The sequence below is a fragment of the Hypomesus transpacificus genome, chromosome 19, assembly GCF_021917145.1.
Source record: "Hypomesus transpacificus isolate Combined female chromosome 19, fHypTra1, whole genome shotgun sequence".
NCBI lineage: Eukaryota > Metazoa > Chordata > Actinopteri > Osmeriformes > Osmeridae > Hypomesus > Hypomesus transpacificus.
Genome location: NC_061078.1, coordinates 7,074,540 through 7,177,437, shown reverse-complemented (window position 1 = coordinate 7,177,437; position 102,898 = coordinate 7,074,540). Strand labels below are relative to the sequence as shown.

The window sequence follows — 102,898 nt, the reverse complement described above, 5'->3', positions numbered from 1 at the left end:
GGTGTGTGAGTTCCATGAGACTAACCTGCAGTGATATGATGACTGGATTAGTGTTGATGATTACACAGCAATTCCTACACCATTGGTCATTTGACCAATCAACACCAGATATTTTTTTCTCGTAGCTTGTTCATTGTTCACCACTGAATTATTTTCTGCTATAAGCTTAACAAAGAGAGTGAACCAAGGTTGTGGCCAGTAACAGATGCTCTAGGTGAGTGGACGGACATGATCAAACTCTTCCCCCCTAGCCCTCTACCCCTCCAGCCCTCTAGCCCTCTACCCCTCCAGCCCTCTACCCCTCCAGCCCTCTACCCCTCCAGCCCTCTAGCCCTCTACCCCTCCAGCCCTCTAGCCCTCTACCCCTCCAGCCCTCTACCCCTCCAGCCCTCTACCCCTCCAGCCCTCTAGCCCTCTACCCCTCCAGCCCTCTAGCCCTCTACCCCTCCAACCCTCCAGCCCTCCAGCCCTCTACCCCTCCAGCCCTCTAGCCCTCCAGCCCTCTACCCCTCCAGCCCTCCAGCCCTCTACCCCTCCAGCCCTCTAGCCCTCTACCCCTCCAGCCCTCTAGCCCTCTACCCCTCCAGCCCTCCAGCCCTCTACCCCTCCAGCCCTCTAGCCCTCCAGCCCTCTAGCCCTCTACCCCTCCAGCCCTCTAGCCCTCTAGCCCTCCAGCCCTCCAGCCCTCTAGCCCTCTACCCCTCCAGCCCTCTACCCCTCCAGCCCTCTACCCCTCCAGCCCTCCAGCCCTCCAGCAGATCATCCCCTAGTTCAGCAGATCCTTCCTAGATCATCACTAATGGAGGACAAAGCCTCTGTCACACAGCCATGACTTCACTGACCAGACACTAGGTATGGATAAATATAATACAATTACATATTTCAGACACACATGCATACACTGCACATTTTTGCCTGGCAGCAGACGGTGGGTCTATGAACAGAATTCCATCTCTAACTTCTTTGCTAATTAACGGATTAGTAACTGCATGAAATAAGACTGACAGCCTCTGTCCAGCCATCATCGCTGTCTTCACATGACACCAGGCATCTGGCGTTCTTGTCGGACACAATGAACCTGTTTACACATAAACATGGCATCAGGCTGAAAGAACAACATTCAGTGTTGTCTTTGCTACGGTTTCCTTCTGCTTTTTTCTCTCGCTACTCGCTCATATTGCACTTTTTACTCTGTTCTATTCTCTTTCACTCTCATTTCCCCCCTTTCAGTTTAACACTCATCCTCTCTTCTTCACTGTTTTTGATTAGGTGATTAAGCCCCTGGTGTGTGTGTGTGTTGCGGGGGGGAGACTTTCCCCTCCAATTGTTCCTCTGTGTGCTTGATTAAGTCCCATAACCCTGTCTCTGACACACACACACAGTCATACGCTCAAACACATGCACACACAGTCACACACACACTCTCCCAGCACCCTAGGCAGGACCATATGCCTGCCACACAGGGCCTGGCAGACACTCAGACTCCCAGCCACTAACCCTAACCCTCAGAATAGAACCCCTCACTTTGGTGTACTGTTGTATTGTAGGGAGCTGTGCAATCATTGAGTAAGTCTTGTATTGGTGTTGTGTGTTTAGCTGTGGTATGCTGTTCCGTGTGGGGTAGTTTTGTTACGTTGCTTCGCGTCTTTTGCGTTGTGGTTTCCTCCAATGTCAGTTTTATGGCCTTATGGAGATCAATGGCATGTTGCCATGTTGCCATGGTGATAAGAATAAATTATCATGTCGACAACCATCTTGTCATTCTGTAGAGGTTAACATCATATCTCTTTTCTCTCTCTCTTTTTTTTCTCTTACTTTCATTATCTCTCTCTCCCCCCATCTCACTATCCCCCAAGGGGGTGCCTTGGGGGATAGTGAGATGGGGGGCTGGAGGTAGGGGGTGGGGGGAAGGCTGGAGGTAGGGGGTGCCTTGGGGGATAGTGAGATGCGGGGCTGGAGATAGGGGGTGGGGGGAAGGCTGGAGGTAGTGGGTGCCTTGGGGGATAGTGAGATGGGGGGCTGGAGGTAGGGGGTGGGGGGAAGGCTGGAGATAGGGGGTGCCTTGGGGGATAGTGAGATGGGGGGCTGGAGATAGGGGGTGGGGGGAAGGCTGGAGGTAGGGGGTGCCTTGGGGGATAGTGAGATGGGGGGCTGGAGGTGGGGGGGGGAAAGGGGGCACTGGACGGTCAAAAGCCTAATAAAGTGTTTTCACAAATATAACAGGACTGATCCCCTCCAAGCTCTGCAGACAGACAAGACCCCTGGACTGCCTGACTTGAGAGCAGAGCAGAGGAAAAGAAAGGAGATGAGAGGAGGGATGAGAGGAGAGGAGGAAAGACATGAAGAGAGCAGAGCAGAGGAGAGGACAGATGAGAGGAGATTCGGTAAAATGGCTTGTGTTCCTGTTCTAAACTCGACTCAACCACATTCTTCAGTTCTATTCGGCGAACGCAGCCTGAGACATGGAATGCAACACACACAGCAGTGATGAGACATGCTGTGTTGTTCTTCAAAGGGCCCCCGAATGAGGGAGGTTGAGGGGGAAGATGGAGGGATGGAGGGAGAGGGGGGGAGGGGATGGAGAGAGGAGAGAGCGCTGCTGCATAAACAGGGTTACTGTTGCATCAGCAAGTCACAGTGTCTGCTCTGTGTGTGTGTATGTGTATGTGCCTTCATACATTTGTGTGTGTATGCTCATGATGGAGCAGAATGTTTTCCTGTCTGGGAATCTCTCTCAGGTGTGTGAAATAGTGTGTATAGCGTGTGCGTGTGTGTGTGTGTAGATGTGTGTGTGTGTGTGTGTGTGTGTGTGTGTGTGTGTGTATTAGTATGGTCCAGAACAGTTCTCTCAATGCACCACACTCCCCCTGCTGGGCAGTTTAGATCAAGTCCTCAAACATTTTTTCTCTCTCCTCTCCCCGTCTCTATTATTACAACCTTTCTGAGGTTATATTTGATTCTGATAGAGGTTATTTAGTGTTTTGTTGAGGGTTATCCGGTTCTGAAGGAGGTTATCTGGTTCTAATGGATGTTATTTCTGGTTCTGTTGGAGGTCATCTCTAATTCTGTTGGGGGGTTTCTTATTCTGTTGGGGGGGTTATCTGATTCTGATGAATGACTATTTGGTTCTGATGGAGGTCATCAGGTCCTGATGGGGGTTATCTACAGTTCTGATGCACACTACTTTCCTCTTTGTCAGAGAAGTGCTGTGTTGATTTCGGCATGGCGGCATATTTCCAGTCAGGTATGAGAGGAATGCTGTGATCTGAGACCTACCTGATATCGCCTGTGCGTGTGTGTTTGTGTGTGTGCTTTCCAACCTCACTAGCCACATATCTGTGGAATTCATCAAGGCCCCTAGCACCCTCCTGTACCCCCCTGACCAAACCTCTTTGTGGAGCAGGAAGGGCAGGGTTAGAAGGCGTTAATAAGAAGGGAGAGGTTGGATGAGGGGGCTGGAGGGGTGAGGGTGGCCAGGTGTTTGTTAGGGGGGGTGAGGTGGGCAGGGCCACCCTGATACCCACGTTTTGAGTGTCTTCCCTCCCAGACACATCCTAGTCCCCAATAAAGTTGTCATAAAGAATCTTGTTTCTTGTCCCTGTGTCAGCCAAAGCAAAGCTCCTCAGCTATGTCTGCCCTCCCATCCCCATCCCCATCCCCCCCCCCCCCCCCCCTCTGCCTTCAAACCCCTCCAGACATTCCACACATGGCTGCCATTGGAGAGATATCTGTTGGTGTCCCTCTGCCCAGCTCCATGGCTTCTGTGTCTGAACATACAGGTGACACATGACATGATGAAAGACCTGTTTGTGCTGTTTAAGGGAGAGGAAGAGATGCAATGCACGAGGCAATGTTCATATTTGTGTGTGGGTGTGTATGTGTGACAGCAGACTGTAACACTTATAAGACTCTCTGTTAAGAAACACAGGGGGGAAGGTAGGGAAAGAGGAGGAAAAGGATATGAGGGGGGGCACAGAAGAGGTGGCGGATAAAGAAGGTGTGGGAGGAGGAGCAAGGGACACCACACACACACACACACACAAACACAAGCAAGCACCTATGACAATGAGACACATTTTTCATCCAACTGATTTGTCATGGGAGGAGGAGCCAGCGGAGGAAGAAGGAGGAGAGGAGGAGAGGAGGAGGAGGGAGAGGAGGAGGAGGAAGGAGAAGGGAGAGGAGGAGGAGGAGGGGAGGAAGGACAGAATGTGAGGGGGTTGGCAGCAGATCAGTGGTGTTAGAGGAAGACAATGTCAGAGATAAGACTGGACTCTGGAGAATGTGTAAGGAGCATGTCCCTACATTTTAACTGAGTTAATGATATACTAGGTATGGACAGCACACATGCAAATACATGTGCTGTATAGACAAACATACTTGTACACACATACACTTACCTGAGGACCTGCATTCATACGTAGAGTGATGCATTTGTTTTTCAGCACCACGATTACGCAATCAGGCATACAAAACATACACATACCATATGTCCACACTTAACAGGTGAGGCCAGAACTGTATGTGCTATACTGTATTTGCTGTGCTTTGGGTTCCATAATGTGGCATGTATACATTACACACTGAGGATCTGGGCCTGTTCCTGCATGTATACATGTACACACACACACACACACAGAGCAAACCACAACAGGTCGGTTGACGAGACTGTTAGAAGCCTATTCACAGGCAACATGGCCAGGGCGAGAAAGAAAAAGATAGAATGAGTTACCCTAAACCCTGTGGGCCACTGACAGGCTAGAGAATTGGAACAGTCTGGCTGTGTCTGAGAGCGTCTCTCTTCCTCCCAACATTGGTGCGTTGTTCACTGCAGCTCCATAAGCAAATTACATCTAACCAAAGTCATGTGGATTATCATCCTGTACCAGGACCTCAGTGTGAGTGAGCGTGTGTGTGTGTGTGTGTGTAGGTGTGTGTGTGTGTGGGAGAGAGAAAAAGAAAGACAGGAACAGTGTGAATATTGGTGCGTGTGTGTGTGTACAGTAACATGACACCCTCCTCATGCCCTGTGGAGGTGACCCAGAGGTCTAAGGCCCGGAGCCTGTCTGGAAGCCCTCGGAGGGGGATGGATGAAGCAGAGACCTCCAGCTGGACACACACTCTCACAAGTGATTTGTATATTTACCAGGGAAATACACGAGAAGTGAATATCAAGTCTTCTCCCCATGCAGTACCTAAGTATTCACCTCAGTAAACAGCCTTATATCCAGTGAAAGGAACACACAGACCTGCTTCATCATGGCTGGATGAAGAATGCTGCATAGAGCCCCTCCCTTGACCCCCCCTCACCAGTTCCCTCCCCCTCTCTCGGCTCACTCATTTCCCTCCCTCCCTCAGCCAACCCCCCTTCCTGCCTCACCCCACTCTCACCCCTCCCTCACTCCCTCAATCTGTCAATAGTTGCAAATGATTCATCATGTTATGACCACGCAGTCATTTTGCAGCCTCGGGGGTTCTTATGCATTTTTGCAGTAATGCTCTTAACGATAATTATACTATATAATTATACACACACACACACACACAAACATGAGCACACACTCAGTAAACATGAAAGTGGCCCAACATGTTCTACAACATATCACATGTGACATAGTTTCACAAGAAAAGTGTGTGTTGTGTGTTGTCACCCTTATCAGCAGTGTGTGTTGTAGTGACAGAGAGACTGGCAGGCCCTGATAGAAGCGGACAAAGGCAGCATCCATGAGTAGAAGCCATGTTTGAGGGTTTAAAACGTCTCAACATGCAGGCGTGTTGACACAGCTGAACACAGAACACACACACTACAGATGGGGATGGTGAAATCAGGTAATGTGTAGCTGTCTGTCTTTCTATCCCAACATTTCTATAGTTCTGTGCAGGATCTTTATTAAGTTGACACACACGCCAGGTCAGGTTTAAGACCAGAGACAAGCAGATCAGAACCCAGCAAATCAGAACCCAGCTCAGTAAATCTGTCAGTTGAGACAAGATGGTGCTTTTGAGTAGAAATGTTAACAAGGCCATCCTTCTGCTCTGGTCTCAGCATGCTAGTCTCTGTGTGTGTATACATGTGTGAGATGGATGTGGGGGTCTGAAAAGGGGAAAACTGAGCTCAGGGCGTGTTTCAACCCCTAACACACCAACAGAGCTGAAAGCTTTCCACGACACTCAACACTCACTGCACACATTCACAACCTAACCATAATTACGCAACAACAGCCTTCAGTTCACGTTCAAGAAACAGGCCTGTCACACAATACACATTAGATTTGTGTAACAAGCCTGGGTGCTTAGGTGTGCATTTTGTGGGTTCGTAAGTGGTGCTGGTTTGGGTGCGTGTTCCTGGGATAAAGGCTGTTGGGACACAGTCCTGTGGTAACTCATCACAATGCCTGGTTTAGACAGGCTGCACATTAACAGCCTAACACAACAAAGGATACCCACTTTTCTCAGAACCTGTCAAAGACAACAGTCAGGGGTTGCCAGGCCCTGAACATGGGCTGTGATGCCCTCTACTGGTGATCAGAAGAGCACACTTAAAGAAGAAGAAACATTTATTCGATCATGCGATGTGACAAACAAGCAAGCAGGAAGCAGCGACACCATCACACATCCTCGAGTGTCCACCCATGAAATTGCCCTTCCTCTGAGGACAGCCAGGAGCGGTGCTCAGCCATGTGAAGGTGACCGGGGGCTAAGTCCAAGAGCTTGTGCGGAGAACCATCTATTCTACGTGTTTTGATGATTTCTTTGCAGAGGAAACCGACGTGACTATGAGAACATGCAAACTACACACAAAAAGAAATGGAAGACAGACCACTTGAACACTAAATAGTGCCCAAAGAGGAAATTGAAACCCTAACCCTTGAAACCAGGGCTTTCTTGCTGTGAGCTGACAGTGCAAGTACACTCAGTCAGACAAAGAGTTCAGGACGTATTTAAAGAATTTATTGAGTTAAGCATCACACATATATTTTGGATTACTAATGGTTGTGAGAAGTGACCAGGATTGGTGCTGGTTCTGACCTTTATTTGAAAACGCTGTGTTTGAGGGTATTGGCAGTACGGTTGGAGTGTGTGTGTGTGTGTGTGTGTGTGTATTCAGAGCTGGAAGGTGGCAGAAGTCTGTGACATGGCATTGTAAATGAAAGTGTTGTTGAATGGAACAAACTGGCGGGTGATGATCTTGATGGCCTCTTGGGCAGCCGAACCTGCACACACGCAGAGTAAACATTAAACACATGCCAGTCAGATATCACTACCACTCCACAGCGCACTCTCGCTCTCTCGCTCTCTCGCTCTCTCGCTCTCTCGCTCTCTCGCTCTCTCTCAAACACGGTGTGGGAAAGGAGACTCACCTCCCAAGAACGAGGCCACTGTGTGAGGCTCTGCAGCTCCGTAGCGACAACTAAAGGACAAAAAAAGCACAGGGCAAGATATAAGGCTATGGAGGAACAGAGAAAGAGAGAGGGAGGGGGGGGGGGGGAGAGCGAGAGAGAGAGACAGAGGTAGAGACAGACACGTACAACTCGTGGACGTATTCGTCCTTGATATTGACATTGAGGCAGTACTCCTGGAGCAGAGAGTTGACACACAACTTCAACCTGCTGATGTCATCCTCTACCTGGTAGTTGGACACACCTGGGGACACAGACTGTAGTTAGACACAGACACACAGGCAGTAGAGACACTTTTCAGCAGTACGCAGAAGGCTCGGGCGTGTGTGTTTTTGTGTATGTTACCAGGGTAACGGGAGTGTTGCTGGTAGAATCGGTCGACAGAACGCAGCATGAGGTAGAGGACCATCTCACTGTCTGAGCTGTCCATACACGAGGCTGGAGAGGACAACAGCATTTGTTGTGTTGTAGAGTTTAGGTTGGGTTTAGGACCATGTGATACACTACTTACTGATCTCATCTTTGTTGACAGACTCCACACTGTACTCCTCAGCCAAGGACCTGCAGCGCACCACCCTGAGAAAGGCTGCATTCTTAGCTGGAGACCAAAACAAATGCACCCAGGGTCAACCCAACTCCACATGCACAATCGATGGTCTAGCTAAGTAAAAGACTGCAAGTACTTACAGAACAGTTTAATGTCTTGTTCAGAGATGCTCTCTGGAGGCTGTGAAAGAGAGAAAGAGAAATTGTGAGATGTAGAGAGAGCGTGAGGGAGAGACAGAGAGAGAAAGAAAAAAAGGTCCTACCTTCCCCACGTTTTGCAGCAAAGTCTCTACATGCTTGGCCACTACAGATGCATCTTGCAGAGCCTTCTCCCTGTAACTACACACACACACAAACCCTTAATGCAAGCCACTACACCATTTATATACACCAACAACATTAATAACAGCAGACCAAAAGCCCAGATCAGTGCTTCAGTAACAAGTTGGTCATATGCTCTGGCGAAATGCTACTCCATCATGTCTGGAATTATCCTGTTACTCCTTATGGAATAATTGAATTCCTATCCTTCTCCTTGTTTCCAATGTGCTCATTCTCCTAACTTCTGAGACCTGTCTCCTTGTGTGTGTGTGTGTGTGTGTGTGTGTGTTTACACATTCTGCAGGTTGATGAACTTCTGAGAGTCGGCGATCATGTCTGGGATGGATCCTCTGACAGGAAGATGGCCACCGCCCTCCTGCTGCACAAACTCCTTCAGACCCCGCACCAGCACCCAGAATGCAGGGCTCTGGACACACACACAAACAAATGCAAATAGAAGGAAAAATTGAATTCATTTCGCTAAGCATCAGGTGACCTCTAACTGACCTTGGATGGTCCAAGGTCAGAGGTTAAAGACTGTGGACCTCACCTGTGTCGTGATATTGTTGCACTGCTCTCCATTGAAGAAGTCCTCAATTGCACGGGGCACCTTCATGTAGGAACAGAGTGGGAAGCGGGACGGATGGGGAGGAGGGAAGAGATGGAGGAGAGGGAGGGGGTCAGAGCAGAGCCACAGTGGAGCACACAGCATTGTATACATACCCATACAGGTGTGTCTGATTTGTCACCTTGGTCGGGTTGAGAGCCGTGTTGACGTTCTTGATGGCTTCCTCAAAGTTCTCCTCGTCCTCTGGAACGCCGTTCTCCTTCTTCAGGATCCCTGGAGAGCACAAAGCGATGAGAGAATGAGCCTGGGTAGAAATACATGTAGAACTGCTGGGCTCGGCCTCAGAAAGACCAGACTGGGCCACCTTGCCGTACGAGCTGCCTGAAGGCCTCCTTCTCCTGGTAGTTCTTCGGTAGCTGCTGGTTGTGCTGTGAAATAAAAGAATACAAATACAGTTACCGATAGACCCTCACCTAGTGATCTCTACCGAACCTCATTTAGCCAAGTCATGTCTATAGTCCTACCTCGTTCAGCCATGTCTCCAGGTACTTAGCCACGATGATGACCCAGGGTGTGTGACTGTGATCCTGCATTGAGGGAACAGAGAACCACAAGGTGCAATGTGAGAAAACTGAAGCTGTGCCATGCCTCAATGTCTGAGATGCACACTCACACACACCTTTTTGTCCATGGTGTGGAGGTTGTAGGACTGGATGTGGTGGCTGAGCTCAGGAAAGGGCTGGTCCAACCTCAGGTCCTCCAGAGCGTTGTCTGGGTGGGACTCCACCACTGGAAAGGAAGGGTCAGGAGTCACCTGCTTAACGACATGACTGGATCTGTGTCTGTCAATGTAGGCAGGCGAGTGTGCGTGGTAGAGCTGCTTTACCTGTGTGCTCCTTTACTACCAGTCTCATGTAACCAATGAGCCCGTAAGTCCGACACAAGATGAAGGGGACGTTGGCGCTCCATAGTACTGCTCCCAGCCTCAAACTGGTGCTGGGGAAACAACATCAAGAAAAGACATGTAAATCCATCCAATTTAAATCGATGTGCACACTGAGCCTCCTTTATGGCTGTACTATGAATAGTCAACGGCTATGTAGTTGCTGTATTGTGAGACATTTGCACATGTGAGGCTAGTATGGTTAGCTAGCTAGCTGTGGCAGCCCACCTCTCTGGAAGCTGCACGGCCACAACTAGGTTAAAACGGTGAAAGAACTCAGGGTCATTGTCCAGCAGTTTGTCAGGACTCTACAGAGACAGAAAACACACACACACACACAATATAAACCAGGTGTCCAGGGAGAAGCAGATATATGAATGTTTGAGCTTCCCTTCTAAACAAACCTCTTCTACAAAGTTCCCAGATACATCGCTGTTCAGCTCCTGCAGCAGCTCTGTAGCAGCCTGGGCCCTGTTCTGAAACACACACACACATGCCGTCATCAGCATGACCCTACATCCATGTCAGACAGACATAGGCTGACTTAGCAGAGATGTGGCTGAGGAGAGAGGGCAGTGTGTGTGTGTGTGTGTGTGTGTGTGCGTGTGCGTGTAGCAAGGAATGCAACAATGGAGCTGGATAAGGAGAGAAGGTATATAGTACCTTTCCGATGTTGTTGTTGCTGAGAAAAAAGCTGTGAAGAAAGATAATCCTAATGAGTTGTAAAGCACACGCAAACAATAGCACAGTCATCTTATAAACCTCTGTCTTACTTGTTTCCAACATCTTCTCCAGACACTTTGTTCCCATCTACAATTGTGAAAGCCCCAGTACCTGTGACAGAAAACAGCATTTCAGGCTGTTAGAGAGTGGTTGACCTCTACTTTATAGTAAACTAGCTGTGGGGTTATGTAAACTGTCAGGGGGCTATGTGTAAGAGCAGAGAACTATGGTTTAGGTTACGAGTCTCTCAAAGCGCTAAAAGTTCACCATAGCCTGGATTAAAATAACTGTCTTTACCTGGCAGCACTAGGTTCTTCAGTATTTCTGTCCCAGAGGCTGTGGCGTTTATGAGGCAAACGTGGGCATTCTCCAGGGCCTCCTGACCATGATCACCCCACAGTCTGAGAGAACACCGCACCATCAGTTAAGTTAACGACACATGCTAGTAATGAAAAGCAACACTCAAACCAAACCCAAAACACTTAGCTACTTTTTGCTAGACATAGCTGATTAAGTAGCAAGTCATTTTTGATATTATCAGTTGATGGATATTTCAAAATGCTTAACAGATTAGCTAGTCTATCTGGCTAGGCGAGCCTGCCATCAATGCGCCATACACACTTAGGAAAAAATATAGTAATAGTACCTGCTAGCTAGTTAGCTATGGCGATGCTAATGTTTCTAATTTCTAGAGCTAGTAATGTTAAGCTAAATAACCTAGCCATAGCCATATCATTCTAAAAATAAATGTGTCAATTACGATAAATGCCCCCTTTCTGTCCGTTTCATACCTCAATTGTCTATCATATTTCTGTTCTTTTGAAGTATTGGTAGCTGTCATGGTGCGCTTACTGCAGGAGCCCACTGTTACGACACTTAGCGCTAGCCACCTTGTGCTAGCTAAATTGCTATCTATCTTATTCGGGTTGCCAGAGAGATGGTTGCCAGGTTGTCTTCTCCTATCCCACCGTTCTTCTGGCCTGTTTAATTTAATTTTTATTTTCACTTTATTTTTCCAAGAAAACAACCTTTCCCTTTGACAAAAAATAAATAAATAATGCTTTTTTGTTTTTTTAGATCTGATCTGTGTCTCTGCCTCCGAAAACCATTTTACATAAAATTTTAAAAGTTGATATGGGCCTATATATAATAACACATAGAATAAGATTCGTATAATGAAAGTAACAGGGGTATATAATATTAAATATATATATAACAAGTATTTTACAGGACACTTTCAATTAAACAAATACATTTTCCAATAAGAGAGACGTTTTTATGGATTTCTGGTTGCAACATGTTTTCTTCTTAGAATTATACAGTGTTATTGAATCCAAACAAAATAATCGAAGCAAGTGTTTAGTGTAGCCTATGTTACCTTTGCTTTGTGTAGCCTAAATGAAAATGTCACAAATAAGATTAAGAGCTCTGATGTGTCATGCAAAGCGAAAGAGCCAGAATGTGCATATATCAGAAATAAGATGAAGTAGTGCGATGAATTAAATGTTATTACAAAGGTCTCTAGAATGAACAGACTGCATCAGAGTTTCTGGTTCAATGTTAGAAAATGAACATGATGGGGAATTATCTTTACATTTATAAAAAATCAGTTGCATTGGAACATCTGTGTAAACTTTAACATGGATTTATTTCATTTTGTTGTGAAAAAGATAGAAGTTGGCTTCTGACCAAGTCTTATGCATATAAAAGTGAGAGCTTTCAGAGAAGGGGAAATCATTTTACGAGATTTATCCGGATATGGAAATTGTTACACTTTTTGTTACGTAAGAAAACTTGCATTCATATCCAGACAAAAGAAAGAAAAATAGAAAGAGACGCAAATTTACTGAAAAACTGCCCCTCAAAATAAATGTTGTCAGTATTTGTTTGAAATGCTCCAAGTTCATAGCTTAACACATTAGGTCACAAGAAGTGAAAAGTGCTCAAACAAGTAGGAAGTCTCACGCTCGCACAAGTAGCTACAGAATTGTAGAGATTACGGATGTTTTTTCCCCACTGAAATAAGGATAACCCAATATTTTAAGGCATCAAAAAGCCTACTACTAATTTTTAAATTAGTGGTGCAATATTTATTATTACTTCATAACAAAATTAAAGACGTTTTACGGTTCTCAAATCTGGTGTTGCAAACGATGTTCCTGTTGTTACTTTTCAAATGTAGCGCTGTGGCGAGCACATTTCAGCACCGCGCGCTGTCCACTTCTCTTTGGGCGTTTGAGAGCTGTTTTTCTCTGGAGCACTAAGAGGCCAACTATTGTGGCTGCATGGGAACTTCCTCTACTTTGCATAAGCTTCTCCTACCAAAGTCATCTCCATGACACTCCAAAACAGTTGCTGATATTGTAGTGGACTACTATGGAGGTAAATCAGGGCCAAATGTTTTGTTAATTCGAAAAAAAAATCTTTAGTCGAAAAACTAAAGCTTGAAATGTAGTACGTTTTGGTAGAAAACTTGAAAAATAAAACCGCGTATTCAAAGAAAATATAAGTGTACCAATTTTATTTTCAGGTTGAATAAAATTTCGATTAAATTCTGGAAATATTTTGAATAAGTTATTAATTTTCATTATTCACATTTTTCATATTTTCACATATTTTCACATTTCATGCTTTCAGATTCAAAACTTTTTTTTACGGCTTCAATTTTTTTAAAGTTTAGTTTAGTTTTTTTGGTCAGTTTCAGGCTTCAGCCCAAAACAGGGATACGCCCATACTCTGGCCCACACAGTCCTGTCCATAGATATATATAAAGGCCTTTATATATATATCTATGTCCTTTCCCTCTCTCCCTTCCTCATGCTCTTTATATACACGCTCCTCATATCATCCCCAGGTGCGCCAATCAGCGCTTAATTGTTTTAGCTGGGCCGATAGACCCCATTTATCACAGTACAGAGACATTCTCCCCGAGGCACGTATAGGGTGAAGTGCCTTGCCCAAGGACACAACGTCATTTGGTACGGCCGGGAATCGAACCAACAACCTCACGTGTGCCAATCAGTCCTCAATCATCTCTGTGCCAACTGGGAAGATAGACTCCGTTCATCGCAATATCCTACACCAACTACAATAAAAGCGCTGCAGGGAATTGACAAGTGGGCGTGTCACCGGGGGATCATTATTGTCACCCCGCTGCGCGCCACCTGATCACTCCAAGAACTTAACACACGTTGAAGAGTACTCAGCAGTGCTTGTTTTTTTGCTCACCGTTCTGCCCAGGCTGCTTAGGCAAGGCTGCTGCATTCAAGTTTTTGTACGGGACAAAGTTTGCGCGTTGGTTAGATATTTGAGGAAAGTCATACGCAATGACCGGGCATCATTGGGGATACGGAGAGGAAGATGGTAAGATCATGGCCTTCTTGTGGGAGCATTTATTTGGTTGAATCGTCACGCCGACCTTTAGGGTTGTTGTGTAAAAGCCGTAGGCCTATTATCCCTTAACTTTTGATTTGTAAAATGACTGATAGTTGGTAATATTTTTTTTTATTATCATTATTCAATTGTTTTCCAGTTGGCTTGTGGCATGGATTGAGTGGACTTTATCCCTACAGAGACATGCCTGAAAGTGACTGCGTTAACAACACAGACAGGGATCCTGTGCGTGACATTCTTAGCCGAGCCCAAGTTAATGCCAGATTAGCCTTATTATCCCAGTGGGATGACTGAAAGTATGTATTCATGTTCACTCCGGCAGGCTCAGGCAGGCGACCGGAGAAATGTTGGTTTAAAGATCTGTAAGGTGATTCAGGCAACTAGCGTTTTTTTCTTTGTTACTACCATTTGATGTGAACGTAGCCTTTTAGACTAGTGAACCCCAGGTAGGCTATAGGCTTCAGTAGCTTTTCCGACACGCTACAAATGTCGTTCATACAGACTTCGTAAAGACAATTTCACAGAAAGTCCAGCAAATTATACAACTACTATACATCCAAACCAACAATTGGTGGAACAGGCGCTGTATGCCTAGATTTTGCCTTTCAACTTTCAATATTTCATTATAAAAATAGGTTACAGCTATTTTTTTCTTTCAAATAAGATTTTTTATATAAAATAAGTATTTGCCCAATGAACATATCTAATTGCCCACCATGTCATGGAAGTTTAAAACCTGATTTGGTTTCACCTTTATGATAGTGTTTTCAAATGTAATAATGCCAGGTCCATGTTAACTCCACAAAATGATTTCCCTGCAGGTCCCTCTGCCTGGCACAAAGCCTACCCCCTCGCAGAGGGCGACCGCCAGTCTCCCATCAACATTGTGCCGGCAGATGCAGAGTTTGACCCCAGCTTGCCACCGCTCTTCCTGTCTTACGACCTTGGCTCCTCTGTCATCATCTCTAACAACGGACACTCTGTTGTGGTGGAGTTTGATGATTCGGACGACAGGACTGGTGAGTACAGTATAGTGTAGAGGTCGAGTCAAGGCCGTAATCATACGGCGGGGGGGGGGGACATCCCCAATATTCAAATCTGGTCAAAATGTCCCCCCTATTGATATAAAATGTAAAAAAATATATATGTCCTACGCTACGACAGGCAACCACGCACGCTATCCGAAATTAGTATTAAAAATGTAATTCGTCCCCCCCAATGTTGATTCCATGGCTACGGCCTTGAGTCGAGTAGTTATAAAATAAAGTAAAGCAAAGTAGAATACAGAGATTGAAAGTCCTGAAACTACCAGCTGTCATTGTTTATTTGTATGACTTGAGTTTAAGGTTAATAAAGATTTGTGTTTCTATATGATAGTTTACATATGACAACATAATGGGTCCAGGAGGCCTGTGATCACTTTTTACATAAACCTCAGATTTCACTAAGGTACGCTGGGCACATACATCTGAAGTTGCCAGCAGTTTTGTATAATGAGTGTGATCTTACCTGCTGTTAAAGTCCCCATCACAGTACAGGAAAAAGCTGCCTCTGGTCACTATAATGATCATAATCATCATCTGATTTTACAGCAAGGGATGAAGGGAGTATTTAGCAAAGGGAGTGCCTGTCTGTCTGTATTTCTGTGATTTTAAATGGATCGTGGCACCTATACCCATGGTCATCATGTAAACACCGGGTGGGTCTGTGTTTGTGGTGGCATGATAGACTGTTTACTACAGCCGGTTGTACACAAAGCAATATGATTGTGCAACTATTTTAAAAACATGACAGTATGTTATCTTGTGGAAAACAACCTGTTAAGTAGTATGTACACAACAGACAAACTAACTTGTTTGTGCAAGGTAAAGTGGACGTCAACATGTAAACACAAAACATAAGAGAAGCTCCAGCAGGCCTGTCTAGCCTGTGTGTGTGTGTGTGTGTGTGCGCGCCCGCGTGTGTTGCTGCATGTGCCACGTTCCCACTTTTGATCATATGACCAACAAAAGGCTTTTATTTTTCATACTTGTTTCGTTGACATTTAGTTTCTAGGAATTAAGGACTGAACACAATACGTTTCAATGAACTATTTCACAGTCTGTGTTACCTCAGATGCGTGGGAATTGACACACCTTTGTGTATTAGGGAGTGTGTGTATTTTTTGATGTGTGTCTGAAAGAAAGAGCTGCCTGGCCTCCAGGTAGTACATTGATTTGTTACTTACTGACCTGGATTTTCTAGGAACCATCTGAAATGATTGATGATCAAGCCTCCGCTTGCTTTCCCTGCTTCTCCTTCCTACTTTTTCTCTCTGTCACCTACATTGCCACTGACTCAGTCTCCCACTCTGTGTGTTTAAAGATGTCTCTTCCAGGGATGTCACACTGATCTCCTGGACAATCAGATTAAACTGACTGACAGACAAATCCACAGGATCAACCTGAGCCTCTGCTGCTGAGGCAGAGCCATATCAGACTGACGTTGAGGCAGACTGACTTTAAGGGCAGAGCTATATTACACTGACATTGAGACAGACTGACTCTTAGGACAGAACTAAAATTCTACAATGCATTGAATCTGAGGCAGCAATACTGCAGCCCTTGTGGCAGAGCTACATCAGACTGTCTCTGGAGCAACAGTAGATTCCCAGAGATATATGGATATAAAGTGTCCATTAAAAATTGAAGGCCGCTGTTTAAGAATGTAACGGTGAATAGTAAGTATGTGTACTGTGAGTGGCTCTGAATAAAGTGTCTGGTACATAGTACATCGACAAGCCAGATGGCAGCTGAGATGTAAACTATCTGTGTGTTGAAGACAGCAGCTCTACAGCTCTGGTGTACTGAACAATTGCACAGTACATGAAGAGTGAGTCTCTTAGTGGTATGTCATTAAACCAATGTCGCAGGTTTGCTGATAGCCTAACAAGTTTGTCAGGATGTTAACTGTTTCACCTTAGATTGATGTGTATAATGAATTGTGTGTGTGTGTTTAGCCCTGGTTGATTGGCATCTGTGCTCTCTTCTCTCTAGTGATGAGGGGGGGTCCACTTGACAATGCCTACCGCCTTAAACAGTTCCATTTCCACTGGGGGGGCAAGGGTTGTCATGGCAGCGAACACACTGTAGAGGGCAAGACCTACGCGTCTGAGGTGAGACAGATAAGGCTGGATTGGCTGTAGAGGGGCAGGGTAAATGATCTAATCTCCTCTTCTCTTCTCCTCAGCTACACCTGGTCCACTGGAATGCAGCAAAGTACCAGACTTTTGGGGAAGCTGCCCAAAAACCAGATGGCTTGGCTGTCCTCGGCATCTTCCTGGAGGTCGAAGTTTCTGCACTACACTCTTTGTCCCTACCTCCACTTCCTGTCCTCTTCTGCCTCCATTTCCTCTTGCTCTACCTCCTTCGTCTGTCTTCACCTCTACTTTCTGCCTCTTCCATGTCCTCCATCTCTACCTCCACCTCTTGACCCAGTGTTTTTGTTGTCATTATCTTGTAGTCAGGAGACGACCACAGAGGGCTTCATCAGATTACAGACGCACTCTACATGGTCAAGTTCAAAGTGAGGCTGTGTACAATTTTGAATTTGAAGCTGGAAAATGTGGTGATCTTTTAACAAGTGAATACATCATATAGTTAAACTAATATCATGTCTGTGTGTGTCTCTCAGGGCAGTGTGGCTGATTTTAAAGGCTTCAGTCCCAGGTTTTTATTACCCAGCAGCCTTCACTTTTGGACCTACCTCGGCTCCCTGACCACGCCCCCTCTGCACGAGAGTGTCATCTGGATTGTGCTGAAAGAGCCAATTAAAGTGTCAGAGAAACAGGTATACATGGGGATTTTCTGGGGCTGTGTTCACCTGTGTTCAACAGAGTTTAGATGTATACTACGGAGCTGTGGTCAACAAGGCTGAGCTGTGTACTGTAGGCTAACCGTGCGTATCCATGGAGCGGAGCGGAGCGGCGCGGAGCGTCGGCTTCCAATTCATTTTCAAACAAACCGGGCGTTGACGCTCGTGTAGGGCATTGTGGGAGCGTAAGCGAGCGTCAACGACCGGTTTCATTGAAAATGAATTGGAAGCCGACGCTGTAGTGGACACGCACGGTAAGAGCACTGTTTGTTGTTGATGGTGAACAGGAAGTGGTGGCCTAGGCTGTCTTGGTGGTTGAGTGTGAACCTGAGGACTATGGTTAGAAACCTGGTGGTCTTCCACCTGTTCTTCCTCTGGGTCTCACCTCATGGAAATCTGTTTTCTTATGGAAATATGGATGATAAATTGGGATACCACAGAGAGCAAACCACACATTAGTGAGGGAAATGCCTTGTGACTGGCTTCCTGCCAACGTGTGTGTGAAGAGTTGACTTGTATAGATGATAAGCAGAGGTAGTAAACATCGACAGATTTACTAAGTAAAGTGGTGCCTACAGTCCGGATTAAAACAGCCTTACTAGGATTACAGTTGAATGAATGAATATTTTATTTTTGTGTTATGCAACTTTGTGGCCTATCCCATATGAAATTCTGTGACACATCAATAATCAAAAAAAAAAAAAAACTTAGGTAGGACTCAAACCGATTCAAGGTTACAGTTCAGCTGCAACGAGTTGGAGTTCAGCTCCATTCAACCAGTGAGTGTGTCTCAACCCACTGAGCTTGGGCACTCCACTGAAATGGGGGAGTGTCTTGATATAGCGCAGGATTTGGAGGGTCTGCATACCTAGGGGACCATATGTGAGGTTAGTCTCTGTGCTGCACTCCAGCCAAAAGCCTTTGATCCTTCCAACTGATTATCTCGGGGCAGAGAGAGAGGGAGGGGTTGGAAGGAGAGCGGAATGGAGAGACATAGCAAGACTCGTGTTTAATTGAGAAAAATGTATTGGCTACTCAGCTTGGAAAAGCCCTGTTATGTAATAGATTGTGGATTTGTTTTGCGTGTGCTCACATCACATGGTAGCAACAACTGACTCTCTGGCTCTTTCTTAGATGGGGAAGTTCCGAATGCTCCTCACCTGTGGCGAAGAAGAGGAGAACAGGAAACGCATGGAGAACAACTTCCGCCCTCCGCAGCCACTGAAAGGCAGGAAAGTTCGATCCTCCTTCCAGTGACCTGAGTTCTGAGGGAATGACTGAAGGAGGAGTTGGTGAAGGTGGAGTGGGAGGAAGTGGGAAACAGGGAAGAACAGGATGTGGAGATGATGAACGCAGGTTCTTGTCTCCTATTTATGGGTTGGTCTCATCTCAACATAATTCTGAAGGGAATGTAGCGGTACAAACTAGGAGTGTGGATAGTAGGAAAAGTGACATAAAATATTTATTCAGGTTTTATTTATTTGGCCAACATACAAATAGTCCATGTAGCAAGTACAGCAGATGTGTACATATCGGAAATGCACATTTCTAACAGTATAACTGTGTGCTGATGCTGTCACTGTGTGCATGCCAGGTGCTGTTATTGTACTTGTCTACTCTCCGTCTGGCTGTCTATCCCTCTGTCTGTGTGCCTCCTTGCCCAGGAGGTTCTGTCTGCTGGGGAAAGATGACGCCATGATCTGTAAGTCATGTGACTCACTGTGGTCCAATTTGTGAGTGGTTCCATAGCTCCTCTGCACTGAGCCTGGTTGATCCAGAGTTACACAGGCAATTTCACACTTGCATTCACACCCAGACGACAGACACAGTAGTGGGGGACTAGTACACAGACACAGTGGTAAGAGACCAGAGACGGTGAGGGCCTGGACCATAAATACCGGTGCCGGAAAGTCTATATGTCCTCATGACAGGGAAAATATGCTAATAGGTTAAAGATTTGGGTTTTACTAAGTTTATCTATGGGGGATACTATATCTATTTGAATGCCCTTGAATACTCTTTGAATTGTTTATGCATGAATCACTGACTGTACTGTTTTCTAACTGTTGGATATAAAAAAGAATGTTAACATAATTTATTTTGAAATTAAAGTTTGAGTGAAAGAACAAATTGTAGTGTTTTTATTACCAGGCATATGTTTATTTATTTTTTACAGTGCATGCGTGTGAACAGACTTTAAAAAAAGAACAAAACGCATCTTCTAATAGTGAATAGTGGTTGAAAGGTAGTTGTGATTTTGCTCTTGTTTCTCTACGATTGATAAACTAGTTAACTGACTTCCGGATAGGTATACTGAAATGCCTTCCGAATATACTGAACTGACTTCCGATATACTGAAATGCCTTCCGGATATAGTGAACATTTTCTCACACATTCTCAAAGCTTCTTACTCAGCCTTATAAGACTTGAGCGTTTCATAAAGGAGTGTGTGAATGTGTTTTACATGCATCTGTGCGAGCATTTCATATGTATGTGTCTGTAAATGTTCAGTAGTATGAATGTGTGTAAACATTTCAAATGCAAATGAATTTCATGTGGCGATGCAAACATTTCACATGTGTGGATGTGAGTTTTTAGTAGTATGAATGTGTGTGAACGTTTCACATGTGAATGTATGTGTTTCATATGTGTTTCTGTGAGGACAGTCCAATTATTTCCTAAACGGCCCCTCATATACTATAAAGACTCCCTGACTCTCTCTCACATCTAAAACCACACACTCCCTCTGTATCACCTGCCTTACTTCAGGCCATTTGTGTTGTTATGGTCAGGATTATTTGAAGGGACTGTTCACCAACATCACTCCTAAATAAAAAATACATTGTTTCCCTCTCATCTTAGCCCACCAGCAAGCATGTGTTACTTACCTCCACTAGAGGGCTGCAGTGACTGCAAAAAATTAGAAACCTGTGTCCCAATCAGAGTAATCCTGCCACATTAAGGACATTTTTAGGTCAATTCCATGCCTATACTTCACATAAGGGCGCTGTAATGTCCAGTGTACTTTATTTTGAAACAGCTGTGATGTTGTTAGGATATAAAACCATATCTCATTGTTGAGCCTGAATACAGGATACAGGCGTACACAATACTGCATAGGCACAGTGACACTAGAAACCTAAAAATGTGGTTATTGCAATAACCATTCCTTTAAAGAATTTACTCTCCATGAAGGATAGCACTGGCCGCAAACCGGACAGTGTTGACATTTGTAGGTGACATTTGAACAACAAATACCACAAAGATGTACCCTTTAGTGTGTGTATTGTATGTGTAATTAATGTTCAAGGAAATCTCAGCAACTTTAACAAAACGTTAACCTGGGGTGTGTCTTCAAATTGACCTTTCCTAACCCAAGGTCACCTATCTCAGAAGAGGTCAGATTTCCCCAGACTGCGTTCGCTGAGAAAAACAGAATATCAGATTAGTGCTGCGTTATAAAAAGTAATACAGACATTCTGATGCTGCTTCGCGTCCCGGGGGGCGTGTGCCTTTCCCGCCGTTGTCATCCAAACTGTCGAGTATGCCGTTTAGAGCTTCATGAATGATGCATAAAGGGGACTGAGGTGTAGGGTATATTTAACCTGCAGTGAAATCACAGTGCCTAAGATAGCTGGCTGACAATTGCATCCAGACGCAGGACACCTGAGCTAGCACATCAGTCAGGAAGGAGTGGGCCTCAAATCAATGCACTGTGTAACCAGACACAGCTCCAAAGCTCAGAAATAGAAACAGCCAGAAATACAGTCATCCAGAAATAGAAACAGTCAGATACATACAACCGGACAGAAATAGATTCATATCTCAAGTTTATTGAGTTTTTGGATGAAAATATATTTTTTAATAATCAGTTTCTGCTAGTGTTTCTACTGTTTCTACTGCCCAAATGCAATTTTTCAGTCCATGTGTGTGTATCTGTGTGTATCAACTATCTGACCTTAAGGTCATGACAGTTCACACACACTCACACACACAAGCAGACTGAGGTCTGATCATGTGCACACCTAACCCTTAGATGGACACAGTGTTTACACACCAAGTCTAATGTTTTTTCAGAAGCACACGCCCCTAGTGGAAAATCAGTCTTTGCTTTTAAATCATGTTAGTCACAATGCACTCACCCTGCAGTGAGACCATCTCTGAAGACCAGCGTCTCTTGCTCACTATCTGCACTGCATCAGCTGACATGCCACTGTTGCCATGGATACAAACAACACAACACCGCTCACGGCATTCTATCTCCCCTCTTGTCTCCTGGACAGGCCATCGCCCGTCACTCGGCCAAAAAATAAACCCGGCCATCCCCAAAATATCCCTCTCTCTTTTCCAGAAATGTACCCTGACACAGTTTATTTCGGATGTTGGGTTTTATATTTGAGCTTATTCCATAGCAGGCCATACAAAATGTGTGTTTGTATCGGTGAGTCTGTACAGTTTGCGTGAGCGCGTTTGATGGCTGTACTGTCTAATCTCTAAAAAGGAGGTGGGAATGTCTCCTGCTAAGGGCTTTCCCCTCTCATCCTCCTCCTCTTTTCACTTGCTTTCCAGTTTACTCTTCCTCTCCTGTTATTGCTTCATCTGCCTCTCCTGCTTCTCTCTCTCTCTCTCTCTCTCTCTCTCTCTCTCTCGCTCTCTCTTGCTCTTCTCTTCTGCTCTTTCCCTGTCCTCTCCTTCTTTCCATCCTAGTCAGACTCCAGCCTCTCTTTATCTTTCCTCTCTGAGTATGTCGTAGAGCTGTGTGTTCTACGATCATGTTCTGTTCCAGATTCACACAAGCTCAGGATCCCTCCAGAACGTGCCGACGCTTTGACCCCTGACCCCCAACATCAACACTCCCACTGCCTTCTCTGACAGGGTTGCATAACACCACCGCTGGCCTAATGTATAGCTCTCCCTCCCCTTTGATGTCTGGCTACTTTCTCACCAAGGGAGGTGTTTCTCTCTCTCTCACACACACACACTCTTCTCCTCCCTACACCCCTCACAGACACACCTACCCTTTACTCCAACACTATCTTCTCTGGCCCGCCACCCTCAGGTCAGTCATGCCTCATAAAGACCAGTCCCTAGTTTCCAAGACCTGGGTGTCTAAAATAGTCCCCCCCTCCCACCCCACACAACCCTCCTTGCCCCTTATAACAGGGAGTATGTATTTGTAGCCTGGCTGACCAGAGGACTCCTATCTTTAGCTGTATTTATGTCCTGCTGATGACAGATCCACTCCGGGGCCTCCTAAACACCACTCACTAGGTCACGTGTCTGAAGGTGCCCTGGCTTTGCCGTTACTGGAAAGCAACATCAAAGTAAAACAGAGATAGAGATAATCAGCCAGTCAGCCAATAAACCAGCAAGCTAGTAAATTAAGTAAGTTAGTCAATCAGTCAGTCGTCAGTTGGCCAGACTGGCTAGCCAGACTTTGAACTGTCCAGTTTGCCCTTCAGTTAGTCAGTCAACTATGCAGCTAGCCATCCAGCCGCCAGCCCCCCACTCACCCTGCCACCCTCTATTAAACTCCATTAAAGTCCACTAAGAGCTGTGCTCTGGGGGCGGTAGTGATCTGCTCCCAAATTCTTTCCATGGTCTCAGCATTTACGTCTCTCCGTCGTGGGTCAGGAGCAGATGGACTATCCCAGCAGCACCAGGGAAGGCAGAGGACCTGCCCTCACCATAGACCAAAATATTACAACAGACATATGATCAAATTAAATATTACTATATAATTACAACTACTGTTATCATAAATACAACACAATAATAACTCATAAAAACAGACTCAAGTAAAGATGGGTCAAGGCCCAGCCTTAGGTCAAGGCTGCAGTTGTTAGCGAACAAACTAACAAGCAGTAACAACCTCCAGGCATGCATCTAAGGCAGCCATACTGGGCGTGGATGTGAGTGATAACGACCAGATCCTTCTGTTACACGTATAGCCTTGAAGCCAGCGAAGCAGTAAGAGTATCCAGCAAGCTTAGCTCTAAACACCATGGGTATTATAGGATATGTTGTGTTGATGCTTCATATCCATGGTAACAGTGACAGGTCAACTGACCAGTGTGTGTGTGTGTGTGTGTGTGTGTGTGTTTTTGCATTCACTTTAAGTGTGAGTGTGTGTGAGCTGGTCAGAAGATAAACTAGATGTTGGACACTGTGAGAACAACTTTGCAAAGGGGTTTGTGATTGGCTAACATCTCAGGACTCCCAGACAACCTCTGTATGGCTAATGTCATCCACATTGTGACTGCAAATGCGTGTATATGCACACTACCTGTGCATGTGTGTGTGCGTGTGTGTGTGTGTATACAAATATAAGGAGATTCTGGCATGGTCAATGGAGAAGAAAGAAAGATTTGCTGGAGTTTGGAAGGCAGCTGCTGACATTCATCAAACACTCAGATAAACCTCTTTGCTAATCACGCTAGGCCGAAGCTAACATGCTAGACTTAGGCTAGCATGCTAGTCCAACTGGCTGGTAAAATAATATGGCACTTGTTGCGGTATTGCAGTATTGAGTCATGAAAATTAAATAACTGATATTGCATAGTCCTTTCATCTCTCTTTCAGTAAACAGTACTTCACAGCTTGTGTTACTCACAGTAAAGAGAGTTTCCTGTTGCCTACCAGTTGAACAGGGGTCAGGGGTGAGGGGGAGACACCATTTAAGTAAAGGCAGAGTAGAAATGGAAAAAGTGAGTCAAGGCCATTTGTTGTGTGTCACATAAAACGACGGTCTCTCCTCTCTCTCTCTCTCTCTCTCTCTCTCTTTCTCTCTCTTTCTTTCTCTCTCTCTCTACTGTATCTATCTCTTTCTGTTGCTATGTGCCTCTACCAGTGCATGTATGAGCTTTTGACTGTAGTGTTGCCTAGGTAGCATGAGGTGTTACTCTACTTTCACAGTTAATCAGTCAGTGTTTGTGTGTGTGTGTGGGTGGCCATGTTGAGGAGAATGAATAACTGTTGCTCTTCTCAATTCAGAGTATGGCATGAAGGAGTGAGAGAGGAATGGAAGAAGGAGGTGAGCCAGTTTGGCAATAGTACTCACAGCTATTTTAAAAGGCACATCCTGTTTTCAGCTAAACCCACTGTAGTTGTGGATCGTTTAGTGAAAATCATATCCTTCTACCACTGACAACTGACAACGGTGCTCTCTCTTTCTCAATCTCTCTCTCTCTCTCAGTTCAGTTCAGAATGCTTTATTGGCATGACAGTCGGGTTGAGCAGCATTGCCTAAGCAGTCCACATTGAAGGGACATTTTAACAAATAAATATCAACATATAACAAGGAGTCTAACAATAATAATGTAACAAAATACCATTAGCATAGAGTTGAAGACTGTAGAAAAGTAACTCTCTCTTTCTTTCTCTTTCTATCTCTGTTACCATAGGAACTAAAAGAGGATAGAAGCCAGAAGACTATCAGAAGAATTACTGTATTGACTCTTAGAAAATCATTTTGACACACTATATCTCCCACTTGGAGTGTATGTATCATCATTTTGAAACAAGCAGCGAGTGTTATGTATGTTTGAGTTTGTCTTTCTGTTCTTCTATTGATTGTGACAGTGTAAAGTCACATCTAGTTTTGGATTGGCCCGGATTCTTTTGTTCTCTTGGAGAAAGCTGCCTAGCAGCCTGATGGAGCTGCTTGATTGGATGGATCCATTGTCTATGACCCTGCCTCGTCTGAGTGGTGCTGATTCACTCTTCTGAAAAGACCTGCTGGCCCGTCATGCCTCCCCCACCCACAGGGTGTAACACATGAACAGAATAATGTTACTCATGTTCTTTCTATGGTCCACAAGTGGATCATTGTTTTAATGTTGGTTTACGTCATCGGCAGCTGGAAATATATACAGTATGAGACCCGTAAATAATAAATGTCAATTTCTACTAGTCCCAATTGCTTTAAATATTCAAAGACAATCATTCAAACAGCTTTTGTGACTAAGAATAAGCCCAGTTAAAAATGATGGGCTAGGTTAAGGTGGAGAAGCTAGGCTTTAGGTTTAGCCGATTTCTCAGCAGGATTTACTCATGCAAGACAAATGATTTGCCTTTCACAAATGACAAATTAATTACATGCAAGAAAAGCCAGGGACTTTGCGTTTTGTGCTTGCTTGCTGGCATTTGTGTATGTATGTGTATGCTTGACCGAGTGTGCATGTGTGTGAGTTCTATTAACTGGCACATTTACCTACCTTTCAGTAAATCTGTTATGATGTCGGATGTGTCTGTAGCCATGGTGATTTAAATCAAATAGCATTCTCCTCAACACTACAAATAGCATGTGAGTGACGCAAAGGTACAACGTACAATGCCAAAAGCACACAAAAAAGCCTTGCTCTGTACAGTAGGTGTTCTGTTCTGGTTCTAATGTGGACAAAGAGAAGAAAAGGAAAGCAATTAAGCCAGAGAATACAGACAATCTTAAGATAGACCCCAACTTTTTAAAGTGCCATACTGAATGTATAAACATTCTGTTATGTATGAAGCCTGGGTTCTCTGCACAATACTTTAAAGTCATCCAGCTGTGTCTCTCTGTGCTACAGAAGTCCTCCAGCTGATTCCCTGTGGAGTGGAAGACATTGCAGCTGTGGAACGAGGTTAGGACACCAACACATGAAAAGAAAATTGAAAAATAAAAGGGCACGGTATAAGACAGTAAAATACGTTTCTATAGATTTAGAAATCAAACATTAAAGAAACAATAAACAAATACAAATGAACATAAAGACATTATGGAGAGATATTTCGTACTGTTAAATACTGTGATCTTTCTTTGTCACACCAGGAGCTGAGGTGAAGATCTTACAAATCCTTTTGGCTTAAAACAGGTGATATCATTCCATTGCAGCACAAACAAATTTAATCATTGTGCCACAGTATTTTCTCTGGCATGGTAAATTGTTCCATACAATACCTATTGTCTCAGGAGGTTGGGATAGGGGTAAGATAGCTACTCCGTTACTCCACGGAAACAGGAAAGCTATTAAATATGCATCAGATTGGACCCTGATAGGATTCCTGGTAGAGAGAATCCACTTCCTGCAATGTCACTTGACCTTCACTCTCAATCCTGTAGTCTTGGAGGGGACTCAGGGGACAACAGAGGAGGTGTAGAGGGGGTAAGTGGACATGGCTGTATCCAACTAATCAAGCCACTGGAGGAAAACGTTTCACTCGTTAGGTGTTTAGAACTGGCGTTCAGCGGGTGGAGGAGGAGGTGGCAGGCTGAATTCCTTCCCAGTGTGAGTATTACTGTTCTCTGTGGTGGGTGTTGTTCGATCTGCCGATGCAGGGGGTGGGTACTACTCATGCAACCAAACACAAGTGAAGCCCTGCTGGGAGGTCAAGATGTGCTCTAATCAGGACTGAACCTTGTAGATATGAAGGGTCTCCTGCTAATGATGATCTCCTCCCTCTCTTTGGGAAAGCCCCTTAGAGACAAACTGACCTAGGAATATTTAGGGGACCTTGACTGGACTGAAACAGAATTATTCTACATAGTACACTATAATGACCAACTTTTTTTTACCAGAACCTCTAGGGTTAACTCCACATGTAGGGGTTTGAATAGAGTGAGGCCATGGTATTTGTAGGGTCAGTGTGTTTGTTTTTGGAGTAATTCGACAGTTCAGAAATATGAGGGAGCATTTTCCAACGTCTATATTTGGACTGCAGTCTAAATCCGGATCTGTCTAGATAACCCTAATGCTTCTTGTTCCCTTGTTGTTCTGATACAGTACATGCCTTCTAAAGCATTAGCAGGCCTGAGCCCATGCGATGATGATGTGATGATTTATGCTCAGCTACACAACCAGCTCAGCTTGGAAGATTAGCGTCCCATCTGGTCACATGCCCAAAGCTACGCTAGGATACGCCAGGCTAGGATACACCAGGCAAGGATGTGCTATGCTAGGATATGTTAGCCAGGATATGCCAGAATATAATACTCTACAATACAATTGGAAACAATAGGCTAGAATATATGAATATTTTATTTGTTTTTTAAAATACAAATAAAAAGAAGCCCATCAACTGGCATGTCCAAGCCCAGTGTATTCCTGGCTTGGGAGTGGATGGTAGGCCGGAGGGAGGGACTTGAGCTTGATAATGCATCAACTTGACATCTCATTAGAAATTATAAAAGGGGTTTGGTTGTTGCTGAGTGCCATTAAAATAGCAGGCATTCGAGAGTTGGTTTATTTATAGCCTGAAACCATGTCTATTTATAAATTGCATATCTTGCTCCAGCGAGGTGGTTTGGGTAAAGAGGTTGTCACAGCAGCCAGGTCACCTATACTGCTGCTGATGGAGTTCCTCCTTTTCTTATTAACTTTGATTCTCAGCGCTCCCAATAACCCTGAATATGTATCTCTACGGCTATCATTACTATATGGTATATAATATGTTTTCTCCTTCACACACTCCTCCCCCGGTCTGGTTAAAATACAGACCTTCTTTTGGCACTAACCCCAGAAACACTGTGCCCTTTTTGTCCTTGGTTATCTGCTTTATTAACTACAGTACATGCACTATTTGTATGTTGCTTTGAGGAAAAGCCCCTCTAAAATGTGTCTGGATATGCCTATAGGATTGTCCTACCAGATAAAGTGTAAAAGCACACCTGCGGAAGGTCACACCATCTTCTGAGACTCCATGGAAGGTCACACCATCTTCTGAGACTCCATGGAAGGTCACACCATCTTCTGAGACTCCATGGAAGGTCACACCATCTTCTGAGACTCCATGGAAGGTCACACCATCTTCTGAGACTCCATGGAAGGTCACACCATCTTCTGAGACTCCATGGAAGCCTCGGCTTGATAACCAAATCACCTGCTGGCTAATCTACGAACAACTGATTTACTACAGTGTGATCCTATAACGGCATTAGATCATTAACGGAGGAACAACATTACAGGCTTTTAACATCCATATTTATTTACAGAAGATACATTTTATTGTTTTAATTAGATTTAATGAGTGAATTAACAATTATATTGTTTAATGAATGCTACAAGAAATAAATAACATGGAACGCAAAATCCTTAGGAGCGTACAATGAAGCTAAAAGTCTACAGCAGGTGAAAGCTCTGGCTACCAATAAAATAAATTCTGCAGCTTAGTTATGTAATAAAATATGTATATATTACTACAAAGAACTGGAGGAGGCTAAATTGTCTTTTGTTCATCTACTGTAGTTAATCTAGTACATCTGCAGATGTAAAACGTTTATTATTACCTCTCTATCCAATTGGCTACTCTTCTTAGCAACATGGTCTTAGACAACTTCACCTCAACACAGGAGGACAGCAGAGCTGTTCTCTCCCCTGGCCCCTCCACACGCGCTGCTACAGGGAGATCCTGAGGGGAACCCTTTCCTGATTAGTCGTGCTGGGAGGTTTGGGGTTCTGGTATGACAGCCGCACAAAAACGACAGTCAAGATAGTTCCTGGAATTCAACAAAAGGAATTGACGGTTAGATCACGTTGATTGTCTCCAGGTAGAGCCTGTGATGCTTAGATCTTTACCTATGACCCCCAGGGTGCCCAGCAGGATCCCCACGGTGGACTGGATAGTGGGCATACCCTGCAGCTGCTTGGTGGCCATCTTGCAGTTCCCTCTGACATTGCAAGGACACACTGTCACTATAGAGACAGAGACACACTGTTACTATGGAGACCGCAGCACAAGGTCACTTATCACCGAGTCAGTTCTCAACTCACTCGGGCCGGTGTGTGTGAGTGTGTCTTGTGTATATCTTTGTGAATGAAACTGTGTGTGTGTGTGTGTGTGAGTGTGTATGTGTGAGGGATAAGCCACACCTGTGGCCCACCCTGTCTGGCATTGTGTCAGTCTGTTGAGATCAGACTGCATAAGGTACGAGTAATAATGTGTGTGTGTGTTACCTGGCAGGTTGATGAAGGTGCTCCTGGGGGGGGAGCTACTGTCTGAGATGGTGAAGGGGACAGTGTAGATCTCCGGAGACAAGTATGGAGTGTTTAAGGAAAGGTTGGTGTGTGTGTCTAAACAGGGGACATGAACACACGTCACATTCCACAAGCAGAACACATAGCGTTGGTGGCCTCTTCACCTCTATGTTGCAGAGAGAAGGAGAGGTAACTCAGATACACAGGTCAGTGTGTGATGGTGTTCTCAAAGACTCTCGTTAAAATAACTGTAACTGATTGATTCACCAGTCTGGCGTGTCTTGGCGCAAGCAAATAAGAAGGGAGAGACACAGAACAAACAGAGTGTGCACGCAAACACGTGCTCTCTGACACACATACAGACTCATCCATCCAGAGGGTAGAGGAGGTTGGCGGAGAGGAGGTGCACCTTGGGAGGTCTATAACTGCCGCTATTACTGCCAGCACCCTTACAGCTGCAATACAATGCATGCTGGGAGCTATCCTTTTTTAGATTCTCTACCGGTGAGGACCCAGCTGGTGACATCACACCAATTAGAGAGGAAATATAATTACAGTAGACGCCACGGTTGCCAATAATAACAGCCACGCTGGGAGAGGAGATGAGGAGGAAGAGAAGGTAAAAGGGTTTGTCTTAGATAAACAGCATTGATGCAGTTTCAGTCACTCAAAGGAGTCTCAATCTGACCCATTACTGTCACTTAGAGAGGCGGGAAGATAACTATTACCACAATTACAGCCTAAATACATGCACAAGAAGGAGAGGAGAGGAGAGGAGAGGAGAGGAGAGGAGAGGAGAGGAGAGGAGGGGAGAGGAGAGGAGAGGAGAGGAGAGGAGAGGAGAGGAGAGGAGGGGAGAGGAGAGGAGAGGAGAGGAGAGGAGAGGAGAGGAGGGGAGAGGAGGGGAGAGGAGGAGACGAGTGGAGAGGAGGGGAGGGGAGGGGAGGGGAGAGGAGGGGAGAGGAGGAGACGAGAGGAGAGGAGAGGAGAGGAGGGGAGGGGAGGGGAGGGGTGTGGAGGGGGGGAGAGGAGAGGAGAGGAGAGGAGAGGAGAGGAGAGGAGAGGAGAGGAGAGGAGAGGAGAGGAGAGGAGAGGAGAGGAGGAAAGGAGGGGTGAGTTCTTTATGTCAGTCTGTCTGGGCTCTTTTGCCTGATATTATACTATTTTAGTCACAAGTGGGCTTTTAGAGGAACAGAACAGCCCATTCAAAAGAGATCTTCTGACATGAAAAACGTATTGGATTCGTTTCTTCTGTTAGCTCATGATTTCCTTGTTCTTTGTCAGTATTTGTTTATCTTGTCTGGTGACATCACTACACTTTGAAGTCTGACAGCATCACTGCCTCTCCTCCAATCGTACGAATGGTATAACTGGATGCTGACGTTGTGAGTGACCAGGTTGGTGTTGACAGGTGCATCTACTTACACTAATGGACGTGACTCAGCCAATTGCCTGTCTTGATCAAAAATAGACTTCCTGTGAGGTCGAAATGAGCGTCACCTGTTTCTATGGCTATACTGTGTGCTAGTGTTTGGTCACCGTGTCTTTCTGTGGCTTCAATACATTTCCTAAATTCCTTCACTGACAGATCTGGCCCAGTTCTCCCTTTGCTCACCGTTGATGGGCGTGAGCTTCCAGTTGCGCCTGACGGTGGCATCGCTTCGGAGTGAGAAGTTGAGTCGGCCGCCGTGCTGTGGCGTGTCACTGTCCCTTGATGCCAGAACCAGGGCCTGCTCCTCCCAGCGTGGCGTGCACAGGTACTTCCAGGAGTAATCGCCCACCAGGACCGGGCTGTTGTCATTTACATCCAGGATCTGGACCGTGACCAAGGTGGAGGCGGAGAGGGACGAGTTACCTGGAGGGAGTGGGGAGGTTTTTGGTTCAGTCGGCACTTCCATACAAAATCCATCAAAATTATATTTTCACTGTATCACAACCAATCACAAAGCCAGTTAATAATTAAACTCACTTTGTAAATATTGATGCACCAACTAGGTTTTGTTTGTTTGTGCATCACTTTCTTTTGAGGCCACCACATATCATATTGTTTTCAATCTATATATGACCATGTTTGGAAGGGAGGGATCTGTTTGGTCTATGCTGTATGAGACTGTAACATCTGTAACATTGTCTTACGTCCATCCTCAGCAATGATCTCCATAGTGTAGGTGCTGTTCTCCTCTCGGTCCAGAGCCTGGACGGTCTTCAGCTCCCCAGAGTACTTTCCAATGGAGAAATAACGCTTAGTATCCCCTCTCAGGGAGTACCTGGACACACACACAATGCATACATTCACTGATCAGCTCATATTCAAATACAGAACATTTCTTCAATGAATGGGAGGCTAATAAAGGAGGAAAACTCGGTACCAGCCTCACCTGATTGGATGAGAATCAGGGTCATACCCTCTGATGGTAGCGATGACCCGTCCTGGCTCCTCCCCCTCCCGGACATTGACCTCATAGTGGCTCTGCGACAGGATTGGTCCCTCATTCACGTCATCCACATAAATGGAGACTGTTGCCGTGGAGGCGGGCCCATAGCGACCACGAACCAGAGCAACAGGGTTCTGAGCACTGATGACCAGAATATACTCACTTTCCCGCTCAAAGTCCAGCACCTACACACACATACACACACATCACTATAGAAACAGTGTTATTATAAAGGCCCTGAAGGCTCAAGCCTAGTGTTGGGCAGAGCTGTGTAGTGACCACTGTACTGGTGTCAGCTCAGAGCCTTTTTTGCAATGTGGAAATCATGTTGAGGTCAGTGAGTGGAGCTTATTCTGGATCGGAGCCTAGAGAAGCTCTGGAGACCCAGTGTGACTCTGGGGGTGCAGCTTGAGCACTGCTGAGATGCACAGGAATCATCGCTATGGAAATATCTCATCAAGGAGCATGATCATCACTTCCCAGAAACCTTCAAACCTATTTCTGTTCTCACACACATGCACACACACGCACATTCAACTCTTTCGGTCCCTACTGGAGGAGGGATGTGGAGAGGCACATGCCTTGGAAGCCCCCAGAGAAAAGAACAGCAGCTCTACCGGAAAACGTTTTCTCATAACTGCCATTCTAACTTATGACACAGCCAGGAAGAAACAACAAGTCCCCTGATGTGTTACCAGACGGTAGGGTTGCTGACAGTAGACTGTTACTATGTCTACACAGCCACCTGTGGCACCAGCTGGGTTTTAGGACTGTTCAGCCAGGATGTGGTCCTGTGTGCTGGGAATCGGAGAGCCAGTCTTGAGGTCTCGCCAAGAGTCCTGGGGAGGGGGTGGGAGGTATAGGGGTGGCTGTGTTGTTAGGGGGCGGGGGTGGTTTGCTGTCGGTGCATCTGTGTTGAGGGGGTTGTGGAGTGGACTGTGAGGGTGTTTGTGTTCCTCGGGGTGAGGGTGAGGGTGGGGGGGACAGACAGGGGACCTGCTGCTGCTGCTGGGAAGTAAAAGCAGAGCTGGCATGTAGAGTGATTAATGGATATGGCCGACTGGAAGTTACAAAACCAACAGAACAGAACTATGGGAAGCTAAATTTAATTTGATAACTGTAAGTAAAGACCTTGGGGTAAGGGTGGTGGTAGGAAACCAGGTGGTGATTTAGAAAACTGACTGTAAATGAGAAGCAGGTTTATTTCCAGAACCTAGAAGAGGATACATCTCTTGATGCATTTGCTGGATTAATGATCGACCACTGGACAACTATGTTCAACGAAACCAAACACCTTGTTTACGTGGTCTCACTTTCCTCCAGCCTTGATTGTTTCCATACCACTACGATGTGACCTGCTGTCATAGCCTAGGGGACTAGAGGCTGGTGGCTCAGAGACAGAACGCGATGTCCAGCAGGATCATAAACCCAAACACTGTGTGTTTGTGTGTGCAAATGCCTGTGAGCGTGTATGTATTTATTCCCGCTGTTCAGCAGGCTTATCTTGGGGGGAGAGTCAGAGGGGACACCTGGCTCCGAGCACGAGGCCGGCCGTTCTGTAAAGCTGTGCACAAGGCCCTGGCATGTGCCAGCACAGCATGGGCTCAAACCTCACTCAAACCCAAACATCATCTTCCATCAACCATTCTCAAAGCTAGGTTTATTGTACAATCAGCTCTGTTAAGATACCTGTAAAAAAAATACATGAATGAATCAATACATGGATGGATGGATGTCTTTACCTCTCTGTCCCAGCCTCTCTGCTACACCCCCAGCCTCCCTGCCCCAGAATTTAGCCACTCTGACTTGCCTTCTGCCCCAGCCCCTGTCTCTCTGCCTCAGGTCATAGCCTCTTAGCCTCTGGACCTCACTTAGCCCCAACTTTTCTGCCTCAACCCCAACCTTTCTGCCCTGAACTCTCTGCCCCAGCCCCAGCCTCTCCTCCCTAGCTTCTCTATAACAGCCTCTCTGCCCCAGCCCCAGCCTCTCCTCCCTAGCTTCTCTATAACAGCCTCTCTGCCCCAGCCTCTTCTCCCTAGCTCCTCTACAACAGCCTCTCTGCCCCAGCTCCAGCTGTCCCACTTTCAGAGACACGCCCACCATCCCTCCATTCCATTCCAGCATGAGTCAGATGAGGTGTCTGTGTGTTTGTGAGGGAGGGGGCTGGATTAGGGGAAGCAAAGGGAAAAGCGCCCTGGAGATAGACTAGATTATTTCAGACAAAAATGTTCTATTGTCATAGCTTATTTTTTACACACATGCAGATGAAATATCTATGTGTTTGAGAGTCAGAGAGGGAGATGGTGATCTGGGATCTACCAGGGAATAAACCATCTGGTGGTTCATCTTTTTAAATTGCCATTCATTCCATATGGGTCCTGACTAAAACTGTATAATATAATCCTGAGAGGAGAGGGGAGGAGGAGAGGGGATTGCAGGGTAGGGGAAGGGAGCAGAGAGGAGATACCTTGGAGAGGATGAGAGAGACCTCGTTGGTCTGTGTGTCTGTGAGGAGAGAGAAGGCGTCCTCCTCGTTACCAGACTCCAGTCGGTAGTCCACCTGCCAGCTGTCCCCACCCCGTTCGTCTGCATCCCACGCCGACACCGCTGTTACCGTGGCACCCACAGGAGCATCCTCCGACATGTGGAAGGGGCCGTACTGAGAGATGGGGGGGGGGGGGGGGTTAACATGCAGTCATGTGTAAGTGTTTTTATAAATAATCTGTGTCTGTCAGTGTGTGCCAATATGTGTGTGTTTTAGTGATCTGTGTGCATCTTTGTGTGTGCGTATTTCTCAATGTCCCTTACATCCCAAGCTGTGTTTGGTCAAACACTCTCCTATCAGTGTGTTGGACAGGCTTGTAGTCATAGCCGAGCAACCTGGCCTCTGGTCACTCTCTCCCAGCTGTCGAAGGGACATGAGCTCTCTGTTCCCAGCCCTGTCACCAGTCAGCTGCACACATCAGCTACAGCCTCCTCTCCTCCCCACCCCCCTCCATCACCACCCCCCTCCCAGCGGCTCCATCCCACCACCTCTTCATCCATCAACGGAAAAAACTGACGCACTCTAACATGACCTACTCAAGAGGTTTTTCCACTTCAGTGTGTGTGTGTGATTGTGTGTATGTGTGTGTGTGTGAGAGAGACAGAGAGAGAGAGAGAGAGAGAGAGAGAGAGAGAGAGAGAGAGAGAGAGAGAGTGAGGGGGATCTGGTTGAAAGATGGTGTTTGAGAGGCGTGCAAAGGGTCCAAAGGGTTGTTGGGTAGGAGTGGTACTGATAACACTGTTCTAGGTTACTGGATTCTAAAACCTCTCATTCTACAATGTTGCCCTGCACATGATTCTAGAAAGTTGTGTGTTCCTTGCAATTCAGCCAGAGGACAGCAGGACAGGTCCAGCTGTGCGCCTAGCCTGGCTTGAACTGGCCAGCCTGGCTTGCCCTCCTCATGGCTGATCCTTCCATGGGATATAAATTGAATTCTAAAATGAGTGCTCCAGGCCTGATCAGATTAACAAACAGCACTGTCCATTTTATTTGGAGACAAAGGCAGAGTACAACCTGAGATTAAGCTGTGATTAAAGAGAACCCACCCCCCCTCCAAGCAGCTCAGAGAGATTTGTTACTACTCCTCCATCCTCTGGCTCCATCTCACTCCTTTCCTCCCGCCCACTCTCTCCTTCCGACTCCTCTCAAAGAATGTTGGTAATTATGTATGTGAGGTAAACGTGAGGTGTGTGTATGTGTGTGTTTGTGTATACCTCATGCTGAGAGAAAACAGGTGGGTTGTTGTTCTCATCCTGCACCATCACGACAACCGTACAGGAACTGTTCAAACCTGAATATGACATCACCACAGGACGTGTGAGATGTAGCTGGGAAATCCTTCATGGAAGTATTTGGGAATTTCAGCAGTGCAGCTGTAAATCCCCATAGGATGTGAACCTGTGACATCTGTGATGCTGTCCTGGACCAATCACTGCCCTCCAGAAATCCTCATCCGGTCAATATGACACATTGCTGACCTCATCTGATTACCTGTCTCACTCTCTGACTATGACTCTTTTTTTCCAGCTCTCTCATTCAAAATATCTATCTCTTTCCTCAAGGGATGAGTGGGTGAGATGACAAATAAACCAAAAGAGTGCGTAGTGGTCCTGACATTTTGTAGTTTTAACAAAAAGTTGCATATAGTTAGACTGGGTAAAGTTAGCAGTTTGGTCGTAAAGCTAGCAGTGGTTATGTAATATAGTTAGCACTTTAATGGAATGGGTATAGTAAGTAGTCACCCTTGGCATCCTCAGCAGTGATGGTGAGTGTGTACTGGGGAGCGGTGCCCTCCATGCTGTCAGCCTGGACAGAGATGACCCCGGAGTCCCGGTCCACCCTGAAGAGAGCGCGGGGGCTCTCTGGGACCTGGCCCACCAGGCGGTAGAAGATCCTGACATTGTCCGTCTTTGGGTCGTCGTTGTCAGCCGCCTGAACCGTCAGGATCTCCGTCCCTGGGAGCGAAGAAGGCAGGAGGGAGAGAGGGAAGGATGGGGAGAGAGAGGATAGATGGAGAAATGAATTGGGGAGATTGAGAGGAAGGAATTGACGAGGAAGGGGGAGAGTGAAATGGCAGTCCTGACAGATTAGAGTGAGTCCTGACAGATTAGAGTGGCTGAGTGGAAACATACAAACAAACATGTTTTTCTTCAGATCCTCATCTGGGAACCATGAAGTCCTATTTCCTCCTTCTTCTTCTGGGAAAAAGCTATCCTCTGGGATCTAGACTGACATCCGGTAGTTGTAGTAACCCCATAAATTACATAATGTTGGAAAGTAGGAGCAGTATGAGGAGAGGACAGGCCAGGAGAGGACAGGAGAAAGGAAGAGAAGAGCAGGAGAAGAGGAGGGGAAGATGAGAGGATGAGGTAGAAAAGGAGAAAGAATGGAGTAGATCAAAATGCAGGTGCGAGAGAGGGTGAAAGGAAGAGAGGGTGAAGGTTACCACGTGGGGCCAGCTCCTTGACCACAGTATGGTACTGGGTCTGGGGAAAGGTGGGTCTGTTGTCGTTGGCGTCCCCCACCATGACCCGCAACTCCACTGGTTTGGCTATCTCCCGGCCGTCTGGTCGTTCCACCACAATACTGATCTGGAACTGAACACGCACGCACACACATGTATCGCACAAGACAAACAAACATGCCCACACACACACATGACAGCATACATTTGAGCTAAAAACGCAATCAATGAAACTCATTACCAGCACTAATTGATCCAGTTTTAGAACTGTCAATTTGGTCGGGAGAGGTAGCTTGCATTTAGGAGATGAAACTACAAACACTAGTCAGTAACATTACAGCTCGCTAACAACCATCTAAAAACCATCTAAAAACCATCTTCCTCCCTCATTTTCTTCCTCCCTCCATCTCTCCCTCCCGTCATCCTTATTTCTCCTGTTGCAATCACGTCATCTCAGTTTGCTACATGATTTTGAAACATGAACCTGTTGCAAGTCAACATGGACCCATCCTGTGTGTGTGCATGTAAGTGTGTGTGATGGGGGGGTGGGTCGACTCTTGGGAATCCATGCTAAGTGACAGGCATATTACTGCAATTGACAGGCTTGACTACATGAGGTACGGGTGTGTGTGTATGCGTGTATGTGTGTGTCACAAGTGGGATTTTGTACTTTCATCTCAAACTGGTTACTTTCAGCTTAACAACACACTAGGGTGTCACCTAACACTCATCAATGAATGGGATGCTATGCCAGCCACCTCCAGTAAACAGGAACCAGGCCATCTCAACCAGACAGACGTCCTCATTAGTGTTGAACTCATCCAGACCTACTCATAGTCTAACCCTTTGGCAGGGGTATAGAGGGAAGGTAAGACATCATGAGCTTAATCAGTCATCATCATCATCATCATTTCCTCTGTGCCCATGTCTGAAGTCAGATGCGACACTGAGGTCAACTAATACCTATTCACTGGATGTATCACAGTACAATCCTACTGTTAAGACTTCAAACATTTTGTTTGGAATCATGCAGTACTATAGAGCATCAAGGAGCTGCAAAAAGCAGAAACATGTGAGCTCATGTCTGGCACACAAGTGGGGTTGGAGGCCCTACCTGGTCCTGGGTCTCTCTGTCCAGGGGAGCATTGAGGAAGATCACCCCCTCTCTGCTGATGGTGAACAGCATCTCTGGAAATTCTCCCTCCAGGCTGTACTCTACAAGACTGCCACTCCACTTCACCTGCACACACATGCACACACACAAAAAAGTGTACAAAGATGTGACCGAGTTCAAAAAGACAAGTATTGGAAAGAAGTAGCTTCTGTTGAGCCAGACACACGTATGCACACACACACAGACACACACACGTGCATACACACATACACACACACATGCATACAACACACCCACACTATGAGGCCATGGGAGAGCAGGCAGCTGTTTGAGAAGCTGGGAAGTCCCGGAGCAGTGCACATGATGGATGAAGGAGCTAATGGACCGGCTCTGATGTGGGCCAGACACCAGCCCTAACACACGCACACACATACACACACGCATACACACCCCCGGCAGTCTGAGGGGAGGGAGGGATTTTCCACTGGGAGAGAAAGGTCCTTAGGGACCAGCACCCAACAAGGAGAGATCCCTGTCTCTCATCTCCCCCTTCCTCATTCTCTCCACTATTGAAAAGATATGAATATATATATACTATTATATATATATGAATATATATATGAATATATATATATATGTACTATAATTATTCTGAATATATTCATTCCTGTCCCTCTCCTCTCCCCTGCTTTCCCCTCTCAGACACCAGGCCGTGTATCTCCTCAACATGTCCATGTGTGTAAACACAGCTCCTCTAGAAAGAAACAACAATGATGTCATCCACAAAGTTCTCTGTCAGCAAAGGATCTATCTCACTGTCAGGTGGCATGTGTGTGATTGTGTGGGTTTTTTTTTTTTGTTCACATGTTGCCCTGCCTGACCTGGGGGCGTCTGCCCTATCTTCCAGGGTGTGCTGGAGCCAGACCACAGCCCTGCTACAGAGGTTGTGTGGAGGGGAAGGCTGCTCTGATCTCCATCCAGGGGTTAGAGGACAGGATGTCTATTATGACAGGAGACAGGCAGGACATGGAAATAGAACAACAGAGAGGGCTGAGGGTGACCTGCTCACTACTTAAAATGAATAACGCTTTTCTGTTATCACAACACCGAGAGAGTGAATTACAGCAGGGTGAAGTGATGGTTATATTATGGTTGTGATTAGGACTGTATTAAAAACTACGACACAACCAATACAATACCACAACTACACTTCAACAACAATACAATCACAAAACAAATTAAAAATGACAACTACACCACTACAGTACTGCCCCAGTACTCCAATTCTACCACTATACTTCACTTCTTGAACTACCACACTACTACTACAATATTAAAACATTACACTGTAACATTTTCCTTGCTGCTAATTTCTTTAAAGGAACATTTTGACTTAAAATAATCCCTCCTAATCACACTCAGACTAAAGGCCGAAAGTCAAGAAGAGACAGATGGGGAGAAAAAGAGAGAACTGTTGAAGACAGAAAAAGAAAATTAATGAATAGAATAGTCAGCTCCAAAACAAGCTGATGAGTCTTAGATGAAGTGAGTGTCATGGCGGACAGAAGAAACAGCTTCAGCCAGGACCAGACAGAGAGTTAATAGAGATCTGAGAAAAAATGGGAAGAAGAAGATTTGATCCGCCCACATTCTGTGTCCACACATTTTTAGTGGGCGGATGGAGCAGGCGAGAGAAGGGAGGAGTGGAATGAGAGGAGGAGGATGAGAGGAGGAGGGGGAGGAGGTAAAACGAGAGAGAATCCGACGAGTCATATTCAGAAGTGGTCAGTGAGAATCACTCCTTCACTCCAAGTTTGTAGTCTCTATTGTCCCTATATGACTCTGGTGTCACACACCGACATGCACACTACTGATGAATAACCTTCCTTCAGCCCACTCTCTTTCTCACTCTTTCTTCACATACTCATTCTGTCCTCTTTATCTTTTTCATCTCTCACTCTTTCTTTCCCAATCGCTGCGTCTGTCCCTTTGTCCCCATCTTTTTCTCACTCTTTCTTTTCCCTCTCTCTTTTTCCCTCTGCTGATGGAAAAGTGGTCCCGTGTCTGTGGTTATGAATGTTGAATATCAAGGTAAATGTCAGAAACACACACAGACGGCCGACCTTAGTCAGCTTGCGTTGGTATTTACCATCCATATATAATGCATAGCGAGGCAACACCAGGACACATAGCAACAAGATACCGGGAGGATGGTTACCTTGGAGATGGGGATGGGGTAGGGTCCGGGGAGGTTCTCCTGCAGACGTACGGGGTCTGGCGATGCCCAGCTGTTTCCTGTCACCTCGACAGTGACCAGGCCAGAGGAGGAGAAGGAATTGGCCCGGCCCGCCATGTCCTTCACCGTGACGGACAGCTTGTAGCGGCCACACATCTCTGGGTCCAGCGTAGATGCTCCTACTCACAAACCAATAGATTCCTCAGGAACGTGCGTGTGCGGTTGATGTTTTTGTGTGTGTGTGTGCATGTGTGTGTGTGTGTGTCCGTATGTGTGTGTGTGTATGCGTGTGTGTGTATGTGGGTATGTGTGCGTGTGTGTGTATGTGTGCGTGCTGACCATCCTCGGTGAGGGAGACCTCTCCAGAGACAGAGTCGATGAAGAACATGTGAGGGGAGGGGATCCTGGGGGTCTGGTCTGTCAGACTGAACCTCAGCTCTGCGTGGGCCGTGTTCCTGTCGTCACGGTCTGACGCCCCAACCTGCATGAAGGGGATCCCTACACACACACACAACATATCCTAACAGCCTCTAACAAATGTATCCTGAGCACTGAGTCTTCTATGCGAAAGCATTTTACACAGATATACAGTACAAGGTCACGCATCATCCTTGTAACGCAGAACATCCCCCACAGTAAACCACACGCGCACACACACACACACGCACCCACACACAGAACGTCACCTTTCAGAAGGCCGAGCTGCACGCTGCCTCTCATGCTCCCCTCGATGAATGAGGGGACGTTGTCGTTTTTATCGATGACACACACCTCCACGTTAAAGCTCTCAGGATGCACCGACGATGTGAAAGACACCTATAAGACACGTACAGGCACACACACACACACACACACTATGAGCTATGTTATCTTCCAATAAATGACACATGGTAGTATTGAAACCACAGTTTTTCCTTGTTATGTTTCAATGTTGGTGTTTCCACCTGTAGAGAGTAGGATGGCTGCTTTTCTCTGTCCAGGGGTTTGAGAGCGTACAGGAAACCAGCCTCCACACCAAATATGCTCTCGTCATCCCCCGACACCTGCAGATCGCTGTAGACTGCTGGCAGGTTGGGAAGCTGGGTACCAGTAGAGGAGGAGAGGTGGGTAACAGGAGAGGGAAGGACCAGAGGAGGAGAGGAAAGGAAGAGTCAAGAGGGGGAGACAAGTTAGGAAGAGGAGTGGAGTAGGTGGTTGAGGGACAATGAAAGGAAGGAGAAGAGAGGGACAGAGAAGAGGAAAAGAGTGAAGGAGAGGAGATCTAGCCTCATTCAGGTTATTGTAACCATTAACCCTATAACACCAAACCATGAAGAATTCTTTATTGAATCAAAAATAAATAATGTCATTTTTAATCTTACTTCATTTATGAAGTGAGGAAACATCGCTATCTTTTGACAGTTTCCAAAATGTGAATACTGACATTTTTCCCTGCCCAGATCTGGACCCCTGGGTATTTTGAAACTATGTGCTTTTAGTGACAGTTTGACTATGACATGAGTGTGTTCACTCTACAGAGTGCAGCCGGTTAGTTAAAGAGAAACCTGCAGTTACTCTGTGAGAGAAGATCAATCTGAAGGTACTGGTTGGTAAAGCTGCACAGTATTTTCTACCAGGTAGGCCTGTCCACGTGAACCTGTTTAGGTGTTAGGTCTGAGCTTGACTGAGGCTTGCCCATGAGGAGTGACCAGATGGAATGCATGACAAACGAGTCTCGTGTTGCGACTCAGCAGACAGCGTGATTTGTAGCACATCGTCAGTCTACATAGCATGCCTTCCTCGGCAGACATGGCAGCACCTGTCTCTTCAACCTCCCCCACCCCTCCAACACACACATACACACAAACCCCCTCCCTTCTGGCTTAGGGTGGACACTAGGGTTATTCTGGGTTTTGCTAAAGATTGCTCATGAACATGCCGGCAGGCTAACTTTAGCCCCCTCTGCCCTGAGATCTATATAGAGGCTGTGTGTGACAGGTCTATGTTGGTGGCTGACAAGGGGATAAGCCCTGGTGATGTGATGCCTCACTATGGACCACTACCTCTTGCAGGTGCTGACAGTTTAACCTGCTGTTTATTTACTCTCTAATCTGCAAGCATTACTCTTCCACATTCAGGAAAACACTGAAGGAAGATTAGGGTTGTGTGAATCAAGGGGCATACGAATACTGAACCAGGATCAGGTCTGTGCCTCATGTTATTTCTGTAATACAGAACAGAAAAGGTTCCTAATCACTATTCATATTACTCTGAGATGCTCTGAGAATCCAATGTCCCAAATTTGATACAAAAGTTTCCACATCAGTCAAACGGTGAAGCTGTGACAGGAAATCATAATGTGTCTGACTCACCACCCAGCCAGTAAAACTGTCCGACCCGTTCTGCGTCTGTGTGCAGGGGTAAATGGGTAATTATCCTTCCTACACAATTTCACTTCCACAAGTAGCGTTTGACGCCCAGCACTGGTGGTTGACGTAAAGCACGGTTCAGTGACTGAGGAGAGACGCATGTCTTCAAACAGGCCTCAAATTGCCTCAATTACGAGTCAAAGCCCCTCTGCTGTGGAAGCCGACTGCTGAGTGCAGAGTGAATAGCTGCCGTCACTTATGCAGGCTTGACAAGCAGAGAGCAAGGTAGTCATTTTAGTCTAGTGATGAGAACAACTCGCCAGCTTCATAATTATAGTCAGCCCTGAATAATTTTATGTCATTTTAACAGCAGTATACCTGGTCACTCATCTAATCAGTCGACACATTCAACATTGCATCTTGGTACTTTCTATATATATATATATATATATATATTAATAAATATATATATAAGCAAGAAAAAAATCTAATCAAGTATGCAACCAAAATCAACGGCACCACACAACCCAAAACCAACTCTTAGATCCTTACTGTGATGCTGTAAAAAAATGTAGATTCCATCAAGAAGGACCCTTTAAACCCCCCTCAGCACACATTACGTAAGAGATACTGGGCTCCTGGGCACGGACACATAAAATACCCCCCCCCCCAAAGTAACAAACTAAATTCACCTGTAGCCTACCTCAAAAGGATTTACAGTGGGCACACATTTAATGACAACTGCGTAGGAAGACATAGTCACCTGCATCTCAACAGGATTTACAGCACAGGAACACTCAAGGCCAGCAGAACAATAACTAGAAATAAATTCACCTGTATCTGAACAATACAGGGTTTACATAAAGGCTCATAAAGGCTGTTCTGCAACAGAGCCTCTTGCTTAGGGGCCGCCTTGGCCCCCTGGGCCCCTGGGACCTTCGTTTTTCCTCCCCTCCCCCCATACTTCTAATCCCCTCTTTCCTATGCTCCCTCCTTCTACCTTACCCCCTCCTTCCTACCCTCCTTACCTTGGCCAGGTACCAAGGGAAGATTCCATCGTAGTTCTCAGGGACTCCTATCTTGACGTTGGCAGCTGAACTTGGTGCAAGCACTTGGAGGAATGCCAACTGTCCAATGACAAAGACAACACTATCTCAAACAACTAGCTTATTTACAGACACACAGCTCATGCTGACAATGTACAATGGCACAATATACAGTCCTGTTATGTTTGTATCCTGTGCTGGTGGTCTAATCAGGTTATCTTACAGTGAGTGCTGTGATAACTCCTCTCTCCTCCATGGCTCTCTGTAGCTGGCCTGTGACCACAACATGAGCACATTCAGTCACACAGATAGATAGAGATATGTATATAAATATATATAGACATATATACTCCATATATATCTATAGAGAGAGAGAGAGAAAGAGAGAGAGAAAGAGAGAAAGAGAGAAAGAGAGAGAGAGAGAGAGAGAGAGAGAGAGAGAGAGAGAGAGAGAGAGAGAGAGAGAGAGAGAGAGAGAGAGAGAGAGAATGCAAATGTATGGCTTGCTAGATCAATCTAAATGTTAAGAAAGTTTAACTGAAATTGAAGAACTAATTTCAAGCTTTCAGAAAGTAGGCTACAGCATCTCTCAAGGCAAAACATCTTAATTGTAGCTACTTGCTTCATGCAACCAAAGAAAATTAAAACATCAGGCCCCACTGAACCCTTTTGGAGCTTTTTTCATTACATATCCGAGTAAAAGAAAATGTCAAAAGACTTAAAATACACCAGCGTATTTCACTTTTGACTGTTTGACACTAGCCTTCGGACTACTCATGACTAAAGCTAAAGCATGACTAAAGGATCTACTCCGTGGTTCCTGACCATCATCTTTCTCCTAACCAAAAAGTAATACACAACAACGCACAACCCAAATCTATTATTAGCTTGATATCTCACAAACATCGACTAGCTTCACAAAATCTGTTCTATAATGTTCTGATGTAGTTTTTTCCTCACTTACCTTCTCTTGACTGCGCGCGTGTTTCTTCACGAAGGTGGCAAAATGGTACGACTGGAGTGGAAACAATATGAGTGGTTGTACTATTTCGTCCGCTTAATGTTTAACATTTAAAAATGAACTCCCTGAAGCTGTTAACTACCGTGTTTCCTCCCTATCCTGTTGCTGCAGTGTTGTGCCTCCGATGCTATCTGAAGCATGAATATTTATGCACATGGACGCAAACAACATTCTGTGACTGTGCATCTATGTCTGGTAGAATATGGTCCAGCTTACAGCTATTATACTTTTAAAGATAAAGACTACCACGATGGTTGCATTTGAAGTTTTATTGCAAAAGTTCAACTGTAAACATTTAACAAAATCCTCATTAAATATTACATGAAAGTGCAAATCAACCGCAATCAATCAAAACACTGTTTAAATCAGGACAGGTATACTTTATTGCTTGTCTTAACACAGTAATAACTGGATTGAAGAACATGGGACGATAATTTTATATGTCTTCTGTCCCCCGCAATCCATTCCAACCTACCCCCCTAAATCCCCAGTACGAACCTGCGTACTCATGTTTCAAGTAAGTGTGACTCCAGATTCCTGGTGCTACTGAAACCAGGTAGCTCTGGACTGTGACTAAGTGGTCCTGTTGCCTAAGATAAAACCACTGATCAGGCTCACGAACCATAGAAATACAAGCTCAGACCAGTTGTACAGTATGAACCATACAAGATTAGACCGTTCCTACGGTATTAACCCTAGAGATATGAGCTCAGACCAGGCCCAGAATATGAACCATTGAGATACAAGCTTAGATCAGGCCTACAGTGTGAACTATGATACAGCCTCTGATCAGTGCTGAAAGAAACAGTATTTTCCTGTCAGGAACCGTATAGAGATGCAGTATTCTTCCCTAAAACAGAAATACTTGAGAAGCAAAGGCTTCCTATACCAACGCCCTCTCACAATTCCTGTTTATAAAATAACAAGCCTCAGTGGGTTGAATATATGCAAAATGAAAATGTAACTATACATTTAAGGCGATAAACAGCATAACAATAATAAAACTGAATCTTCCAAAACAAAAGCGTCATGCATGTCAACAATTCCTTGTAATTATGTGGACTTTCTTTTCTGCAGATCAGATTCCCCTCCTCAATTTTTTTTACAAAATGAAAATATATTTCTGTACAGCTCTATGCTCAGTCCTTGGGGTTAGTGTTGAAACACACACAGCGTCTGGTCTTCACAGGCTTTAGAGAATAACGTCATTCCCAGCTTTTGGTTGCTCAGAGGACTGACAGGTCATGACAAGATTTGGACTTCTGTCTGAAGGCCATCTTCTTGTTTTTGCGGGCCACCATGCGTCCAAGGAAGCGTTTGGCTTTTTTGCCGATGCTCTCCCTGCGTTTGCAGCTGGCCATCCGCCGAGCGTTCTCCTCCTTGCTGTCCTTCCTCAGCCTGATCTGACGCACAATGCCCTCAAACAAGTCCCGCACATTGTGATGCAGCGAGGCCGACGTCTCGATGAACTTACAGTCAAACACCACGGCACAGGCACTGCCCTCTGCAGGGGAGAGGAGTCAGGAGAAGAGGGGGGAGATGGAAAGAGAGAAAGAGACAAAGATGTTTAGGTTAGACATTGACAAGACAGTGATTCTTGTCTTACATTGGGTTGGCCCCTTGATGTCTAATAATCCCATTTTACTTGAGGGAAAGATTGAATCAGTGACTCACCATCGACAGACACCTCTCTGGACCGCACTAGGTCACTCTTGTTGCCCACTAGGATGATGGGAATGTTCTCAGACTGACGAGCTCTGCGAAGCTGGATCCTGAGCTCAGACGCCTTCTCAAAGCTGGCCTTGTCTGTCACAGAGTACACTATGATGTAGGCATCACCCAACTTCATGCACTGCTCCTTCAGCCATTGGCTGTTATCCTGGAGGGGGGAGGGACCAGATGGTTAGTGACACATCACAACCCCTCAGGAGCAGGTTCCCTGGCTGAACATAGACATGAAAATGGTTGTTAGCTACAAACTGAAGTGTTTGATTCCCTAACATTTTAAATGTGTTCGGAAAATAATTGTATTCCTCAATATCTTTGTTAAAGATTGTTTTCAGGAAGATTATTGTTGCAAAATTGTATACAAATGCAAAATATAGGCCTATAAGTATTTTTCCCATTACATCAGGCCATTGTTTTGGGATTACACCATTGTTCCTCTTTAATACTTTGAGTCAGATGAAGGCTCTCTCACCTGCTCCCAGATGTCATAGAGAAGAATGGAGGCCTCCTCCTCATCCACCTCGATGGACCTGTCATACGTGTTCCCTAGGAGGACAGAAAATGTGATCAATACAAATGCCAGCCTAATAGACCTATAGCCATGCTGATGTCATCCCTATTCCTTCCTTCCAATCTTCACTACAGACATGAAACAGTCACTACAGGCTTACTCTCAGTCAGATTGGCTCTCCACACACTCACAGTGAGCCAGAATAGTGGTCTGTCTGAAGGTATGTCATCATTGTCCTGATTTCTATCAATCAATAGCTCTCTTTGTTTCCCAGCTGACTGTGGTAGAGACATGGCAGACAGTCGATGAACTGTTGCTCTTTTAATTCAGTAGTTGCCTATGTCATTTACATTTCATCTCATCATCAGTCTTGTAAACCTCTAAACTGAGCCTCTAAAAATATTTGCCACCGCTAACACCCAACATAATCATCACCATCATCATCATTGGGAATTCCCGTGACTCACCTGTTTCGTCGCAGTCGTGACCATCCTCCACTCCGCCGAAGATCCTGGCAAGACTGGACTTGCCAACGCCGTGCTCCCCCAAGAGTACCACCTTGTACACCTGACCCTCGGAGTCGCTGCCGGACGAAATGACGGAGTCGGACGAGTCGGACACGCAGCTGTCCCGGTGGGGCTCCCCGGGGGAATAAGATGTGCAGCGCATGAGGTTGGTCAGCTCACCCGTTTGCCCTGGGGTCATCGAAGCGCGCATTTCGCGATCATCAACGGGCATACTCCTCCGATGGATGTTCTGAAGATGCATAGGGAACGGCATGCTGCTTCTACGCTTGTCCATGTTGCGCAACTTGTCTCCTTTGTTCAAAGTCATGACGACTTAACTGTCTGTGAATAGAAGATGTTCGTTAATTAGTAGGCTATAGTCTATTCAGCTCAATGCTGACCAACCCGCACCACTTTCAAATACGAACACAATAAAACAATGTTAATAGTAATGAAACACAAAGAAAAAATATAGGCTACTCAAATGCAGTTCATATATTTCTTTTAAATATTCCGAGCGTATTTTGGGCACCATAGGCTTAACTAGGAAATTATAAATCATTTTACAAACTTGGTCAACACATTCAGAGCGATTGTTGAGAGTAATCCATGTCGTAAATAGCCTATACCCACGTTTGATGAGCGCTTGAAGTAGCCCTTCCGAAGCATAAAATCCAAAGGTGGTCCAAATCTGTTGCAATAGGTCCTCTCGTTCCCGTTGTAGTTTTCAATGTAGAGAAGTTTCGGTTTGACTCGATAAACGGTGCGGATCCCCGTATTTATCTACCCATGGAGTTAGTGACGTCAGTGATGGGTTCGCTCAGAGAACCACGTATCTTGCTTATTATAGTAGCGCGTAACGGTAACATCATACAGGCAAGGGGAGGGTAGAGGAGTGTGCGACGAGGAAAGCGTGATTCCAGTCCAGCGTGGGAGGCCGAGGAATCTCCCTCTAGCTTAGGTTGGAGTGGGCGAGTAGCTTTAAATTCAAAATACCTGGATAAAAGCCTACTACTACAGTTTGACCAGAACAGTCATCACGTTAGTCTAGCGTGGCACGTGTATAGACATAGTATGATAGACACAGTATGATATAGGCCTAGGCTAGGCTAATAGAATAGGCGAGTGGTTAGCTGTAGTAACTTACACCTACTCGGTTGGTCGTATAGGCTTTAACAAAATTGGAGCACCCCGGCGCACAGGGAACCTTTTTGGCTCTGAAAGCTTCCCAAACAGCTATAATGATTCGAGGGCTGTAGTTTACGTATGAACATGCGTTATTGCCGCCATCTAGCGGAACTATGGGTGGAACAGTGTTCGCCTACTTGCTAGTTTCCACCTGACTGCCTAAAGAGCACATAATTAGAGCCCACGGACTTTCACAGGTGGTATTAAAGTACTTAATTGAAAATTAATCAAACTACAAATCTAACCCTTATACGGACAATTTGTCTCATGAATAACACTAAACCTCCCCGTGTGCTCTGTCACAACTGTGAGATGGGCTTGTTAATAGTTCTACTAAAGCCATTGAGATCATTAGCTCTTTGAAGCATAGATCTATAGGCATAACATGACTAAACGTTGAAGATCCATCTCCATAAATGAGAAGCATCCTACTCCACTCTTCGGCATATTTGAATAAAGTCAGGAATGTAAAACAAAGGGGAGTTAAGCTTTGATTACATGCTGTAGTTTATGATGAATATATTTATTTGGGGTCTTTTTATGTTGATTGGGCTCACAGCTAGGGACTGAGATTTATCTTTAGCATTAGTTATTGTTAAGCCGTCTCACCTTAGTCAACCCACAATCAAACAGTAGTTGAGTAGTCAGGAAGTCAATTGTGTAAATTGTGTGCAAGATAGAGCACCAGATGTCACCTAACTAGTTAGGTTTTCATCATGGACAAAAACATTTGATTATATAATGAAAGCAGCATGCTCGGTGTTCAGCAGAAACAAGTTACATTTCCCCCTCGTTGCAATCCCATCCCTGTGTCAGTTTACTTCCATGCCAGCAACTCCGTAGAGCAGATGTGGCTGTTTGACTCTCAGGTCACTATCTAGTTAAAACTCAAAGATTGCAAAACTTTGGATAAACAATCTCTGAGGCTGCTTAGGTGTATTTAAAAAGAAAACATTCAAGACAAAAGATGGTATTGCTATCAAATGTATGCCTTTAATAAACCTTGAGAACAGACTTTGATAACTTTAATGCCAACAATAAAAATGGACAAAGAGAATGGTAATGAGCGTCTCTGGGGCAGCCATTTTAAGCCAGCTCCTCGTCTCCCTCCTCTTCAAATTCACCATCCTCCTCTGCGGTGGCATCCTGGTACTGCTGGTATTCAGACACAAGGTCGTTCATGTTGCTCTCTGCCTCTGTGAACTCCATCTCATCCATACCCTCGCCCGTGTACCAATGCAGAAAGGCCTTGCGGCGGAACATGGCGGTGAACTGCTCGGAAATGCGCTTGAACAGCTCCTGGATGGCTGTGCTGTTACCTATGAAGGTAGCAGCCATCTTGAGGCCACGGGGCGGAATGTCGCAGACAGCCGTTTTTACGTTGTTGGGGATCCATTCCACAAAGTAGCTGCTGTTTTTGTTCTGCACATTCAGCATCTGCTCATCAACTTCCTTCATGGACATGCGGCCACGGAAAATGGCTGCCACGGTGAGGTAGCGCCCATGACGGGGGTCGCAGGCTGCCATCATGTTCTTGGCGTCGAACATTTGCTGGGTGAGTTCAGGCACTGTCAGGGCACGGTATTGCTGGCTCCCCCTGCTGGTGAGAGGGGCAAAACCAGGCATGAAGAAGTGCAGGCGGGGGAAGGGTACCATGTTGACAGCCAACTTGCGGAGATCTGCGTTGAGCTGGCCGGGGAAACGCAAGCAGGTTGTGACTCCACTCATTGTGGCGGAGACGAGGTGATTAAGGTCACCATAGGTGGGTGTGGTGAGTTTGAGCGTGCGGAAGCAGATGTCGTAAAGTGCCTCGTTGTCAATGCAGTAGGTCTCGTCTGTGTTCTCTACTAGCTGGTGAACAGACAGGGTGGCATTGTAGGGCTCCACAACAGTGTCTGACACCTTGGGGGAGGGCACCACACTGAAGGTGTTCATAATGCGGTCAGGGTACTCCTCGCGGATTTTGCTAATGAGCAGGGTGCCCATGCCTGAACCAGTGCCCCCACCCAGGGAGTGAGTGAGCTGAAAGCCCTGGAGGCAGTCACAGCTCTCAGCCTCCTTCCTCACCACATCCAGGACTGAGTCCACCAGCTCAGCCCCCTCTGTGTAGTGGCCCTTGGCCCAGTTGTTACCTGCCCCACTCTGACCTAAAAAAGGAGCATCGAGGTAAATATTTCATCACAAACTCACTTTCTTAACTGAAAATGTATCATATTCACCAAAGACAAAGTTGTCCGGTCTGAAGATCTGGCCAAATGGACCAGATCTCACAGAGTCCATGGTGCCAGGTTCCAAGTCAACCAACACTGCACGGGGGACATATTTGCCTCCTGGAAATATATATATAAACAAATGAACACAGCATTAGGTTAGCAAATTAGCAAGATTATTCGTATTAGTTACGGACTCCACAAGAGATAACCATTTTTAAGTCGTTTCGTGTGAGCGCGTGTCTAGATCATTTAATCACCTGTTACACTCGAGACGAAGCGCGACCATCTGTCTCTTAATTGTGTCTTAGTTGAAGATTCAGCCTATTCCAATGGAAAAATTCAAGGTTTGTTCAACGCACCTGTTGCTTCATTGTAATACACGTTAATTCTCTCCAGTTGAAGGTCGCTGTCTCCGTGGTAGGTCCCAGTGGGGTCGATGCCATGTTCGTCGCTTATCACCTCCCAAAACTAGGGCGGGAGAAAATAATATATATATACTGTAGTTCTAACTCAACAGGTCAGTGGCACTGAAATACTGGTGACTATGTAGTCAACTAGCATCACTAACAATAATGCACAGTACTGTACACCAACATTGTACATGTAGACATGAACGATGTACTTCGTTGTGCCAGCCAACTTGAGGTAATTTAATGACAATGCAGATGGTTAGCTATTAGCTAGCTCTAGCTTGTTCGGTGGGCTAGACCTAGCCTAGCTCCAACTAGTTTGGTAGCTTGGTACTGTAGCTAATATTTACACAAATATATATCCCAAACCTTTGCTCCAATTTGGTTTCCGCACTGCCCAGCCTGCAAATGCACAATTTCCCTCATTGTGATTGTTTTACGTATTAAGTTCAAATAACTGGTAATGAAAAGCAAGTGAAACTCGAATTATAACGGCGGTGAACTAAATGAAATGCAAAGACATGGGCATTAAATATAAACGAAGGTAACTGAGATATTGAACCCAATTGGTTTTAAAATACGTCAATCAAAATAGTAAGCTATCTCATTGGCTGATATTCTGTAAGCCTTAGTTGTGATTGGATGTTAGAATGCAATCAACGGTTGTCAATGGTAACAGAGAGGGAAACATTCGAATGTCAGTTGCCAGAGTCAGTTGCCAGATACTGTTACCTAGCACCAGCTGCAACATGTGAAGAGACAACACTGGGTCATCTTTCACATTCACCTATCATTCTAATCATAAAGTTAAAATGACCGTAGTTCTAAAGTACTCATTTAATGCAAGCTGTTATTTTAAACCCTCACATCAAAATTGAGGATTGTAAAATCAGATTACCAGAGAGATAAATACTTTTATAATTTATATGGGATTAACTATTTACTGAACCATACTAAGGGCCGTACCAAAACAGTGCACAGTTCATTTTGACCTGAGTCCAGAATTAAGAGACAGCTTTTAAAGGGGAATTTCATGGAAAAGTATTGTGTTACCGTATGGAAGGAAAATTATTGCGAATCAATTTTAATGCTAAGCCAAAGCTGTAGTGTTTAATGGAGCTCCTCCAAAACCTGTTTCTGGTCGAACCACCAGGCTCCAGGTGGCAAACGATACAGCCTGGTGATACTCCCTATTCAGGTATCAAATGTATACAGCTAACATGGAATGATAATCCTACACTCGCACGCACACACACACACACACACAAACAAGAAGGCTTAGATATGCACAGTATAACATTTCAGACAGTGTAATGAAAATGGTTTTGTTTTAAAACAATGTAAGGAGTGGAGTGGACAGCATGTTCCCGAGGAGACCTGTAGCAGGTCTGTCAGCTACAAACTGCAATATTTCCCTTTGTCCAGTAGTAGGTGGTAAAACCTCACAGGATTAACTGCGAGTTACTGATGCAATAGGCACGTTAATTCATGGTTTTAAAACATAACATATATAATGTTGGTCTTATAAATTCAGATCCATTTGATTGATTCTAGATTAAAACATTTAAATTACACTGGCAAAACTCAAAACATGACGCTTTGTTGCTTTCTGTCTTATCATGTCACTACCATTGTCTATAATCCTGTGAGAAAAGCTTTAGCAGAGAATGGTTTCGATCCATCGACCTCTGGGTTATGGGCCCAGCACGCTTCCGCTGCGCCACTCTGCTGATAGCCGCTGTTGAAGAAGTGGGAATTTAAAAATAAAATGTCAGGTTCTTGACTCGGCAATTCGTAACTGTAATACTGTTAAGGGACAAGGGAGGGTAGTGGATAGAAGGAGGATTAAATTAATATTATTAGACAATAATCTTTCGCAGAGCAAGCCTTTAGATAATAACACACATGGGGCTTCCATATTTAAATGTATTTATTCACAATGCACAATTCATAACATTAAGCATTTAATGTCAGCAAAATTATATGAAATATTGCAGCTAAAACTGCAATGCATACAAGTATGCATCAGCTGTAATTACAAATGTTCCATTTAAAAGACACAATCAGAATATACTCTGTGACTGGCTGATTTACGAAGTAGACTGTATGACATTCTCAGGACTACTTGCTGTCTACTAGATCAGAAGTACTAGTCACAAGTAGAAAGTGCTTCAGAAAACTGTTCATAGAGATGTCAGATATTGTCTATCATTGCTCTGAGCAGATTGGTTGTTCGGGTTGTTCGGGCAGCACTGGTGGACAAGGATTTGCTAATATTACCAGGACCTTAAGCATTCAGGGTTCTGGTGGACAGACATTGGTTGACAACCTCCAGAAGCTGGGCATTTTCCAGAGCTGCAGCCACTCTCTCCTTATCTGCTAGCTGCTTGTTGACTGTAAAAAAGAGCATACTTGCAGACCTCACTAATAACTTACTTAGGATTCATGCTCAGGACTTACGAGTAGGCCTACACATCTGTAATGTTCATGCACTATTAGCCTAGAACTACGTGTGTATTACTGCCATTCAAATACTTAATTATACAGTGCTTTACCTGCTTCCTCTGAGGCGTGGGTCCCCGGAGTGATACAAACGTCAATCTGATGGGTTATGTAAGATATATATGAGTAAGATATATATATATTATTTATTTATTTTACCTTTATTTATCAGGGTAGAATCATCAATATAGAGATATACAGGTTACAGTTGGATATTTACAGTACTCTCAAACTAGCAGTGAGGTGTGAGTGTTATTGAGGTCCTTGTTTCTGTAGCCAAGGGAACCTAACCCACCTTGAACCTTTCTGGTAGCGAGCGCAGCAGTTTGACTTTGATCGAGAGGCCAATAAGGGTTGCCATGCTGCAGTGTGGGATGGTGGGGGTAAACTCCACCCCGACGGTGTTCTCCTGGTCGTTTACCTGAAGAAAACAGCAAACTACTTTTATTAATCAGTCATCGTTTAGCTTCAAAATGACTTGAAGACTACGGAGTATGTTGTCAAACTCTTGAGTATAGAAAAGTACAATCCAATCTTTCACATAATGGAGGTTACTCACGCGCACACGCACTTGTTCCACAACATTGAGCTCCTCGAGGGAAAGCGGGTGCTCGGGGTCGTTGATGGACCTTATGAGATGTAGCCCACCTTCGGTCAAGGTTCAATCCTTGAAGTAACACCTGGTAATTTATCGTGAATAAATCTGTGATACTTCAACCTAGAAATCAAACTATAGTTGCATACAAGATAGAGACCCTATTACTTCAAATTCCCACAAATTAAAGGATATCAAAGATTTCCCTGTCGTCGATAGGGTCCACAACATCTTCGTCTTCGTCATTTGCTGTCAGAAGTCTCACGCCAGAACGTTGGAAAATCAAGGGATTTGCGTTCTCTAGCCGAAGTCCCCCCGACATTTTATTTGCTGTTCTAAAATACTGATGATTATTTTCCACTCTACCAAAGAGCTTCTAGCTACTCTTTGACTCTACCTTTTTCCCACAACCAGAGCCCGTCTACCACAATTTAGGAAAATACTTCCTGGAACAGTACGGAAAGCCATAGATTCAGAAACGGGTTTGCGGTTTAGTATTTATTTTAGTTGTCCAGCAGGAGGCACAAAACTTTTAATTATGAAAGAAATGCAGTGCATGTGTAGTTCATAGAGTGGTTCATGCAAGTCGCCATTCTATTCATTTTATGCAGCAAAGGAAATCCATGAACACTGAAATATTGTATACCTCTATGGCATGAAAAGTGAGCACTGATAGTATCTGCACAAATGATGAATAATCTACCAACCTATGTTGCTGTAGATTAATGCCCTACCTTTTGTCCATGTCCCTAACTTGCCAGACAGGGGGGGGGGGTCTCTCAAAAAATATGTCTCTCGTTCTCTCTCTTTCTCTGGACCCCCACTCTACTGCTTGCTTGGATTCCGCTCAAGACCTGCTTACCCTGCCCCTGCTCCCCTTGCCTCAGTTCTTGTTTCCCTGAAACCCACCTGAGTTTACCCTGGCCTGCACCTCATCTTCCCCCAGCCTACCTTTTATAAATACCTTATTCATGTTTCCTCATCTGAGTCTACACTTGGGGTGAACTGCTCCGCCCTCCGTAACAGTACCCTTCGAACACAGCAGTGTTCATTTGTTTCAAACAGGAAGTGCTTCAGATATTCATTCTGTTGTGATACTGTGACGAGTGACACACACAGACACACCTGTTCAAAGTTAACTTAATTGTAATATGCATACAATTTAATTAATTATTTCCACACTATAATATTAATCCTTGGTATACTCATCATGAAAGGGTTGTAAACTTTGATGTATTGCTATGTTAAACATCCAGGTTTAATGAAAACATCACAGGGGTAATAACCAGGACTACTCTGTAAGAGTCGCTGTGTATTCTACCTCCTGACCTGTTCTGCGTGTCTCACTGATACTCCATTGTTCCTGCAGCATGAACATGTCTCAACCTGAAATTCCTGTTCAGAAAGCTGCTGATAGCACACCTTTGTCAAAGCGTTAGCATGAAGGTTAGCAGAAAGACAACCATGGTTATTTAATCTAACTCCTCTATATACACTAGAAGATAATAGCAATTAAAAGTAAATATCAAATTCCTAATAAAACAATCACTAATTACAATATTATTCATCTGCTGTCCTGAATGTGCATCATTATATTTTTTGTACATGGCCATGTGAGAGTTTGGTATAGGTATGTCATAAAGCTTTAACACATGGGGGGGGGGGGGGTCAAAACACAGAAGTGTAATCTGGAACTTAGTAATCCAAATCCACTTCCTATGTAATACTATCCTTTCTCTGACCAACTCTGTCACCAAGATTAGTTCCACAGGGTGCATAGTTTAAGGGCTGCAATTTAAAATGGCAGGCACACCCACATTGTGTGTCAACAATGATCGTTAGGTATAAAGGGCAGTGGCTGAGCTGGGTGTGGTTGGTTTGCTCTGGACTTCCCTCAGGGCCAAATAATAAATGGTGTTCACTGCTTGAGCCAGACCAGGGAGATCTCTTCCCAGGTATCTGCAACCAACTGTGGTTTATAAATTCAGGTCATTGGACCTGTTAACTGTCAACAGTGTGAGCAACTTCTGTGTGCCTGCTCTATACGTGATGATGACAACAGGAAAAGCCCCAAAACACAAACACACACACAGACAAGGACAGGATGTGTATTTAAATGCCTGCCACCTGTAACTCACCCAGGACAGGAATGTGGAGTTTGGGATTTCAGTTTTATCAGAGTGAAACCCCAGCCCTCCCCACAGTAAACATAGACTCTCAGGGTAACATTCACCAATGACATCACAACAGCGATGAGAAAGCCCCAGGGAGCCACACAGATGGCAGAAACCTCTGGTTAGTCTTTGGCCCTGGGCGCCACACAGAAACACTGAAAATGACTCCAAAGACAAGACTATGCCACTAAAACACTCACACCCCACAGACAGACCTACACAGGACTACAGGACTACAAGACTACAGGACCTCAGGACTCAGTTAGTCACAGTGTTGAGAATATTCACTGTGTCTGACTGAGGCCGTGAGATGATCTGTGATCAGGGTGGCAGGCAAGTAACTAGGCAGGACAGTTGTCTGAGCTGTTTCTGGTACTGAAGCCCCGGAGCAAGGTGTCAAGTGTGGAGGAACACAGACCCCCTCTCCTGCCTGGGGGATGGGAGCTCTGATGAGGCTTTTCAGGAGACTGGAGGTGGCTCCTCACATTCCAGGAAAACAAAACCCCTAACAGTATCAACACAAGATGAGACTTGTCTCTCCCTCTCTCTTTTCCCATCTCTTGTCTCTCTGTGTAACTCAGTCAGAACTCACGACAGATCCAAACGTGTCTTAAAGTTCAGCTGGTAAATCTGGTACGAGAAAAGCCTGGACAGACCGACGATGTCTTAACCTAATAAGACAGCATTGGTTATGCATGCATAAACATTTTATGGCATCTAAAAGCCCCACTCTGCTTTGCGTGATGGGCTTTTAGGTCTGCGGGCGCTAAAAGAAAGTCCATCATGGAGGACACTCGAGATTGGCTGATCACAGCACTTCAACAACATGGATGAGCTCATAAGACCTACTGGAGCACTATGGCACTGAACAGAGGGAGGACGAGCCTTACAGACGGATGTGGACCATCTAGATCAATGATGAAGAGGCCTATGAAAACGGAGCTGAACAGAGACTTCCAGTATCTGTGTGAGGCAAGAGGGGGGGAGGGGGGGGGGTAATACTGGTGAGTCTGAAAACAGACAGTGATGCAGTCATGGTATTACAGAAAACCAGTTTCTCTCTCAATCTCTAACCCCTCCCCCATCTCTCCTGGCCTCACCTTGCTGTTATTGCCCAGGAAGCTTTCTTTCATTTCTTGAAAACCACACAACAAAACACAGCATCATTAATAATGCACAGTTTTAGTGACCCATGGCTGGTATTGTTTGTGTCAAGATAAGAGTTTATCCCACTCTTGTATAAACGTGTCCCAGTCCAAACCGCTTGTCTTTATAGTAAGGGACAGGGAAGTTGAAACCGGAGACCACAGATGCTTTAAACATTGACAGAGAGGTTAATGAATGACAGAGCTGTAAACTGTGACAGACAGTGGCCTTGACAGCCATTTTCTCTCAAAACAAGAACAAAACTTTTGTTCTTTCGATATCGACATGATGTTGCATTCAATTATTAACAGTATTCATATTAAGAAATGAAGTTACTCTTTAACCTCAAACAAGTGAATAAATAATTGATTGGAGTCACCATGGAATAACATGATCTTGCCTAACGCTTTAACAGGGAAAACAATCTCAGGCATCTGTATATGTTTGAGATCAGATACTTGTCTGTGCCTCTCGTGTCAACCCATTGGTCCCTGAGGGAGATTTCCTCAAACCAAAACTTGACATGATCGTTTAAACGTAACTTTTTTTATCAATGAACAATAAACATGACTAAGGTCAAATCCTCATATATTTTGTTATCATGAAATTTTCTTAGCATGACATTTTCTTAGCATATGGTGGAGAAAACGAATTTCACGTTTTTCCAATGAAAATGTACAGTCAAAAGCTCTTAATAGCTTATATCAGTATATAGGGATTGCATTGAAACAACTGGACAGTCAGAAAAACACAGCAATAGATGGAAAGTGGCATTATCCATCTGTATCCATCAAATGTATGTATGAGATCAGATACTTGTCTGTGACTCTCACATTAGTCGGTTTATGAGTGTCAAATTTCCAGAGATTTCCTGTTAGTGACTTAGTCACATCAACAAGCTTGGAGTCTTTCTGTCATCAGATGCTTCAGACTCTGAATGAAGGCACACAGACCACCCCCTCATCACAAGCAGTAGAACCACACACTGTTCTGTGTCAACCACACTTGTATTTCATGCTGTTGTTGTCAGGTAGCCTAAAATATGTTCAATGGGTTTACAGACAGTGGTCATTGTTGAGCTTTAGTAACATTAAACATTAGGCTGTAATGGTGGAGATGACGGGTTAGGGCTTGGTGATAGTGATGATGTATTCACTGACTCACATATTGTAAAAGTAAAGTTGGATTCTGAGTTGTTCGCTGTGCTCGACTTCCTGCTCAAAGTTTATACTCTGGTGAAGGGGTTAATGTATGTTGTATGGTGATAACAAATTATTAACTCATACTCCTCCACCAGTCTGTTTCTGTTTGCATCCTTTCCTCCTTTCCTCAAAACCTCCTTCTTTCCCCATCCCTCTTTTCACACACCTCCACCTTGATCTCAGTCTAAGCCTCCCTCCCTATTTTCCTAAACCCCCGACCTTCATCTCTCTGCCTCCTTCTTTTACTCTTTTTCTCTCCACTCCTTCCTCCCCTCTGACCTCAACTACTCATCCTCCCCTCCTGGCCTAGCTAGGGGGAGTCATTCTCTCTTAATTAGTTCAAGTCAAGGTTAGCTCTAAGGTTATAGGGGTTCAGTGGGCTGAGTAGATTGCTTAGAGCAGAGACACAAGGAGATTGTTATACATTCCTGTCTGGATAAGAGGTGGACTAAACACTGTTCTTCAGGGGAGGCTGAGAAAGAAAGGGTAACATTCTGAAGGATATCAGGCCTACTGTGTGAAGACAAGTCTCACACGCTGGATACAAATTTAACCTTAAGCTAGAACCATCGACAGTGGCTAGAACCGATAAAGAACTCTGCCAAGCTGGAGGGCATAGGCCTACAGTTTATTGTATGCATCATGACTGGTCGAATATGTCTAATATATATAAAGAATCAGAATATGACTCTACAAGAGCTAGGCCTACTGCGTAGTGACAAAGCCAGTTAGATATGCATACCAGTTGGTCTCAACATTAGGCCTACATATATTTTCTAACCTTCACAGTTCATTTTTGCCAAATAACCACACAAATGCATGTGTTCATTGTCCATTGATGAGGTCGGAAGAAACGTTCTCTGTTCTAGCTCAAATTCTAGTTGGACGGAAGAGAAGATAAGATCTCTAAATTGCTCAAAAAATGTAATTTAATGCTAGCAAGCTAAGTGACATTGTAATCTGATAATTTCTCCATCTAAGGGGGTGCGTGCACCGACAACGGAGTTGCATTTCGCATGTAATTTCTTTGATTTATTTCATAAATTGGTTTGGTCACTGTAGACCCTACAAAGCGAAAACTTTTGTCCATTCCCCAAATAACCCGCGCTTTTAGACCATACTGCCAGCACGCACCCACATAAATGACATAATGCTAGAATCAGATCTGCCTCTGTCCTGTCTCTCATTCTGCAATCAAGTTGGCCTGCTAACGAAATTAATCACTTTGACAGCTAAGTTATTAATGGTGAGTTGTAAAACATGGAGCCAAAACGTTGTATTTAATAAATTAGACATTAAATTACATTTTTGATTCGATTTTGGAGGGCTGATAACAAAATGTTTTGAGGTTAATCTACACAGGGTTGGAGTTGTTGGTTGTAGTGTTGCTAGCTTACCCTTGCCTTGTTGCAGGAAGTGTGCATGCTTAGCCAAAGCATCCCCTCCACCCCTCAGGCCACGAGTTATAATCTTGCTAGTGATCATCACAGTTTAAACTCATGATCTAATGAACTCTGTGAAGTCGAAGGTCGCTGAAGTTGTGACCGAAGATGATATGCTGCTGTAATGTGATTATGCTATCAATAGCTTACATTAGCCTCAGGCACTTCTAGTCAGCTATCCAGCTAACTCAAGCAACCCCTGTCACCCTGGCAGTGGTCCAGTTAAGATTAATAAAGCAAGCAACTTGTCCATGCTTATTGCCCTGGCGGCCGAGCAAACCTACCCACAGCAATGCATGATTCTGAATCGTGAGTCGTGAGACACCACCCTTCGGCATCTTGCAGTGGCTTTTAGAAACGTCTTCATTCATCTGTCTTTGAATCTGGCCTACATTTTTTTAATTTAAACGAATCCTGACTCGTTAACGGCACTGATGATTCATCTTGCCTATGTTATTTTCAGTACATATCACTTTGACATATTAACAGGTTAACTACTCAAGCTCAGAAAACAAGGTGTCACCAACGGGTTGCAGAGCGTCTTAGTTTGATTCTTCAAAACCAGCTGTTAACATGACCAAATGTGTCAGAGAAGAGCAGGCTTTGTGATAGTCTGTGGTAGAGGAGTCATCTAAATGGCTCCTTTGAGAGCAGTGGAATAGCAGGGTAGGATATCTGTCTGTTCTTGTATAATGGGTCTTAGTTGACACTGAGGAAATACAGTCTGGAGGAATACCTTCCTACTCGTTCTGTAGAGATTTTTTAAAACCAAATACATTGTATTTTACATTACAAATAAGCATTTATGGATCTACACTCTATATTATGAACAACATGAACAACTCCCAAAAATACGTTGTCAAAGACTGCAAATGTTTTTATAGCCTAGTGTAAAATAGAACTTGGGTTGCAGCCTAAGCAGAACATCTGTCAGTTCAGTATTAGCGTGTTGGTTCCTGAATTAATGCTTCCAATCCCTTTCTCGATTGGTATTATTTCAGCAGGAACCTTGGTTTGACTAGCATTCCAGTGTGTTCCTGTTTAGTATTTTTGAGTTACCTGTGTCCGTAGGTGCTGGCGATCGCTCATGACCATACTTGGAATTTGGCGGATGGGCGAGGCCACCTGCACTTATACGTCATTCAGTTCTACCTGCTGAAACCCATCGAACTGATTTAGCTGCAGTGTACGAAAGACCGCTTTTGAACAAGGAAGCTATTCCTGTACAAGCGGAGCGGCAAAGGAATACTTTCATTCTCAAAAAGCCTTTCTACTATTGTTTTACACCAAGGAATATATCAGATGAGGACCTTTAAGTTCACGCTTTTAGGCGTCTTTTTTTGTCTCCAGGTAAGACTTATCTATGCTTTCTCTTTTTTTTTTTAATTTTTTTTTTTTATTATTTTGTGGTAGTGGTTACTGTGGAGAAAGTCGTAGCCTACTTTTGTACATTGTCAAATCATTGACTAAATTGTTCATTGTGATTTGTTTAAAAATCCGTGACATTGTTAACCCGAAGCCCATAATCTTAAACGTTTTTCAATATAGTACAATCATGTAGCCTAAGGAATGGGGGCAATACGAGTTAAAATGATTGACGAAACCGAGAATCCTGATATGTAGCCTACTTTATATCAAATGTCATATTGACATGTCACCCAATTTCTGTCCTCGGTCTAGTTTTTTTCCCCCCATGAACTAAAGCTCTTTGTTTTTATTGCAGTAAACATTTTGACATGTAATGTTTGTTTTATAACCTTTTGAAAGTTCTTTTGATAGACCTAATGATTTATTTAAAATGTAAGAGATGGTCCCTATGTTTTCTAAGCATATTTGTTTCGTGTCAGGCTTTTGCGCCTGGGTCATCAAAGGAGTCGGCATGTCGGCCGGGTTTCGAAGCAGACATGTTGATTTTCAAAGTGGAGCGAAGGCTTCTCCAACAGGGCAGAGTCCTGGGCAAAGGTAAGGGCCTTCCGGTCTGATACATAATATTATGAGAGACTTCATCTCATGTGATCCCCTTTGAATTCTAAACCACTCAAAGGTGGTCCCCTTATGTTAGAATGTTAAAAAAAAAGGATACATTCAATGTTTTGTACTCTTACAATGAATGTGTTCATGTAGCCTGTCTACTAATTTGATATTCTGTCGGTTACCTCTGGGTTTGTTCAACCATAATGTAAAAGGAATCCAATATCATAATTAGTTTTTACACATACTTGAGTGTCTACTAAGCCACAGGGTCGGTGTGTTTGGTGTTTGTCTTGTCTGGGAAATGGCCTTCAGGACTGGTTGTGTAGCCGTTCACCTTGTACAGTCATCCAGTCACAACACCAGCTCTTGTCTCCTCAGCCTGATAATCTCAGCGCCAGGCAATCTGTATCCTGGTGTCTGTGACTTGCAACTAAACTGCCATCAATTGCATTATTTGAATGTATTATCATTGCAACATGCCTTGTCACTGTCAATGTGGAAGTGTGGTGGCTTCGTCAGTGTGTGTATTTGTTCATGGGTGTCAGCTGTTTGGCCAGAGGGTATTAAAGGGACACAACCAAGTCTGTTTTCTGGAAATCTCAAGTGTTCTACCGTGCCTCCCAGAGCCCTCCAGTAACTAACTCCCTTTGATGAGAGGATGGTGTTTGTAAAGGGGCAGCTGGCCAGAAGACCATGCTACCTGCCCACTCTCTACAGCAGGGGTGGCCAACCCTGGTCCTCGAGAGCCTCAGTCCTGCATGTTTTGGATGTTTCCCTGCTCCTGCACACCTGATTCAAATGAATGGTCGTTATCCAAGCCTGAGAATGACCGTTTATTTGAATCAGGTGTGCTGGAGCAGGGAAACATCTAAAACATGCAGGACTGAGGCTCTCGAGGACCAGGGTTTGCCACCCCTGCTCTACAGCATGTCTAAGGCAATTCAGTTTTTCCTGGAGTTTGCCTTATCTTGTCTCTGTCCTGCAGTTACACTGGGTACATTTTCTGGTCTGGACTCATGTGGGTGGTCTCATTCAGCCTCACCTAAGCCAAGGGTTAAGGGGTCAAGCCACCCATTAAAATAAACCAATACCTTGCACTCCACATGATCATTGGTGTGGGAACTGGTCTGAAAGTTTAATGAATGGAATGGTGAAGCATGTGTGATGTCACTATCGAGAGACTAAGTTCTTACAATGAGTGTTGGTACAGAGCCTTGGATCCTCCTGTTTTTAGTCACACTGGGACAACTTCCTGTGGTTTGAACAGTCGGGTCTGTAGGTGTTGCTAACGAGAATATTTAATGCTGAAAACTTGGTACTGGATGAGGAGGAGGCATTGTTCATTCAACCCAATCCTCCTCCTGATTCCCAGAAATGACTTCTTACTGATCTTCTGCTCTGTGTGACTGAGCGGGTCGTTAGGTACTTTCCCCGACCTGCTGTGGTGGTGAGTCTTGCCTGGGTGTCAGACAACTATTCTTGTTTGGTTTCACTTCTGACTCCTGGAGTCGTCCATATCAGGGGACAGGGTTGGGCAACAAAGCTGCTATTAACAGCCATTTGTGGGCTTTGGAGGAGTTCCCTTCACCCTGTCAGAACCGCTGCTTGGTTGGTTCCCCCATGCGTGTTAAGAGGAGTGCTGTTTCACAAGAACACAAGTCCCCGGTGGGAACAAAGCATGGGGCATATTCTCCTGTTTCAGAGGACCTGACAGGCCTAGGTTTGAGTCTGAACTCTTGAGTAAGGCAGAGGGTGTAAACATTTTATATACCTGGTGGATCGATCTTGTCTGTTTAGAAGTGCTTACACACACTCTCTACCCGACCAGTCTAGTTGTCTGGCAGGCCAAACCAGGACCACTCGTATAGGACTCCAGTCCTACCGGTCTTGTATGACTGAACATGAGTGGTGTAGGGCCAGTTGTGTGGAAAAGCTATTTAGGCTCTCAGCCTCAGGTCGTATCCTGACCCGTAGTCCAACCATTAACTTATCTCTGTGGTTAATTCCTTCCTGTCCAGAGGTTTCTAATGGACAGTCAGCTGCACACCCTCCTGTGGGAGACCAGTTTGATTCCCAGCAGTCATGACTGTACTGTGAAGGTGGAGGAAGGATGAATGATTGTGTCGGCATGTGGCTGTCAGACATATTAGTTGTTTTCGTGAGTAATATTTGTCACAGCTGTAAGATCCTAGCTCGGACACTTTCCTCCATTTTAAAATTGTCACTCCATTCCTAAATTCACTAGTTGACATGGCAGTCAAACAGGTTTGTCCATGATGCAGTGCAAGCCAATTTTCAAAAGCTAAAACATTGATGGCGGCATTCAAAAGTATTTACATTTTAAGAAAGTAATGTTCCTTTGTCTGTGGTTATTCCATGTGTCAGGGTTTCTGTGTGCTCTAACTCCTGCACCTGTCTGTGTTCCAGTGGGGTTTGACGACTGCACAGGACGGAAGCGCTTCTGGTTTAACACAGAGGACAAGCGCTTCAGGGTGGAGTCTGATGGCACTGTAAAGGTGAAGCGGCAGGTGGCTCTTCACAGCGAGCACAAGGATTTCTCCATCCACGTCTGGGACTCACTGGGCAGGAAGATGACCGTCACTGCTAGGGTGGTGCTGCAGGCCAGGGAGCACCATGGTCACGGTCACCAGGACCCCCATGGTCACGGTCACCAGGACCCCCATGGTCACGGTCACCAGGACCCCCATGGTCACGGTCACCAGGACCCCCATGGTCACGGTCACCAGGACCCCCATGGTGAAGGTCACCAGGACCCCCATGGTCACGGTCACAAAGACCACAGTGGGCCCAACAACCAGGACCACCATGGTCACAAGAACCATAAAATCCATCACGACAGCCACCCTATTCATCTGAATCAGACACCTGAGGAGGTGCAGCCCATTGATTTGGCCTCTGCAACTCCTAAACAGGTACAGTCAAACAGAGCTCGAGCTATGCATCATTTATATAGTTGCCTAGTTTCATAAACAAGTATTTAGCAGCTGGTTTCACTTCTTGATGGTGAAGTTCCTTTATCTTCATGTTGAACAGATGTAGTATAACCTGCTCATGTACAAACTCATGGAGCAAGTCCTTTTACTGAAAATGTCCCTTGTTTTAGAGCAATTCAGGAACTTCACCATCACCAAGTGAAACTAATTGCTAAACACTTGTCTGCCTAAATACTGCAATCATTTCTTACCCAATACCTCCCCCTGCTGGGCCTGTTGAGTCATGTCACTTTTCCTTGTGAGCAGTTAAACTAATGTTGGGTAGACCAGGCAATTTCAGATGCCCCCCTCCCCTTCCCCGTGTGGGCGTGTGTAATGATACTGTGTACTTTTTCACTAGGCTCCAGAAAGTTCCAGAGAGCACCTGCCTGTGCTGTTCTTTCCCAAGGCCCGGCCAGGGCTAAACAGGCAGAAGAGGGCCTGGGTCGTCCCTCCGATCAACTTCCCGGAGAACGACAGAGGACCCTTTCCTAAGCCGATGGTGCAGGTAAGATGGCTAGACCTCATAGCAGATATTGTGTTACTGTACTACTTGAAAATACTTGGTGCACTTGATTCCGTTACCCACTGGAATGAGGCCAGTTCCTGAAATGCAATCTGTGAGGCAAATCAAATGCATCAAGAGTCTGTCTCCAAGGAAAATGTGATTTTATATAAGTCTTTGCAGTCTCTGATAAGATCATTCTGATGTATCTGTGTTTTTAGATCCGGTCAGACAGCGATAAGGAAGCACCGGTTCAGTACCAAATTCAAGGCCCAGGAGCAGATCAGCCCCCTGAGAAACTGTTCACCATCGACAGGAATACTGGATGGCTGTACGTGACCAAGCCCCTGGACAGAGAGAAGCAGGACAAGTACACGGTAGGGGCCTGGGGACAGATGCCTTACTGGCTGAACACGCATCAATTTTTTTTCAACATCAAAGATCAAGTTAGTCTCTGATTAACGTGTGTGTGTAGCTTAAAGCTATTGCCAAAACTGGAGATGCTCCAGCTGAGGCCCCCATGGACATCATCATCAATGTCATAGACATGAATGACAACAAACCTGTCTTCCCTCCGGAACCCTTCCGAGGAAATGTCCCTGAAGCTTCCAGTACAGGTGAACACACTTTACACTAGCCTAAGTCACAGTGAACATGTCAGTGAATCTGAAGCAAAAACTGGGTGCTGGGAGAAAGCAGCAAATCTGATCTATTTTCTTTCCCATTCCCATACACAGGCTTTGAGTTCATGAAGGTGGAGGCCACAGATGCGGATGAGCCTGGCAATGCCAACTCAGATATCTTCTACACAATCCTGAGCCAGGACCCCCCTCTACCCAACGCAGACATGTTTGACATCAACCCTGCGTCTGGGCAAATCAGAGTCCAGTCTCAAGGCCTGGACAGAGAGGTGGGTGCTGGGTCACTGAGACCTGTTATAGCCTGTCTACCACTGAGACCTGTTATACAGCCAGTCAGTGGAACATCCAATAGGCTGTGAGGTCTCCACTGCAGGTCTGCTGGAATTCCTCATTGGCTAATATAGGCCAACATTTTATTGGTCAATCAAGGACATGGCAGCAGCTTCACTTGACACCAACATAACACCAGCTCTGTCTTCCAGAAATACCCCAAGTACACGCTGAAGGTCCAGGCTGCTGACATGAAGGGTAATGGGCTGATAGGCATGGGAGAAGCCATTATCACTGTCACCGATAGCAACGACAACGCACCTCAGTTTGAGCAACCTACCGTAAGTGTGTGTGTAAGAGAGTAATGTATGGAGATTGTCTGAATGACTTGGATGTAGAGGTTCGACTGTCTTCATGTTTATCTCCTATAACCCCAGTACACTGCTGAGGTGCCAGAGAACATGCTGGGTGCCGAGGTGGTGAAGATGCAGGTAACCGACCTGGACGACCCCCACTCTGAGGCCTGGACTGCTGTGTTCCGGATCGTGGACGGAGACCCCGACAACCGCTTTAATGTCACAACCGGACCCAGCAAGCAGGAGGGGATTATTACCACAGTCAAGGTAGGACCCCTGTAACGCACTGGATTAAGTTGGACTGGACTTGTGTAAACGAGTGCGAGCTTGTCGCTTCCAACTGCCAGTGTACATGAAGTTTACCAACCTGGGTTGTGTCTCGGCAGGAGCTGGACTTTGAGAGGGTCAGCCGGTATACTCTGTTAGTTACCGTGGTGAACGCGGTGCCCTTCGCCTCTCCCATGCCCACGGCTACGGCCACGGTGGTGGTGACAGTGAAGGATGTGAATGAGGCTCCTGCCTTCAGCCCAGTGCAGAAGCTGGTGGTGAAGAAGGAGGACCTGGCTAAAGGCAGTGAGCTGACCGTCTACACTGCCACCGACCCAGACACGGCACGCAAGCAGACCATCACGTAAGATCCACTGACCCTTCCACAACTGAAGTTGTAATATCAGTTGTAGTTGAGGGAACGCCCCACTACATGCCTTACTGCTGGCTGTTCAGTGATGCCCCGTCTTACAAAGGCTTGTCCCTCCACAGGTATAAGATCCAGAATGATATGGCCGGCTGGCTGAGCATAAATAAGGACAACGGTAAAATCCTAGTAAAGAACGAAATGGACCGGGAGTCTCATTTCGTGGTCGATGGCAAATACACGGCACTCATTGCGGCCGTTGACAACGGTAAGCCTTGTTTTCCTCCTGTCCTGTTTGCTGTCAAAGGGGAGCAGACGGGCAGAGGTGAAAACAGCAGTGTGTTTGATGGAACAGAAGAACTTGCACTGGAAAGACTGCTGGATTCTCTGAAAATTCAAGTTCAGAACTATTTATGAATCTACATTTTATGTATACCCTTCGTTCATATACTTCCTACTTCCTCAGATGATATCCCGGCCACAGGAACAGGCACACTGCTGATCCAGCTGGAGGATGTGAATGACAACGCCCCCATCATCATGGAGCGCTCCATCAGGATCTGCAACAAAGATTCTGTGTCCCATGTGCTGTCTGTCACTGACAAGGACGGCCCGACCTTTGCCGCCCCCTACAAAGTCTTCCTGCAGGGCCAATCTAAAGACAACTGGACTGCAAGCATGAACGACACCCGTACGTACCATGAAAGAACACACCCCCTCCATACATCCATAGCAGTGCCTGTAAGGGTTTTTTCTGCTGCTATGTAAAAAGAGCAAGTCCCCATTAGCTATGGTCAAGCCTGGCCAGCTCTACAAACAGTACTAGGATGTAATAATACAGGGAGTGTTGGTGGGTCTCAACAACATTACCTACCCTGCCTGATATGAGAAATACCTTGTTGTTTTCGTTGCAGAGACGGGCATCATCCTGTCCCTGACCACCTCTCTTGCACAAGGGGACTACACAGTGGTTCTGAGGGTGGCGGACAACCAGGGCCTGGAGCAGGACAGCACTCTTACGGCCACAGTGTGCGACTGCACCGGGGCTGATGTCCAGTGTTCCCTCCTCAGAGAGGCCGGTGTGGGCCTTCCAGGCATCCTGGGGATCTTGGGAGCCATACTGCTGCTGCTGTGTGAGTGGACCGACTGACTCGTGAACTGAACTCTGATCTGTGTGCATGTGATGCCTGATGGTTAAGACTTGCATGTATTGCTACTGATATTGGTACAAACCACATGTACAAATGCTGCCGTCTGTGTGTCACAGTGCTGGTGCTGTTGTTGCTGATGTTCATGAGGAGAAGGAAAGGAGAGAAGAAGGAGCCTCTCCTGCAGGAGGACGATATCAGAGACAACATTTACTACTATGACGAGGAGGGAGGCGGAGAGGACGATCAGGTAGGTGGTGGCAGACAAACAGACAGACATGTTTGTGCACATTGACATTTAGTTATTTAGCAGACTCTTATCCAGAGCAATTTGCAGTAAGTACAGGGACATTCCTCTGAGGCAAGTAGGGTCAAGTTCCTTGCCCAAGGACACAACGTCATTTGGCACGGCCGGGAATCGAACCAGCAAACATTGGATTACTGGCCCTAACCACTCAGCCACCTGACTCCTGACAAATCTGTTTCTCCACTGTACAAAGACGCCTCTTACGTTTTTGCCCAAACTCTCCTGTCCCAGGACTATGATCTGAGCGTGCTCCACCGTGGCCTAGACAACCGCCCTGACGTGTTCCGGAACGATGTGGAGCCCACCCTCACGTACGCCCCCACGTACCGGCCCCGCCCTGCCAACCCTGAAGACATCGGCAACTTCATTGTAGATGTGAGTTCCTCCTCTTAACCTCTCCACAGCTGCACTGCATCACACTGCCCATGTTCTCCTCCAGGGGGATTCTGCAGTCAGCCCTAAAACTGGGCTCTCACAGGATCTTACTAAACAAGTTGTAGAGCTCTTGAAGTTCTATAAAGACAATTGTAGATAAGATGTGGTATCTTATCCAAGCGCAGTTCAATCCACTACCAAAGGAAGTCCACCCAGTATACATTACCCTGACCTCTCTCTCTCCGTCCAGAACTTGAAGGCAGCAGACAATGACCCCACAGCCCCTCCCTACGACTCTCTTCTGGTGTTTGACTATGAAGGTGGAGGCTCAGAGGCAGGGTCTCTCTCCTCCCTCAACTCCTCGTCTTCTGACGGAGACTATGACTACGACCTGATGCAGGAGTGGGGCCCGCGCTTCAAGAAGCTGGCCGACATGTACGGGGGAGGGGAGGAGGAAATGCTCTAGTTACTACAACACACGTACAACCTCATGTTGGCTGGTACATGGCGCGTACATTGCTCTAGATGTGAACGCGTATGGGTGTGCACACACACACATTTTGCCTACTGCATAACACACTGTCTTGCTTTCTCTTTCTGCTTCCGCCCTCTACATCACTTCTTGGGGTGGGACATAAGAGGCACATTTAGTCTGGGCAGTTGTCATGGAAACCCATCTGTTTGCTGTCTGTTCAGAGTACCTGCTCTTCAGGTAGGGTGGGTGATTTGGAGATTGAGCTACGTAATGGGACGGTCCTTAGCCCAGAAAATCATTCTGAACCTCAACCCACTCTGTACTTTGCTACTTGGCCCAGTTGATGAATTTGTATTGTGTTCCTTATGTTTATCTTACCAAGTTTCATTTTGTATAAACGTGGATGTGAATATTGGGAGGTTTCAAAACCATCTTCAGGTTGCTCAACAAATGTTTTTTTTTAAGGTTTGTGAAGCAACTTTTTCCTAAGAATTGTCTCCTTTTTTAACCCTGATTGAACGCGGCATGTGCTCCTGAAGATGCAATCGTTATGATTTTTGTTTTTATACCATGATGGATGTATCTATTGTACAATGGTCAAATTGATGTGAAGAGTTTAATTAAATATATTGAACTAACCTAATTGTCAGTTTGTGTGAAAGTTATAGTATGGGGTAGCAGTAATCTGGCAATTAGTCCAAAAATAAAACTTTCTTGTAAATTTGTTTTTAGGCTACCATATTTCCGAAACCTGTTTGTTCAACGCTGAAAAGGGGTATAAGCTACCTGGTGGGTTATAGGGTCACTTTCGGCAGTGTACTTGACATGCTGTTGAAACCTTCTATCTGATCGAGAATGCACTTAAAACAAAAATGCTGTGAAAATGTGAGCTTAATATTATGCACCATCGTACATAGCTATAGTTTCCTTTTCGTTGTAACAAATTACCCTTGTCCATCACATGGTGGCGCACCATGGCTGACCAGCACATCCTGACGGGGTGTTTTTTTTTTTTTTGGATGACAGCCGGAGATCGATTATCCAAAGGGGCAAAATACAGTTTTGAACGGTGCCAGAAAGGAATACGGTTACATGTTGAGCATGATGGCTACCTTCAGTTTCTGTACATTGACTGTGGTAATGTTTTTTTCGCAGGTAAGACTATTTTGATTTTGTTGTGCTATTGCATTCGTAAAAAAAACATCTAAGGCCATTTTAGGCCTATCTTTTCTCTATGCTATCACGGAATTAAGAGAAAATGTGAACGTTCACCAATCTAAGGTAAGAGGTGGCGAACACAACGAGACAATTAGATGATTTAGAATATTTATTGGTCTGAAAAATTGTTAGACGCAACTGTAATTATTGTCATAAGTTTGTCGAGTTTACACAGGGTTGTGCAGACTGTCCGCACACTTTATACATGAGCGACAAGTTACCAAACGTGCTCTGACTTCACGAACGAAACAATCACGTATTTTCTCATAAAAATGTTTTATTGTAATTCTGTGATTTGATATCATAATTCTGACATATTTCTGTGGTCGATTGTTATGATTTAATGTTTATAAAAACAACACCTCAATACAGGCTATGACCAAACTCGAGTGCTTGTTTGCCAAATTCAGTTTTCCGTGGCGAGCTTTACTCAGTAAGCTAGTTCAGAGAATCATGGGGGGGGGGGGGGGCGGGGGGGGGGGGGGGGGCAGTGTTTAATCAGAGGGGCACATTAAAAAACGGAAACAAATTATATTTAAACATTAAATACTTTAATTTGGCTTTACATTAAAATCATACAAACGGCTTTGGCTCTCCCTCTTCCAGCTCCTCAACTCTCTCAATACCTTGATATGTTTCTCTAACTTTTGTATTTACTGGGGCAAAAAAGGCTGCATTGTCCCTTGTCATGATGACTACTAGAAGAAGAAAAGCAACGTAAAAAATAATATTAAGTTTATTTTTATTCAGTCAGCTCAGGGGGGCCACAGGGGGGCCAGGGACATTTTTACAGGGGCACTGGCCCCTATAGGCCCCGTGTAGAACCGCCCCTGAGTTTAAGACAACAGTTTTATTGTACTTTGATCGTAGCTCCAGTTGTTGGTTATTTGTGGACTTACTTGTTAATGATTTGGCCTACCTATTTAAATCTTGTTCCTAATAGAAGTTTTTTGTTTGTGTGTGGAGGGAGGATCACATTTCCTTGATACTTGACATGTTTGTAGAATTGAATTGCTGTCCATGTATGGAACCCTCTGCCATAGTTCAGTGTAGCCAGAGCAGCAGAGATCAACATACTGGAGAACGCCATAGGACCCCTTCCTAGGAGGATCGTGCAGGTAAGATGGCTAGACCTCATAGCAGATATTGTGTTACTGTACTACTTGAAAATACTTTGGTGCACTTGATTCCATTACCCACTGGAATGAGGCCAGTTGGTCAGTTCCAGAAATGCAATCTGTGAGGCAAATCAAATGCATCAAGAGTCTGTCTCCAAGGAAAATGTGATTTTATATAAGTCTCTGCAGTCTCTGATAAGATCATTCTGATGTATCTGTGTTTTTAGATCCGGTCAGACAGCGATAAGGAAGCACCGGTTCAGTACCAAATTCAAGGCCCAGGAGCAGATCAGCCCCCTGAGAAACTGTTCACCATCGACAGGAATACTGGATGGCTGTACGTGACCAAGCTCCTGGACAGAGAGAAGCAGGACAAGTACACGGTAGGGGCCTGGGGACAGATGCCTTACTGGCTGAACACGCATCCTATTTTTTTATAATGAACTTCAAAGATCAAATTTGTCAGGTGATTAACCTGGATGTGTGTGTGTGTGTAGCTTAAAGCTATTGTTAAAACTGGAGATGCTCCAGCTGAGGCCCCCATGGACATCATCATCAATGTCATAGACATGAATGACAACAAACCTGTCTTCCCTCCCGAACCCTTCCGAGGAAATGTCCCTGAAGCTTCCAGTACAGGTGAACACACTGTTTACACTAGCCTAAGTCACAGTGAACATGTCAGTGAATCTGAAGCAAAAACTGGGTGCTGGGAGAAAGCAGCAAATCTGATTTATTTTCTTTCCCATTCCCATACACAGGCTTTGAGTTCATGAAGGTGGAGGCCACAGATGCGGATGAGCCTGGCAATGCCAACTCGGAAATCTTCTACACAATCCTGAGCCAGGACCCCCCTCTACCCAACGCAAACATGTTTGACATCAACCCTGCGTCTGGGCAAATCAGAGTCCAGTCTCAAGGCCTGGACAGAGAGGTGGGTGCTGGGTCACTGAGAACTGTTATAGCCTGTCTGCCACTGAGACCTGTTATACAGCCAGTCAGTGGAACATCCAATAGGCTGTGAGGTCTCCACTGCAGGTCTGCTGGAATTCCTCATTGGCTAATATAGGCCAACATTTTATTGGTCAATCAAGGACATGGCAGCAGCTTCACTTGACACCAACATAACACCAGCTCTGTCTTCCAGAAATACCCCAAGTACACGCTGAAGGTCCAGGCTGCTGACATGAAGGGTTATGGGCTGATAGGCATGGGAGAAGCCATCATCACTGTCACCGATAGCAACGACAACGCACCTCAGTTTGAGCAACCTACCGTAAGTGTGTGTGAGAGAGTAATGTAACGTCTGTGTGTGTGTGTTTGATAAAGAGACAGTGATACAGTTGGTTGATAATGCTCTATCTCTGTTTCTGTCTGTTCTGGTCTTCCCCAAGGCCCCCACAGGACTGAAGAAGCCCTGCATCATCTCTCCTTTCAACTTCCCTGAGAATGACAGAGGACCCTTCCCCAAGATGATGTTGCAGGTAATATAGACTTTATATTGAGATAACTTTACTATCAGAAACTGGGGTGAACTTGATTTGAGTTACCCACTGGAATGAGGACATTTGATCAGTTCCAGAAGTGTAACCTATGAGGCCACCTCTGTAGAAAAAAACTTGATTGACAGGAATTATTGCCCCACTGGCATCTGGAAGCTAGAGTCTGTCTCCAAGAAAAAATTGATTTTATATAAGTCAAGCTTTGCAGTCTCTGATAAGGTCATTCTGACGTATCTGTGTATAGATCTGGTCAGACAGCGATAAGGAAGCCACGCGTCAGTACCAAATTGAAGGTCCAGGAGCAGATCAGCCCCCTGAGAAACTGTTCACCATCAACAGGAATACTGGATGGCTGTATGTGACCAAGCCCCTGGACAGAGAGAAGCAGGACAAGTACACGGTAGGGGCCTGGGGACAGATGCCTTACTGGCTGAACATCTATCCTATATTGTCAAGGTGATTAACCTAAATGTATGTGTGTGTGTGTAGCTTAAAGTTTTTGCCAAAATTAGAAATCGGCCAGCTGAGGCCCCCATGGACATCATCATCAATGTCATAGACCAGAATGACAACAAACCTGTCTTCCCTCCGGAACCCTTCCTAGGAAATATCCCTGAAGCTTCCAGTACAGGTGAATTAAGCAATAAGCCCCAAGAGGCCGCGGTTTACGCTGATTTTAGAACAGGTTAGGGGAGTTGTTAGGCACAACGCGAAGCTTTTCTAAAACTGTTACTACAAATATTTGATATGGTTTCATCAATAAAAACAATTGAAAACTAAATAGTTTAATAATAAACAGTCATTCTTCCGCTACAAAGTATAGTTCCTACATAAATCGTTGCCACGCAACAGCCAGATGGACATCTTTGCCGTCTTTTTCAATTCGAAATATTTGATGCGCAGTAATATGGAATGTTAAAGAATGTTATGAGGACAACCTGTGAGGTTATGCTGGAACGGCATGGAATGCGATATAGCCAATCACAATCAAGGATGGGAACAACCAGTTTTAGAACACACCGTTGACACTAGCCTAAGTCACAGTGAACATCTCAGTGAACCTGAAGCAAAAACTGGGCGTTGAGAGGCTGGGAGAAAGCAGTAAATCGGATCTATTTTCTTTCCCATTCGGATCTATTTTCTTTCCCATTCCACACAAAGGCTTTGAGTTCATGAAGGTGGAGGCAACAGATGCGGATGAGCCTGGGAATGACAACTCAGAAATCCGCTACAAAATCCTGAGCCAGGACCCCCCTCTACCCAACCCCAGCATGTTTGCTATCAACCCTGTGTCTGGGCACATCAGAGTCCAGTCTCAAGGCCTGGACAAAGAGGTGAGTGCTGGGTCACTGGGACCTGTTGTAGTCTGTTGTACTGCTTTAAGGAGGTCATTCTGATGTGTGTGAATGTGTCTACTGCTATTAAGACCTTGTATACCCTGTTGAACTGCTACTGAGACCTGTTTAAGTCTGTTGACATAGCCCGCTTGTATACGATCAATATAGGATTTGTTGTGATTCAATAATGATCAAGACTTACAGGATGCAATAGAAAGAACATTCCAAGTGTATTCATGCATAGAGAGAAGACTCACAGCAGTGGTGCGATGTTTTGCACAAACCTTTATATCAGGGCAGAACAAAAGTAAAACCGTACATGGCATAACAAGGAATTTAGGTTCCGTTTCAAAGACAGTATGTCTGTTCATTGATTATCATCTAGCATCTGTTTACACTTGTTTTAGAGCCTTCAACACCACATTCTGTGTGACCTAAAGGAGAGCATGGTTCAAAGGTCTGCAGGCTTTCATGCCTTTACCTAAACAAGTCACCATACCCACGTTTGGTCATAATGATATAGGCAAAGATCTACCACAAGTGTTATGAACTAATAGATTTATAAAGGCTGCTACAGGTTGTTTTAGACTACGGTACATCTAATATGCATTTCTAATGTGTTTTTATGTGTTTCATCAGTCTGACTCACCTGCTCTGTCTTCCAGAAATACCCCAGGTACACGCTGGAGGTGGAGGCTGCTGACATGGAGGGTGAAGGGCTGACAGGCCGGGGAAAAGCCATCATCACCGTTCAATAAAAATAATTTAAGCTTTGCTAAGCCACCTATGTTGGTCTGGTGTGATTATGTTATTTACCCTGCTTGAACATTATTGATTCACATTTATCATTATTTAGATAAGATATACCGTAGGTTGTAATATACTATATGATACTGTATAAGGGATTATGTGGCGTATAACTAATGGTAGCTTGGGGTCCTACATCTGGCAGTATCCCAGATGGCAGTTTGGACACTAGATGGCGTTTGGATCTCATTGGATCCTACCGTACATTTAGTCATTAGCAGAGGCTTTTATCCAGAGCGACTTACAGTAAGTACAGGAACATTCCCCCCGAGGCAAGTAGGGTGAAGTGCCTTGCCCAAGGACACAACGTCATTTGGCACGGCGATGAATCGATCCGGTAACCTTCTGATTACTAGCCCGACTCCCTCACCGCTCAACCATCTGACTCCTCGTAGTCACCAAAAACCCTGTACATCTCATGCGATAACCCCAAATCCACACATGTATAGCACATTTAAAACAATATGAAGACTTATACATACAAATAGAGACATTTCAACCAACAGTACATACCTTTTTATTAAGTTTTTAAGACAAAATAAATCTCAACTTTAAAACTACAAATCTTTTTCAGTTGCTTGGTCTGCCTTTGTCTACCTGAGCTGGCTCCTTAGGCCTGCAGGTCCATCAAGTTGTAATACCTATTTTCTTCTCCTTCCCTTGCATCCTCTGCATCTTCCCGGGCCCCCCATCCCTCACCCTTCTCCACCTTCCTGCTCCCCTCTTCTGCTTCTGGGCAGGGGTGGAGGAGAGCTGCTGTCTCAGACCTCTATAGACCTCCGTATTGTCCTGTCAGAGCTTCTCTGAATGGCATACATATGGTAAAGGAAGTGGGCATAATGGATTCGTAAACTCAATTCAATTTACCGTAAAAAACGGCTATTTCTTTAGTCTAGTTAGTAATGCTTGAAGGTTGCCAGATCGTTATATCATATAACAACATTACTTTCGCTATTGCCTTTATTAAGGCAGATATAAAGAAACGTTTATGCATGTAATTACGTCAGTTTGAGCCTACACTTTTAAGCCTACATGGTGCCGTGAGCATACATAGAACTGTTGCCTGTTTGCCGATGCACCTGTTCAGTTAGGGTATGCTGGTTGACATGGAGGTTCTGCCCCTTGCACTTGTCTGTTCACTCTGATTGGCTAGACAGTGTGTATGCAGATTCCTGGCGACCCCCTGCACCTGACTCTCTCCACGCCGCTAGAGAATGTGCGGTCAGAGACAGACAGCCCCTATAACTAAAGGCTGTTTTACTACACAGGTCGGCAACTTCCTGAAAGCTCGCAGTGATAAGAGTCGGCACGGTTATGCCCTGCAGAGTCAGCGCTATTTCATAATTCTTATAAAATAAGATGCCACGGTCCTTCTTGATTAAAAAACACCTCACAAACAAGAAACCAAACTATGGGGTACTGGACTCCAAAACAAATGGTATGTCACCCTTAAAAGTATTTTTTTACTGATAATATATGTATAAATTGTTTTATACCGGTTCAAACCTGGTAGGCTATGCCATTTAGGCTGCCAACATGTTTTAACTAATGTTTATAAATGCACGTTGTTCGAAATTGGCATATTCTTTAGGAATTATTTAGGAAACAAGTTGTACTGAAGTAAATACATTAAAAACAGTCTAGTTCTGGGCTGCATGTGTTGTTGAAAGTAAACTGTGCCCTTGTTTGATGTTTTGATTTTAGGTGAGACTAAAGACACATTTTTATAATTGACTGAATAATATATTCTATAGGCCTACTACTTTATTCTATAATTACACAGACCTACTCTTGATAGCTAGGCTAGTTGTTTTTCTGTTAAGTAAATACTTGTGAAGTGCATGATACCTTGCTTTAGACTCAAACGACGCACTGTTCGAGTTTAGCAGGTGCAAAATCCGACACACAAAAGAGGCGCGTATTGTTCCCCCTCCTTCATGGGATCTGAAGCACCCCATTTAGCGCCTTCAAGAGGCTAATGTAGGTCCGGCTGGGGCTCCCAGGATCCACAAAGCTGCCTTCAATCTGTGTTTTTGTTCCAATTCAGCCCTTTAAAGCGAGCTAGACTCCCGTATTGATCCACTGTCAAGATTACCATCAGAAATGTAGAAAAACTGTAGGTCTTTGTGATGTGAGAGTTTTCATTCAAAGAAATAACTTGAATGGCAAAGACATTGAGAAATAACTTGAATGGCAAAGACAAACAATCTCAGCCACAAATCAAAATGCAGGCTATTACACTCTTCTATTTAAACGATGTGAACATGGAAAGTTTACAGAAAAGTTTACATGTTGCCTTTTTTTCTCTCTCTCTTTTCTGTTAGTTTACCTCTGCACACACCCAACTTAATTAATGTATGTGTGTGTGCATGTGTCAATGCATCCTTTTCAGGTGTCCAGGCCATTTTCTCCCTCCATGAGTTACCCTGTCTCATCCCCAACTCTCCTCCTCATCCCCAGTCTGGTTTTCCCGGGCTTATCTCCTCCTCATCTTGCTGCTCCTCCTGCTATGTACAGCCCCCTGTGGTGTCTAGTCAGCCCCCAAGGCATAATGCCTCCTCTCTGGGAAGCCCGGAGCAGGATAGCCCCCTGTCTCCTGCCCCTGGCTCCTTCAGTGACTCACACTCTGTTGTAGAACCCCATGGAACCACAGAACCCTTCAAAACTCTGGAACACCATAACTTTCTCCCTCCACCCCAGACCCTCCTTACTCCTTGTCATCCCCCTACTCCTAGCCGACCCCCCAGCCTCCCCCCTGGCCTCGCCCCTGGTCTGGGCTTCCTCCCTGGGGTTGGACAAGAGCGATTTGAGTGCTTTGACTGCCACAAGGCCTACTTTACCTTCTCAGGCCTGGCCAAGCACCGACAGCTGCACTGTGACTGGCAGTGCCACAAGTACTTCAGCTGCAAGTACTGCGACAAGGAGTACGTCAGTCTGGGTGCCCTGAAGATGCACATTCGTACACACACACTGCCTTGCGTCTGCAGACTCTGTGGCAAGGCCTTCTCCAGACCCTGGCTACTTCAGGGACACATACGAACGCACACAGGTGAGACTGGGCGTGCACATCAGTCTACCCTGGGGTCTTGTGTGCTCTCCCACGGCCCTTTCTATTACTCTGTGTGTCTGCCTTGCGGTTCTGACTGCCCTCTGCTTGTGGTTGCAGGTGAGAAGCCTTTCTCCTGTCCTCACTGCAGCCGAGCCTTCGCTGACCGCTCCAACCTACGCGCCCATCTGCAAACACACTCAGACGTCAAGAAGTACCAGTGCAGCAGCTGCTCCAAGACTTTCTCCCGGATTTCTCTGTTGTCCAAGCACCAGGAAGCCGGTTGCCTGCTCAACTGACTGAGGTTCATAGTAGACCGGGGCAGGCCGCCCATGCCTACCCTGGTCTACCATGTCCTACCTTGTCTTACGCTGGTCTACCCTACTCAACCATATTCTACCCTGGTCTACTCTGCTCAACTATGTCCTACCCTGGTCTACACTGTCCTACCCTGGTCCACCCTGGGCTACACTGTCCTACCCTGGTCCACCCTGGCCTTCCCTGATCCACCCTGGTCTATCCTAATCTACTTTCATATCCTTTATCCTAACCTAACCTACCCTGACCGAGGCTGACTATATCCTACTTGCACCAGACTAGGTTGCTCCAAGACCATCTCCAACCCCACCAAAGACTCAGTGTACATTGAACTGTGATCCTGGGACTACATAGAGACAAGCATATCAGGGATAGCATTTAACAATATACACCACCATACACTGTGTGGTTTGGGTGCCATGAAGATGACAAGGACTTCCTCCTCAACCTGCTGATGTGATTGGTGGAGGGTTTCACTTGACAGAATTGTGGGTGTATTTGCCGCATGCTGACAGAAATACTTGAATGAATATTATCCATTGACTTTCGGTTCAACAGCGGAACTGTCAGTGCCTTGTAAAGATTTGTATAACTGCTGACGGTTTGTTGGAGATTTAATAAATACATATTTTTGTACGAGTACCTGAATAAGAATGTATTCAGTCTGTTGGTGTTGTAATGAAGCCAGGGAGATTTCAGGGTTGAGATTGACTCAGCCGGCTAGTTAGTGCTGCTACTAATAGTACGCACACAGACAAATACACCGTCGAAGCCAATAAAAGCAGATTCTTACTCAGACTGGGACAAATGTCAGAAAACCCTTTTCAACATTATCATCACTTGATACAGCACTAGGGAGTGCAGATCTGTGGTTGTCTGTAGTTCATCCTCTATCAGTTACATCTCTCACTCTTTAGACCCTCTCCACCCCATAATTTATCCATGGTATTTAAGTTTCGTACAATTTCAGCAAGGACAGACAGGGAACCAGGTGGAAAACAAGGAGCATCTACATGAAATTGATCTGTTTGTGTGTATGTGTGTACAAGGGAGTCCTATGACGGGCATAGCTCCAGGTCGACCCAGGGGCAGCTAAGTCACACCCTCGTTTTTCTTCAGCTGATTAAAATGTCTGTTTGTAGGGCAGCTGGTGGTTAGTGTGAGTAAAGGGTGGGGGGGATTTTACGAGTCTAAATAAGAACTGTGATGTTTCCCATCTGTAATGGTGCATGGAAAATTCTTATTAGATATATCTGCTCATAAGCAGGTGGAGGGGACCAGCAGAAGGCCCTGCATGGCGCCATGCCAAAGCTGGCATGTGTGTGTGAGTGAGTGTGTACCAAGGGGGAGGGAGTGGACGCATTAGGAGGGGGGAATTGGTTTCTGTGTGTATGAGTGTGTTTGTATGTGTGTGATTGTAGGAGCAGAAGGGGAGTCAACTCTTTCCAGTTGCTCAGCACAAGTGGAGCAGCTGAGAGTTCCCCAGATCCTGTACTGTCGGCCCGTCTGTCCATCCTCTCGCTGGCCAGGAGAAACGCAACTTTTCCAAATTCAGAATGCCGACCATGCTTGGCATCTTCCCCAGGCACCCGAGGCACGTGCAGGTCGGAGCCACTTTGCCATCTGACAGACATGAAGGAGCCGGGGTGGGGGTCGGGGGGGTATGGGGAGATGTTGACGTGAGAGTTTCATTCAAACTAATCCTGTCTATAAAACAGAAATATAATAGTTCAATCTTTCTTCACAGCCAGAACCCTGACAGATGTACCCACACCTAGGTCCCTGTTCCCCATACTTCTACACAGTCAGAGCCTTACTCCCCACACCTGCCCAAGATTGGAGTTCTGCAGTCAGGCTCCCTGTGGAGGTGCGGCCCCAGAGGGAATTCCAGTGGAGACTGACATGGAGGACACATGGTAGACGCATTCCTCAGCAGATCCTGGCTGGAGCCAATCTCAACCCATCCTTCACCTCTGACACGCACCTTCACACATATTTAAGGAAATACACATACACATGTATACACACATACACACATTTTTGATTGCGATTGAGGTGCAATGATGTTAATGGCTTCTAAGAATACAGTTTTTCTGCATCAATCTGTGAGATAAACATCAGATGTACTAGATCACAACCGGCTCCTCGTGGCTGCTTGCTCGGGAAGCTCCAAACCCAGTGGTAGACGTGATCTTGACCCGCTGTCACCATTCTCCATGATGTCACCTGACTCCGCCCAGTGCCGCTTGCTAACTTTAGCCCCTGTGACTCCACAAAACAGGCCTGTGTTTATATTTATTCTGCTGGGCTGACTGGAGCCAGGGAGGGAGGGCTGGCAGGGCTGCTCCCAGAACAAAAGCAGAAGGGTTAGAAATAGAGGCAGAGGTTCTATTCCTGGCCTAGTGTACCGTGCCCCCCCCCCCCCCCCCCCCCCCCGGACAGTGGAACCCAAAGAGTTTCCAGCGACTCAGGAGTGGACACCTGTGGCCAGGAATCTTAAGCCTCCCCATCTCCTCTCCTCTCTTGAAGGAGATATCATAAAGTACAGAGAAAACATTTTGAAATAGACTACATGTTCCACTTAACGCCTATCATTCTTTTATTTGATAAACAGATTGGTCTGAGCCTTGGATAACTGTGGTCCAGAGTGCTGTTAAGTGTTCAAATTAACCTACCCCTTGGGCTGATTGAAGATAATGTTTTCCCAGTGTGTGTGTGGTGTCGTTCGGCCATTCTTCTGAGGCCTGGGGCTTCATACATGGAGAGACTCATGCTTTGACAAGGTGTCAAATGAGAGGGCAAGAGTATGTGTGTGCATCCTGTAGCAAGTCTAGGATGGCAGAAGAATGGCCTAGCTAGGATAATGCCTGTCAGAAGACTAATATAAACCCTGAGGACTATTAATAAAGCTCAGGCTGTTTATTCTCAGCTGAGGCCCTGCTATGTGGCAAAGTGGCAGAGTAATACTACCCCTGATGCCACTTTTAGCCCTGCCCAGACACACTGGGGCTATTAATAGCCCCTCCAGCGGATGCTATCTGCCCTGGGGGGTATTTTGGTGAACGACCTCTGCCCAGCCTTGCAGCCATGTAGATTTACAGAATATTTTCCACAGTGAGTTGTTGGGCATGTATAAATATCTCTGGGCCGTGGCTCGCTGACACAAGCTGCATGAATACTATGTGGTGCACTTGTTACCGAAACCCCCAACCCCTGGGCAGCACTGGGCTGCCTGGGAGAGTGTGGGAGGGGCTGGGGACTGGCTGGGGACTGGGGAGGTAATTATAGCTATCCACTTGTTGTGGAAAAGCAGGGGAGTAGACTCATAACAGGTGCAGCTTGGTAACATTTAAAGGCGCACACACACACCTACACGCTCGCCTCCCTATTTTCCATCGGGCTGGGAGGTTGTTTTAATCCAGAAGTTGAGACTGCTGGGTCATTTGCTTTCCACACCATAACCTTTGACCCACACAGGTGAGTTTGCCCAAAGACTCACACACCTTCACCTTTGGACTACAAATGCCTACCCCCTGCAGCACAACATCAAGGCTGGATTAAGATCCAGATGATTGCTAGTTAAGGGTTACAGTACATAATTAGTGACAAGTTATTGATGTCTTTGTCCTATTACCATTGAACTATGATGGTGAGGGTGACCCAAATCCTGTTCCCAGGACCCTGTGTGAGAGCATATTTGTGTCGAGAAGAGTTCAAGGGCCAGGTGTTTTTGGAACAGCTTTAAGGGGTTGTGTGTGTGATGATGTTGTCACCCCCCCACCACTACAACCACCTCATCCACTACAACCACCACCATCTCATTAAAATACGCAACGTGAAACATTACTATTCAGTGACTGTAGTGATGATGCTTAAACATCCCGCCTGCTCTTTGTGCCCTTGCCTGATTGGTCATTGTGTGTCTGGCTGGTTGTTCTTTCTCTGAAAGACTGAAGTGTGTTTTCACATATTATATCTGCTGGACCAGCCAGTCGTCATTAAAAGCTTCAAAAGACGAGATGGTGGGGGTCTAGCGAGAGAGGTGAATAGAGAGAATGACAGTTCTGTGTATTGGAGGACAAACACAAGCACCAATCACAGAACCTCTTCCACCCACACTGTGACCCCTGTACCCATCACCATGGTAACCTAGCCACTTTACCTTGAGGAGCTGCTGTGTTGGGCCCCCTTTGACCTGTCATGGCTTGTCACAAACTGTGGACACACATCACACATGCACCAACCTCAAATATGCATTCTGTCACACAAGTCTCTCACATGCATGTAGACACACACTGTAGGGATGTCTGATAACATAAGCCTTTAATTCCTGTGTGAGTAAAATGCAGCAGTTTCACTTCTGTGTAATACAAGTTCTCCAAAATGTTCTGTTTTCAGTGTGCAGATTCCCTTTGGGTTCTTCTTAGTCCTCCTCAGTAGATCGCAAACCCACCCAGTCAAGCAAACCTGCCCAACACCTAACCCTCTTTAAGTACAGCAGCCTCCGCAGCCAGACAGCACCTAATGGACAACCCACTCAACACTGGGAAGTTGTATTTGTATATGCTGTATTTATTTGAACAGAGGCTCTTTTGGATGAAGAGTAAGTTCCTTTGTTTCTCCAGTCTCTTTGCACTCTGTCTGAACAGAATAATAAAATAAACACAGAACCCTTTACAGCATACCCATAACGTTTTAGATATATTTTATTAACTCCATCATACAGCATTATATACCTAAATCTGGTCCGTCACTAGAACCTGGATGACCAGGAGCCTGATCGTTTTATGGTCTTTTGGTCCACACTCCAAATGTTCCCACAAACGCCCCACCAGTTCAACACTTCATCAGCAACACCCCACTATCAAATCACCTCACTCTGAGAACACAAACATCCTCATCTCCAATGGCAACAGCCAACCAGAACACACCAACTCTTCTCTTAGAGATCACAGCACAGCAGCATGTGACATCTGGCTGGTTGGTCCACCTTTGAGGGGGGCACTCTGACCCGCTAACTAACACAGAGGTCGGCCATCTTGGCCTTTCCTGCCCTTGGTTGGAGGGATCAGCCCTCCTCAGAAAGTGATTCCTCCAGAGCCATGAACATACTCACGGAAGTCTGTGGGTACATTCAGTAGGGAACAGACCTGGAGGTATAAGAGAGGGGAAAGGGGGAGAGAGAAAGAGAAAGAGACAAACCAGTGAAAAGGATCAGGGGAAGACAGTAGGCAGGCAAAGCCCAATTTATAGAAAAATACAACGGGTACTGTAACTGAAATGTGATCTGCGGGTTGCACTTCCAATCTGACCAAAGTACTATGTCTATGATATTTCAGGGTGACTGCCTACCTGTCTGAACTTGGCACGAAGCTTCTCCATGTCCTCCTGTAGGTTCTCATATTGAGGGTTGTCACTGGGAAACTTCTCGAGCAACGAAAGCAAAACCTCCAGAGCCTTCAGCCGCTTCCTGATTAGCACAGAACCTTCTGTTTACAATATGCCTACACCAGCACAAACATATCTAAACTACCTATCCATGGAAACAGAGGCTGATGCATACAGGAAGAGGACAAACCTGGCTTTGGGATCTGTGCTGTTCTGAAGAATACTCTTCCAGGTGACTGCGAAGCCATGGTAGAAGGAGACCTATCAGAAAACATTCAACGGAACGAAATACAAATAGTTTAACTAATAATCTACATCGTTTACATATATAATTTAATTTGAGCCGTGCTTTGTTTTGGTGACACCAAATCTATTTTGTCGATTGCCGGTCAGCCTCGTTCACATACCTCTGTTGAAAGCTTGGCGCCGTGCGTCGCCCCGTGCAGTCGACCCTCCATTATCCCTTGTCGCGTGCCCTCGTCAAACCCCTCATGGTAGCCCTCCACGTGGAACCTACATGTCACGTTTACATTTCACTGTGTATGTGGTGAAGGGGCAAGTGCACAATGGCTATGGCTAACAATAAATACTAGCAAGTTTACGTTAGCTAAAATGTGATCACTAGTCATGTTAGAAATGAGATTTAAGGTTGAGCTTACTTGTCGTCCGCCATGAGAATACAGTCAAATAAATCTTCGCTCCCTGAAGAAAGGGCCATCCTTGTACAGTAAAGAAACAAAATATAGTAAATCCTTTTCAAGAGACCCAATCTCGAACCGCTGACTAAGCCTGACTGCTCTACTCTCCTCTCGGGAGCAGCTTCCTCTTCACTCTTGCTCCAGAATTGTTGCTGCCACAGCTCATTACTGCCATCTATCGATTGAGAAGTTGCTAGAGAAAACTGGATGAGATCATGATGGCAAGATAAACTCAACGTCCCCGCAGTTTTCTAAATGTACAGTTCTGCAACTACGCATCGATAGATGAGAGAACTAATCAATAACCTAACCTGCAGCATCAACTCATAAGAACCGATATCCCAATTTTACCATAGGATGGGTGGTAATAAGTAGCCTATGTAGCAACAGATCGCAACTTCTACGGCTTCAATCAAATCAGAGACAAAGTTTGCCTGCCTTAACAGACGAGGGCGCCATAAAACCAAAAATCGATCGCTACCTCGTTGAAGTGCGATTTGCGGATATTGAGTTTATTGAATAGGCCTATCAGAACATTGTGTACTAGGCAAGAACAGTGATAAAAGTGTCATGCCTGCCAGAGTGTGTGGAAACCAGGTACGTAGCCCAAACGTTTGCCGATTTTCTTCACCAAGCCGTTGTAATACACTGGTTTTTACTTTACAAAGACTTCCAGGCATTATAGGCCTGTAAAGAAGAGACATGATACGTGTGTCTTAGGGTAGGAATTGTAAGCAGGACTACTTTTAACACTTTGTTCCCAACCTCCTGCACATAACAGACCCTCGCTCAGTGAACCTCATCGATAAGTCTCATTGAGGGTGCTGGTCACAAAGTGTTCAGAGATGAACTGTCTCAGAACAGTCGACAAATATTTTTTATGATGATCCCAGGTTGTTATGATAGAACACAATAGAAAAAACAACAACAAGGTAGGCCTATTACACATTAACCTTGATTATTTAAACTATTGTATTGGGATACAAATACACTGGTAAACTGTTTGAATCGTGAAAATATACATTTTGTTTATTTACAAATTTACAAAAACATTCACAGAAAGAGTGCATTTGGGCCCAAAAACAATGTGACCATGGATAACTCTATTAAATATACTAACATGCATACTATTATGGAACTAAATAAATACTCTGATGGTATTTCAGTTCCTTCTGGGCCTGCATATCAAGTGTAGTGAAAGTTCACTTCTGCCAGAAGACTCACACCTTCCAATCACCTGTCTGTCCTGAAGGTTCTGCACCAATGACATGTCTGTTCCTGATCTGAATCAGAATTTGGTTTGATCAGTCTGCACCAATCCTGGAGGTTCCTCCCAAAGGCCCAACTCAACCTGGTCCAGCCCTCCATGCACGTAAGGGAAACCCACGTCCCTTTTCTTTTCCACTTTGATGACCAAGTTCCTGGTTCATTTCTCCTTTCGTTTGTGGTGTGGGACATGTTCACCCTCCATCCTACGGTCACATGCAGCACTCTAATACCCTGAGTGGAGGACTGCAGCGCATAGTAATATCTAAACGTCTGTTTCTGGTCTTTCAATCTCTCACAACCCCTCCTCATGTGTGGCTGAAGCTGGGGCTGTGGAGCAAGACCTGTGAAAGTCTTCCAAACCCCTCCAGGATGTCTGTGTGTAGGCCTGTTGTGGGACTCTGCTCCTGGGGTCCCGTGGGTACTTCTGTAGCTCCGGTCTCCAGGGTGCTCATCCTGGGTAGGAACTGGGCAAGGGCTGGGAGACCCCTGTCTCGACCTTGGTGCCTCTGCCTATGGGGCCCCAGGCTGACCAGGGTTTCGTGCTTGTCTGAGATGTAGACATTGTAGCCATCTGAGAGCACCTTCTCCCTGAAGGAGCAGTCATCTGTATACGTGCTCTAAATAAGGAGTATAGTGGAGGGAAGGAGAAGATAGATGAGAGTTAAGTTTAATTAAGGAGAATGAAAGTCAAACAATATTCATAAAGGTTTCATTTGTGCACTGGCTCTGGAAAATGATAAAATATGATAATCCTGTACTTAATCTCTTTCTTCCTTTTCTTTCTGCCTTGTTTCCTGTCCTTCACACACAGAGAACGGCTTTTATCATGTATGTGCGTACATCCTGCTTCAATTTCCTCAAGAGTTATTGACACAGGCATGGTGTGTCAGTCAGGGGTCAAGGTTGTTGTTGCCCTCTCTTCCCTCTGTGCGAGAAACTCCGCAAATACAGACCCGCGGGCAAAGGTTGCTGCCCTTACACCAAATATTTTCAGAATACACTAAAGTATTTTCCTGAAAAGGGCTGGTTTATCTATGGTGAATACACAAAGCCTCAGTCTCCTTTGTGACTAAATGTATGTTTGCATGTGTATGGTTTGTAGGGTTGTGACTAGCATGCTGCAAGGCTCCTTAGAGATGGGCTTGACTGAAACCAACCAACAAAACAACTTCTCAATATGTTGACTTTTTTTTTGTTAATGTGCTACGATCATATAATACTTCTGTTTTGTTCTTTGCCGTCTACAAATGCAAATGTTTGCTCATATTCAACACATGAAGCAATAACCTGCCTATCTGCAGCGATGTTTCAACGGCAACATGAGTCAGACAGGTATAGCAGACGATATGTCGTGCTCTAAATGACTGCATCCTAATACATCTAACAATGAGGATAAAGTCTCGTATGTAAACTAATTGAGCCTGGTTCGAAACTGTGAGGAACGTTTGACCAATATTTTGTGGACTATCATCAGTGAGATATGTTTGTTCTTACCGACGCATAAAGTCTTCCATCGCTCTCCATACACAAATACTGAGACGCGGCTACTCCTTTGATGGCAACGCTTCCAGTGTTCACTGAGCGAATCTCTAACAAACCTGCAGCAGATGGAAATCAGGGTTTTGACCTTGCATAATAAGGGGGACCAAATCTGATATTGGTTTACACATTAAAATCTCGGTCAAAATGCGGTTGTAGATCATACTCACTTTGAGGGCTCTGCTCGACAGAGCTGTGCACCTTGCCGTCTCCTTGAAGCGACACGTGCAGTCCGTGTTTGGCTGCGTAGAGATGCCTGAGACGAACCGTCTGTCCCCATCCGTTGCTGATATGCGGCCCAGAATCCGGTAACGGTAAACTTACAACCCCGTAGCCACATACAATGTTGACGATGCAAAACGCAGACAACACCTTTACATGCATTTTTACTCTTCTCAAACCCAGATCTCCTTTTAACACTCCTTGCAGGTCTCTCTCTCTCTCCTCCAGTGGCTGTTTAGTAGTAAGCGGACATCCCCTCCTTTAAACAAGAGTTCTTATCAGTGGAATCGATGGCCCTTTTCCCCTTGCCAATTCTGAGAAACACACACCCCTGCTTGACGTCCAACAAAATCATAGTTCATGTGTGGCCATGATGCCTGAGATCTGGGGTAAACAGAAGTCTACCCCCTAATTATTTTTGGACACTATAATTTACAGTAAAGTACAAGTGGGAGAATAATTTGTTTAAAACGGTCACTAATGTGCACAATTATATGAATAATTTGTAGTTATAGCCTATCTACTACAACGATGCAATTCAAGGTAAACTTAACACCCCTATGTGTGGTGAAGTGGTGACCTAAGTGGATAAGCTTACTCGAATTGCGAAATTTGTTGGATTTACTATAGTGTTGGTGGTGTTGGGACCATTAGGAAGCTTCCTAGGAAGCATAGGCCTCTTGGCCGTGTTTAGTATAGGCTATCAAGTGAGTGCTAAAGGCTACTGCTACTATATAGCTAGTAGGCTATAATAGCCTATTTATTATAGGCTACTCTAGACTGTAGCCTATAGGGCCTACTACATACTGATGATGTTTGATTCAGCCACATGCTGGCACACAGGCAAGAGATAATCCTCGTCTGGGTCAAATAGCACCAACACATTTTCCGCTGTTATCTGATTTTGACCGAGAGCTTCCGTTGCATTCCGCACTCTTGAACTCTGCTGGCGGTTAGATTTACATAGAAGTTAAAGAGTAATTGAGAATAAATATCCCCATTCATAAATATGAAGTTAAAGCCCTGGATTGTGAGTGCTTGTATATGTAACCATCGGTTAGTCTGGTGGTCTAGAAAGGGGTTTCCAGGCAGTTGGGGGAAGCACTAAACACTCCGAGATTTTAACATCACTTTTTACATATTGTAATGACGGCGTTGAGAGATTTGTGTTCCAATCTCCCGTTACAACACAATTCTGAATCGGGAGTATGTCTACATGAACAACGCTAATCGTCTTTGATATTTTCTATATTGATACATTTTGCACTATGGTAAGCGGAATGACGGTTGTCATTTTTTTGCAAGAGAAGGATAGGGAAGGCTTGGCTCCAAACTGCTGTGGTCAATGAACACTATAAGATATTTTAACTATTGTCTCTGTGTAGCATACTTATTGACAACTAGATGGCGCAATTCGCCTGCCCTATTTGAGCTGGTGCTTGTCCAGTACAGTCCTGAGCAAAGCATCAGAAAGAATACTTTCTGCAGTGGTTTGGACTTAAGGACACTGCCATAGTGATCTGATCTGCGCAGCCCAGCCTGATGAGTCATGTTTATGACTTCCTGTATCCTTGGTGTTCAACCATACCCAGACCAGACCCTGCTGACAGAGACCCCTTACATCGGGAATCTAGTGATGTCACTCTGGAGAGAATGCTTGGCCTTTGTGTGTGTGTATGTTTATGTGTGTGTGTGGGGGTTTATGTGTGTGTGTGTGTGTGTGTTTGTGCCCAGAGTATGCAACCTACTCACTCTGGTCACTTGCCTGACCTATGATGTGACCATGCAGCTAAGTCTTCCATCGTGTGTGTCCATCTCTCTTCGCTAGCCTCTTTGCCTCTTTCCCCCTACATCCCAACTGTGTAGCCCCCCCCCCCCCCAGTCTCTGTGGTCTGAGCAACCTCCTGATTACAGGCCAGTTAGACATTTCCTGTCTGAGCCTGTGGAACTGCAGACCAGCAGGTAAGCACAGTCCTGTCAGCACCTTCTCAAGTACCTGGTATTTATCCACAAACATCTGGACAGGTTTCACACAAACACATACACATACACAAATATCACACATGCACCCACTAACACACAATTATACACATATACACATTCGTGCACACACACTTACACTCTATACAAATCTCTATGAACACACTTCACAGATGACCCTTCAAAAACAACACAACTTACCAACACCGTCTCACACTTGTAACCCCACCTCCACAAACATTCCCCTATCTCCCAACTATTCAGCAATATCCCCTCCTGAGAGGTAATATGTCAAGGAGGTGTCAGCTGACTCAGTCTCCGGCAGGTGATATGCCAGTGAGGAATCAGCTGACTTGGCTCATGCAGGTGCCAAGAAGACCAACCGTAGTTTGTCTGTGGTTCAGGCCAGGTGTGGACATTTGAATGGCTCATTTGTTTCTGAACGTAGTTATTCCTGTTTAACATGAGTCTAGCGAAGGCAATTAAGAGAGAGAGAACATTCCTTACCTAAATCAATGTGCTTGTTGGTATATGTTTGAGTAAAATTAATTGAAATGAGATAATACTATGATATATGGCTGTGCTAGTGTCATATCATCTCGACTGAAATCACAGATTAACTATGCTAAGGGATTAACAAAACCACTCTGCTTCGGAACGCGTCTGGCAACATTACAGACACAGCTGCCAAAACATCATATCTGTCATTCCTTGAGCAATGGGCTGATCCCTAGCTCCCCACCCCTAAGTGAGGTGTAAATGGTTTAGTGAATCCGCCGACTGTAGTGGTTTGCCGGCAGGGCTTTGCTTCCCCAGGCAGCCAGCCAGGGGCCTAATACAGCCATTACTAGAAGAATCCCATCTAAAATCCCAGAGCCTTAGAGACTAACCCTCAGAAACACACCAGCAAATCTCCTGTCCTCCTCTGCTTCACTCATCTTCTTCTTTATCTCACCTCCTGGAAGTTTTCCTCTCCTACAGCATCCTGCTCTTACTCTTATATTTCTTGCGTACGACAGTGGCTTGAACTCTTCCTCTGGCATGTGGATGATTGAGACTTGTGGTTCCAGCAGCTGGGTTTTAGCAGTGTCACCCAGGCAGGTTGAGGTTCTGACTGCCAGTGAGTAGGGGCTTACGAGGTGCCACAACCCTGGCATCCAGGTACTCAGGAGGGTCTGTTGGTGAGAAGATCTGCTGGAGAAGAGGTCTGCTGGGGACAGGTCTGCTGGGGTATGCTTGGGTATGCTACCCTCTGCATTACTTTCTGCATAAGCTTCCCATCTTAGCCTGTAATGTTAGCTTCCTGTGTTAGTCTCCTCTGTTAGCCTCCTCCCTGTTCTACAGTCCAAACATGGCTGCCAGTGCTCTGGTGGAACGTTGTTCTGGAAAGTCTTTGTCTTTGTCCCTTAACATAAAAGGTGGGTTTGAAATAGAACTCCATGCTGATAGGTAAGTGTACATTTCTGTGTGACACAGAAAGAAGAGAGGCAGATAGATGGAGGGCAGACACTATTCTTAGGGAAGGTTTATGGCTCCTTTAAAAGATGGCTGCCAGCTTTACTGGAGTAGAAAGCTGTCATTCTTTCAGAGAACAGCTAGGCTTCTTTTAGCCTGGGTTGTGGGGACAGAAATACATAGACAGAGCTGCTACACCTGTCTGCGCTGTCCACCAAGGTCAGCCTCCATCCAGAGATGAGTTACCAAACTGACAGTTAAACAATGACTCTAACCCTGTACATTGCCCACAACAGTGAGACAAGACAGGAAGGCACATTTTTAAGACAAAATAATGTGATGGTTGATGCAAAAGGAATTTGGATTGTTTAAAGGCCTTTTACACACCCAAAGAAAAGAAAAACATTTGAAAAAAGGTATTCACCATTGTAAGCACGTAACCAGACAGGGACATTTTTATTTTTGTTGCATCAGTGTTTTTATTAACTGCCATAATTTAGGTCTTATGTGCACAGCACATACACATAGTTCAACAGGGCCTGTATAAAACTACAGAGGTTCTGCTAAATAGACAAAATAAGAAACATCAGGACCATATGATTCAGACAGGAGGACGTTTGGAGTTCAGACCTCAGATGAAGACCAGGGTCTTGATACAGTTCTGAATGGTTGACTGAAGTATAAACTCCACAATCAGAGTTAAGCACATTATGTCCATTGCTTTTGGGAACAAATGATATGAGGAGATTTATGCTGCTAGTTAAACTCATTTTCGGAATTGACTGAATACAAATGTAGTTGACCCTAACCCTAATAGAGACAGACCAACAGCAGAAGAAGTCACTCCTGTCGTCATGATGACCTACTTACAGCAATGTTGATGAAAGTGAAATATCAATTAACATGTCTCACGGGTTTGCCCATGATCAGCCAACAGCTTAAACGTCACAGCACTAATGTGTCAATGTAATGTGGCCTTGCAAAAGCCATTTTATGTACTGTATAAAATGGTGTTCTTTTGTTTGGCTTTAAATGTTTAACATTTTCATTTTTGACATTCATTCATCTCTTTACAATGTGACAGAACCCTCACGAGATAATTAAGGCTGAAAACTGTCACCCTCTTTGTACCAACAACTTTAAGGCAGGGGTATTAAGTAGATGTGTCCCAGTTTGAAATGGAGGAGTATGTGCTTGCATGAACCTGTAGTTCACTTGCTGGTGGCTGTGATGTTTTATAAGCAAATGAGCAGGGGAGGACAGGAGGGGTGGAGTGGTGGGAAGGGTGGATGCACAAAGATGTGGATGGATGGAGGGATGAAGAGGTGGATAGCTGGAGGTATTAAAGGGTGGTGGCTGGTCAGTGGTGAGTTCAGGGAGGTGTGCCCGTGGCTGTTAAGGCTTCTGTAAACAGATTTGTTGGCTATGCAAATGAGCCCAGCTGAGGAACAGGGGTGGAACAAGGCAGCTGGCAGGTAAAATGGGCAGGGTTAGGAGACTGAGAAGCTGAAGGGGCGGATCTAGGAGTCTGGTAAGGCATTGGGGCGGAGTTAGGAGTCTGCTGTGCAGCATCTCAGCATGCTCAGCTCTGTCTGAGAGATCCTTATATTTGTGATAAGGACAAGATGGTACTGTCATATTGAGTGTTTTTGGACCAGTGAGCCCTTTAGTCGAGTTGGTTACAGAATGTGACTGTACATTGAGAACTGCAGTGCTTTGTGGAATGTTGAAACAGAGAAGAGGGACAGAATCAGAGACAAAGTGTTCAGACAACTGCACCACACCTGACAGTCTTCACTATGCTCTTCCTTATGGCCCAGCCGTCTAGACCTTGCCTCAGTATACCTAAGGATTTAATACAGTCAGTTTAGTACATTCAATGTTGTTTGTTCAATGACCACACACATTTAGATTTCAACTTTTTGTGTGTACCTTGCTGGTGTATCAATGGAATCGATATGTCCCCCCAGGTCTGTTCTTCTGAGTTAAGAGTAGAAGGAGCCTTTCTGAGTGCCAGCAGTCACCAGGGGTTATATTTACAAAATTTATAAAGAAAAATATATTGGGTTACTGGGCCAGCATAGTGTAGTCTAACAGCTGTCTGTAAATATTTCTCCCATGCTTATCCTTTCTAAAAGTATATCACAGGGTAAAGATAGCTTAAACGTGACAAGGAGCAAGCAGGACCAAGTAGCTGCAGGGACTACAAGCTGTCTGTAGAGGAAGAAAGACAGACAAACAGACAGACAGACAGACAGACAGACAGACAGACAGACAGACAGACAGACAGACAGACAGAAATACAGACAGAAATACAGACAGAAATACAGACAGGTATGTGGGCCAACAGACCAATAATCAGAGACAGACAGATGGGCAGGCAGGCCAACAGACAAGGAAAGCAGTCAACAGATACCTGACAAAAAACAGACAGATGAGGAGGGGAGTCTGTACTGTGATATTATGTCATGGCTTAGTCTAGGCAGCTCTGACACTGAACTGACACTTCTCTGTCAAACAACCGAGGATCCCTGGTGTTGGGATGCTGCCTGGAAGGGAGTGTTTTAGAATCTAAGCCTGCAAGTGTGTGTGTGTGTGTGTGTGCATGCAGCTTGTGTGCGTTATAGTGTTTGTTTTAGAGCATTTTTGTTAGTATGAGAAATCGTGTGTGAGACTTTCTTATTGTGTATTAATTTTATTGTATATGAATACCCTATGTATTCATGTCTGTTTTAAAATCATGACTGTATTTTGTGTTAGAGGCATGCCTCATCGTTTAAACCCTCGGATTCTCTGCTTGTTTGAACTAAGGTGGATGCCTCTCTATAGGTCTGACTGAGATTGACGGCAGGAAAGTTCAGAGTTCGCCTCCCTGGCAGGGCTATAAACAGACAGCGGGTCTTCAGCTCAGCTCTCTCTAACCAGCAGTAAGACGATCCTGCTTCAATTAGGCTCCCACACTGCACAAAGGAGCCCGGCATTGGACCATCACTCCCGCTCCTCCTAACACCAGTGACCTGACACGCGGGTCTCATTTGTTAGAACTTTTGGCCTTAAATTAAGAATTAAAGTTCTTTCCGAATAGGCCTAAGAGAAAAGGGATAAGAAAATAAAGGTGTACTTAAGCCCCGGGGCTGGATAATCACGGAGCGAAGATAAGCAACCGATCCTTCAAACAAACTCTCATATTTTGTCACTTAATAGCAGCAAACGTATCATAAAAAAAGAAAAAGAAATTAAAGTGGAAAACTTTCATTCCCCCTGAAGCGAGGGTGTTTCCCCCGAAGTACAAAAATGTGTTAACTTATAAATAATCTGATATTTACAAACTTGAAACGTATAATTAAAGTAGGATACACTTAGTCAATTCTCTTGCATAAAACTCCTTTTAAAAGTGCATCGTTTGGAGTCCCCCTCTTGCCCCCTCCGTGCTTAGCTTCAGTCTATTTCGGAGTGGCTCAGATTCTTGGCAAGAAATGCGTCACCGTCATGGCCGGTGATACTCGGTTTCCTCTTTTTGTTTTACCGGTCTTGCTCAGTCCGATGTACATCCCCGGGTACGCCACCGACTCATAGGCGTTGTAATTATTCGCCAAGAGTTTCTCTTTAAACTTGCACTCGTTGCTGTAATGAACCTGCAACATAAGTGTTAGAGTAATTAATATTCAAACATTAGCTTTTTCGTTACTTTGTGAATTAGCACAACACACTAATACAGAGTCCTATGTTATAAGGACTATTCGAAATCACATAGCCTAGGCCTATTTAATGTTGTTAATGTCAAACTTTCCCTAATTACATCAAATCAGTAGTGAAGTTTTCGTTAACTTATTAGCCTCTCATTACTCCTTTTTTCGTCTCTGCGTCATCTGTCTTAGCTGATGATAGGCCTATAAACGCGGGTGTCGCGTAAAAAGCACAATGAAAGTGACATTTAGAAATATAGAGAGAACAAGACAGAGCGAGAAAGAGACACACACGGAGACGGGTTGTGTTTCTGAGTGTATTTGCGTATGTAGGTGGGTGGTCTTTGTGGCCAGTTCATCTTCGCGCAGGGAAGGACAGTAGGTGCGTGTGGTGGCTGGCAATGCCAGGAATGGAATGTGCCGTTCCTGGGTTTATCCGGCCCACAACGAAAACACGGGCCGGCTCTGGAGGCATGCCATGACCGAGCTCAACAATGTGACGCGAGAGGGGCTGCCGGGTACGGCGGAGGGAGGGATCATTACAACTCAAATGGTGACATGTCATCGAGCAGGGCTACAACGATAAGAAACATCAATGCCAGCGGAAATCAACCGTAAATCATCTCGTACACTTACGGATCCGTATAGCTTCCCTTTGCTGTTCATGGCCACGAACAGACCGCCCCGGACCCCGAACAGAGTCACGATTCCCCTCTCAACCGGGGATATCTCGAGCAGGCCTGGAGGAAGGAACATATTAAACAGTCAGGTTCACCTGCCCAAGCTCGCGCCGCCGCCTGTTATCATCACCAGCGGATGGAGACGCAGCTTGACATCCATGAGATAATCACCCCCACCTTTCCTCCACCAGCCCACTATTATCCACTGCAGGTGTAGCCACTCACTTTAGGCGGTGCAGTCGTGGATGCAGGATGAATACACCCTTATTGTGTTATGGTAAGGAGGATGAGTATCATTACCCACATCTTTGAATTGAAAAAAAAAACAAACAAACGTAAGAGAGTTTGAGAAAATACTTCTGTCACCTTTACGCTACTGGTTAGACAGACCATCATTAGGAGCTAAATCTTTTTTTGCGTTTTGGACGTCCATATGGACGTCCATAGACTGACGGCGATGGCTGCTGATCTTTGCCTGGATGGACGGACGGCGATGCTGTTCAGAGTGCCGTCCATAGAGGGAGCATATATTTTGGACGGCGTCATAGCCGTCCATATGGACGGCGATGCTGTTCAGAGTGCCGTCCATAGAGGGAGCAGATATTTTGGACGGCGATGGATTAGCAGGGACGTCCCTCGTGCCGTCCATAGAGGGAGCAGGTATTTTGGACGGCGTCATAGCCGTCCATATGGACGGCGATGCTGTTCAGAGTGCCGTCCATAGAGGGAGCAGATATTTTGGACGGCGATGGATTGAATGTTTAGCAGGCTGTTGAGCTAACAGAACTGCCGAAGGCTACCATAGCATGTAGCTAGCTACATTAACTTTGGATGACTCAATCTTTTGTCAAGTTAATTTGTATGAATTGCATGTTAGTGCAATATTTACGCATTTATTCTGTTTTTTTACATAATCAGCAGTATGATCTCATGACAATATAGACTTGAAAAACAATATGTTATGGTTTGGGTTTGCCTATAGGCTACATATATTTTAATTATTTCGAGAATTGTTAATAAAGACTCATTTAACATTTTAAAATTTGGAGTGTTAGGCCCATAGGCTATTACGTTTTGCATTTGTCTCCGCTCAAAGTGGTTCGTGCGCAACATTGGAGCTACTGACTGTTGGCTCCAAATCCACCCATAAAACACTTTAAACTGACGGCTTAAAAGACCTAAAGGGCAATGTATTTCATAGGGTCATAACACAATGTTAAAATCTTAATTGAGTCTTTATTAACAATTCTCGAAATAATTAAAATATATGTAGCCTATATCTAGGCAAACCCTAACCATAACATATTGTTTTTCAAGTCTGTATTGTCATGAGATTCTATTGTTGATTGGCCTACTTTTGTATGTTAAAAATAAAATAAAGGCGTAAATATATAGCCTTCACTTAAATGCAATTCATACAAAATAACGTGACAAAACTTATTGAGTCATCCACGGTTGTTGTAGCTACATTCATGGTAGCCTTTGACGGCTTTGGTTTGGCTCAACACATTGTATTGTGTTTTGCATTGGTCTCCGCTCCAAGCGAGTGTTTGTTGTTTTGCGTTTGTCTCCGTGCGCAAAGTTAGTGCGCAAGATTGGAGCTACTGACTGGTGGCTTCAAATCCACCCATAAAACACTTTAAACTGACGGTTTAAAAGACCTAAATGGCAATGTATTTCATAGGGTCATAACACAATGTTAACATTTTAAATGAGTCTTTATTAACAATTCTCGAAATAATTAAAATATATGTAGCCTATAGGCAAACCCAAACCATAACATATTGTTTTTCAAGTCTATATTGTCATGAGATCATACTGCTGATTATGTAAAAAAACAGAATAAATGCGTAAATATTGCACTAACATGCAATTCATACAAATTAACTTGACAAAAGATTGAGTCATCCAAAGTTAATGTAGCTAGCTACATGCTATGGTAGCCTTCGGCAGTTCTGTTAGCTCAACAGCCTGCTAAACATTCAATCCATCGCCGTCCAAAATATCTGCTCCCTCTATGGACGGCACTCTGAACAGCATCGCCGTCCATATGGACGGCTATGACGCCGTCCAAAATACCTGCTCCCTCTATGGACGGCACGAGGGACGTCCCTGCTAATCCATCGCCGTCCAAAATATCTGCTCCCTCTATGGACGGCACTCTGAACAGCATCGCCGTCCATATGGACGGCTATGACGCCGTCCAAAATATATGCTCCCTCTATGGACGGCACTCTGAACAGCATCGCCGTCCGTCCATCCAGGCAAAGATCAGCAGCCATCGCCGTCAGTCTATGGACGTCCATATGGACGTCCAAAACGCAAAAAAAGATTTAGCTGCCTCTCCAGACCATGATGACAGTCTCATCATCTAGACGGACATGCGCATCTGAGCTGGGATTGAAGGTTGTCTCGCTTCTAAAATGTTTTTCTTTTATGACGACGAGGCGTTCAAAGAGAATCTATGTAATGTATCTCCCTTGAATTTTATGCTACGTCTCAAAATAGGCAAAGGCAACACAAAACAACCTCTAGGTTCCCAGACTGGCCGCCTGTCCCGTCCAGAGGCCTGTGTCTCATACAGGAAAAGCTCCACTTGCCATAAAACAAATAAATAATGACTGTTATTCTTTGTGTCTGCAAATGTCTTCGAATATGACAGTGTCTGGAGCGGACGTTAATTAGGCCGGTTGGGACAAGGGGTTAATCTACCGGAACAGATGCGTCTATCTCCGTCCCCTCGGTTTGGACCTTGGCTCGGCTCCCATCTGGCTCTAGTTTCAAACAGCGCTTTCAGGAGTGGAAAGCACCCATATAGGCCCTAATGTTACATTCCAGATGTGTGGGTCCATGGTCATATGTGACATATCAGAGGATGCTTGTTTACCTGAACATGGCCTTCAATGTCAGTTAACAGTTAACCGACAACACACCAGTCTCGGTCTGCAATACCTCATCTGAACATAACCCTGATGAGACAGAGCTATCAACAGACGCCTGATGCTAAAATCTTTAAAGACAGCGGCTGATCTCACTCAATCAACACTGATATACACATTATGTAGCATTCCTCATATGCCAACGAATTTAGCCCATATGTCACAAAACGTGTCCTCAAATAATGCTTTGTCATGCAGGCCTATACATATAATTAGGCAAGTCTACCAGATTCATTAAAATAAGTTATATTTATTTGCAGAAAGCATTAGTCTCAAACACGAATTTTCATATAGGCTATTTGGAAGTCACGTTAAAATAAATGATCGGCCTATCATAACAACAACCTCAATGACAAGTATAATATCAAGCCAGAAAGGACACCTTTGTGTCACATTTCATTAAATATAATAATGACAACGCTCCAAGCAAACTTACTGTATCGATTTTCATTGTGCACTCCAGTTATCTTTCCATCTGGTAGCACTTGAATATGAAACCCAATGCCCACGTTGCAGTAAAGGCGACGTAGCCGTTTAATGCCCATAAGATAGTCGCTGTCCCGGTTAATCTCACGCTTCTCTCCGGGGATACGAGCCAAAGAGCGCGAGTAAAGGGTCTCCCAGTGTCGTTCCAACGTGCCGTTCAGCCTTCCCGGGAAGGGTGGAGCGCGCACCAGACTGGCCATGAGCCCTAGAACCAGTATTGGTAGAAGGGCCATCCTGACCAACACGGTAGCACACAGTCTGTTCAGGGACTGTACGGAACTATAAATATCTCCCCTGTGCCGGCCTTTACGTTGAACTCCAAAGAAGAAAAAACGAAAGAATAAAAAATACCAGCTACAGCTCATTCCAAGACAAAGATGCGTGTTTTATTTTACGTTTGGAGAGACAGTGATCCGTGGTTAGTAGTACTGTCCATTCCTTAGTAACGTTTACACACTCACGCGTAACTTGTTTTGGGTCCAAGGATAAGTTGAGAAGTGTTGGCCGTCTGGGCAAGCGCGACTCAGCCATGCCGCTGCTCCCTCGCCGACGATATTTATATCTGCAGTTAAATTACATCACGGCTCGACTCCTGCATCACGGGGCTGGATTCTCAGCCACTCAAACACACATAGACCCATAATGCGCACACGTACATTCGGTGCCATTCAGAGGGAGCGAGGGAGGGGGGCATTTTAACAAATGTCAAAACCCCTTTGCAGAGAACAAAACACATTTGACAATGTTCATTCAGATTAGAGCAGTCGCAAGACTGTGGGAAGTTTTAAATAGAAATAATGGTCCTTATCTGCAGAAAAGTCAGAAAAGAGTTTTTGAAACGTAGAATAGAGACGTTGCAGTTTGCCTCTTTGTGCAAAGCTTCCTTCATTATCAGGCAAGAATAAAATAATTTATGTATGGGAGGATGTAAAATCGGAAATAGTTAAGTTAACATAGCGTGGTGTCGGACAGGAGACAGTTCTTTAAATGAACAATAACAGGAAAAAAACAAAAGTTGAATTCAACGAAATGGAAAAAAACGAATAAGACTGTTCGAGAAAAAGGAGAAAAAAATGACCCCGGATCTTAAAGAGAACAATGGTGAGACTAAATAGAATGTTACACAGCTGATAGATGCTGTGTCTGATAGTCTGCAGGGGAAAGATAATGGCAAAATATCTTTGTTGTTCTATCCTCATTGTTGTCTGATAGCCTGACTGCTGCCGAGGCCCTCTGGTTGCCAAAGGCCCCGTCTGTCCTGACACACCTGCTGCTCCATTACACACATTACCCACAGATATCATAATATTAGGCCTAATCAACATGGCAATTTCTTTGTTAGGGAGTTAATTTTTGATTGAACTAAACTGATTGACTGTTGAGTAAAATAATAATATAAATGTTCTCTTAATTTAAGGTGGATAATAAACTTGGGATAATGAAGAGATTTTGTTTTTGTATTAAAGTGAAATGTATCCACGCAGTCACATGCAATTCCACAGAATGACAGCCAAAGGTGTCCGTTTTGTTTAGGTCTTTATTCGTTTCCATCAAATTTCATAATCTTTCACCGCCTATTCACGTTACCCAATATGTATCAAAAGAGACAAAAAGCGTTGGAACTCCTCGGTGGGTCCCGTTCCCGACACGCTAGTGATCCGCATGGAGACATTTTCTCACGTTCACGTTTGGCTAATCCTCAATATAGAACAACATTCCCATCTCGACCGCACAGGGGAGGTTTAAAAACTGTCAGGTTTGAGAGCTTCAACCTTTAGCTCGGCGACCCGCCAGGCAGGGTTCGCTGCGTCACTAAATGTTGCGTGCTGATTTCATATGAGACGCGCCTTTTTCAGGCGGTCCATTTGATCCTTTCTGTGTCTGTGTGTTAGTTCGCAGAGGGTCAGGCGTGATCAAAAAGCTAGCTGGAGTGACATGTTGTTGTTATGTGTGTGGTAACAATTAGGCTTCTGAGCTAGATCAAGGCGACTCATTGCCATGGTGCGCAGGCACTTTGTGTGCTCATGCAAAGTCGCACTATTTGCACATGTTTGTAGCTTCACTTTTCCACCACCATGTGAACAGACCCTCTTTCTTTTTGTCTCACTCTCCTTCTTTCTCTTGGTCTCTTTGCCCCTATCTAATGATATCGGGTTCCAACTGTCTTGAGAAAATAGTATTATGAAGCCCTGGCACTTATGCGCTCTCCATGGTACTGTAACGTCACGTTCTTATCAAACGGCGACCGTTATAGATTTAATTCAAACTGAGATAAATCAGTCCTTAAAATTGTATACATTGTCCAACAAACTTGATTAAGCATATCTGAAAAACGCAAATAATACAAGGACGTAGGCCTATTCAATTCTCTATAGAAAAGGTCTATAGAACTCGAAAGTAGGCTGATACATAATTGGTGTAGGCATATAACATGCAGCATATTGTGTCAGATTCACCTATAGCCTCAGTTCATTTTAATTTCCATACCAACAATTACTAACGAACGAAAATGTTCTCTTTACAATGGGTCAGTTAATTGATCGTAGTGCGCATGTTAGTATAAATAATCTCTCAGAGTTGATATAGCCTACCTACAGTAGGGCCTACCTGTAATAGCCCTACATATTTGAAGTGTAGGCTACATTTCTTACAATAGGCCTATACATGTTTGAAAATGAATTACTGTAATGTAAACACTTTTGAATATTTTGGAAACGCTAGACCTAGTCTAACTCTGAACCGCTGACAACTTAATACAACTTCTCAGGAAAACTGACCTGACGATTAAGTTTTACGATGCCTAGCAAAGAATGTTGGTCTGTGTTCCTCGTGCAGACATCAACGTGTGTAAGACCTGCCGTGCACGTTCCTTCAGATAGCATAGACAAAAGAGTCAGGCATTCCAATTAGGCAAGCACGAGGGTAAGTAGCCTATATCCTCACGGAGGCCTGTTAGACGTTAAATAGGCCAACATGTGGGGATGCCACTACACAGGCTTAAGAATGTGA

The 102,898-nt window shown here is 45.0% G+C and overlaps 12 protein-coding genes across 14 annotated transcripts; 4 read left to right on the top strand and 8 right to left on the bottom strand.

Moving 5' to 3' along the window:
* Nucleotides 1–6,929: 6,929 nt before the first annotated feature.
* On the bottom strand, nt 6,930–11,421 carry nae1 (nedd8 activating enzyme E1 subunit 1). The gene is made up of 20 exons (XM_047041798.1): nt 11,293–11,421; nt 10,799–10,902; nt 10,552–10,612; nt 10,442–10,472; nt 10,183–10,254; nt 10,007–10,086; nt 9,722–9,831; nt 9,515–9,624; nt 9,360–9,422; nt 9,200–9,263; nt 9,017–9,108; nt 8,818–8,877; nt 8,561–8,694; nt 8,210–8,285; nt 8,088–8,127; nt 7,912–7,998; nt 7,746–7,838; nt 7,530–7,644; nt 7,362–7,411; nt 6,930–7,214 (listed from the first exon to the last, which is right to left on the bottom strand). The coding sequence occupies exons 1-20, from the start codon at nt 11,340–11,342 to the stop codon at nt 7,105–7,107; spliced, it is 1,602 nt and encodes a 533-aa protein (XP_046897754.1). The 5' UTR covers nt 11,343–11,421; the 3' UTR covers nt 6,930–7,104.
* Nucleotides 11,422–13,692: 2,271 nt separating this feature from the next.
* On the top strand, nt 13,693–19,872 carry ca7 (carbonic anhydrase VII). The gene is made up of 7 exons (XM_047042063.1): nt 13,693–13,864; nt 14,716–14,913; nt 16,930–17,048; nt 17,123–17,218; nt 17,396–17,458; nt 17,567–17,722; nt 18,881–19,872. The coding sequence occupies exons 1-7, from the start codon at nt 13,828–13,830 to the stop codon at nt 19,001–19,003; spliced, it is 792 nt and encodes a 263-aa protein (XP_046898019.1). The 5' UTR covers nt 13,693–13,827; the 3' UTR covers nt 19,004–19,872.
* An 8,605-nt stretch (nt 19,873–28,477) lies between these two features.
* Nucleotides 28,478–45,008, bottom strand: cdh16 (cadherin 16, KSP-cadherin). 2 transcript variants are annotated; one of them, XM_047042055.1, is made up of 18 exons: nt 44,850–45,008; nt 44,109–44,158; nt 43,868–43,966; nt 41,436–41,570; nt 41,178–41,307; nt 40,831–40,989; nt 40,474–40,673; nt 38,256–38,381; nt 37,124–37,274; nt 36,420–36,632; nt 35,892–35,968; nt 34,600–34,791; nt 32,076–32,317; nt 31,834–31,964; nt 31,313–31,552; nt 29,677–29,793; nt 29,299–29,415; nt 28,478–29,219 (listed from the first exon to the last, which is right to left on the bottom strand). In XM_047042055.1, exons 2-18 carry the CDS (start codon nt 44,139–44,141, stop codon nt 29,119–29,121), a joined length of 2,463 nt encoding a protein of 820 aa, XP_046898011.1. In that variant the 5' UTR covers nt 44,142–44,158; nt 44,850–45,008; the 3' UTR covers nt 28,478–29,118. The 2 variants fall into 2 exon arrangements, with proteins under 2 accessions (XP_046898011.1, XP_046898012.1); XM_047042056.1 differs by having other exon boundaries at nt 40,474–40,670.
* A 152-nt stretch (nt 45,009–45,160) lies between these two features.
* rrad (Ras-related associated with diabetes) lies at nt 45,161–48,422 on the bottom strand. The gene is made up of 5 exons (XM_047041938.1): nt 48,285–48,422; nt 47,613–47,993; nt 47,107–47,180; nt 46,581–46,785; nt 45,161–46,410 (listed from the first exon to the last, which is right to left on the bottom strand). The coding sequence occupies exons 2-5, from the start codon at nt 47,977–47,979 to the stop codon at nt 46,133–46,135; spliced, it is 924 nt and encodes a 307-aa protein (XP_046897894.1). The 5' UTR covers nt 47,980–47,993; nt 48,285–48,422; the 3' UTR covers nt 45,161–46,132.
* A 1,390-nt stretch (nt 48,423–49,812) lies between these two features.
* On the bottom strand, nt 49,813–51,982 carry LOC124482175 (tubulin beta-4B chain). The gene is made up of 4 exons (XM_047042585.1): nt 51,832–51,982; nt 51,412–51,520; nt 51,059–51,169; nt 49,813–50,986 (listed from the first exon to the last, which is right to left on the bottom strand). The coding sequence occupies exons 1-4, from the start codon at nt 51,886–51,888 to the stop codon at nt 49,926–49,928; spliced, it is 1,338 nt and encodes a 445-aa protein (XP_046898541.1). The 5' UTR covers nt 51,889–51,982; the 3' UTR covers nt 49,813–49,925.
* A 1,395-nt stretch (nt 51,983–53,377) lies between these two features.
* Nucleotides 53,378–55,569, bottom strand: ciao2b (cytosolic iron-sulfur assembly component 2B). Its single transcript, XM_047041460.1, has 5 exons — nt 54,755–55,569; nt 54,524–54,603; nt 54,260–54,385; nt 54,018–54,063; nt 53,378–53,856 (listed from the first exon to the last, which is right to left on the bottom strand). Exons 1-5 carry the CDS (start codon nt 54,879–54,881, stop codon nt 53,750–53,752), a joined length of 486 nt encoding a protein of 161 aa, XP_046897416.1. The 5' UTR covers nt 54,882–55,569; the 3' UTR covers nt 53,378–53,749.
* A 6,113-nt stretch (nt 55,570–61,682) lies between these two features.
* Nucleotides 61,683–70,839, top strand: LOC124481497 (B-cadherin-like). Its single transcript, XM_047041458.1, has 16 exons — nt 61,683–61,873; nt 62,371–62,485; nt 64,925–65,430; nt 65,852–65,998; nt 66,217–66,372; nt 66,471–66,612; nt 66,733–66,905; nt 67,119–67,247; nt 67,344–67,529; nt 67,649–67,893; nt 68,022–68,164; nt 68,363–68,587; nt 68,811–69,029; nt 69,164–69,294; nt 69,583–69,726; nt 69,977–70,839. The coding sequence occupies exons 1-16, from the start codon at nt 61,826–61,828 to the stop codon at nt 70,190–70,192; spliced, it is 2,925 nt and encodes a 974-aa protein (XP_046897414.1). The 5' UTR covers nt 61,683–61,825; the 3' UTR covers nt 70,193–70,839.
* An 83-nt stretch (nt 70,840–70,922) lies between these two features.
* si:busm1-71b9.3 (cadherin-1) lies at nt 70,923–76,449 on the top strand. The gene is made up of 11 exons (XM_047041459.1): nt 70,923–71,356; nt 72,463–72,537; nt 72,765–72,920; nt 73,035–73,176; nt 73,299–73,471; nt 73,685–73,813; nt 73,932–74,021; nt 74,284–74,439; nt 74,529–74,670; nt 75,201–75,373; nt 76,042–76,449. The coding sequence occupies exons 1-11, from the start codon at nt 71,294–71,296 to the stop codon at nt 76,132–76,134; spliced, it is 1,392 nt and encodes a 463-aa protein (XP_046897415.1). The 5' UTR covers nt 70,923–71,293; the 3' UTR covers nt 76,135–76,449.
* A 66-nt stretch (nt 76,450–76,515) lies between these two features.
* Nucleotides 76,516–80,143, top strand: snai3 (snail family zinc finger 3). Its single transcript, XM_047042789.1, has 3 exons — nt 76,516–77,621; nt 78,576–79,232; nt 79,350–80,143. Exons 1-3 carry the CDS (start codon nt 77,543–77,545, stop codon nt 79,526–79,528), a joined length of 915 nt encoding a protein of 304 aa, XP_046898745.1. The 5' UTR covers nt 76,516–77,542; the 3' UTR covers nt 79,529–80,143.
* Nucleotides 80,144–83,857: 3,714 nt separating this feature from the next.
* On the bottom strand, nt 83,858–85,760 carry lto1 (LTO1 maturation factor of ABCE1). The gene is made up of 5 exons (XM_047042790.1): nt 85,595–85,760; nt 85,343–85,448; nt 85,126–85,196; nt 84,900–85,017; nt 83,858–84,697 (listed from the first exon to the last, which is right to left on the bottom strand). The coding sequence occupies exons 1-5, from the start codon at nt 85,651–85,653 to the stop codon at nt 84,626–84,628; spliced, it is 426 nt and encodes a 141-aa protein (XP_046898746.1). The 5' UTR covers nt 85,654–85,760; the 3' UTR covers nt 83,858–84,625.
* Nucleotides 85,761–86,683: 923 nt separating this feature from the next.
* On the bottom strand, nt 86,684–88,906 carry fgf19 (fibroblast growth factor 19). The gene is made up of 3 exons (XM_047042490.1): nt 88,612–88,906; nt 88,397–88,500; nt 86,684–87,519 (listed from the first exon to the last, which is right to left on the bottom strand). Exons 1-3 carry the CDS (start codon nt 88,823–88,825, stop codon nt 87,208–87,210), a joined length of 630 nt encoding a protein of 209 aa, XP_046898446.1. The 5' UTR covers nt 88,826–88,906; the 3' UTR covers nt 86,684–87,207.
* A 3,673-nt stretch (nt 88,907–92,579) lies between these two features.
* Nucleotides 92,580–100,388, bottom strand: fgf4 (fibroblast growth factor 4). Of its 2 annotated transcripts, none has more exons than XM_047042176.1 (4): nt 99,840–100,388; nt 96,415–96,524; nt 94,031–95,733; nt 92,580–93,943 (listed from the first exon to the last, which is right to left on the bottom strand). In XM_047042176.1, exons 1-3 carry the CDS (start codon nt 100,252–100,254, stop codon nt 95,557–95,559), a joined length of 702 nt encoding a protein of 233 aa, XP_046898132.1. In that variant the 5' UTR covers nt 100,255–100,388; the 3' UTR covers nt 92,580–93,943; nt 94,031–95,556. The 2 variants fall into 2 exon arrangements, with proteins under 2 accessions (XP_046898132.1, XP_046898133.1); XM_047042177.1 differs by having other exon boundaries at nt 96,421–96,524.
* Nucleotides 100,389–102,898: the final 2,510 nt, after the last annotated feature.

What these genes read in the sequence shown, in the direction of transcription:
- nae1 (XM_047041798.1), bottom strand. Translation starts at nt 11,342, where the DNA reads ATGACAGCTACCAATACTTCAAAAGAACAGAAATATGATAGACAATTG. An exon ending in GCCGTGCAGCTTCCAGAGAG is followed by an intron (nt 9,832 to 10,006) that starts GTGGGCTGCCAC and finishes TTGTTTCCCCAG; the next exon opens with CACCAGTTTGAGGCTGGGAG. An exon ending in CAGGCAGCTCGTACGGCAAG is followed by an intron (nt 9,109 to 9,199) that starts GTGGCCCAGTCT and finishes TGTGCTCTCCAG; the next exon opens with GGATCCTGAAGAAGGAGAAC.
- ca7 (XM_047042063.1), top strand. Translation starts at nt 13,828, where the DNA reads ATGACCGGGCATCATTGGGGATACGGAGAGGAAGATG. An exon ending in TGATTCGGACGACAGGACTG is followed by an intron (nt 14,914 to 16,929) that starts GTGAGTACAGTA and finishes TCTTCTCTCTAG; the next exon opens with TGATGAGGGGGGGTCCACTT. An exon ending in TCTACATGGTCAAGTTCAAA is followed by an intron (nt 17,459 to 17,566) that starts GTGAGGCTGTGT and finishes TGTGTCTCTCAG; the next exon opens with GGCAGTGTGGCTGATTTTAA.
- cdh16 (XM_047042055.1), bottom strand. Translation starts at nt 44,141, where the DNA reads ATGGAGGAGAGAGGAGTTATCACAGCACTCACT. An exon ending in TCTCTCTCATCCTCTCCAAG is followed by an intron (nt 32,318 to 34,599) that starts GTATCTCCTCTC and finishes ATGTGTGTGTAG; the next exon opens with GTGCTGGACTTTGAGCGGGA. An exon ending in GATCATTGCTGAGGATGGAC is followed by an intron (nt 31,553 to 31,833) that starts GTAAGACAATGT and finishes CACTCCCTCCAG; the next exon opens with GTAACTCGTCCCTCTCCGCC.
- rrad (XM_047041938.1), bottom strand. Translation starts at nt 47,979, where the DNA reads ATGACTTTGAACAAAGGAGACAAGTTGCGCAACATGGACAAGCGTAGA. An exon ending in TCTATGACATCTGGGAGCAG is followed by an intron (nt 46,786 to 47,106) that starts GTGAGAGAGCCT and finishes TCCCCCCTCCAG; the next exon opens with GATAACAGCCAATGGCTGAA. An exon ending in CAGAGAGGTGTCTGTCGATG is followed by an intron (nt 46,411 to 46,580) that starts GTGAGTCACTGA and finishes TCTCCCCTGCAG; the next exon opens with AGGGCAGTGCCTGTGCCGTG.
- LOC124482175 (XM_047042585.1), bottom strand. Translation starts at nt 51,888, where the DNA reads ATGAGGGAAATTGTGCATTTGCAGGCTGGGCAGTGCGGAAACCAAATT. An exon ending in GAAACCAAATTGGAGCAAAG is followed by an intron (nt 51,521 to 51,831) that starts GTTTGGGATATA and finishes CTCCCGCCCTAG; the next exon opens with TTTTGGGAGGTGATAAGCGA. An exon ending in ACCGGACAACTTTGTCTTTG is followed by an intron (nt 50,987 to 51,058) that starts GTGAATATGATA and finishes CTCCTTTTTTAG; the next exon opens with GTCAGAGTGGGGCAGGTAAC.
- ciao2b (XM_047041460.1), bottom strand. Translation starts at nt 54,881, where the DNA reads ATGTCGGGGGGACTTCGGCTAGAGAACGCAAATCCCTTGATTTTCCAA. An exon ending in CGACGACAGGGAAATCTTTG is followed by an intron (nt 54,604 to 54,754) that starts ATATCCTTTAAT and finishes AAGGTGGGCTAC; the next exon opens with ATCTCATAAGGTCCATCAAC. An exon ending in CCACGCCTCAGAGGAAGCAG is followed by an intron (nt 53,857 to 54,017) that starts GTAAAGCACTGT and finishes TCTTTTTTACAG; the next exon opens with TCAACAAGCAGCTAGCAGAT.
- LOC124481497 (XM_047041458.1), top strand. Translation starts at nt 61,826, where the DNA reads ATGAGGACCTTTAAGTTCACGCTTTTAGGCGTCTTTTTTTGTCTCCAG. An exon ending in GCACGCAAGCAGACCATCAC is followed by an intron (nt 67,894 to 68,021) that starts GTAAGATCCACT and finishes GTCCCTCCACAG; the next exon opens with GTATAAGATCCAGAATGATA. An exon ending in AGCCATACTGCTGCTGCTGT is followed by an intron (nt 69,030 to 69,163) that starts GTGAGTGGACCG and finishes TGTGTGTCACAG; the next exon opens with TGCTGGTGCTGTTGTTGCTG.
- si:busm1-71b9.3 (XM_047041459.1), top strand. Translation starts at nt 71,294, where the DNA reads ATGTTGAGCATGATGGCTACCTTCAGTTTCTGTACATTGACTGTGGTA. An exon ending in CTCAGTTTGAGCAACCTACC is followed by an intron (nt 73,814 to 73,931) that starts GTAAGTGTGTGT and finishes GTCTTCCCCAAG; the next exon opens with GCCCCCACAGGACTGAAGAA. An exon ending in CCCTGAAGCTTCCAGTACAG is followed by an intron (nt 74,671 to 75,200) that starts GTGAATTAAGCA and finishes TTCCACACAAAG; the next exon opens with GCTTTGAGTTCATGAAGGTG.
- snai3 (XM_047042789.1), top strand. Translation starts at nt 77,543, where the DNA reads ATGCCACGGTCCTTCTTGATTAAAAAACACCTCACAAACAAGAAACCA. An exon ending in ACTGGACTCCAAAACAAATG is followed by an intron (nt 77,622 to 78,575) that starts GTATGTCACCCT and finishes CATCCTTTTCAG; the next exon opens with GTGTCCAGGCCATTTTCTCC. An exon ending in ACACATACGAACGCACACAG is followed by an intron (nt 79,233 to 79,349) that starts GTGAGACTGGGC and finishes TTGTGGTTGCAG; the next exon opens with GTGAGAAGCCTTTCTCCTGT.
- lto1 (XM_047042790.1), bottom strand. Translation starts at nt 85,653, where the DNA reads ATGGCCCTTTCTTCAGGGAGCGAAGATTTATTTGACTGTATTCTCATG. An exon ending in ATTCTCATGGCGGACGACAA is followed by an intron (nt 85,449 to 85,594) that starts GTAAGCTCAACC and finishes CGTGACATGTAG; the next exon opens with GTTCCACGTGGAGGGCTACC. An exon ending in TTCGTGCCAAGTTCAGACAG is followed by an intron (nt 84,698 to 84,899) that starts GTAGGCAGTCAC and finishes TTATACCTCCAG; the next exon opens with GTCTGTTCCCTACTGAATGT.
- fgf19 (XM_047042490.1), bottom strand. Translation starts at nt 88,825, where the DNA reads ATGCATGTAAAGGTGTTGTCTGCGTTTTGCATCGTCAACATTGTATGT. An exon ending in TGTCGAGCAGAGCCCTCAAA is followed by an intron (nt 88,501 to 88,611) that starts GTGAGTATGATC and finishes CATCTGCTGCAG; the next exon opens with GTTTGTTAGAGATTCGCTCA. An exon ending in ATGGAAGACTTTATGCGTCG is followed by an intron (nt 87,520 to 88,396) that starts GTAAGAACAAAC and finishes CTCCTTATTTAG; the next exon opens with AGCACGTATACAGATGACTG.
- fgf4 (XM_047042176.1), bottom strand. Translation starts at nt 100,254, where the DNA reads ATGAGCTGTAGCTGGTATTTTTTATTCTTTCGTTTTTTCTTCTTTGGA. An exon ending in GCACAATGAAAATCGATACA is followed by an intron (nt 96,525 to 99,839) that starts GTAAGTTTGCTT and finishes TCCTTCCTCCAG; the next exon opens with GCCTGCTCGAGATATCCCCG. An exon ending in AGCTATACGGATCCGTAAGT is followed by an intron (nt 95,734 to 96,414) that starts GTACGAGATGAT and finishes CTTATGTTGCAG; the next exon opens with GTTCATTACAGCAACGAGTG.